Raw genomic sequence first — 144,179 nt, 5'->3', positions numbered from 1 at the left:
AATTCCTTCAGTCTTTGGCTTCATGAATGGGTCACATTTTTTCTTTGCAGGGAGACATGCATTTACCATGGTCAATATGACACTGGTCATTTAGCTCATGATAGTGAGTTAAATTGAGGTGACACATTGACTCTGTGTGGAGAGGAATGGGCTAATGCAACGTGATGGGGATGTAAGTTACTGCCACTCTCTATTATCACATTACAGCATGTTTAATCAAGACTTTTTATTTCCAATTTTTTTGAATTTACTATTTAGGTTAAATTCTCATTTCTTCCAAATATGAGATAAAAATATTCTTTTTATTTGCATGTATTTATAGAAAATGAAAACTGGAGAAACAGTTGAAAATAACAGAAAAGATGCTCTGTATTTTTTTCAGATCTCAAATACAGCAAAGAAAACAAGATCATACTCACGTTTAAGTAATGTATTTAGGAAAACAATTTTTTACAAAAAATTATTTTCTTATGTGATAACCTCGATTTTTATCACAGTTTTCATGTGTCTTGTCATGCTGTCAGTCTTTCACATTGCTGTTGGGTGACTTTATGTCACTCCTGAGGTTTGATTTTGTGGTCTCTTGATTTACCCCCCCCCCTGGCTGTATACAGTGAATAAAATGGGAATTATCTTTTCATAAATTCTAGACTACTATGCTCGTAGACTTAAAGTGGTCATCTAAATCCAGAATCGAATAGGTCCAATGAATTCAAAAGCTGGGTATTTTATTCTCAAACTACCCAGCAGAGGCTTTATAGACCTAAATAATGTCTCAAATACCAACATCTAAAAACACATTTTGTGAAGCTATTTAGAGAAGATGGGGATTTGACTGTTCATATAAAAGCCTAATTTGTACTCAAAGAAAGAATGGGGATACCTTAACTGTTTTACATTGTGGAGAGGAGTCCAAAAGAGGCTGTTATAATGAAAATGACACGGAGGAATCTAATCAAGGCCCTTTTTTGTACACTTTTTCTGCGTATATGAAATATTGACCCCTGACAGATCGCCAATGTCTATTCTCAAGCAAGCCTCTTCAAGCCCGTCATTGTAAATAAGATTTAGCTCTGAATAATCCATTATAATGGTGTAACAGGATAATCAGCATCTGTCTGCCAGAATGTTTCATTATTTTGGTTAACTTGCTTTGCTGGTTGACTCGGACGCTACACAGGAAAGCAGTAGTTCTTGCCTGTCAATATGAATTGCCACTCTTGGATGTAGTGTAATATATCCAAAGGCTCTTATTCATTTAATTTCAGTTTGAGGATCCTTCGTATTTTTTATGTACTGAACTTTTTTGTACTGCAGGCGGGTTAATTGGATGTAATGAATTCAGGCCTCAGTGAAACAGATAATGTGGTCTACAGACAATAATGAGGTTATGTACTGCTGGTTGCTAATTTCATTGCAACATCCTGCTGTGTTTTTCTTTCTCCTCTGCCAATGTACTGAATATTTCACCAAGTCTCGATGTTTATCAATGTAAGTTTAAGTTATAGTTGCTGTCAAGATAAAAATTATTGCTGCATATCTTAAATGTGAATGAAAAAAGGAAGGAAACACTTTTTTAGATTTATGTTTAATAGATTATGATAATTCCTTCACAAATTCAAAATACAATCAGGCTGTGTCAACCCGTATTTGTTGTTTCAACAATTTTTTAGTTAATTCAACGTAAAAATATTATTTATTACATTATTACATTAACTAAAATTTTATGTTAATTAAGTTGAATTCATTTTTACAGTGTAGTATAACATAACTGCGTTTTAAAAATGTTATGATGCACTTCAATTTAGAAGTATGATGCTGTTGTCCCCCCAGCTCTGTCTATTTACCCTCATATGATCAAAATGAAATGAAAATGGAAAACCCTCAAACTGACTTTCTTCTAAAAACTTAAAAGAAATGTATTTTTTGACCATACAACGGAAGTCATTGAAAGCCAGTCTTGTTTGGTTACCAACAAGATTCAAAATCTCCTTATTTGTAAAGAAAGAAAGTCATTCAGATTTGGGATAACCTTATATATTTTTTGGGTTAAAATTATCCTTCGTTTTTATCGAACAAAACAAAACTTTACTGTTTGTGACAGAAGTTTGAATTTGAGGATCTGAATTATATGAAAGTAAACAGAAGGGATATACTGACTCATTGGCATTGCATGCAGTATGTTATTGCAAAAATCTTCCTCAACCATGCCGCAATCATTTCCTCCTCAAATCACATTTGCCATGACTTCCTGACAATGTTTTTTCATTATTATTCATTTATTCTGTCCGTTAGAGCAGCGTGGCTGTTTACAGCCTTTGTGTGCAAAGATAAATGACCATCAAAGGCATAAATAAATGGCAGAATAGCAGAGACAAAACCATGATGTGACATTTCAGAATAAATCGTGAGTCATTGTACAGGTCCATTCTGAATCTTAACTAAAATGGCATTTGCTTTCATACTGTACATGTGATGTATGCTTGTTAAGGTCCTTGTAGATGTAGGTCCTTTTTTCCATTAGAGTTGGTTTAAGTTTTTTAACATTTGAAATGAATGAATTAGCATATTTCGTTTAACTGTGGTTTTCTTCTGCAGTGGTACAAATTGTATTCTTGACAGTAATGTATAATTTAATATATGTATATGTAGAAAACATTGAACACTGGACAGAGCTTTCATATTTACTCTCAGCTTTCGAGATTCGTTTAAAACCGGTTGGTTCTGCAGCACAACCAACATAATTAAGAGATAAAAATTGTAATAGAAGTCTTTGGCAACTTATTTGGCGACTTGCAATGTATGTGGCTCAGGCTGCTTAACATATTCAGGAATCTGGATGGTTGTAAAACACACGCTTTGACACCGGGTGCAGTCTTCCAGCTTTAAATTCACAACGAGCTGCACAATGTTGTATTTAGATTGTAGCATCACTAGTTTTATAGCAACACTTCAAATGGGGATGTAAAATAGCCAGCGATATCACTCTCAGGGGAGATATTACATTGCCTTTATGGCTCAGAATGTATTTGGGAAAAGTACATTTAGCGCCTATGACATCCGCTTGGTGTATAAACCTGTCATGTACAGCTGGGAATACTGAATTTACACTGCATGTTAGACTCCAGCAGTTTTCATATAGAGTTCATGAACGGTATCGGAATATTTTTTTCTCACAGCATCCACAGATCCTTAAACTGCAGATTTACATTTATTTGTTTAGGAGATGCTTTTACCCAAGTGATTTGTGAGTCAGAAATTTTACAGCATATCACTTCTATGGAAAGATGTGATATGCTATAAAGCTCCAAAAGTACAATGTTAGACATTATACAGGTACATGGACAGAAACAGTCAAAGAGATGTAAATTCTGCCATTGTTTACTTACCCCCAGATTGTTCCAAACATGTTTGAATATCTTTGTTCTGCTGAACACAAAGAAAGGTATTTGGAAGAATGTCAGTAACCAAACAGATCTCATCCCCCATTTACTGCCATAGTAGGGGAAATAAATACTATAGTCAATGGGGGATGAGATCTGTTTGGTTACTGACATTCTTTCAAATATCTTCCTTTGCGTTTGTCAGAATAAATAAATGATTACAGGTTTGGAACAATCTGAGGGTGAGTAAATGATGACAGAATTCTCATTTTAGGGTGAACTATCTTCTAAATTGTATTGTGTAGCTAAAGGTTTTTAACTTTTATTCTTTAGCTAGAGGTTTTTATAGTCACTACGTAAAGGAATAGTTCACCCAAAATATTATGTCTGTCATCATTTACTCACCCTCTTGTCATTTCAAGCCTGTATGACTTTTTCTTCTGCAGAACACAAAAGAAGGCAGTACTCATTGACTTACATTGGTTTTGTGTCTTTACAATAGAAGTGAATTGGACCAGCCATTGTTACCGACATTCGGTACCAACATTCTTCAAAATTATTAATTTTTGTGTTCTGCAGAAGAAACAAAGTCATACAGGAGAATTCAGTTGCAATTGTAACCAGATTACAAAAAATATTTTCACACTCCTTAACTGCAACCTGTAGCACCTATAGATGAGTTTAAATGCATAAGCACCTCTAAGTTGACTCTTTCTCCACAGTTAGGTGAACTGTTTCTTGTAGAAGTGCTGCATTAGTAATAGGGTGTGCAATGTTCCATGTGATGCAGTAAAAGGTAATGGCAATTCAATCCCACTCTGAAGTGTCTCTTACCTTATACTGCAGTTACATCAACCTTAATTAGATATTGGCAAATGAAATGGACTGAGAAAATTCACAGATCACATTCAACCACACAAACTTCAGACCCAAAAGGTTTGTAATTAGAATTACATTTATCACAGACTCTACCGGGATGCCTCTTAGGTTACTAGATGTATTTGCAGAACTGAAACTGACATATTGGCTATGTTTACAATGTTTTTCAACTGTACTTAAGGGATTGTTCACCCAAAAATAAAGATTCTGTCATTATTTACCCATCCCCAAGTTGTTTAACACCTGTGTAAATTTAGTTGTTCTGCTAAACACAAAGATATTTTGAAAGAACGTAAGCAAACAGCACTATTGACTTATAAGGGATGCAAACTGCTATAGTAGCCAATGATGCCCCAGATTTGTTTAGTTTTCCACATTCTTCAAAATATCGTCTCTTGTGTTCAGCACAACAGATAATTTTAAACAATGTTGGACTGAGGAAATGATGACAGAATACAAATTTTGGGTGAATCAAACAATGATGGCCCCCATTGACTTCCATTATATTGACACAAAAGGCATTTCTCAAAATATCTTTGTGTTCCACAGAAGAAAGAATCTTATATGGATTTTTAAAGGCATAAAAGTGCATAGATGATGTACAAATCTTTATTTTTAGTTAAATTATCGCTTGACTGTATATGAACAGAACTGCATTTAGAGCTGTGCAGTACAAGCTATAGAGCCATATGTATAAACTAGAACTATGTACCTCTATTTGTGAGAAAGGATTGGCACTTGCAATGCCCCAGTTGTAATATGATCAATAATAAAGTCATTATTTTTCATTATCCCCTGTGTCGGGATAAGAAAGATCATGGAAGTCAGCACACATTCATTTCAGTCTGACATAACACCAAGAATTTGTTCAGCTCAACAGAATCCTGCTGGGACCGCAGACTCCCCACTGCTTATGAATCCTTGCCACAATATAACACACTCCAAAATGTGTCCGCCTGACACATCGACAAAGGAAGACACAGTTACACACTATTGCTTATGAACTGTTTTTCGCATCTTATGGGAGAATTTCTCCTCACTCGCTCTGAGTTACACACACGTGGGTCACATGACCATTCCTCGCCGGGTTGGAGACGGTTAGAGATGCAGGCACAGTTGCAATTTTCACGGCCAATTATGCTAATGTGTTATGCTGGTGTCTCTGTGCACAGGGTTGATGGAGCTATGTCCTTGAAGTAGGGTCCACTGGAACACAAGGATTGCTAGGACAGACGTGACACAGTACTTTACCCAAGGGAGAGCAACCTCCCGCTACAGACAATCTGTAAACATGAGGTTTATTCCTCGCAGAAGCTGGCAGGGAGTCTGACAAGATCTGAATGAAAATGGCAAGGAAATATATTTTCTGAAATCTGCATTAATGTCGAGGCTTGGTGCAAGTCTAGGAATGTTCTAGGCAAAGGGGGATTCAAGTTCAAGCTTGCTCACACACATGTTGTTTCAATGTCACGTAAGAAAAAGCAAACCAGAGGAATGAATCCAGCTCCATGATGACCTTGTAGGTACAATGACAGTATGAATAGGTACAAAAATCACAGTTTTGTTTTCAGCTTACAAAATTCAGCACTTTCACAAAGACAGGTCACAAAAAATTGTTCTACTTAACAAGGATATTTTCTCTCTTGTTGCATTTTTTCAAATACTGCTGTGTTTGTTGACCAAAGGTCCCACAAAGGTAATACCACCAATAATGTTTATGCTTATAAATCAAACAAAATGATTCTTCTAAATTACAAACAACTCAAATTATGTGCTTTCACAAACTTTCAAAGCAAATTTTCACATAAAATTTTGGTCAGTTATGTCACATGAGGTTGCGGTATTTTGTATCAGAGGATTTTTAACAGTACAAGTACATGAGCTTAGTATCGGGCCTGATACCGATACCAGCACGTCCCTAATGGAAACCCAACGTTTGTGTGCGTGCACTCTCTTTGTGACCAGACATCTATACATTTTTCACTGCTAGAACATGATTTACAGGGGCTGAGATGCCAGCAAGCTCACAACCAGATTTACTCAATCATGACACTTTCTCACCCATCTGAAATCTGTTTGTTCCACCAAAACGCAACCGCTGACAGTTATAGCTAGTTAAAATGTGAACAGTAAAAGCCTGAATCATGACAGTCTAATGTCTACGAGGCTTTTAACATTTACAGATGCAGCAAAAGCAACAATAGCCGTAAATGGCTGAACAGTAAATGATCTGAATGGTGGAGAAGATTTTTTAACAGGCAATATACCATTAGAAGAAGAATATGCAAGTCTTAGATGCATGTGCACATGTTCTTGTCATTTATAAACTATACTATATTGCATAGTACAACCCAAGTGTAAGTGTCGGAATTACATGTGATGTAGTTCTAGCCACAGATGTGGCATTGATAATGCAAAAATGTCTTTATATTGGAGTTCTGTATAATTTAAAGAAAGCAGTAGAAAATAAACAAATTTTGTTCCACTTGTCCATGTTATTTCATTTCCATGTTATTGACTCCTTTTATTTAATTGACTTACTAAATACAGCATGCACAGGCAATTCGATTTTGAATTTGGTTGGCACTTTCATGACATCTGAGATGTCTGCAGGGTCAGAACAGTTAGGATGGATGAGTTATGGCAAAAGTCTGCCGCCCAGTTGAGATCGATGGTCCTGGTGTGGACACTGCTTACATCAGCAGGATGGACATTTCCCTGTTGCTACAAACCCTCCAGCCATTTCCCATGATTGATGTGCAGGGTCACTTGCTTTTTATATGACAAACACTGTTCAGAGTGTATTTATTCTTTATTTTTATATTATGATATCTCCTTGCAATTAGGGCTATGAAATAAAGGAAGACTTTGTCCACATGGAAGAAGAAATATGATGTAACATTAAATTATATTTAATTGGAGGATTTCTTTGGAGAATCTATTGACAGAAATTCAATATAATATACATAACTATGTCCTCCAAGCAGACCTGATCCTTCCTATACGCAGACTATGCAGATTGCGTAATGTCATGATTCTGCCTTCTGTTGTCTTGATTTGCTGGTCTAGGAGCAGAATCATGACAGAGAGAAACATATGTCAATCAGGACATTATATGGGTTTCTCGCCTGTCTCTTCATTTGGCCCTGCACCTCTCATTTCTAGTATAGCTTTCCTCCTGTGTCTCATTACCCACACCTGCCCATCGTTATCTCCTTTGTTAGTCTCCCTATATAATACCCTCTTGTCTGCCCTGTACGTAGAGTTCCTTGTGCTTGTTCCGGTCCGCTGTATGTATTTGTTAGAATTACACAGTGTATTGTGTTTGGTTATTTTTGCCCCCCATGTGGGAAGTATTTGTTTTGTTATTTATTATTAAAGTCTGTTACCCCGTATTGCTGCCTGCGCTTGGGTTCGTCACTATACGTTTCGTGACACGTAAGGCCTCTGCACCACCAGGGGCCTTCAGCTCGAATCAAAAACACTATAATGTAAACAAGACGCTATTTTACATGGAGACTTAACTTCACAGGAATCATTTGGAACTTTCCAATTATTTAATTACTTTAATATTAAACTTCAATAGCATTGAAAGTTTTTTTTGACAGCTGTGTTAATTGATTTATTATTTTTGATTTCTTATAGTTCACGGTTATGTTTATCTAAATTTAACTATGACAAGGGCCCCCCACAAAGGTTTGCTTAGGGCCCATTGATGTTTAGGATCGGCACTGCCTCCAAGTAAAAAAGACTCAAAAGGTCACTTGTGCACAGAGCTTATTATGACAAGAGTTCACATTTTAAATTTAAGCGCCCTCTAGCATTGTTATGAAAATACCTTAGAATGAGCTATTTCTATCTACATACACCGCGTGTCCCCTTACATGGAGTTCACCGTGTTGTTTCTACAGGAGCCCTTAACGGACAAACTCCTCTACAGAGCGCGTTTCCTAAATATGTTATCACCTTGTGCAAGATCGCATCGACATCCATGTCCTGTGAGAGCCGTGGTAGTGCTTCGAAAAGGAACGGGGAGAGGAAGAGTTACATTTGTATCTACATCTAGGCACAATAAAGTGTCACAAATGTAACTTTACAGCCACAGGCATATTTCAAAAGAACCAACTCCAAACCCACCTTTCCTTTTACTTGGAGTTGTTAGCACAGGATAGCCCTGGGGGCTCTCATATGTCAGACACTTACAGAAAGCAGAGGTTGGAAACTCTTTAAAATTATTCTGGTTATGAAAGATCCTCAAGTCAAACCATGGAGCTGTGATATCAGGCTAATTGTTCTGGAAATTGCTTGGTGGCCTTTGCTAAACAGCTTGGCTTCTGCAATTCTCAGGTCTCTTTTATAAATAATGAATTTTCAGCACTAGAGCATGAACGGAAATCTTCTGGTTCCTAACCTTTATACCATCAAATGGCGATTCGATCAAATGCATAAATGTAAATTAGTTTATTTATTAGATCTGATTTGATATGTTGTTTCTGCCCAAAAACAACTTTTAGTTTCTTGAAAAGCATTTTTCAGCCAGGATTGTTTCAGAATGTCATTCATCTTCCTCAAATGATAACCAGTTTGCATTATTCATGTTTTAAGAAGTAAGTGCCTACAAATGCAAAGCATCTTACAACTGCAATACAGTCGATAGGTCTATTGTGGATGTTTAGACATTACTCACCTGCCTCAATGGGAACCAAGGGGCCTATTTCTGCATACGGCCGGGAATATTTTATATTCGCATATGATCTTCATTTCTCAAGTATTCGTAACAATTAGTCCAGACCCAAAATAAAGCATTCTATCTATTTTAGACCATATTGTTTAGGCTATAAAGTAGTGCTGCTTAGAACTCTAAATATTTAATATTATTAATAATGGTTTGGAAGGCTGCTTCCCAGTTCAGAATAATAGAGAATGACAAAATTATAGTAGCATTACAGTAAACTAACTTCTCCAATTACACTCTAGAGGTCCATGTCTCTGTCCAAACAGATACAAAATAAATTATAGTTTAAATAAGCATTTATCTTTACAGGGTACATGCACTTATAAAAAAAGAAAAATATATATAAATCAAGGGATGTGCTGGTTTATTAGCACAGAATGATTCTAGCAAATCTGTTTTAAAATAGCAATACACAATGTTTTCCAGTTTACATTTGGTAAACGTGTGAGTTCAAACATGTATTTCTGCACACACAGTCTATATGATTATATTCAGTCATTTTAAGAGACTTGTAACGACATTACTTCATTTCCATGCTTAAGTCAGCAGCTTCCTGATCTACAGTTTATTAGGCAATCACACATACCCTGAAAATAACATTAATAATATAACTGCATTAAAATGATGAAAATATATCAGCCTAATGTTGCTTCAGGGGATGTATTGCTACGGCAGAACACATACATTATGCTGTCCAAGCATAACACACTCTGTCACATTTTGCCACCCACTTGATTGTGTTTTTATCAGCCGCTTGCTAAATCAATATGTACCAGATTACTCCAGGATTATCATTACATCACATCACACACAGTCAGCATATTGCTTCTGATTCTGTGTCTTTTAGAAAGCACTAAAGTTTCCTTTATCTATGTTCGGATTCTTAAAGTGGATTGATGTTCAGTCTAACAGTGCTGTGTGTCAGTTTTTAGGTATTGTTATAATGTCTTTAATTTATAGATTTAGATTTGTAAATTACAATTTGGAATAGATACAGATTTGTGTAAACATTTTATACAAAAAATGAAGAGACCACTCAAGAATTGTTTTCCGTTTTTTTCCGTTTTTATAAAATATAGTCTTTATTTGCAGAATTTTGAAACAGGATGAAACGATAACAAAAAGATGTGATTTTTGCATATCTTAAATGCTGCAAAGAAAACAACACAGTAAAGAATTTTTTTTCTGGCGCCCCAGCTAAGGGAAATTTACATTTTTAAAGGGATTTTTTTAATTCAATATTTTTTAATACGCTCCAAATTAAAACCATTTGATTTTACAGGAAATATGTGTTATTTTACAGAATATTATTGGCACCCTGTCAGCAGCCAGAAAATCAATGTTTTGTAAAGGGCTTTTTTACTGTGTTCATATTCACATTTAAATAACACAATTGTAATGTTTTTATTAAGAATCAGTTAAAAAGTTTATTTATGATAAAATAAAACCTTCACTGTATTGGAACTGCCACAGAAGTATTTTTAAAAAGTAAAACAGTGATGCACATCTGCATTGACAGAAGCAGACATAAATGATTTCTACCAGAGGGAGTCGGCATTGATCTTCTGAGCTTGTTAAGGGGTTAAAACAGCAAATAATGAGAATGCTATCCGCAAACAGAATAGAGTTACTGACGCTAACTGTGTTATGGCAAATATCCATTCCAAGAGTAATGTAAATTGGTTAAAATAACATCAATACTTGTCTCATTGTTTGAGGCCAGGACACTGAAATTACAGAATGACAGTTTGCATCAGCTAGTTAACACATGTAGAAATAAACATATACGAAAGCAGTCTGAATCCAGACAGAATGGTTAACAAGAACCCTTTTAGGCATGAGAGCAGCTATTGTGAAAGAAAAAGAGCAATGTGGGAAATAGGCATGAAGTCCCGTTTGCCAATATTAGCACACCACGGCCACACAGCAACTACATAATGAGAGACTGAAAAACAAAGCGGAGAAAGAGATAGGTGTCCAACATAGGATGTGTTCATTTGAACTCATTTTAAAGTAAACAACCTAGAGAGGGCAAAAAATAACTTCTGAAGACAAACCATGTTACACAGTGTGTGTGTGTTGCTTGACTGGAGTCTCAGAAAATATTTTTCTTTAGAAAAGTTATTCAAGAATCAAACACTTGATAAAACGTGCTTTGCTTATCCTTTCAGTGTTATTTCTGCACACGTTTTCAGCCCAGTAAAGCTGTCCAGCAATTCAGCACTAAAGAGCCCGAGAGTCATTGTGCATGTAAGAAGTGTCAGGCAGGGTTTAAGGATATGGAGGTGTCGTGCTCTTCTGGGATGAGACAGTGGAAAGAGAGGCGCTATCTCGCTTCTGCATGCAATTTAAAAAATGAGCAGAGCTTGAAAGAGAACCGCAATGGAGGATTGTTGAAGTGTACAGCTTGGGTTATTCACAGAGGGGTTAAAACAAGGAGCAATGAAAAATTATTCATGAATCTGTAACTTTTATTCATGGAGGAGTGTAGTGGAAACAAACAGAAGCATTGTGTTGATATAGACGGTTTGCTAAGAGGCTCAAGCTCTAGGCTGCTGTCCCAGGAGTGTCTGCATCGCTTCTATTGATAATTGAGCCTTTTTCTCTTTGCTTTATCCCGGTGTTTGTCTAAACTCAGATCGGGTATTTTTCAAAGATGAAATGACTGCTAAATTACACTCTAGGGGTCTTTTCCAGCATTCTTTTATGTTGTGTTTTCAATGAGTTTTTGTTTGTAATCAATCTACATCTATATTTATTCTGTCATGCGTATGGTGCTTCGTATCCTTTCATATATAAGAGTAAATTATAGGCTTTGCATTGGTCATTGATTAAGTACTATTTTGCCTGTCTGGGTAATTATTCCCTGTGAAATAAAGGTCTGCATTTTAATTTGTCTGGACAAAGGTACATGCTTATGTGGTTCTTTATTATACCTGAATATAAAGTTCATAAAAGCAAAGCTTTTTTTAGTTTTTTTTACCCTGCCATGCTATTGCAAGAGCACTAAATGTTAAGAACATACACTTAGGGCCTCTTTTCGGTTTTCCAAGAGGGTTTACAACTGTCAGGGCAAGGAATAGGAATTCAGTTGCAAGTGAAAATAATAAAGGTTTATTGGACCAGTTCAACAGACAGGAACGAAGTCAGGTAATCCAAGACAGAACATAGCACAGTAGTCCGCACCGAATTGAAGCAGGTGACTGGACACCACTACCACCGGGTAAGAACTGAAACGACCTGACAACAAAGGACAGAAAACTGAGAGCTTAAATCTGGTCATGCTGATTACTCACAGCTGTTCCCAGTGAGAAATCAGCTTGACACAGCAAAATGCAAATCAAACATAATGACAGTGTTAGATGAGACAGTGAACCCATAAACCGTGACAGTACCCCCTCCTCTATGAGCGCCTCACGGCGCTCTCAAGGAACCGACCTGTTGCCTGTAATCATCAATAAGAGAGTGATCCAGAATGTCCCTTGCAGGAACCCAACTCCTCTCCTCCGGACCGTAACCTTCCCAGTCCACCAAGTACTGGAACCCGCGTCCCCTCCGTCTAGAATCCAGAATGCGTCTGACCGAATAGGCAGGCTCCCCGTCTACGAGACGCGGCGGTGGGGGAACCGGGGCCGGCGGGTTAATGGGAGAATAAAACACGGGTTTTAATTTAGATACATGAAAGGCGGGATGAATCCTCCTGTACGCCGGAGGGAGTTTGAGGCGGACCGTCACTGGGCTAATGATCTTAGTGACAGGAAACGGGCCTATAAATTTGGGTGCTAGTTTATTGGAAACGGAGCGGAGAGGAATGTTCTTGGAAGAAAGCCACACTCTTTGACCAACGACGTATTCGGGAGGCTTCGACCGGTGGCGATCGGCTTGGGCCTTGGTGCGTGCTCCCGCCCGGAGAAGAGTCTCACGGGCTCTTCTCCAGGTGTGGCGGCACCTCTGGACAAAGGCGTGAGCGGAGGGGACCGCGACTTCGGATTCCAGACTGGGAAAAATAGGTGGCTGGTAACCTAAACTGCATTCGAATGGAGAGAGGCCCGTAGATGACACCGGTAATGAGTTATGTGCGTACTCAACCCAAGAGAGTTGCTGGCTCCAGGAGGACGGATTCTGAGACACCAAACATCGCAACATGCGTTCGAGGTCCTGGTTGGCCCGCTCAGTCTGACCGTTACTCTGAGGGTGGAATCCAGAGGATAGACTAACAGTCGCCCCCAGTAAGCGACAAAACTCTCTCCAAAATTTGGAAATGAATTGGGGACCTCTGTCGGAAACCACGTCGATCGGGAGGCCATGGATACGAAAGACGTGATTAACCACAGTAACCGCTGTCTCCTTGGCTGAGGGTAATTTGGGCAAGGGAATAAAATGAGCCGCCTTCGAGAATCGGTCCACTACAGTCAAAACAACCGTATTCCCCTGGGAGGGTGGGAGGGCAGTGATAAAATCTAGCGCGATGTGGGACCAGGGTCTCGATGGGACCGGCAGCGGTTGAAGTAACCCCTCTGGGGGTCGATTGGAAGTCTTACCACAAGCACACACCGTGCAGGCCAATACAAAATCCCGGATGTCTTGAGCCATGGTTCGCCACCAGAATCGTTGTCTAACCAGAGATCTAGTGCGATTCACTCCTGGGTGGCAAGCTACATTAGAGCAATGACCCCACCTGATTACTTCGGACCTTAACTTCTCCGGCACAAATAATCGGCTCGGTGGGCACTCGGACGGAGGCGTTACCCCATCTAAGGCGCTGCGAACCTTCGACTCGGCCTCCCATGTGAGTGAGGAGATAACGAGTCTCTCCGGTAAAATACACTCGGGAGTGGACGGGCGGGCGGAAAAATCAAAAATACGAGATAGTGCATCCGGTTTGATGTTCTTGGAACCCGGACGGTAGGACAGAGAGAAGTCAAAACGACCGAAAAAAAGTGCCCACCGGGCCTGCCTGGAGTTCAGTCGTTTAGCCGATCGAATATACTCTAGATTCTTATGATCGGTCCATACTATAAAGGGTACCCCTGAACCCTCTAACCAGTGACGCCACTCCTCCAACGCTAATTTAACCGCCAGCAACTCTCGGTTACCAATGTCATAATTTCGTTCAGCGGGGGTTAGACGATGAGAAAAGAACGCGCAAGGGTGCATCTTGTCATCCGTGGAAGAGCGCTGGGACAGAACCGCACCTACCCCCACCTCTGACGCGTCAACCTCCACCACAAACTGACGTTTGGGATCAGGGGCTATGAGGATGGGAGCCGAAACAAAGCGGCTCTTGAGTTTGGCGAATGCAGCCTTGGCTGCATCGTGCCACCTGAACGTAGTTCTGGGGGAGGTTAAGGCGGTCAGAGGAGCGGCTAGTTGGCCGAAATTGCGAACAAAGCGCCGATAGAAATTGGCAAACCCCAGAAACCTCTGTAGGGCCTTACGGTTCTCTGGGGTGGGCCAATCTACCACAGCCTTAACCTTGTCGGGGTCCATGCGCACTCCCTCAGACGAGACGATGTATCCCAGAAACGGAACAGATTGTGCATGGAACGCGCATTTCTCCGCCTTGACAAAAAGCCCATTCTCAAGCAGTCTCTGGAGCACCCGTCTGACATGCTGCACGTGTTCCTGGAGAGACGAAGAAAAAATCAATATGTCATCCAGGTAAACATATATGAACTGATCGACCATGTCTCGCAGCACATCATTAACGAGTGCTTGGAAAACAGCGGGGGAGTTTGAGAGTCCAAAAGGCATGACTCGATACTCAAAATGCCCCCTAGGGGTATTGAATGCTGTTTTCCATTCATCCCCCTTCCTTATGCGAACCAAATGATAAGCATTGCGTAAATCCAGCTTGGTGAAGACGGAGGCTCCCTGTAATCTCTCGAAAGCTGAAGACATCAACGGCAAAGGATAGGTATTCTTTACCGTGATGTTGTTCAGCCCTCGGTAATCAATGCAAGGTCGCAGGGAGCCATCCTTCTTACCCACAAAAAAGAAACCTGCCCCCGCGGGAGAAGAGGAAGGACGGATAAACCCGGCTGTTAGAGAATCAGAAATATATTTCTCCATGGCCTCCCTTTCAGGACCTGAAAGTGAGTATAACCTGCCTTTAGGCGGAGACATACCTGGCACTAGGTCTATAGCACAATCATAGGGACGATGCGGAGGAAGAGAAGCAGCTCGGGACTTACTGAACACTTCCTTCAGGTCCAGGTACTCTTCAGGCACGTTTGACAGGTTCACCGGCTCATCCTGCGAAACAGAACACAACAAAGGACAAGCAGACAGGAGACATGAAGCATAACAACGCTCGTCCCATGCCGTGATGGAGCTACGGCCCCAATTCACTCTTGGGTTATGGAGTACGAGCCAGGGATGTCCGAGGATTACCGGAACTAGAGGAGAGTCCGTGACTAGCAAGGTAAGTTGCTCAGTGTGATTACCTGAGGTGACTAGAGTGATAGGTCCCGTGGAATGTGTGATGGCAGGCAGAGTCTGTCCACCGAGTGCATTGACAGAGATCTTATGAGTGAGTGGGACAATAGGAATCTGAAGTCTCTGAGCCAGTCTATAGTCCATAAGGTTCCCCTCGGCTCCGGAGTCCAGCAAAGCCTTGCACTCGAAGGACCTACTCCCCCATTGTAATCTTACTGGAAGGAGTGTGGAAGACGAGGATTTCTCCAGGGATAGGCCACCCGACAGTAACCTCAGTTCCACTGCCGGGCTTGGTCTTTTACTGGGCAGTTTCTGAGAATGTGACCCATGTTACCACAGTAGAGGCAAAGGCCCTTGGCTCTCCGCCGACTCCTCTCCTCTTGAGAAAGACGAGCTCTGCCCAACTGCATGGGTTCAACCTCCATAGCGTGACAGACTGGTTCCCCAGATCTGGCAGTGACATTCTCCAAACCCTCACTCCTCTGTGGATGATGTAGTAGCTGTTCACGTCGTTGGAGGCGCGCATCTACTCGGAGAGCTAAGTCGATGAGTCCATTCAACTCTGTGGGTAAGTCCATGGCGACGATCTCCCCTTGAATACGATCAGTCAGACCATGCAAAAAGATGTCCCACTGCGCCTCTTCATTCCACTTGCTTTCTGCCGCTAAAGTCCGAAACTCAATGGAATACTCCGAAACGGACCGGTTCCCCTGTTGTAGACCTGCCAAGACACGGGCTGCTTCGCGACCCGCTGCCGCACGATCGAAGACTCGTCTCATCTCCTGTGACAAAGCTTCAAACGAAGACACACACGGATGTCTATTCTCCCACACCGCCGTTCCCCACTGAGCCGCTCGTCCAGATAACCTTGTAAGAACTAGCGCGACCCTGGCCGGCTCGGTTGAGAACGTCGATGGTTGTAGGGAAAAGAACATGGAGCATTTGGTTAAAAATGCTCTACAGAAATTGGGCTCTCCCGAGTAAAGTTCAGGCGGCGGTAGCCGGGGCTCGTGGCGGTCGGTGGTACTTGCTGCAGCAGGGTTAGCGTCACCCGGGACTGGCACAGTGGGAGATCTCATCCGCTGAAATTGCGTGTTCAGCTCAGACATTTGAGCAACCAGGGCTTGCATGGCTCGGCCTGTAGCGACCGTCTGCTCCTCCTGTCGACTGAGACGTGCATCATTGTTGGTCAGGAACTCCTGTAGATCAGAAGCACTTGCTGAATCCATTTGTGGTCAGGTCGTTCTGTCAGGGCAAGGAATAGGAATTCAGTTGCAAGTGAAAATAATAAAGGTTTATTGGACCAGTTCAACAGACAGGAACGAAGTCAGGTAATCCAAGACAGAACATAGCACAGTAGTCCGCACCGAATTGAAGCAGGTGACTGGACACCACTACCACCGGGTAAGAACTGAAACGACCTGACAACAAAGGACAGAAAACTGAGAGCTTAAATCTGGTCATGCTGATTACTCACAGCTGTTCCCAGTGAGAAATCAGCTTGACACAGCAAAATGCAAATCAAACATAATGACAGTGTTAGATGAGACAGTGAACCCATAAACCGTGACAACAACATCTTAAAGGTGAAATGGGGAGATTCTGGTAACATCTAGTGGTGATGTTGCGATTTGCAAATTACGGCTCACATCACCCCCCCCCCCCCCTTTCGCAGCAGTACGGTGACTGACACCGGACTAAGATGTCGTCACGTTTTCACTTCTTTGCCGAAGGAGATAACATATTTACAAAACGTGTTCTGTAGAGTAGTTTGTCCATTTAGGGCTACTGTAGTAACAACAGGGCAAATTCCATGTAAGGGGACCCAAAGTGTATATAGATAGAAATAGCTTATTCTATGGTAAGAAAAACAAAAAGCTTCATTATGTAAGGTCTCTATACACCTCGGAAGACATACAGTGTAAATTATATTGCAGTTCTGTCAATAGATAATCCTACACACAGCAACATTTCAATAGCCGTTATTCAGGAAGTTTTTGAGCCAGTCAGTTGAATCGCAAATGTCATGTGAATATCAAATACTATCAAATATCCAAAACTACAATGAAAATTAGCACACAAAATACATTTATACATTAAAAGGGTGTCAATGTTAAAAGAGCTTTGATGTAGGTGCCGTCAACTGGTTATGAAAAGCAGATCAACAATAAATGAAACTGTTGCAGTTGAGTGCAAAGCATACATATCGCAAACCTGTGATGGTGAAGCTGTTAACTCCTCATTGTGTGATTTAAGAGAGCGATTATCCTTTTGAACCAGTTGTCTTTTGAATACAATGTTATTTCTGGCATTCCAGAGATAGCTTTAATCAATTTTAGATTGGGTCCAGGGTATCTAATTCAATTTTGTGTTGCTATGGAACGGGCCATGTGTGTGAGGGTGTGTGCGTGTGTGAGAGAGAGGCTATGATAGAGAGAGGGAGAGGGATTTAATCACACATCACACAAAGCCAGAGAGACAGAATGGGAGTCCGGTTGCTACTATCTCAATAATTCTTTGCCAGTTAATGCTTCTATTTGGTTGGGTCCAAAAACAGATTATTGACAGCCCTTAATTATTTTCAGGCAGTTCAAATCTGAATATTTTGAACAAAGTTTCATAAGAGCCAAATATATCAACACCACAATGTTTAAAATTAGAATTTTCCAGCCAAATAAGACACTAATGAGATTTTAAATGACTATTAACAGCACTTTTCTTTGATAAGATTCAGATATCCAACCTTTAGATTTGACTGCCTTGTTTTTTCATGACAAAAAATGTTGCTTCGATAAACAGTGGAGTATTTTAAAGCTATTTGAGAAGAAATAAAATCACATTGTGGAACATTTTTTCCATCTTACACAGTAGCCCCAGTGTGTCATTGGTTTCTGATTCATCAACATGGATTCATCAACACTGATTCAAGCCTGTAAGATGCTCTCGGACGGTTGGGCTGATCAATGGGGACTGGCAAACAGAATATCGGCTCACTAGTGCGAATCACCATATGGTTGATGCATCTATTGAATTGCTTCACACAATTGTTGATGAATAGCAGAAGTAAATGTGAATTGACTGGACCCGGATGAATACAATGAATCAGTAGTAAGCAACTGTAGAATGGCAGAAGAGATGTTAAAATATAGTTTCGATTACAATATGCACGCATTTTAAGCACATGACTACTATTATAAAGACGTCCTACAATTATTATACTGAATAAGTAGCCTATAAAATTTAGTCAGAACGTGTAATGTAATGCAAATGCAGATTAAATGGTCAGAGATCTCATTATAACTCATTCTTCTCTGAAACATCATAATTATTCATGGCTTCTGGATATCTCAGAGCATCTTTGGCTATGAACACAGAATTATTCCTCTTCATAACTGAAGGAGTCACTTGAGTTATAGTATTTTTCACTTTTTATTTGTCAGTCTGGCCAAAGTTTAACTGAGTCAGCCTGATGACCTGAGAAAGGAGGTCACATCCCTTCTTTCCCACTTCCATATCAATCCACACGGTCCTCTCTATTAGATTTGAGTGACACAGAACTCCACAATCATAGATGCACATTTTCAGAAATCTTTGAGTTTGATCAGCACAAGACAATCTGACTTTCTAACTACTTTCGTTATTCTTTTGCAGTTTTTGTTCTACAGAATAAACCAATCAGGTCTAATCATTTACATTTATTCATTTGGCAGACGCTTTTATCCAAAGCGACTTACAAGTAGTTTTTTACAGTGGCACATTACTACAGGTCAATCAGGGGTAAGGGGCCTTGCTCAAGGGCACTTCAGTCATGACCTGCTGGCACTGATGAGATTCCAACCGGCAACCTTCTGATCACAACAAGATCAAGTTTGTGTTGTGTTATGTAATGTAACAATTGTCAAATGAGTATTTGCATTATTGTCGAAAGTTGTAAAACCGTTGATTTATTAAATAATATAATTCAAAGGAATAGCCCATTATTTGTGTGATGAAACACATATGAAGACTAGTGATGAGACGTCAGATATAATGTTCCCTCACAAAAGTATCATTTCCCTTAGAAGACATTTCAGTGGCATCACAAAGCTAGGAAGAGTCAGGATTTTATTTATTGTAACTCTGACTGTGTTCAATAAAAGGAGAACATCATATATGTCATGAGGGTAAATGAGTAAAGAAGGACAGAATTTTCATTTTGATGTACTAGTCTTCTCCCAATATTTTTGCTAACTTTGACTTTAAAGCAGAGACCAGCTTTGTTCATTTTTGTCTTTACTTTGCGTTTTCTTTATGTAAAGCGTCCTGTGCACACTACATCTAATTTGTTCTATATGGGGGCCAGCAATGTTTCAGTCCTCAAATGTGACGGTTCTGAATAAAATCAAGTCAGAGGTGCAATCGTCGATTACAATCAGCATTCAATTGTGTTACTACAAAAGCTCTTCCCTCCCTGACCCTCGGCTCTGTCTGCTTATTAAAATTAGCCCTCAACAAATGTGACAAAGCCACAAAGATTAATGGCTGGTATTGATAAAGTCACCCCCCTCTCTCACAGCCCTGTCTGTAATGAGAGGCTGGATGCATTTGAGGTCCAAAGAGATTTTCATGATAGCTTGCACATTAGCAACCTTCTATCAGGCCAAAGCCTTTAAAAATCCACCTTACATATCCACCCCTTTTAATATCAGTGTCACCGTTCTTTATAGATGACACTCATAATTGCCACCTGTTTTGCATTCTCAGACACATGAATCAATGAGCAAGATATTGATCTGCTGGCCCTGCCAGGGCGCTCGGACCCTTATCTATTGTTGACACTCTCTCAACAATCTTCAATACTGATTGCCCAGGGGTACAATAACACATCCTGAGTCCTGCTGTAAGTAGAAAAACCTTCCTAGTTTTACCTTTCCTATTAGAATTTCCTACTGTGAGAATGATTTTGTGCATGTATATATGCATGGGCAGCTGTTTACGGGCATTGTGATTGTCAGGATAGTGACGTGTCGCTTTAAGGGAGTGAATAATGAGAATGGTGATGATTCTCATTCCACAAGCCAACAAGGTAACACACGATTAAAGCTGACATGGCATTGAATAGAAAGGGATAAGTAACTCTCCAGGGCTTTGCAGTCTCAGAAACAGTGCATTCATTAGGATTAGTGCAATACTCCCCAAAATTTATATTTATTCTTTTGTCATTTAAGGAAGCTAATGTGATTATCTGAGAGGCAGCATAGGTGAGAAACAATTGTTGACGTCGGCTTCTGGTGGCAGTAGATTTACTGTGTGTGTTAAAGTCTGTGTTAGTATGGGGAGCTTGACTCATCATAATGCTAGTCGGGTTAACAGTGCAACAGTCCAAAACGACAGCGTGGCATTAATCTCTTGTACTTCCAAGACAAGAGCGAGAAAAAGCGCAGGCAAACATATGTTTCCTCCTTACTCATCAAGGTGATAATAATAGAACCATTTTCTCTAATTGCAAAGTGCAGCCACCACGATGAAAAAGATTGAATGCTGATGATAAAGCGTGAAGTCAGAGAGACAGAAAGGGTTCATTACGTGACTGAAGTGTGTGAATCTTGCTTGACACTCAGCAGTTCTGTATAAATGAATTTGCACAGCTCATCACCTGTATGAATCAACAAATATGGAAATTGTGTTGATCGGGTAATAAGTGTTAGCTGGCATTATGGGTGTTTTTGTAATGATTCAAATTTGATTTGAGATCGGAATAAAAAGGATTTCAATATCTAGTATACCAAAAATGGAATGTCCAGCTTTGGTCAGTTGACGTCTTTGCGTTTTATTTCAATATATTATTAAAGATGCAGAACATCTTTTGTATTCATGTTGTTGTACTTTGGGTATAAACTCTTTTAAGTTCACAGTTCATCCAAAAATGAAAATTCATTTTTCATAATTTCATTATTTACTCACCCTCAAGTTATTTCAAACATGTATATGTCTATGTTCTGTTCAACACAAAAAAATTTATATTTGGAAGAATGTAGGAAAGCACCTTTGGACATCACTTTTGTTATCAGTTATTTGAACACAATCTCACATCAAAAACGCAACATTGTTACAATGTGGATAATTTGGGCTTATCTCGTTTTCTGCAATTTGCTTTTACACCAGTTATGTTAGGTTTAGGGGTGAGGCTTCGGTATTGCTTTTTTCTAATAATCGTTTGATTTTGTACGATTCACAACATTCAAATTCATACTACTCTATAAGGAGCTGACTTTCCTAAATTGCATGTATAGACACTAATTGTAAATCTGTACTTTTCTATTAATAATTAACTGAACAGGTTTGACTTTTCTTTGTTTCAAAAGGCTTTCAAACCAATAGAATCTCCTCAACAAAGATGCCAGGTTGTTGGGAGGAGACTCCTCCCACTTGCTAATATCCTCATAAAAATGAATCATAGCTTGAGCTATTCCCTCAGCTGCAATACTCAGACTGACCCTGCCTCCTGTATGATAATGACCCGTCCCCAAAGGGTCGGACCTCATCTCTGCATGGCCGTAAACCCTTTGTTGTCAATCATTTCAGCGTGCTTCTGTGCACTGACACTGTATTTGTGCTCATCATGTGAGATCATTAGTCATGACTGGTTTGGGACGTTCAGGCTTGTCAAACTGCTTCTCGACACTAAAGATGGACCACTGACAGGAATAAGTAGCATGTTGTGGGTTAGATATGCATGAATGATTGAAAGCAATGCTTGCGACAGTGTATGAACAGGACACACAAAAACCCTCTCATCCAAAGTTTTATGGAAATATTTATTTACGGTTTGTGGCACATTCCAAAAAAGAAAGACCCTGCCTGAGCCTTCATAGGACATTAAATATTATTGTGAATAACCAATGGCTGATATTGTATTGACTAGTTGTTTTTTCTAAAGGTTGCACAGTAATTGTAGCACAGTAGGTTATGATTTCTAAAAATGCATTTGTATATTTTTGAAACAGTTCCGTCTGTAAATAATTATAAATGTAATAGCGTTGAAGTGATTATTTGACTCTTGTGTAACTTGTGTAAATGCACAAGAAAAGTAACCTGTGCAATATTACCTGATCTCAAAGGAATTCGTAACCATTTTTGACAAGGTGGCTTATTATGTATTTGAATGTTGTGAATCCTACCATAACTAGAAAAGGCTATACTGAAGCCCCACCCCTAACCATATCATCACTGGAGCAAAGGCAAATCGTAGGCCATCAATTACCAAAATCAGCTACATCGCAAAATAGTTCCTTTTTTGTCTTGAGATTGTGTTGTATTAGCACTACAACAGTCAGCTCTCATCACAACTCAAATGTTTGAGGGGATTTTTCTCACCGCTGTCTTTAGATTGACTGCTCTGGATGTCTGCTGTCTATGTATAAAACCTCTAAAAATAGCTGTCATGAGTACATGAAGTCATCAGGGACTACACGTGCTTCTCAGAAAAGTGAGGATGCTTGAAAGCGCCATCTTTGCCTCGTTTTCAAATGTTTATCACCCTTGACAGAGTCAAAGAGGCAAAATAACATGCGTGCCTCAGGCAGTCACACTGCTACATTCAGGTGAAGAGATAAGAGTTGTTAGTCTGACAACAATAATAATTTTTGCATTTTGCCTATGCCATGGTTCTCTTGTGGGGCGCAAATTAAAAATGGGTTACATGCTTTCTCTGTTGGGTCTTGTGCAGCAGGTGAAAATTTTTATATTAAGTGTGAATAGTAAAATGCCACTAACCATATAATCAGACAAAGTTAGGATAATTTGTTTAAAAAAAATTGTCAAACAATGTAAAAGTGGTTTATTAAGTTTTAAAAAGAAAAAAATAACAACTTTCCTATATTTATGTCAAGTCTAATTCTCTGAGCATTGTACTAGCTCTGTATACCCATTTTGTATGGTTGTTTGGTTTATGGACTGCAATACATTATTACATACAGTTATTGATGTGCACTATGCCATACCTGATGCATGATTTCAAAGGTACAGTATATTGATCATATGTCCTTTTCCTGTTGTCACACACATTGATACGTCTTGTGAAATGAGCTGATTCCAAGGTAGAAGAAAATATAAATGAGGAATACAAACTTTATGAATGTGAATAATGACAATTGGATATTTGTTGAAAATACAGAAGCATGAGTGTGTAGCTATATATCATCTTTGTTTTCTTTTATACAGTATACACACATATTAATTATATTATTTAGTATTGTCAGGACTCTGTCCTTCCTGTCTTGAGTTTTCTAGCTCACTGGGCAAAGTCATGACATTGCCAAGTCTTTCGGGTTTTGTTTTGTTATGTGTGGAGACACGTGGCTTTTGCTGTTACTTGGCGCCACGTGTCTTCCTGTTATATCTCTCAGCCCCGCCCTCCTGTCTTCCGTAATATTACCATTAGGGTTTCATTCCCATCACCTGCTCACTGTTTTCTTGTTTCACACTCATCAGGGTTTCATTCCCATCACCTGTCACAACTCTCCCCATGTAATTACTCCTTGTTAGTGTCTCCCTATATATAGTCCCAGTTTCCCTCTGTTCAGTGTTTGGTGCATTGTTTGTGTTATTCTATACTTGATGATGTATGTTTGATCGGATGTCTTGCGCTCACGGTAGTCGCCACGTATACGTGTCCTCGCGTTGTTGAATTACCCTGGTTCCTGTTTAAAGTTTGTGAACTATTTTTGTCACTTTTCTAAGACCCTTGTTTTGTCCCCCTCGTGGGAAGTGTTTGTTTTGTTCATGGTTTCCCCGTTGTGGGTTTTTCATTTAATACAAGTTTTGACGTTAACCCTTTGTTCTGCCAGCATCTGGGTTCTGTCCTGGGTTTGTTATCAGCATACAGTCACCCACACATGTTCTTCTCTTTAATTACACTTGAATAGATGAATTAGAATGGCAGAGGTCAGGGTCAGACGGTTAATGTGGACATGATATACATTGAACTGCATAACCCTTTGCAACTAAGACCCCTTATGCTGTGTGGATGGGGTTTAGTACGTGTGTGAAGTACTATAGGTGTGTCACAATATAACAGATAAACATGATTGTCATTTTATATTCATTCTGCACATATAATATTGTGATTTTAAATAATTCAGCATCCGTTTAATTTTGGTTAGAAACTCTTCCTTTCACCACCTTCCAACACTCACATTTTAAGTATAACCCTTTGGTCAAAAAATAAACAAACAAAGATGAATCTGTCAATATTTATCTATAAAAATAATTGATATGATGATAAAACAGTTTTAGGAATTATTTTTACCATGGCAATTGACCACTAATGTGTAGTTTTGGCCAGATTTTTCACACAAGTTAAATTGTGGCATATTCTACGTTAGTTCCTACAAAAGTTTTACAGACTGAAATATGTTTTAATAATACTGGGATAACATTATCAGAGCTTATGACAACTGAAGGGGTTATAATATATCATATAAAAGATAGGGCAGTCAGACGATAAATCGCGAATTATCGCATCCAAAAGAAAACTTTGTTATATACTAGTACTGTGCATATTATTTTTTTTATTTTTAAGCATAGACGTGTACACATATAGGAAATATGTATTTATCTACATGTATCATTTAAATTATATAGATGTTTCTTTATTTTTATAGTTCAGATTTATCTTATATGCATTTATGTGCATGTTTTTAAATACATAATGAATATGCCGAGACAAATATTATGGATTGCGATTAATTACAATTATTGGCAATTATCGACTAATCGTTTGGTATTATTGGTAATGAAATGAAATCTTTACCTCCTAGCCTAACCTCCCAGAACCTTCGAGAATGAAGTGAATCTAAAGAAACAGCAAAACTGCAACCTCTCATCTAGTCAGTATCAATTTTGATTTTAAAGGGAGAAGGTAAGTGTACATCAAACTGGGAAACCCTGTGTGTGGCAGGGACTATTTCAGAGGTAAAACTGTGAACTACCTCACTTTTGATTGCTGGCACTTTCGAAAGCAATTTTCTACCAATAGCCACAGTCCTCCCACAAATGGAGGAATTATGGAGATGGAGCAAGGGTTTCTGTCAATCTTCATCCAGTCAGTGGGGAAAGAGGAGAGATCAAAACGAGAAAAAGGAAATCGCAAACACAAACACTGCCGGGTGTTCAGGTCAAACGTCAAACACCTCTTGTTTAAAAGCGGAAAAAAACTCACCTGCATTATTCAGTGGGGTCAAAGCCAAAGAAATAGCGAGGTGAATAAGAGCTCATGTGTGGTAATACTGAGAATATTAAGTGCTCAGTGATGGCAGGAGTGTTGTGTGTTCTTACACTCGACTCCTGTCCGGTTCCAATGGGCACCTTCATGAATTCTTCATAAGGTGCAGAAATGGAGGATGGAGGGTTTTCATAGGCTGCTCTTACCCGCAGTCCTGAACAGTGGTGTCTGCCACACAGAGCAGGTACCAATTGCACTTCAGAGAATGCTCAATAAGTGACCACTTTGTCTTATTCCCTCAGTTCTTCTAAAAAAATGACCATGCCATCCAGGTTAAAATGAATTGATGTGCCTATTAAAGCACTTTCAGTTTTAATTGAGAAGAATGATGCTGAAGTTCTGAAACACCAGTGCACATTCATAAGAAATCTTACAAACTGTTGATTCAGACCTTCTTGATAGATTTTGATGTGGGTCAAAGCATGAAATAAAATTCTAAATGTTTCAAGATTTCAACATTTATGATCTGTCACAGTAGCTTTACATGATTGCTGATATGATGCAGTTAATTTATATACTTGGGTTGCAGAATCACTTTTTTGACATTGATCTTGTAAGGGCTAAATTATATATTTGTGTGCCAAAATATGGTGATAAAAGTTATTTAAATAAAGATACTCTAATCTTGTTTATTTATTCACACATTTTAGTACAGTGTTTTATCTTTAATCAGGAGATAAAATAATGCATTGTAACTCCTTAAGCAAAATCATTGTGTCAGTGTGCCTGTTTTTTTAACCATGACCTAACATAGGAATTGTGTTTTATTGTTGTTGTAAATGTAGATTTTTTTTATGTTTTTATAATTTTTTAAGCCTTTGTCTAAAAGTTGTGTCCCTATTTATGTTCTGTGCCATTCCTTCCATACACAAACGATCTATCAGCTGTTCTATAATTCTTTGGTGCATCTCTTTCCATTCTGTTAACCTCTGGGGACCTGCCATGCAATATTGACGAAATCCTTTAACCATTCTGCTCCCAAGCTCACCTATTTGACCAGAACCATATTAACAATTCATATCCAATTAAATCAGAGAAGACTTGTTAGGTCTTCAGGATGTCCTTTGTTGGTCATGGTTACAAATATATTCACTATTCTCTGTTCTTAAATTTTGCAGCCCATAGACCAAAGGGCAAAACTATTACTGCAGTCCAAAGCTCACACTGTCACTCTACTAGGTCATAATTACAATCCTTTAATGCTCTCTTGCCACTGGACACATTTAAACAATGTGAATTTCAAAATACAGAAAGTGTACTCAGAGGTATTGGAGATGCATTGGAATAAGCTTGTTTTGAATATTTATATTTTTATCCTCTTTATATTCATAGAATATCCCAGAACAAAATGGCCATTTTATTGCTTGTTGATTCCTGCATAATGCATGGAGATTTATCGTAAAATATATCCATTTTTAGTCATTTACATTTCTAAATACTGCAGATGAGGATACTGGAATAAACTAAAGTACCTGTCCGTCATGAAGTGAATCCTTAATAATCACAATTGCACAGTTGTCAGATCTTCTTGAATGTGTTAGTTGATTCATGCATTTTACAAGCCTTTTTAAAGCCTGAGTTTTTTTGTCATTTTGTCTCAGTTAGGAGCAAAAAGAGCTGTTTATGCATCGGCGAGGTATCCTTTTCAACCGAAGGTTTTAGTAAGGTTTTTTCACATCCATGTTATTGAACATTGAATAATGTAATTTAAGTAATAAAACAATTCAGATACTTTTTTTGTGTGTCTATAGAGAACGTGAACATCTATAATCTTCACAGACATACATAAATCCAGAAATGCCTTTAATTAAAAGCCAAGGACGGAAAGCATGTAGCTTCGGTTGTATTTCAAAGTATTCTCATTCTTGTGCATTTATTTTAATTTCTGATTTGACTCTCAACCTGTTGGGTTTTTTTCTTCAGTAAAAAGCAAAAGCTGTATAGGGGTGTGGCGTTAATCACTGTGTTAGTGCCCCAATGATCTTTGAACTCACGCTACAGATTGTGTCTGTATTTATTTGTTCACATTTTCTCTCACATGAAACAAGTTTTGTGCGTCCCAAACATGTTTACTAGTCTAATCAGAAGAGCTCTTCTCTCATATATGCACTACATAACATTACATGCCTGTGGCTAGCCCTGACTTTTACCTGACCCACATATCTGATGCTCTTTTGCATGGCTACACAGAGTCGATACTCATACAGTAAGTGCTATGTCTCTAAGCAAAAATGGGAAATAAAGCAGCGGTGCTGATTAAAATCAGACCTTATCGGATTGGTCTCGCTTCACTCGCTAAGATCTGAACGGCAAGTCTTTTCTCTCAGATTGTCAATTATTTCATTCTCTCTGCTAATGGTAAAGGACCACCCCCATAACCCTACTCTCTGCTGCGTTTCAAAAGGTTCTCAGCATCAAGGGATTATCAAGTAAGATGTCATTAAAGGGAAAAAGCACATTACTCTTTCCCCCACTGGAACAAAACAGAAAAGAGAGGTACATAAAATGTCTGAAATGTATTCAGGGATTTTATACCACTCCTCATAAACGGAAGCTCTCATTAAAAACAGCAACGAGACCTTTACAATTGTAAAGTGCAAAAGCATCAAACGCGCTTTGGACAAATCTTTTGGGTATTCATTTGGTTGGTCCATTTTCCTAATTCCCCTCAACTCTAACCCTAAAAATACCTTTGATAATTTTTAAGAAAATGAAAAATAACACTGTTTTGCAGAGGGTTAAAAAGAAACTGTATCTAATAGGGGAAATTCTATTATGTGACTCTGGATGATGCGTTCTTAAAGATTTCAAGAGTTCCCATTATCTGTATCTATACTCTCAAAACTGTTTTTCTAGAAGTATCAATGCTTGGTTTACTGCTTATCTGAATTCTATATACAAGGGACTATGATATAATGACCGTGATCACTGATATTGTGGTAATTCTAGTATCTGGTAGACACTTCAACAAAGATGGTGCACATTAACAATGTAACATTTTGCCCTTAGAACCACCATGGCCAAGCATAATTGTTCTACAAAAAAATTAAATGAATAATTGTTTCTATTGTCCCTTTAAATGTGTATTTTTAGCATTTGGGATCCTGCACTCTAATTTATTTTAGCGCCATATGTGGGAGAGGAAATTTACCTTAAAGTGATAGTTCTTCTGCAGAACACAAATAAAATTATTTGAAAAAAGTTGGTCATTGAAAAGCACTGGACCCCATTCACTTCTATTGAATGGACACGGTAAATCTGCTGCATACGCCTCCACAGGTATCAAGGCTCTCTCTCTTTCGGGTTTATAGGCAGCTCTCTTGTCATTTTCAAATGCTTATGACGCATGTAATTTCTTCAAGGCTTAAAAGCATTAGCAATAAAAGCATTGATTTAAGCTCACAAATATTTTGCACCTAAAGCATTTACTGTTCTTACACAAGGCTGAATAAGTTTCATTTACTCATGTCAATCTTTATAGCTACATAGCAGAAAGAATATACCCTGCAAACATTACACACTGTTGTCCCACTTCACTGCCACAACTCAATGACCCATTTAGAGCTGGTGCCATCTTACCTTTACTTGTCACTGTAATGACACTTGTAAGGCCAGGCTAGCATCCAGGGAGAACTGTACAGCAATGCCCCTAAATCACCATGTCTCATCTCTTCATTTTTTGCCAGTGATCACTTCTTCTGATTTATTGCACTCTGTCTTATTCAGTTTTATTAGAACTACGGCATCCACACAACGTAAGTGGGACAAAGCAGCTGACAGAATTTGTTCAGGAACAACTCCCAAAACAACCACAAAGTAAATTTGCTTTCGCACAACCAGGTTCAGAAATGAGATATCTGAGACCAGACATGCCTTGGTGAATTAAAACATACGAGTAGAGTGCAAACAGAGCGCTCTGTGATTTCTAATCTGGAAAGAAAAATGAAAACGTTACAGAAGGCCAAAAGATCTTGGACAAGAAGAGATAATTGGACCATCTTTGCATATCTGAGTGCGTATGTGCATGTCCGTGTTATTGAAGCGAAGGAATTACATTATTTTTGGCCGGCTCATGTTTCTCAAGGCAACTGATTCCTTTTAATAAGGACATCATTTGTAAATCTGCTTTACAAGCAAGCCACCTATACTTACATAATTCTACGCACTGTACTAGTTGTGACATGTCAGGCGCAAGTTTCATCTTGCCACCGTAGGCGTGTGAGTGGGAAAGATGGGGCCATTGAGGAGGAGGTGGAGCTCAACTGAACAGTGACAATACCCATCATCAAAACTGTGAAAGATGCCCCTCTGTGCATCAAGAGTAGACCACTGATCATATGCGTGTCTTCATCAGAAAGACCCTTCTTAATTATAAAAAAAAATGTAATGGTGAAAAATATAATCTATAACTACCTATATATATATATATATACCAAACGTCCACAGCTATACCATCAACCATTGAGCTGATCTTGGGCCAGTGAAATGTCTGTGACTCACATGGCATGATGTAATGGACCTTATTCTGATAATGTGTGTAAATGTCACATCACTGCTCAAAAATCTACTCTGCTGCACCAGATGGAAGTCCAGCTTATATCATTTGGATAACAAGATCAGCCAGACCACAGCAATTGCACGCTAATGTCTCTTTAGCAGGAAATAATCCTAATGATTGTAATGCTTATAGGACACTAATGGTGTTCTGGAGAGCATGCTGGATCTGTATGGTGATTTTGAGGAAGAAATTGTTGAATCAATAGAAGAGTAACAAAACATTTACCTATTTCGATAGATTCAATTATCGTCCAATGCTAATTTTATCAAAATTACATTAAATTACTTACAATTACAGTAGGCTAATTCTAAACCTCTAATACCCCTGTATGAGAAAGATCTTTCTTTGGCAGTATACACCTATTGGCTTAAAGTGATAGTTCACCCAAAAATGAAAATTCTGTCATCATTTATTCGCCGTCTTGTCATTTCGAACCTTTATGACTTTCTTTCTTCCACAGAACTCAAGAGTGTTTTTTGAAGAAAGTTACCGAACAGCACTGGCCCCCATTCGCTTTTGTATGGATTTGACACAAAACCAATACCAAGTCAATGAGGGCCAGTGAACAACATTCTTCAAAATATCACTTTAATGTTTACTAAAAATCTCTGAAAACTGCACACAGATGTTTCCGAGTGGTTATTATGAACTAATTTACTGAAACTTGAATCGTTATTGCCTCCTAGTGGTCATAGTCGTCATAGCTACAGTATATGATACACTACATCACATTTTAAATAAACGCATTGCCTTTCTATTACTATATTAAGAGTTTGGTTTCAAAATGAGATAACAATAAAAAAATAACATAAAATAATGTTTTTGTGTGTTAGTTTGCTGGATTTTGTTTAGTTATGGTCAACTGCAGTTTGATTGATATTATTTGGAATGCACATTAAAAAACATGATTTTTGAAAAATCTCATTTTGGAAGGACACTCTTCATATTATTATATATGAAATATATATGAATGAAACAGGGACACTGCTCTAATCATAACATGTTTTTAAGAAAACAGCATCTTTGTTAAACATACGTTATAGAATGAACATAATTGTAATGCATAACTTAATTTATAATATAATAATCAGAAGATTTTCACAAATTACATTTTCCTGACAAAAGTATTGACAGGATATTGGCAGCTTAATGCTGTTATGGAAATGTCCAACGCTAGAGGGCGCCACATAACAGTGAAACCCAGTGACTACCAGAGAAACATGTTGACGATGTCATTGCCGTTTCCTAGTTTCTTACTAAATCTCCCACGCAGTCGTGGCGAAGCTTTTCAGACGGCGGAAGTCGCGCAGTTAGATTGATTTGTTTCAAGTCATTTATTTAGTTGCGCCAGATGGTAAAATGAACGCTTTTAGGACATCTAGCACGTAGGCTAATGCTTAGGAAGAGGACGTGTCTACATCGCGTGCAGTGCCGTGCCAGATATGTTCAAACAAACCAACGCCATTTTGGCGTTTGTAACTCACATAAAAGTATACTTTTAACCTGATCCGCACAAGATCCCTTCATGTGGTCAGCTCTTGTCAAAACTTTGTTCATGAGCAGAATGAGATCACAATAATAAAGCGTGAAAAACAACTCCCAAGTTCCTCTCCCAGCTCCAGGATCCCTGATTGGCTGCCTGGCGCTTCTCAACGCACCAGCCCACTTCCTATACACAGCAAAGTTGTATTTTAACCCATGTTCTCACCGCAAACCATGTTATTGTTTGAGCTTTGGAGCCTTGACAGGGCTCCTTTATCTGCCCGTGTCCCCAGTCTTACTGGAATAGACTGGAATGCCACAGCAGAATCAGAGACACCAGTCATAACTCTCTGGTTTGGAAGAGATTGACACTGAACGGTTTCTGCTGACAGCAGGAGACGGTAGGAGGTGAGGAGTGGCTGTGCATGTGTGCAAGATCTGGTTTTACGTGAGACAGGTGTTGCTACCTGCAGGAGACTCGGAAGAAGTGCTATTTTTAAGCTGTGACTCTTCCTCTCTCGATCATCTGACTGATGCTGTCTGGCTCGCTCTCCTTTATTTTCTGTATGCAATGTAGTTGACTAACTTTGACGTTCTGTTGTAGCTGGAGATGTTTGCCGTCACTGCCACAATGCTCCGTCGAGGAGCTTTGAGATACAGTCAGTGCACCATGGCAACCGTTGTCTCTGGCAACAAGACCTCACAGTGAGTTCGAGTGAGGGACCCCGATGGTGTCAGATCAGTGTGTCTTGTGTCAGGGATAGTTCACTCAAAATAAAGATTCTGTCATTATTTCTTCACCCTCCGTGTCGTCCAGTCTTTTTGTGTCCAAAGAATGGAACTATATGAGGGTTCCATGTTGTTTGAACACCAACATTCTTCAAAATATCTTAGTTTGTGTTCTGCAGAAGGAAGAAAGTGCAGTATTTGAAAGAACATGAGGGTGAGTAAATGATGATTAAAAGTGAGTAAAATGATGCATTTTTGGGTGAACTCTCCCTTTAAGCTGGCTTTGTTCATGTGACTATGATGCTTATATTTCTATTGTAAGTTCACTATTGTAAGTTGCATTGGATAGAGTGTCTGCTTAATGTAAATTTAAAATTACGTCACATGAAAAACTAAAATGACAAAGTCATTTGACATGTATTCAGGGGCACGGTCATATACATTGCATTAAAATGTTACTTCATCTATTTACAGTAGTGTGAAAACTTTAGTTGACTTATAAAAATTTAATAATTTCACCGAAATTGAATGCAAGCAATATTGGTGGACCCCCTGCAGGTCCAGAGGCGGTCATGTTGAAGTTCCCTGCAAATAGATCAAATGACTCTGATCTCTTTCTCTCCAGACAGGTGAGAGAGCGACTCAGAACTGAGATAGCAGAGATGAGCAGTCAGTTTCCAGGCTTCAGGCCAGGCCTAGTTGTGCTGCAGGTCCGTCTGCACTTTTCACTCATTCCTTGGGCCCCATATAAAACATCTCGTGGCGATAGCTAGCAGTACAATTTCATATCTCATGATAATATGACTCATTTATTTTCCTTTTTTCTTTCTTTCATCCAGATGGTCATTTGGTAATGTGCCATTTTCTTTTTCTCTCACGGTTGTGGGTGTTTGTGTTAAAATAGAGAATCTCCCTAATATGCCTCACACGTCATGTGTTAATGCATGCAAAAGCGTGCAACGTGTTGTGTAAGAAAGGTTTGTGAGTTTAAGGTCACAGGGATAAGATAATATTTATTACTGCTGCGTGACTCATGTGATCAAAAAAACCTTCACTGCTTAATTTGTTTTACAGCACGTGGTTTTGTATTTTTTGGTTTTGCAAATAATAATGTATCTTTATGTGTTGTATTTAATGTTTTGGCTTTTTAATATTGAATTATATATATTATATAGAACCAGAATATAAGACATTAGGATATATTTGTAGTTTTGATTGTAGTCATTTGTTTGTTGAATCTGTTTTGACCCTCATGTAATTTCAAATCTGTATGGCTTTCTTCTCTGCACAACACAAAAGAAGATATTTTAAAGAATGTTGGTAACAGAAAACCTTTGGTCCCGTTGACTTGCATTGGTTTTGTGTCCATACAATAGAAGTTAATGGGCTGACCATGGTTTTTGGTTTCCAAACTTCTTCAAAATATCTTCTTTTGTGTTCTGCAGAAGGAAGAGAGTCATACATGTGTCACAGGTGACAAGAGGGTGAGTAAATGATGAAAGAATTTTCATTTTTGGGAACGCGGTGTATAGCGATGTATGGCTTAATGCGTTGCAATAGCCTTACACTACTAGCATTTATCATTTGAAACAAATCAAATATTTTCAATTCTTGCACAGCTAGGCAGCCAAACTAAACACAGACACATTAATCAGTTCTTCACTTAATATAAGGTTCTGTAGGATAATATATAAATATGTATATATATATATATATATATATATATATATATACAGTGAGTACGGAAAGTAATCAGACCCCCTTAAAATTTTCACTCGTTGTTATATTGCAGCCCTTTGCTAAAATCATTTAAGTTCATTTTTTTTTCTCATTAATGTACACACAGCACCCCGTCCAGCTGTGTTTGATTATACTGATTGGACTTGATTACGAAAGCCACACACCTGTCTATATATGACCTCACAGTGCATGTCAGAGCAAATGTGTATCATGAGGTCAAAGGAACTGCCTGAAGAGTGCAGAGACAGAATTGTGGCAAGGCACAGATCTGGCCAAGGTTACAAAAACATTTCTGCTGCACTTCAAGTCTGTGATACTTTTCACAATAATAAAGTCAATGCCATTGTTCATATATAATGCCATACATCTCTCTATACCCAAGGATCCTTTTAGAAGTGTTAAGGTAACAATGTATCTATAAAAATACATTTACAGTATATAGATATATTGATCTATATATTATCTATTGGCCTATATATTGACATTTCTAGCTTTATCTGCACCCACCCATGTAGCCTGAGGTGTGTTTTCTATTTTGTTCCAGGTCGGGGACAGAGATGATTCGAACCTCTACATCAGTATGAAGCTCAAGGCAGCGGCCGAGGTTAAATGAGCTGATTTAATAAATGGTATCTTGTTTATCATAAACCTCTCGCTGACGCTGTCTCTATCCCTCACATAGATTGGAATCAATGCGAGCCACATTAGGCTTCCCAAGACAGCCACGGAAGATGAAGTAAGTGGAACAGGCCCCAAGCAATAACAAAAGCTGTGACTCACGTCGTCTGATATTCTGTCCTTTCTACCTTTGTTGCTCTATCCATGCAGCGTTGCCTATGACTCATTATAATGAAAATTGGAGGTGTTGGAAGCATAAACATTACTAGACCTTGTTTAAAATGGCTTCATCCCTCCTGTGATTAACTCAGCTGTTAACACCCTACAAATCTGTGATTATGTGATCTCTCTTTGTATATACTGAATACAGTGGCTGTAACAAGCTACGGTTTGTGTTGCCATGGTTCATCCTCTTACTAGTTGTAAAAGACTTTATATTGACGTTTTAGGATTCACATATAATTATATACATTATACCAATATATTGAGCCATCTGTTAGTTGTTTACTAAACCTCTGTTTATAGAGTCCAGATATGAGAAAAATATCAGTCTATAGGTATGTTTTCTATTTTAAAAAGGGAAATATATGTATGTTATGGTTGTGACAAAAAAATACTTATTTTCTGTCAAATAAAATACACAAACCTGAAGCCATAATACCCAACAAATGGAGAATGGATGGCTCTTCAAATAGCATAAAATAGTTAATTATATTTTACTTTTTATGTGGCTGTTAATGAGGAATATGGAGCGTTATGGATGTATATGGACACTTCGAAAAGCCTTGCCCGACTATGGAAAATCATGCTAAATAAATTTTAAACTTTTTTTTTTTAATTGCTTACCTTTGGTAAAAACTTTCTTTTCTCAGTAATGTTGACATTTGCAAGAAATTGCTCAGATGAGCTCTTTGAAGTAAATGTGGCGCACAGCAAATCAGCCTTTATTTCACAAATCCTCAGACCCTAAAACTGTTTCCAATCATGTTTTTCAGGTTTTGCGTTGCATAATTACAGTCAACGAAAACCCGGCAGTCCACGGTCTCATCGTACAACTGCCTCTCGATTCCTTTAATTCAATTGACACAGAAAAAGTGACCAACGCTGTTGCCCCAGAGAAAGATGTTGATGGGTAAGTGAAATTGGGTTCGAGGAGCAAACAAAGATAGGGTACATTTTGTCTAATGGTGGACAGTTAGACTAATATAGTTACAGATATTTGGTGATTCAGGTCTCAGCTAAAACATTTCACACAGTCTTATAGCCATATTTCATTTAGCATTGAGCTTTTTGTTCCAATTCTGCCAGGATTGTATTATCATTTGTTTTTCCACAGGGTCAGGTTTTTCAATGAAGCACACTATTTGATTCATGTGGCAATTTAGTATCAGTTTCTGGGTCTAATCCCCCTTATTGGACTTTTTTTATACTCAAAGCCTCAGATGTTAGATGTTCATGAATATTAACCCTTTTCCATATTTATCTCAGTAAAAGTATTTTTTGTGGTATTACATGAATAGGCTAAATTAACCTTCAGGTTTGTTAGAAATACCAGCAATTATCTCATCAGCTTTTGATAAATTAGGTTGAGCACTCTGGGTGCATTGATCAGTTTGTTAACATATGTGATTTAAAATTCTTATTTATTATCCAGCACACTTTACATCTGGGGTTTATTTGTGATCTTCGGTGGATTTACACAGTAAAGCGGAGAGATAATAAGCTTTTCAATACTTTTATGGTGCAAGACAAAATGTTCATACTGTCATTTTAACATAGAGGTATAGAATCTGAGACCACTATGTTTTTATTAAGCTTTTTTCTTACTAAATACATGCATTTCAAAGTAACGTTTACAGAACGTTGTAACTGTGTATATGTCTGATATATTTTCCTCCCAGCCTGAACAGTATAAATGCAGGGAAGCTGTCTCGAGGAGACCTGAAGAACTGTTTCATCCCATGCACTCCTAATGGGTGTTTGGAGCTCATCAATCAGACTGGTGGGTGCAAATCTTGTGAACCTTATGAGCTCAACCAATCAACATTCAGCATCACAGGGTGATTATCTGAAAAGCGGCCGTTGTGCTATGGCACAACCGGTGAGCAGTGTCACTGCATAGGTCTGAGATCTATATATGCACACATTTAAATCAAAGAGACCTGATGACAGCGGGTGTAAGAAAAGACCGGAAGGTACCTGAACATTCTTTGTTTGGAGCTCATGAAGAGTCCTAATTAGAAAAGGGCACGTCCTGTTACAAGTGAAGGGTCGGCGTGAAATTACACATTCGTATAGCCTGCGGAAGCCATAGTGAAATGCAATTGTATTTGCCTTATTTCTTGGACAATGAATAAGGAAGAAATAGGTATATGATTCTTTGGTTAAATGCTGTTTAGGAATGCATCAAGGGATTTGATACAGTACAGTTAAGTGTGATTTGTGCAGGTGTGGCTGTATCTGGGAAGAATGCTGTCGTGATTGGACGCAGCAAGATTGTTGGAGCTCCAATGCACGATCTGCTCCTATGGAATCATGCTACAGTGACCACCTGTCACTCCAAGACTATTGACCTTGCTGAACAGGTTCATTTTAATTGCTCACTTTCATTCATCAAATCAAATATTATACTATTACGAAGCTTTAGCTTTGATAAGTAAAAGATCATCCACAATATTCTCTAAACAAATTGTGTTTCACAGAAGAACAACAGTTTAATGGGTTTAAAGGCATAGTTTACCACCCCAAAAAATGAATTCATAATTTATTCACCCTCATGTTATCCAGACCTGTATGACTTAGATATTGGTAGAACACTGGTAACCAAAAACATTATCCCCCTTCAATTTCCATTGTATAGACACAAAACCAAGGATTTCTTAAAATATATTCTTTTGTGCTCCACACTATACAGGTTTTGAATAACAAGAGGCAATAACTGGAATAATACTGTTTATTCTATAATATAGCTCATTAATGTATTATTATATATGAATGATTAATAAAAACTAAAAATAGCTTGTTTTTAATGAATCAAACGGAAATCTGTTGATGCGAGTGTGTTCAAAGATCGTGTTTGACATTTTAAAACTGCAAGATTTCCTGAGAATCACTGATAAATGTCACCTGAATTTACTGTACTGTGTTGGTTTGCTCAGCATGTAGTTTGGTGGAATGAATAGAGAAGGTTAAACAGCAGGCTAACTTTCAGTCTCTTGTTTTCTTTAGGTAGGCAGAGCAGACATATTGGTTGTGGGTGCTGGCAAAGCTGAGATGGTGAAAGGAGAGTGGGTGAAGGAGGGGGCGGTGGTCATAGATTGTGGCATCAATCATATAACAGGTCTCTTTTCTTAACTGTATCAACCTTGTGAAACAGTTTTGGTATGTCAAGCAGTTGCTGTGTTTTACTTTATCTGTTTACCTGACACACACACAGACAGCAGTAAACCCAGTGGGAAACGTGTAGTGGGAGATGTGCACTACCCCTCAACTGTACAGCGAGCTGGATATATCACTCCAGTGCCTGGTGGAGTCGGACCCATGACTGTAGCCATGCTGATGAAGGTATCAGATAGGGAAAAGTGACACGAATACGAGTAAATTACTATTTATTGTCAAAAAGAAATTTGCCCCGGCGTGTGAATACCAGGTTAAAGTCATATCGAGTATCAAATTGGATTTCAACCATTAATTTCATTATTATTTGTGATTCCTTACTCAGTCAATATTAAATATATTAAGCTTTTACATTGTGTAGTATGATTCCTTACTCAGTCAATGTTAAATATATTAAGCTTTTACATTATGTAGTATGATTTTGTCACTGTTGGGCTTGCTCACTGGGAGCCTGCTGACATCAGGTTGAAGGCTTTATACTTGCATTTTGCTTTTAACGTCAGACTAAAATTATAAAGACATAACTATTTTTTACAATAGTATAATCATTTATATAATAACTTATTAGTATAAAATGTTGTAGTATGTAATATATTTCCACTGTAAAGCTGCTTTGGAACAATGCACATTGTAAAAAGCGCTATATCAATAAAATTGAATTAATATATGCATTATAATATTTAACCCCTAGGTAATTATTTGTACAATGTATATAGGAAGAGTTTGGTTCCACAATTATATAGGTTTTTTATTGTGCATTCCAATTAATATCAATCAAACTGCAACTTCCTCAATAAAACACAATAAAAACATGATAACATAAAAAACAGTGAGTTATCTCATTTAGGAATCAAACTGGAGAACAAATATACAAATACAGCGATTTAAGAAATGAAGAAAATTTAAAGACATCAACTTTGTAATGTCATTTATACAAATGCTTTCTATATTTATTCACTGTAAAAGGCTCATGCATTTGCCTTTTTAGTCCGGTTTTAGCATGCTCACTAGAATATTTTGCCATTCCTCAAACAAGATTTCTATTTTAGAGTTAGCAAAATAATTGCCTAAAAAGGTTGTATTTTGCATAGTTGAAGAAATAGCGAATAGACCTACATGTTTTTTTACAAAAGTTGACCTTGCTGTAATTTGCATTCAAACCAGAATACAGTGCAAAGTGCAAACCGGTTTCTGCAGACACATGGGCTTAGGAAGTGGAACATTGTCTACACAAAAATGGAAACCCGAAAGCCTCAGCCAAGGTACTGACATTGAATGCTAATATGACATAATATGAGAGTGTCTCTGGGTAAACTGCTCCTGGAGTTATATTTACAATAATATGCAGATATAAATATCTAATTAAAGATAGTTTTACTTCAACTGTAATAGTATTCAAAGCAAATCAATTAGTATTATGTATTTAATTAGATAATGGTTTTCGATTCAATCCCTATGTCTATAAAGTTTTCACCAAGACACTTTTGAAGGCCATGCGTATAAAATGTCTTTTACATCTTCAGTGGCATTACAATCTCCCCTTCATGCCCGGCCAAATCAATCGCTCAGCTTGCGAGAGAGATGGGTCTGTTTTCTGAAGAAGTGGACCCATATGGAAGGAGCAGAGCTAAGATACAACTGGGTGTTCTGAAACGCATGGAGAACCATCCTGATGGGAAATATGTAGTTGTCACTGGGTAGGCATCTTTACATATAATTACGTGCTGTGCACTAGCATAAATTCAACTTTTAGAAGTGGCAGCACACAACACTTCAGTAAGGTTCACATACTCCATTCACATAGCTCGGGCTTTTAACCGGTTACAAGAAAAAATGATACAAACTTATACAAATGTAATGCCTTGAGTTTTAAGGGCTTCTGAAGGTTTTCAATCAGTGTTATTGTGAACAGAATTACTCCTTCTCCAGTGGGTGAGGGAAAGCGTACCATGGCTCTTGGGTTGGCTCAGGCCTTAGGAGCCCACTTGAACATCAACGCCTTTGCTTGCATTCAAGAGCCTTTTCCTGCATTCTGTTTTGGTGCCAAAGGTGAAAGACAAACAATTTTATTTACTTTGATCAGTTATTAGTATTTTTGGCCGCCCAAATCAAGTCATTTTGCTGTGCTTTTCTTCTTGTAGAATAATGCGGTTGGAGTTATAATACCACATATCCTTTTTTTCCAAGCGGTAGAATGGGAGTGAATGAGGGGCATTATTATTTTATTTCAAAAAGCGCATCCATAGATCGAGAACTGCTCAATATGGATCCGTGGTCTTAACAAAGGTTTTCTGAAGCGAAGCGATGTGTTTGTTTAAGAGAAATATCCTTATTGACAGCGCTATTAACAATAATGTCTAACTTCCGTTAACCCTTCCAGCAATCACAAAATCTCAATATGGATATTTCTTCAAACAAATGCATCAAATCGCTTCAGACGACCTTTGTTAAGACCACAGAGCTGTGTCAGGCTGTCTGTGATCGATGGAAGCACTTTTTGGAGCTTCAAAAAATTGCGCCCATTCACCGGTCATACCTCATTCTACCGCTTGGAAGAAAAAGGATATTTGATATTATACCTCCGACTGTATTATTCTTCAAGAAGAAAGTCATATTCAGCTAGGATGCCTTGAGAGTGAGAAATACATGGGCACATTGTATTTTGTGGCTGAAGTATCCCTTTAATATTGTTAGTCAGCTTTATTGCAATTAAACAATACAAATTATTGATTTTATTTGGTTAAATTTTATTGACAGGGTTTGCTGTAGGAGGCAGATACTCTCAGCTTATTCCGTTGGATGAGGTACAACATTTACCTAGTCCTTCTTAAAGCAAAGATGTAAAATAAAAAATATTGCAATGTGAGTTTCCCCTAAACAAAATAAACCCAGGTCAGCCTTCAACCTTTTGGACAATATGAGGCCGTTTCTACTGCCAGCAGACTGGTGATAGACGCAGTCAAAGCACATGCTCACTTTGAGACCAAGCTCTCGCAAAAGGTCAGTGTTATGTTTGCTTTGTGTCTGTGCATGTCCACCTTGCTTGGACAATTTGCATTTCACGTGATCTTGCATGTGTCTGTCTTCCAGGCTTTGTTTGATTGGATAGTTTCTCTCAGAGAAGGTCAAAGGCCGCTCTCCATAGCTCAGCTTAACCGACTGAAGGCAAGTCATACAACATAAAGTCTACAGTAAAATATTTATTCCAAGAACAGTGTTTGCAGTATGATGACACTGTTACAGTGTTCTTTATGACCTGCAGAAACTGGGCATTGAGAAATCTGACCCCTTGACCTTCACAGAGGCAGAGATAAGACGTTTTGTCCGATTGGATATTGACACAGATACTGCAGCAGTATGTATTAGTATTGTAATGTCAATTCAGCTCCATGCACGAATTCATTTCAATGTAATGTTCCTACGTGTATTCATATGATGTGTTCGTGTAGCTCAGATGTAGAACAGCTGTGTTACCAAAGCAAAAGTCATGACTTAGATTGAATGCACTTTAAATTGATTTGCATGAAAGCATCTGCCAATGTGTTAAAATGTTTTGCATTTTCACATATGCAGGAAGTGAAAGAGAATGGTATTATATAATATTATAGAAGCTGGTTAGCTAAGCTTAGTTTTCATTATTGTTTTTTGACAGGCCGAAATTCCTCAGAGTTACTTTAGATGTTCATAATACCATGATCTTATAGCTAACATTGATTTGTCATAAAAGGACCCTACCATAAAAAATAGGTTGATGAACTCCTTTAAATGTCTTTCTGTGCTGTTTAGGATTGTGACTTTTTGGGAAATGAGATCATGGCTATACTGTCACTTAGCAGTGCTGAGGAAGATCTGAAACAGAGGCTGTCTAGGATAGTTGTGGCTATAAACAAATCAGGAGATCCTGTCACCACAGAGGATTTGGTCAGTATTTGTTTTTTCTGTATTTTGTTCTTGTGTGATCTTATGTACACATCTTGTCATTGCAGGATATCAGTGGTACATTGGCCATGCTTTTGACAGAAGCACTGAAACCTGTCCTGATGCAAACTGTGGAGGTAATATTTAACAGTGCAAAATGTGACATGACCACAGACAATGTCCCACACTGACCTTAGTAGTATATATATTATTATTCTGAATAAATTTTCAGAAAAATTATAATTTTATGTCTCAACACACCTCGGTCCTCTTGTCTAGGGTACACCAGTGTTTGTTCACACCAGCCCATTAGCTGACATTGCCCAAGGCTACACTTCAATCCTGGCAGACAAAATTGCCCTAAAATTGGTTGGAAGTGAAGGATTTGTAGGTGAAGTAAACTTTTAGTTAACTCCAGATAAATTCAGTTTATTTTTATGCTTTAAATAGCATTCATTCATGTTGTATGTAAACATACGGCACAATGACCACTTTACATTGCTTTTACAACAGTGTTGTTAGAGATTATCTTGGCTGTTGGAATCTAAATAAAACAAAATAGACATATTTATATGCACTCACACTATAATCTTATTTTTTTCAGTCAGCGAGTCTGGTCATGGTGCTGACGTGGGCTTGGAGAAGTTCTTCAACATTAAATGCCACTACTCAGGCCTGAAACCAGATGTGGTGGTGATAGAGGCTGATGTTCGTACCTTAAAAATGCATGGCAGTGCCCTCCCTGTGAGTCAGATCTCAAGGATTAACGGAATGATTCACTTACACCAATAACACATCAACTGTGCTTATTAAATAATCAAAGTTGTTCTTTTTAACTGAAGCAGTAGCTCAGAGTGGATCATCCTGGGTCATAAACCCATATCTAGCGCTGTCTAATAATCTGCTCTCGCCTAAAACCACACACAGCTGTGCCGTTCTCAAAACCAGCCTAAATACATTTTAAATAGACCACTTATGGCCTGCCTTTTTATTAAACATAAAAGCACATGCCAGATTGAGTTATGAAAACATTCGTTATTCTGAAATATGGAAGTGTTAATTGCTTATATGAATATGTGCAAAAACTTTTACATATCTCAACATATTGCATGTGGCTAAAGTGTGCTCTTTATTTGATACTATTTTTTTTAAAGCTTACATTTTATAAATCATTCTTACTACAACATAAATGCATGCATACTGACTTCAGATATATGTAGATAGATCAGTTATTGAATTTCTTTAACATTAGAGTGATGTCTCTTAATAAATACAATTATATTGATCTACTCTGGCCACAAGATGCATACTGTTTTCTAAGAGCTCAATTGATCTTTGGGCTAATGCACCTCACCATCTTTGATGAAGTCCCCAGGCGTCAGGTTCAGTGAACTGCATGAGAGAATATTGAATGTGATGGAAAGAATCTTCACTTAATTTTCTTATTCGTAGATCCAGGCAGGCTGGCCTCTTCCAAAAGAGTATTTACAAGAGGTAGTACAACCTAGATCCTTAAGCCATCACTTTTTAATGCAATTCTTAATCTCTTAATCTCTTCAATTTGGGATAATGACTTAACACTGTGATATTTACAACAATATTACCGTAGGAGCAGTTTGCTACAGATTGCAGTCATATCTCATGTGTATGAAAGTAAGTTATGTTTAAAACATGGAGCCTAAGAGATTTTCTGTGTCTTCATTTCAGAACCTCAAGCAGCTTGAAAAAGGCTGTTTTTATATGAAGAAACAGGTGGAGAATGCAAAAGCCTTTGGCTTGCCGGTGATAGTAGCTTTCAATATTCTCAGGTACAACATCAAACTAACAGGTACTGCTTGTCTACACAACCATGTTTATCTAACTTACTATTCATTCTTCATTTTTTACATATTAGCGATACTGTATGTAGGGTCAGATCTGAGCGACAGCTTTCCTGTGTAAATGTGTAATGAAAATCACTTTTGATAATAGCGTCTGCCAAATGCATAAATGTTAATATCTATACTTTAGAATTAGCATTTTACACCCCATTTGTTTATTAGACATGTTGACTTATTGATCCTGAGAAGTGTTGTCATCGCATTCATTTAACATATTTTCTTACTGAAATTGGTAGGAATGCGTTTTCAAGGTTCATCTTGACATGTTTACAATATCATTACACGTTTTTTCACATTATGTCTGTAATTGATCACAGTAACTGCAACAATAGGAACGATGAAGTAAGATTAGTTTTCTTACCTTGTGTAACTGAAGCACAACCAGCACTCCTACTCTAAGTGAATGTTTGTGAATATGGGCTCTTGTTTTAATTGGCATAGCTGTGATACTAACGCTGAGCTGGAGCTGGTGTGTAGCCAGGCAAAGCAGGCTGGAGCTTTTGATGCAGTGCAGTGCACTCATTGGTCTGAGGGGGGCGCTGGAGTGCTGACTCTGGCTGAGGCTGTTCGGAGAGCAGCACAACTACCTGGCCAGTTCAAGTTCCTCTACGACTCACAGGTACTAGTTAAGGGGGTACTAGTTAAAATTACAGTGAAATCAACACTGATGGTTCATGTTTTTTAACGGAATATTGCAGTGATTATTGTAAATAATTTATCCTTATGGGTCATTATTTGGGTTATATATTAACTTGTGTGGCTTCATAATCTTTTATCAATAACATAAACTTCCCATCTTTCTCCAAATGAAATTGGAGAAAGTGGCAGTGCGTAACTCGCTCCTGCGAGTTGGGTCGGACCTCCCATCATCCAGGTCCTTCAGGGTTTTAGTCTGAAAAACCTGGAGGACCGCCATAACGTGGAGAGCGGAAGTGGCCTGTCCTGCGGCATTGCTAGCTGCATACAAGCCTGGGACGGAAGCCTAGGTCGACCCCTCCCCCCAGGTGGCAGCTGTTTGCGGGCACAGGTGCCCTGCAACTGCATACTCCACCTGGGGGAAGTTGACGTAGGCTTGGGCCGCCCCGCCATCGATGGAAGTCACAGCTACAGAGCCCGCTAGCCTGAAATGCGACACTGATGTCAAACCTGTCATGATGTGTCCCGTGTGCATCGTCTGATAGAAACGAATGCTGGGGGATTCTTTAGTTAATAACGTAGAGATTCCCACAGGCACAAACAAGTATTGGATATCAAAGCTCTAATAAGCAACACCGTCAGAGTTACCAATAATTGCTTTGTTGATTCTTGCATATACTGTGGAGCGATTTTATTCTCACTCAGGATCCTGTTTTTTCAAGTGTCCTCTGCTCTAATATTCCACACATAACGCATTCTGAAATCAATTAACGCTTTATATATAGAGCTGTTTCATTACCAGCCAGTGACTTTATCATGCATGAAATCTATTTATTTGACAAGGCCTAAATATAACCAGCATGAAAATTGTTCATCACACATAGCCTCGCTGTAGGAATCTTAAGGTATTAAATACAGATTGGTCCCATCAGTTGGATTAGTTGATAATATCCATTACTTACATAAAGGTTGTTCAACAAAGATAAATGTGAACTTTCAGATATCAGCTGATGGTAAGTTAAGAATGTTGGCAAAGCAGATGTATGGAGCGAAGGACATAGAGCTGTCACCAAAAGCCATGGAGAAGCTTGCACTTTACACAAAACAGGTGAGAGAAAAATGTCACAAAAAAAGTATATATTCCTAGCAGGGTATGTATGTATGGTTAATGCTCTCGCAACACAAACACTATTCAATGTCAACAGCAAAGTGTATATAAAGTGCGCTAAAATGTAACATTATGAATTTATTATGCATTTAGCAGACACTTATCTTACGTGAATTGCAGTGCATTAGGAGGTTTACATTTCGTGGTTCTTGGGGAAGTTTATGAAGCATTTTATTTCATTTATCTTATAGTAGCTGTCTATGATCCTAATTTATCAGACCTACAACTTATTTAGAGTCGTTACCTCAGCCGGTTAGGCGCATGCCATTGACTCTTCATTTATCCAGCTGGTTAAGATTTCTCTCCTTTAACTGGCAACCGTTCAGTTTGTCCAGATGGTTCAAAAAGTGCTAAAAAATTCTGTTTTATTTTCCCTCCTCCTTTTTTTCTCTTGGTTTTTCCTGTCTAAAAGGGCTTTGGGAGTTTGCCGGTCTGCATAGCCAAGACACACCTGTCTTTGAGTAATGATCCAGAGCTGAAAGGAGTGCCCTCGGACTTCATCCTGCCCATTACAGATGTCAAAGCTATTGCTGGAGCTGGTTTTCTATGTGCTCTGACTGACTCAGTGAGCTCATGTTATTCATAAAAAAATGTATGTACAGACATTCCAGATACACCACCATTTCATATCTCAAGAAAAGGCATTAGGTTTGTTTTAAGACTAATGGTCACTAGCTGAACTTACACACTTAAGATGAAACAAAACTATATTTGAAATGAGCCCTTTATCACCTCTACTTTTTATGACACTGGGTCAATTCTGTTCCATCTTCTTTTGTCAGCCACTCAATGAGTCAGTCAGCACCCTAGAAATAGAGTAGAATGAGACAATATCTGGTCACGCATGTTGAAGATATTTTTATACAGACACGTTGCTAGGCTGCATGCCTGTGCTGAAAATGAGCTGTTCAACAAAAGCCACTGGTGGTCCAAGTGACCTCACCCATCTATGTTCATCTCAGATAACACATGCAAGTGAATTTGTGTAATTTTTCTATAAGTGCTATTTTCATATACAGTTATGTTAACCTCAAACATCTAGTAGTCACTTGGTCTTGTTTTGATTGACTTTTTTATTCTGTTTTTTTCTTGAGCTTGCTTTCGGCTTAAAAACATTATTAGCAATATTAGGCTAGCTAATTCTGCTTCCTTCACCATAGCTAATTTCTTGACTCTCCAACAGATAAATACAGAAACGGGATGATCCCATGTGGCCCTGTTTCCATGGAAACAACCTTTTACAGTGACTGCAAGTAACTCAATGATTACTTGCGCTAAGATAGGTTTAATTAATGATCAATTCAACTTTTAATGTGTTCTCAGAAGTAGACGTATTATGAAAGCTCAAGAAGTCTCTTTAGACTAATGAAGTCGTCAAATTGGCCCTGTCATCTCTGTGTGGTTACCTGGATTTCAGGTGTGGTCACTCATTCCTGCATTAAACACGTCTATGCACTGTCATCTCGAGTTGTATCGGTCTTCTCTTGTGTTAGATTTGGAAACCACTGTTTATTCATTATCTGTTCCACCTTGAAATGGGAAGTGAACAGTCACTGAACTGTTTAACTGATGTGTTGCTTTTGTTTAGTCCATACATGATTTACTGTTTTAGTTTATTATCTGTATAATATTTAGCAAACTGTGTTTGCTTTGTATTATAGTGTATAGATATATTGTTCAGTTTAGATCCCAGTTCATTCACAGTGTTTCCTGAACCTTTGACATTTCTGGAAACCATAGATGCCATAGCAACATAGATCTTCATTTTATTCCCAGAAATTGCCAGTTGCTATAGATACTAAACTGGTTGTAGGCTATAATTAGATAATTGTATATTTGTATAGTTTATTTTTAGCCTCATTTCAAGACACATTATCCAGCAGCCATTCCTGCTGCCCAGTGGTCATTGTTTGCTGTCAAACTGTCCTCTCTAGCATATTTGTTTTATTTTATACTTTAACTGTTAGCCTATAATGTGTACAATACTTTTGGCGATAGAATGTCTTCTAGTATAGAATAATATGTTTTTGTATTCAATTGTTACATCAATATTTTCAAATACTATTAAATTAATTGTCACCTTTTTATCTGCGTTCAGAAGGAAAATCCCAAAATAAAAGCTGTTATAATGTTTAACACATTTTTGTTTTTGAATAAATTATAAATTGGTCTCTCAGTTTGTGCCTGTTTGTTAAATCAGGGGTTGAGCAATATAATGTGGTCCACTCTCTGCCTAAATAATCCTATGTGGTAGCCTAGTTTTTGGTAAAAGCTTTGCAAGTTTTCTTTCAGGGGACATTTCCTCCAGACCTTTGGGACTAAGTGTGACTGAGCATTAGCATTGGTGATTATTGTGTATGTCATTTATATTTTAGTGGAAGATGCAGTTCCTCTTCTAGCGATGTTTCACTAATGGCTAGTGGTGAACCTTAAACTTTTTAGTGTAAGCTACGTGAAATACATATTTCTCTGCCAATATAAAATCATAATGTGAAGTTGCATGGCGAGGTTTTCCAGTGATATCAATAGTGTTGTATCATTGGCAGAGCGGTATTGGATGACTGGGTGACAGACACGCTCACAGAAGTGTCAATCAGATGGTCTCTATGGCAACAGATGGGTGCGTAACCGGCTGAGTGACTCGAAGCGTGCAGTCTCAGCGCGCGGTAGATCTGCGACTGCGAGTGGATTTATAAATCTCATCCTCCTCTTTCAGCGAGACAGTTTACCTGTGCGCTTTCCAGGTAGGCATTTTAACTTATAAAGAAGCATGCTGGTACGATAGGTCAACTTTGAGATTAACCATTGGTATGTTCTAGAACAAGATTTATTGACGGAAATCACGACAGTTTTGTTTTATGTTTTTGACTTTAAAATGAGTAGGAAATTTCATAAGTTTCTATAGATCATCTAAAGAAAGAGTTTGGACAAACTTGACAACACAAAATTGCACGTATGCTTATACTAAACATAATTTTGTCTTTTGTGATAGGATTACTGTTCACAATTTTTTAAGTTCATTTAAATTCATTGATTCGTTTTAGTTTTGTCATTATTATTATAAAGGTTTTTAAATACCTTTGTGTAACTGTGTCACGCGGCACGCCCATCGTATAAAAAAACTGCACAAAGGCTCTGTGTCTTATAAAGATCATTTTAAATGCATAGAAAATTATGTGGAAAGAACGTGTAATAAGAAATCGATGTATACAAATGTAAATAAATATTCATAATTTAATCTAAAGCAGTTTGTCAAGACAGTGTTTTGTTTTTGTGTTGGTTCGCAGAGTTGTCATACATGAGTGGAAAAAACGTCCGATTATGTAATCGCTCCAATATTGCAATTCCGGACTACTATTGACTTTGGTAGTGTTTGATCAACCATGTCCACACAAGAAACAGAACTGCCAAATTGCCAGGAAAAAGTGGGCTTGAAGAGAAAACCGACAGGACCACCAAGACTCCTGCTGGGAAAGTCCAAATCAAGAGACAACGCAGATTCTCAGAGAAGGCTAAGGCGTGATAAATGTTGTGAAGACACATCAGAGAATATTGATAAACAACAAGTCAGCCACCACAGCCCTCAAAAAGCCTCAGAGACGGAGGAAATGGAGACCCAGCATGATGCTCCGGGAGACACCTTGGGTATTCTGGTAACATTGAAAGAAAGTCAGGGGAAAGAAGTAAACAATGAAAATAAAACTGGGATGACCGGAAGCACTTCAAAAACAACCATTAAGAGGACGTTTTCTTCACTTCTCTGCAGTGGTAGAAGGAGGAAGGAATCGGAGACTCCGCATAACAGTGATACACAAGCAACAAAGAAAAGCAGTCCCAGAAACAAAGCTCAAACAAATACGCATGAAAATAAACGGTGTGATGCAAACTTTAAGACAGTTGCTCAAGAAAAAGGCAACAGGAATTTTTTCTTCATGGTTTGGCCCATTTCTAAGAGATCCTCATCAAATGTGCCTCATGGCATGCTCCTGCAGGAGACACCATCAAAAGATTCCTTTAAAAAGATTTACCGCTACTTTCGAAGAAGAAAGAAATCACATCCTCCTGATGATCACAATGAATGTGGTGCTTCAAAAACAACACACATTGAAGTAGCTGGTGATCAACTGAATCAATTAAGTACAGATAACATGGAGATTTCCAGCACCCCCAAACAAGATCACCTCAAAAAAGAACAAGAAACTGAGATAAGAGCTTCAGAGACATTTACATTTAGTGCAGAGGTGAGCGTTAACACGAATATTGAATCTGGCCATATTGACAATGACCAAGAGGAAGATCAAATTGTTCTGTCAACTACACATGAAGGAAAAGACACTGTGTTCGTGTCAGCAAATGAGATTTTACAAACCAGTGATCTCTTGAATTCGTGTTGCTTGGACTCTGGATTGCCTGGCACAGGTAATGCTTCCTGGGATACGCATGCAATAAATTATACACATCAGAAAGAGTCTGATAAAAATTATTTTAAGTGCAGACCAGTTATTACTATAGACCGTGTGTACACGCCAGAGGAAGAGAACCAGGAAAGCCATGTAAATGATGCATCACGCTTTGATTTTCTTTCAATTAATGGCAACTGGCAACATTTACAGATAAGCAGCTTGACAAACAACACATTACATCCTTCGGACAAGAGTTTGTCCCCCGAACTGGACCATGGCCGGTGTAATGAGACTTTACTGATTCAGACTGCAATTTCAATGGTTCAGACGGCCATCAGTAATGCGGTGGAACAACTTGCAAATGAACAGCAGCAAAATCAGACAAGTTTGGATAGTGTGTAACCACAGATTTATACACATATATTCCCTTGGTTAGGTAAAGGCGCTCTTAGATGTTATGAAAAACTCTATGGACATATAGGGAATATTGTGTGGTGAAATATAAAATGACTATCTGTGTGTATAAAATAATCAAATTATTCAGTTATGTCAGATTGGAGGGAACATAAACTTAAATGATATGTCATTTTAATGTAAAAATTTCATGTCTTTTTTAAAGTAATTTTATAGTTGCTATTTGCTATTTGTTTTCATGCATGACTAACCCATTTATTGTAGCTACGTCACATTTAAAGGAATGGTTCAATTATTTAAATTCTGTTATTATTTACTCACCCTGTTGTCATTTTGAAACTTTGTGTTTTTGTTTTCTTATGCAAAACACATTAGAAAATATTTAGAAAAATGTTGGTAGCCAAAAACTGTTGGTTCCCATTGATTTATTGAATGGACACAAAACCAATGCAAGTCAATGGGTACCACCATTGTTCTGTTACCAATAATCTTCTTATTTCTGTTCTGCAGATGAAAGAAAGTCAATGACAATAAACAAGAGGGGGTGTAAATAATGAGAACATTTTCATTTTGAATGTAAACTCTCTCTTTAAGTCTCCAGAAAGCATACTGCTACTATTTATCATTTCTTCAAAAGTTAAACTACCGTTTAAACACATACTTTATATTTATATTTTGACACTATTCATATTATACTTTTTCATGTCACTGTAATGCACAGCTAGTTTCTATAGCAATGAATATCCCACTCATGACCACGAGAAGGCATTGAGCCACATGCATACGATATTTTCCACATTTAAAAAATATGCTGCGTGAAACTGTAGTGAACACTGCCTCCCTTTGACATTAAGTCAACGTTTTTATGAAAATATGTGGTTTGAAAACCGAGGTGTGTGCATTTCATGTCTATTTCATATTTAAATGACCATGACTAAAGCTTACACTGAACTTGTTGTACACTATAGTAAGTCATTGTATAACGCACGTAAATCTGGGAGTATATCTCTGTTTTCACAAAATTGGTTTTAGGGAAGTTGTGGAAGTGTTTGCTTGTGTGACAGCATGCTGCTCTCTTGTGGTAATAAGTTGCTATAACAAGACAAAAAAGGTAAAGTCTGTGCTACTGGAACCAATGTTTATTTAATCTTGTGCCATTTATTTATAAAAATAAGCAGAACACATTATCACGATGGCACTAAGTGACAATGATGAATAAAATTGAGGGACTGTTTAAATGCACCTTACAAATCACACAAACAACACAAATGCAAGTTTCTCTGTTTTATATACTCATCACAGTACACCAGGTTCAGTTTGAGTACTGAATAAATATGTAATAATACTTCAGTAACTGGTGTTTAGACAGTTCGAATACAGCACAAAGGAAACCATGTCTATCATTAGTGATGTATTTAGAGTTGGTATTTCTTAATAAAACGTGCCTCGGCATGTTTTACAGTAGATGCTTCAGGAAAATAACAATTATAAAAAAGACTGCTGCTGCTGTTGTTCATTTTTACATCTTTGCAATTATTCACTGTTCTAGTTTTTGAATTAAGGTTGCTTATAAAGCTGGTGTGTATTTTGCATTCCATACACAATTTAACATTGAAAGTCTTTTACATATCAAAAAGCTTTTAGAAAAGCACCTGTTTAACACATTCTTTTGATTGTGTAGACGTCTTGGACAACTTTGCACTGACAAATAGGCACTGTTCAAATGTACAGTATGTTGAAAAATCTCAAATAAAAAAAACTTACAGGGGTTTGGTTCAACCGGCTGAGCAATAGTTTAAGTGCTTTTCTTTTTAGAGCTGTTTGGCAAGTATATTCTAAGGCACTGAACCGGTTCTGATTAAGGGATTTTTTAGACCTACTGCTTAGTGAATTTGAATAATTAGGCCACAACTGAACAAAAAAACGAAATTCACATATTATTAGTTTAAGGTGGCCTCAAAAATTGAAAAACTGTCTTCATTTGCCCTCAAGTTTTTCCAGATCTGTTTAAATTTCATTGTTCTTATGAACACAGAGAAAGATATTTGGAAGAATGCTTGTAACCAAACAATTCTTGGCCACCATTGACTATAGTAGAAAAATGCTCTGTTCTGTTTAACAAAAAAGAAGATATTTTGAAGAATGTAGGAAAGCAAACCGTTCTGGGGCACTTTTAACTAATGTCGTTTTGTAAAATTGGGTTCTACTGCATTCTCTTGTTGCCCCACGTCCGGTGTAGAAACGGTGTAATACTTTCTTTGAATATAGAACTCAAATGTAATACCTGACCAAGTAATCTAAGTCATCCAAGAGTCTAAAAACATCAACATTACAATCATGAACACCAATCTTCAAAAAAACTTACATCATGACAAGGACTTTTGAGACTGGACACAAGTGTGGTGGTGCTGAGGCAGAAATCAAATTACAAATCAACATTTGTACCAAACAGAGCTTATTCCACAGTCACAGCATCCACACTCTCCTGAGAGACCTCAGAGTCTAGTGAGTAGCAGGAACTACCGTTATCCTGAGTGTCCTTGGCCCCCTCCTCTCCAGTGGCTGTGGTAATATCCGGTTGGCCCTCGCAACCGTGAAGCAGCTGCCCACAGAAGCGACTGTAGCGGTGGTATATCAGCGGCTTGCCTACATGCGCAAACATGTGCTCCTGCAGCTGACTCTTCTGTGAGAAGCGAAGGTTGCAGACGGCGCAAGCCATTTTTCGTTTTCGTGTGAAGCCTGCCAACGGACTGCCTCTCCGTCCGGTCCCGACTCCTCGTCTGAGTTCCACGGCCAGCTCATCTGCCAGGGCCTTGCTCTGCCGTAGTGCCTCCTCTAGGCTACCAGTGTCTATATGCTCATTATGGAGCCTTCTCTCCTCCAGGGATGTATGCTCTTGGGTTTTGTCCTCTGTAGGGCCTTCCATCAGACCACCAGGCTCAAGGGCACAGGCCGCATGGGTAAAAAGGTGCTCTTGTAGGCCTTCAGGTGACAGACAGCGTTCACCACAGCGGGGGCACAGAAGTGCTAAAGGGCCATCTTTGAACAGGCCTGTCTGGCAGGGGCTCACCTGGTTGGGGGATAGAGAACAGGGCTCCTTCGCACCTTCCTGTTGTTCTTCCTCCTCTATTCTTTCCTGTTTGATTCGTGCAGAGATATCAGAGTCATCACCCGAGGCCACAGAGGATACAGCGCGAAAGCTCTGGGGCTGTCCCTCAGATGTGATGCCCTCCAGCCCTACAGCAAGAGTTAAGCGTCCACGTGCGCGATCGGCCCTTGTACTGGAGCGCCCGTCCTCTGAGTCCCATGAATTGCCAGCCTTCAGGCCTGAGTTTTCTTTACTGGCTAGTTGTGAAGAGATCTGGATACCATAAAGGTTGGACATACGGACGGGCTCAGAGAACGCATCCGTGCCACCCTCACCTGTTTTATGGCAAAGTTGGTATGCATGGAGGAATTTGATGCCTTCTTGAAGTCTGACCTGGTCTACAGGTTGTTTGGGGCCCATGCCTGTGTACATTATGTGTAACAGGTAGCTGAAGACATCTGGTTGAATATCTGTGGGCTGGATTTTAATACACTCACTGAAAAAAATATTAGTCAATATTAATGATGATTATTAAATATCTATAAGTTATTTTATACATGTCTATTATACATTATTGTTATTATTATTAAAATATTGAACTATATCAAATTTGCACATTTTGATTAAAAAAGGCTTATCAAATGCATTCAAATTATTCAGTTGTTCAGTTTGTGTATCCCTAGGAATTGAACCTAAGAAATCAAAGGTTTTTTGAGTTTCAGCTCACCTGGATTGATGTATAAAGATCATTTTAAAGTAGTTTGAGAAAGCAGCGAGAACTGCACGATGAGCCTTGAAGTATACGTTGCCAATAGCAACAGTGCAGTCACACAGAAAGCCAAACTCCCTTTGGACGTTCAGCTGTTGCAGGAGAAACAGACTATGACCAGACACATCCATCTCGACCTGTTACACCCACATAAATATAAAATATAAAACATAAGTCAACAGAAAAGTGCTTTTTGCAGCCTACCTGTCAGGATATTGTAGTTGTATTACATTTATAATCCCATTTGTCTTTTATTCAGTGCTGTTAAAGTTTAACCATATGCATTTCACATATGCCAAGCCAATGAAGAGAATCGCAGAAGAGTCGACAGGGTAACTGCGACCTCTATTGAACAACATTGTCACAACATTTTAACAATGTTTGACAACACAAACCAGATGTTTACATCTGGATAGAATTGGATACATTAACGTCTATTGTGACAATGCATCTATGAATCACTTTCTTGCATTTGTAATGCAATCGTATTATTAAAGAATAAAACAACATGGTTTTGTTATGTCTTACGCTCTTTGTCATTTGTAACTTAATATATATACGAGTGACATTGATTCATCGATTAAATTATAGACAGAGTAGATCGTGCGGCGAAACAATAAAGACTCGGCTGCTATGTAACGTTTTCAGTTCATCACTGTTGGGTCTTCGCATGCAGATTGGCTGTGACAAGACAATGCCTGACAATGATTCTTGAATCATTCTTAGATCATGACACAAAAGGACATTAAGAAACAACACGGAATCGCATGCATCGAAGATGTCACGACTGAATGGATTGACAGTACAACCGTGGAGGAGTAATTCGGTTCATGCTTTTGGTCCGCGACAGGTTCATAATGATTTTCACACGTCTGGTCTACACGGATCAAGTGTTGTCGAAGAAATGCTGTACGTTTTCATGCACCTAAGCGAACAAAACATGCACGTACCATAGCACAGACATAACGCATTCACATGGTCCCAGAAAACGAATTCTTACCAACTAAATGACAGAAACGGACAAAAATTGCGTATTTGTTGCAGCAAAATTCTCTTATGGTCTCGCGGTTCTTCATATGCGATTGACGGCTAAGCTTGTTATCCGTCACGTGACCATACTGTACATTAGCTGCTCCAGACCGCACGCATAAAAGCGGATGCTTTTGTTTTTATTTATATTTTCGTTCCTTCCGTTTTTATTATTATATGGCTACATATAGTGACTCAGTAAGCGAAGGTTGCACCGGTTAACTTCCTAACTAAAATGTCAACTTGCACGGATAAGAGCAAAGCAAGCCAGCTTTGACAGGACCTGTGGTGCTAACACGCAAATATATTCCTATCTATGTAGTAAATACTTTCTCTTCCATGCGTGTATGGGGGTAGCCATTTGGTTCGTCCTGAAGATCGCATTTTCATACATGGTTTGGTTGCATTTTCACAGTGCTGCGCGTGCTGGGGCGGGCTGGATTTGCGTGAGTGGGGCCGGATCTCAGTGCGGTGATAGAGCGCGCAGAGCGGCTGTGCGGAAGTTCTTTCATCCGCGCTACACAAGGGGCTTCGCCCTCGAGATCTGCTATTCTCGTCCCAAGTTTTCGCTTGGACGAAGGCAAACGAGGCGGAACTTCTTCATTCGGCGTTTTCACTAGATTTCTGTCGTTCGCTACAAGTTAGCGCCCGTTGCCGTTGGTGAGTATTTTCAGAGTATTTTGCGTGTAAACACGAGCTGCAGTACTGTGAAGCTTTGCGTATGTGCGGGAAGCTGCGCGGGGGTGGCATTGCATGCTTGCGTGAGATCTCCCAATGGCAGCGGTCTGAACGATTCAGTTCTGTCTTTTATTCGTAATATATGTTTTTAAAACTTTATATTGTCGGTGCGGTTATTCGTATGGTCGTGTCTTTGGTTCGTTGTTGTAATAGTTGGAATTTTACTTTTAAGTGCGGTATGATTGACAGCCACAACGCCCGCATGATTCTGTCTATGAAACTGGCCAATGAGAATGCGTGGGCGGGATGTAAACCTATACCTTTAAACTATAGTGGAGCTGAACAACGGAAACATAACAAACCACATAAACTACATAGTATGTAAACATACATAAATTAAGGATGTTATTATTATCGCTGTATTTTAAATGATGTTTTTGTAACCTATAATTTGGCACCGCATCTGCAATTCTAGCACTAATTCATTATTACCATTTCATCCATTAGGCCACTTTTACTGTTTATTGAATTGTTGTCAAACTATTTACAATATATGGTTATATATGGCATTTGTTCATTTAGCAGACTCTTTTGTCCAAACTGATAAAAACAATGAATTGTTAAATATAAAAAAGCGAAAGCATTTCAATCTACCTGTTAAATAATAATGAATAGTTTTCTTAATTATTATTCTGAGGTAATTCCAGAATATTCATTTTTACATTTTGTTTCATAGAGAACAACAGTTAAAGTCACAATTCACCCAACAATGAAAATGCTGTCATCATTTACTTACGCTCAGTTTGTTCCAAAGTCCAAACGTGTAAAAATGTATTTGTTATGCTAAACACAAAGGAAGATATTTGGAAGAATGTCAGTAACCTAACAGATCTCATCCCCCATTTACTGCTATTGTAGGGACATTTCAGTAAATAATGACAAAATTTAAATTCTTGAGTGAACTATCCCTTTATGTGTTTAATCAGCTCTTTATAATGTACTTTCAATCTATTCATTGCCATGACAATTATTATCACTTAATTGAGTCTCTGTAAACTTGGATTTTTCTAACGGCCTATATTATGTATGATTCTGCACAGGGTAATGGCAAGGCCTAGCCACAGCGAGCATGTCCTGCAGCAACTCAACAACCAAAGAGAGTGGGGTTTCCTCTGTGACTGCTGTATTTCCATTGGGGACATTTACTTCAGGGCCCATAAAGCTGTGCTGGCAGCCTGCAGTTCATATTTTAGAATGATGTTCATCCGGGATCAGCAGGCAACTGCACGATTTGATCTGAGCAACATGCAAATCAGCGCGGAGTGCTTTGACCTCATCTTGCAGCTCATGTACCTCGGCCGCATCGCTGTGGATCACTATGAATTCGATGAGCTGAAATCCTCCATGGCCTATTTACAAATGTACTACATCCCCGACTCGCTTGAGGACCTCCGAGACATCCGGACCTCCAATCTGACGCCCTCGTCTTCTGCGTCCTCCTCTTCATCTTCCAGCTCCTCGTCTTCATCCAGTGTAGTGGGTGGCAAGATGATGTTTGGCGTTCGTATGTTTGAGCAGCAAAGGCCCAGCCCTGCCGAGAACGAGCACGCACCCAAGGCTTCAACCACAACTGCTCGCCAAAGCATTAACATCTCAACTGTCAGGCCTGCGGAAGATGTAGTCATACCACACCCTTTGCCACACTCAGAGGCGGTTCTAGACCAACCATGTGACTTACGGAAGAGGACATCGGGCCGAAGCTCCACCATGAAAGAACGTCCTCGATTTGGTCGCACATACACGTGCGATGATTGTGGCTTCGTGTTCAGCTGTGAAAAGCTGCTTATTGAGCACATCCTTACGTGCACCAATCGCAAAGCTTTCCAGACACCCAAAGCCAACAAAGAGCTGTACAGTGACACTGGCAAGGCGGAGAGCTCGACCTCAGAGGGGACGGATGATCACAGAGTTTGTAAAGGTGAAGAAGATTGGCCAGACAAAGACAGTGTGATCAGGTCTATTGCCACTGGAATGGATGGTGAAACAGACTTTTCCAGGAATATAACCATTAAAGTGGAACGGGATTATGATTCTGAGACGGATTTAGAAAGTGTAAATCTGGTGAAGGTAGAAAACCATAATGTTGGAAGCTGTAAAGCTCGCAGGCCGTACAAAGATGTTGTAGACCACACGAAACTCGACAGCGAGGAAGAGGCTGGAATATCTGCAATGGATGGCGCCGCCAGCGCTTCGGACGGTCAAAGAAAAGTTTTAGACATGGAGGTGCACACGATCAAAGAAGAAAAGCAAGATGGCGCGTGCATTCCGTGCGAATTGTGTGGAGCCTTGCTGACTGAGGAGGATCAGTCTGCCCATTACATCTCCAGCCACATGGGACATATCTGCGCTTGTGGAAGGTGTGGCCAAGTGCTCATCAAAGGCAGACAGCTCCAGGAACACGCCGAACGCTGTGGCGAGCCCCAAGGTCCCGAGATTGACTCCCCAGGTGAGGATTCACCTCTGCTTGAAGATGGGGAAGCAATGGAAGAGGGATTGCTGGAAGGAACCGACCTGGGCTTTCGCTGTCCTCTCTGTGGTTTGATATTTGAAAGCGAAAGTCTCGCGGTGGAGCACACGTTGGCTTGTCCTGAACAGGAGACATTCCGTCCTGTCCTGCTGGAAGACGGCGGCGAGCCAGACCATCGGCGCAAGCATTTCTGCGCCATCTGTGGCAAAGGCTTTTATCAGAGGTGTCACCTACGGGAGCACTACACCGTTCACACCAAGGAGAAGCAGTTTACCTGTCAAACCTGCGGCAAACAGTTTCTGCGTGAACGACAGCTTCGGCTGCACACTGACATGCACAAGGGAATGGCGCGGTACGTCTGCCCCGTTTGCGACCAGGGCACCTTCCTTAAACATGATCACGTGCGACACATGATCTCCCACCTGTCGGCCGGAGAGACTATCTGCCAGGTGTGTTTTAAAATTTTCCCTAGCGGCGAGCACCTGGAGAAGCACATGGATGTGCATCTGTACATCTGCGGCGTGTGTGGGGAGAAATTCCGCCTCCGCAAGGACATGCGGAGCCACTACAACTCCAAGCACAACAAGAGACAATGAGACACAGACTTGAGACTTCGAAATAAGCCATACTGTTAATGTGAGGAGAAATCTATGCACTTATACACCAATTTCAACCTTTCGATCTGCACTTTCTGTGTGTATGTAATTTCAGAATACATTGCTCCATGTTTGTGGTTGGATTTAGTGCCTCAAGCTTTTCGGTTTCATTCGGGGTCTTTTACATAGCGATAGTAATTCAGATACCCAGGTGGACTAAATTACACTATCAGTGATATTTTGGTTGAAAATACCAATACTTGAGCTGCCGTTATGTCCATCCTATTGATAATTTCTGTAAATTTGGCTATTATGATGGTGCAAAGTGAAAGTTTAGTCTAAAGATATCCTCTTAGTATTTAAGAGGAATACTTTTTTTGTCTTATTAGTGGTGGTCTTATTTCTAATGAATACAGACATACAAACACAAGTGTCTGCTTTTGTTCTGCTTTATTTAGCCATTATTTCAAGACGCTCTGGTATAATTTCTTAAATAATGCTCTATGCTAAATTGTGCACAGAGATAAGGAGAATAGATCACAAAGTATGCTGGCACTATTCTCCACTGCACCAGAACACTAAAAATACTGTATTTGATAAAAAAGCAGAGATAAACACTCCTAGGGATTCCTTTCAGCTAGCTGTATGTGCTTACCTGGAATCTATGCAACCTGCTGTAAATGTCCCCTCAATTTAGTGTGCATTCACAAAGAGAAAAGAGAGTCACGCAGTAAAGTACATTTCTTGTGTATATCTACTTCAGTTTCCTAAAGGTTTTCATCTACACATGACAAAAAGCAAATTTCTGAAATGTCTGTGCTTGTATGCAAGGTATCTGTTTCAATAGAATTGTGTGTTATTCAAAACCTATTTTTAGCCGACACTGTTTTATTCAGAGCTATATCAGAGCAAATCAAGCTATATCAAAATGCTTTCGGTTGAAGGTCCATTCAAGTTTTAACATTTCAATGACCATGTCACACCTTTTTGTGACAAAGTCTTAATGTAAAATCAGAGTTTGCGGAAAAGCCATACAATGCTTGCACAAGGGTATAAAGTTTATTATTACATTATTGTATTAATACACTTAAACAATCATTATTTGTAGGGATGCACCGATATCATTTTTTAAAGATATTTTTTCTGGTACTTGCCGATACTGATGCCTGTACCTTTTTAAAACACAGTGAGACTAATAAAAATGGAAAAGCGTCATAGTTACAACTCCACCTCAAACACATTATGAAAAAATGATGTGCTTTTCACAAACTTTCCAAGCAAATTTCTGTCAGAGTACATGAGCTTAGTATCGGCCCTGATACCGATACTGGTATTGGTGCATCCCTTATTATTTATCTTAAATGCCCCATGAAATGGCTATGATAGAAGTGTAACCTAGTGACAGACTATGGTTGCTTCACACTTGCATTTGAAGTCATAACATCCAGGTAAACTGACTTCAGGCTTAACAGTAAATGTTTGGTTAGTGTGAAAGTATTTTGAGATATAAAGGTTAGCGTGGAGTTTACATGCATTCCATATTGATAGTTATATTGTGAGGGGTTTTAAAACAAAAGGTTAAAATTAAGGACCAAAGCAACCATGAGAAATGTTAATTTACACACTTAACAGCTCAGATGTTTGCACTCAGCAGCTTATTTGTTGTGTTCAGAACATTCAAAATATATATGAGTGGTAAAAATAATGCAAGGAATATATGCAAATATTGTTTTATCTTTTGTTTCATGAGCTTATTTTAAAAAACAGATACCTGTTTTGTATGTTCCTGGCTTAATAAACTAAAATAAAGTTTTTAAATGATGCGTTTTTTTGTGACGTATTAATATAAAATGTTCATCTTTTTAACTAGGCAAGGATAACTTTGTTTTCTCGGAGGACAGGGTGACTGCTGAATTATACCAGTCTTCTGACTGTTGGATAAAAGCAGCATGACATTTGCCATGCAAATGATCACTTGCGCATCCGGCACATTTTATCCCTTCATTTAACCGACCATGTTAAACAACTTTCATATACTTCGCTCAAAAACTACTTGTGAAATAATATGACTTCATGAAATGTTTATACTTTAAAACAGATTGAGGTTAAAAGGTTTTAAAATATAACTTTATCTTGTATTTATTTCATTTACATATCTGTACAAAACAAGACAAAACAACAAATGGCTTTTCCAAACAGATAGCAAACAACATTCCTGTGGTTTTTATTATGTAATGACTCTGGCATATTTCACTAATACATTTATGTAACCTCTTGCTCTCTTTGTCTGCATTGCACTTTTTTTTTACTTCTTTGATGTTCAGAAGCTACACTGGTACAGACATGTTAACTCTGCCCTCTAGAATAATTTGCAAACATTGCTCAATTTGCAAAAGCAGAATTTGAAAACGCGTTTCTGAGATAATGACTCTTATTTTGAAATGCTGGTTATATTTAATGGCTCGGGTTAGCGCCATCTGTGACCTCTAGATGGGGTCGTGACATTTTCCCCAATTTCCCAAGGTTCTAGTTAAATAGATGTGCCACATTTAGCAAACACACAGGTCAGGGAAAATAATCTGTACTCTATTTGGATCATGACTTGTTTATTGGCATTATCTTGCCATATTTAATTTATCATTAACCTGCAGCACCCCCATATGTGTATATATATATATATATATATATCCTTTAAAAAAGCCTTAGCAATATGACACCAGTTAAACCGTACTTATGCTTTTTGTTATCCTTATGTTTTTCCAATTGCTTTCATTGTTTACCTCATTTGTAATCGCTTTGGATAAAAGCGTCTGATAAATGAAAAGAAAAGTATGTTGGTTTAGTCTTACAGGACCAGTGTGTGCATCCACCTGACTGTTGACACTAGGAAAGTTAGATCAATCCATGAAACAATCACACTTGATTTTGGACAGTAGCCGACATGCTCGGTTTCAAAACCATGCAAATGTACAAGTGGGTATAAAGTAAGTGTTTTTAAATTGGTTTATCAAATCAAAACGTTCCCTCGTAGGCCTATATCTTTCTTTCAGGCTGTCAAACGCTTGTTCTTCTGTCAGGTTAAAAGCATTTTAATGCATCCATGCTTCCCTTAGCTCTAGTGCCTTTGCAGCCAATAAGTTTGTGGTTTTGTAAACCAGCTGTGGATGCCTGGAAACCTCTTGTGGCGATCACTGTGACGCATTCAATCGCTGCATTTGTCCAACCAAATTAGTTTATTATGGAGAACAACTTTTCTTTCTCATTGGGGAAATACATGACTGACGTCATATGGGGTTTAAAGCATAGACGGACGCACACACATATATTGGTTTAATAAAAACTATAAAAGAAGTGACACTTAGATAATGCAACCGAACTGTATGTCTAAAGATAACAATCGTATTGCCAAATAGTAGTCACTTTTTTAGATTTGAGGGCTACATTTATTTGAGTCAAGTGTAACCATACGTGGTGTAGATTTACCTTGTATTCTTTCCTTCATGTTTGTTTACAACGAAAAAAAGCATGGCTGCTCGTGCTAGCGTGTTATTCTTTCTTTCTCCACGTGGTGTCACTGTTTACGCATTTGTAATTGCTGTACTTCCATTAGCACATTTTGAACAGAACAGGTTATGCGTTCTTGTCCCATGAGTGCATTTGACAAGCTCAATATGTTTCCAAGGCTGACAAAATGCATCATGCTACTAAATAATGTATCGCTTACATGGTTTATGTTTTCTCAGATGATAAGATACAATAACACTGAATTTATTCCAAAAAGGTTTTAAGGTTCAGGAGATGAAATGGTATAAACGTGCTAATGGGAAATGCTACATATTTATGTATATTTTGCAAAAGGCACAATCTGTAGCATCTACACCACAGTTTCTTTCTTTCCGTTACACCCAGCTAATTGAATTGAACATCCATTATATCTAATTATATGTCCCAGAACTGCCGAAGATCACAGGCCCACATGCCCCTCTGATTCTGGTTTACATGATGTCCTTTTAAGGCAGGTCTGTTTGCTGTGGGTGTCTGGTCCTCACGGGAGCTGGTCATGCCGGTTTCACTAATCAAGAGCCTTTCCATAACACATCATCCACCCACTCCAGTCATATGCTTTCAGACACTAACATCTTGAAGGTGTCCATCACTGCACTTCCTTGCCATCTGGTCCTTTTGTAGTTGCTTCATTACTTTATTTAGTGTGTAAGTCCTTCTGTAGTCCTTGTTGACCAATTTTAACCTTTAATATTTTAAAACCTTTTTTAGTTTAACCTTTAATTGTTTGGAGTACGCATGCACTGTATTTGATGAGACAAACAAGAAGACGTTAATGTGTAAAAGGCATATCGTGCAAAATGTTGCTTATGTTGCTAATGTTCTTATGACATTATATGACATTTAAAGGGACAGTCCACCCAAAAATAAAAATTCTGTCAACCATTCTTTGTTCTGATGAACACAAAAGACACTATTTTCTTGTAACTAAAGTTCTTGGCCACCACTGACTACTATAGAACGAAAAATGACAATGGTACTCAAAAGTTCCCCAGAACTATTTGCTTTCCTACATTATTCAAAATATCTTCTTTTTTGTTCAACATTTCCAACAAATGTATAAAGCATGTTTACCTATGCTAGTCTATGGTGGAATTTATACATTTATAAAAGATAGATTTGGGACAACTTAAGGGTAAATGAAGACACAATTAGTATTTTGGGGTGAACTGTTCCTGTAAATGGTGCTTGTCCAGAGCAACTTAATATAGAGTTCTATTTAGCTATCTTTTAGCCCTCCACTTGACTATAAAATTCATTCGGTCTCATCTGATCTTGTATCATTTATAATTGTCTCCTTCAATCATTATTCCACCCACACACTAATGTGTCATTATGCATATGTGATGCATAGAATCTCAGTCTGATGTCTGAATATAAAAGCTATTCTTTCTATGCCATCATCAATCATACTCTCTCAGAAAAGTACACTGTTGCACTTAAAGAGCATATTAGTATACCTCAAAGGAACATGTTGGTACCAAATGTACGGATGATATTTGTACCTAAATGTACCGTCCCAGTGACAGCTTTTGTGCCTTTTTAGAAAGTATAGTCTCCACACCAGCAGTTAAAAATTACATGCAGAAAGTCTGTGTGAAAGAACTGTGGCTGAACTCATGCAAGTCAGAGCAATGTCATGAACAGTGTCATGGCAGTCTGCCACCATATGTTTTTTTTATTTCATGACCGATGTTAAAGCTGTTAACCAGTGCAGGAACAACAGGCTCATAAAACGCTTCACACTAATCAGTCCTTCCAATAAAGAAATATGATCGATTGGCAACTTAAAATGCCAGACTTTAGTGTTTTTATATGTTTTGGGAAACACAAACAGCTAAAATCAGACATCATAAATGCCTCTTAAAGGTCCAATGTGTAATGAAAGAAATGCAATATATTATAAATAACTATGTCTTTAAAGTCCTTACATAATGAAGGGTATTGTTTTTATTACCTTAGAATGAGCTATTTCTATACACCACTGGTCCCCTTGCCTGGCATACGTCATGTTGTCTCCATAGTAGCCCTAAATTGACTTTTTGAACTTTCGTTAATACAATATCTCCATCGGCGAAGAAAGGGAAATGTGACGACCTCTTAGTTCTGTGTCAGCCACCGTAGCAAACAGTATAGATTCCAAGAGGCTAAACTCTGAATTTTGTAATAGTTTTAATCAAAAAAGCAAATGGTTCATAATTAGAATTTCTTTGATGTTTTCTAAAAAGAATCTATCTTATATGGTTTTATATTATACACATAAATATTAATAATATACAAGAATGTAATATCAATAGTTTGATTTGTAAATTTTTCTATGTCACACGATTTATTAGTAAACTACCCATCTATTGTTCAACATTGCCGTTTTTCTGATGCATGTCCTTAATTTGTTGGTATTAATAAAGTGTTTATAATGTTATTACTTGATAACTCGCATGGTTTCTAAAGAGCAAATGTTTTGTCATCATTCAGGTTGGATTTCAGCTTTAATTTATTTTATTTTAGAAAGCAGCTAATATTGCCATCGCGACATCAAAAAGCTATTGGACTGCTGAGTCATTTTTCACTACAAAATGGCATTAGCACAGGGCTGCTACTGGCCGCAAGTGTCGCAATGGAACTTTCTTCTGGGTTTCGCCTCTTTATTACTTTATATAATATACTCTTTGATTGTAGTGCGCAACCTCGCCACTAGATGCCGTTAAATTTCAGACACGGGACCTTTAAGAATTTGAATACGTTTCTCTTACAACATTTGGCCCCAAGATAAAAGATACAAACCATGTCTTAAAATACTGGTTTCAAAAAATCTGTCCAACTTGTTTTTTTCATTAATCTAAATGACAGCTTTGAGTTTTAAAGACATAAACAGACGTGTTTTAGAATTGCAACGGATCCATGCATCTATGACAATAATGCAAAGTGTTTTGCATGTGCTTGTAGATTAAATATGCCAAAGCCTGATATGAATAAAAATGAAAAGAGGAAATTTCTTATGTATAGTTGGCTCTGTTTCAATGGCATTTTCAACAGCTGATGCTTCTGTGATATCACAGGGGGTAATTTGTTTCCTGTCAGCGGTCACGTGTATGACATCATATACAGCACAGTCGTCATCATCGGTTGCACCAACAGATTTTTATAGAGTGCTATACGAAATCTATTTGATATGTACACATTAATTTATATTTAACACATATATAAGATACAAAGCTTACAGTGCAATAACAAATTAGATTTGCGAGATTACCTGTGTTCACAGTCAGGACTGTTGAAAATCTGTTGCTGTTCGTCACATCACGGCGCACCACGCATTATAGGAGCAAAATGATTAAATCTAGGATTTTTTATTCTCATGTTTGTGGTCTCTCGTGGTTTAAAAAACGGATTAGATTTAAACAAATATTTTGGTGTGGCCCCGGCATTAGTTCTGTTGTCATGTGCCTTGAGGGACAAGTGACTAAAAACATAAAGGTAGTCTATCCAAATATAAACATTTGATTCATTCAAAACCTGACTCTTTCTTCTGTAGAACGTGAAAAAACATATTTTAAGAAACATGTAATGGGTTTTGTGTCCAAAAAATTTAAATCAATGGAGATGTTGTTTGCTTACCAACGTTCTTTAAAATGTCATCTTTTGTGTTCCAGTCATACAGATTTTTATAGTGATAAGTGGGTGAATAAATGGTGAACGAATTACAATTTTTGAGTGAACTGCCTTTCAGAGATGTGTGAGTGAATCTGAATGTGGTCTAAATGTAATTTTACCGATTTCAATTTACCGTTCATTGACATAAGTTAACCTACACTCCCTTTCTCAACATAGACCATTTCAGCCTTTAACAACCTTAGCAAACTTCTAATAGCAATTTTGAGCGTTCCATTAATGGGTTTTCTGCAAAGCGCTGTATTTCCATTTATTGCCCACAAGCTTATTGCCATATTTCAATATGCAGTGAATGTAAGGTACTGTAGCATTTTACATTGACAGTGTTTCAAGCTAACCTTGCTTTGCTGGTCTATTTGAATATAATAGGAGTCTGCCAGTGCACAGTGTTGTTTGCTTGGATGAATAGAATGCTGAGACTAATGTAATGAGAAGGTCCCCGTGCAGAAGTTATTTGCTGCAGGGGATACTTCAGGTGATCTTTTGCCTGGATAGCCTGGAATTCAAAACATTAATTTCAGCCACGTTGCTACAGTAGATGTTTGTTACCACGTACGTCATTGTCATGAATCAGACCTCTGTGGCTCTCTGTGATGACCACCGGAGGGCACCCTCTCCTGAGTATTGACTTTCCCGGACTACATTTCCCATGCACCCTGCATAGAGACTAATCACCTGCACAGGTGTTCTCCATGATCTGCTCTACTTAAGCAGCATTCACACTCTTACTCATTGCAAAGTCTTGTTTTGTCCCGGCTGACATTTCTAAGCGGTAACATTGAAATTATGTGATCTGGTTGTGTATTATCCTGGATTGTTTGACTACGGTTGATTCTCTGCCGCCTGCCCTTGTGACCTTACTCTCTGGAACTTCGACTGCTTTGCTGCCAGCCCTGACTCTTGCCTGGTATCGTCTCTGTTAATGCTCTGCTTCTGATATTCCTGCCACTGTTGTTTGATCACTGCCTGTTTGACCCTGATCTCGATTATTAAAAGTTAATCTGCAAATGGATCCACATGCTTCCGACCCCTCACTACAGTCATATTGTTGTAAGCGAAGGATGTAAATATCTGTGTTAATTAAGCCATCTATTCCCATCAGACAGCACTCAGACTGATTAAATATGTTATTTCAAAACCCCGTTGATCCATTAGTTTTCAATCAAACAGTAATTCCCCATTTACGACAGGAAGTCTTCCTATAAACCCTTTTTATGTATTGGTCACTAAATTATGTAAAATTGAAGAGTAAGGTCTGAAATGGAGATGAAGGATTTTTAGCTAATATCTGCATCTGCTCAGTTTTCATGGGGCACTTCGTCAGCCATCTGCGGTTATGTTCATGAAAAACAGAGGAATTTTACTGGGACTCATAAATAGATATTTTATGGCACAAAATGTCAATGATTATAAAATGATGGACACAAGCAATTTAACTACATATAAATTGTTTTAATTATAAGTTAAAAAATATTAGTGTTCCTAAATCCATCATTAGGCAATTTTTACTACTACATACATGTTGATAACTTCATTGCTAAAATAAAAGTAAAAAGGCTTTAGGTGCCAGATTAACATGTGGGTCTTGATACATTTTGTCTAACATTTATATTGTCTAATCAGATAGCATAACGTATGCTTATATAATGTGGTTTGTCTTCAAACATAGACACCTGCATAAAATATATGTTTATTAATACATCATATTTTCCTTATAGGCTATCTGTATTTTCTAACCCATACAGATTTTATAAAATATAGCAGATTTAAATGTCAACATGAGTGATTTAGCACAGTGTTTTCTACCTTCCAGTCATTTCAATGGGACAAAGGCGTCCTTCCTGAGCGCAATTCAATAGGCAGTGTGTTTGATTGACTCGTTTATATAAGCAAATAGACTAAATGCAATTGAAAGATGTCTTTCTGTCCAGCATTACCGATGTGAATGAGTTTCTCATCCCCATCCGTTCTTTGTATAGAATTATTCATTATTATGCTAGTCCTAAACCCTATAATACGTTTAAACATTTTCAACTTGCGCGCAAGAACGCCTCCGATTTTGCGGATATCGCGCCGCCCGATTCGCGTCATTGCATTGACTTTGTATGTAATTTACTCGCCAAACGCTTAATTCTCGTTTGGTGTGAACACAGCATTAGAGATTTACAAAGTATATAAGTTGGTCAAAATAGTTGATGTCCTTGAACACAAACAAAGCATTGCTAACGAGTATGCACAGCCATCGCCATTAATGTCAAATTATTTGGTATCCCACACCAATTTCTGCATTGTCTGTGTTGGTAACCAAATCTTCTTGTGCTGGAGAGGAGCCCTCTACAAGTCCACGTTCTGTCAAAGAGGAGACATCGGGTGTCCAAGACACCTTGTCAGTTGTGGGCTGTTGAAAGACATTTTTGTTCGTAGATGCTGAATCCCATATGTGTGGCTCATGGGTTCGAATGAAGTTCGAGGGCTGATTCTCTGCTGGGTCAACGCCGGAACCGTCATGCATGTCTTGGTGCCCTATGGATGTTAAGGGTTCACTTGATGCACTTGCTACGGGAATGCTACTCTCCGAAACTTGAGCTGTATTCAAAGGTTCTGTTTTTTCTTCACTTAATTCTGAGTCCAGCGGTCCTGTGTATGCTGAATTCTGTGCTGTTGAAAGGCCTCTGTCCCAAATGAATTTTTCCACTGGGGACACAGTGGGCATCTGTGTTGACCTTAGGTTGACCGGTGATGAGCTGTGAGTCTTGCTCACTGAGAAATCACTAGCTGTGATATTATTTGGGTTAATGGGCTTTGAAACATCAGATCGTCCAGAGGAAGAGCCAGACGTCGGTTTCCATATCAAACTGTAATAAATGGCCAGTATTACAGCAGCCAAAGACACGGACAAGACATATGCAAAGACAGTAGCCAGTCTCACCCACTTTTTATTGGTTTTAGCAGCCATTTTTGCCTTCTTGTCTCCTGTGTAGGTGGCGGGCTTACCCCGTTCCATGTTTGGCATGAAGTCCCGTTCCCGCATCTTCCCACGGATTCTCCCTCTGTGTTCCTGTACGTCGTCCGTCTTGAACGCTTGTTGTTGAAGACAGGTTCACGAGAAGTGCTTTTTTGCCGATAATCCCCGTCGCTTGTGTGGTTATTCAAGCACCACTCCATCAATTTCGCAAATCCACCTGTGCCTCCGTTTTCAGCTTGACAGCAGCATTGGGAGATTATGATGCAGAGATGCATCCAGAGTATTACCTGACCGACAGCTTTTAAAGCCAAATCAGGACACAGAGTCTGAGCTGCAGTGTGATTTATCTGCTGAATGAGATGAGTGCAGACACACAGAGATCCTCTCAGCAAGGGTACACAGAGAGGCGGGTCTCACTTGCGCGCGTTGCTAGCCATAACGTCATTCTGTGAGAATAATCTTGTCATGAAACATTCACTTATTTTTCAGGCAAAAAAGGCACATTTATGTATTAAATATAGCCTAAATAATTCGTTAAGTAAAATGGTAGCACAAGGACAATGTGTAATATAATCTTCTTTGGCATGAATCAGAAATCAACAATTATATTTTCACGAAGCTGCTGTTGGCTGACAAAACAGGATCTCTAGACTTCCACAGAATTAACAGAAACATCAGAAAATTTGATTGTTCACATATTAACTGTCAATATATTAATTCATGTAGTCATATTATATATTTGAAAAATAACAATAGCCTACATTGTTATTACAACATTATAATAAAGGAATCACTATTTAAAATGTTGTAAATGTCCATTATATTTTGCTTGGTAAAGTCAGTGTTTTTGGGCCGCGCACACCTGCAAACCTAAAGCAAAAAACATTTAAATCCTGTGTGTAGGTCAATGATTTTGTTTGACGTTGGTGCCTGTTTTAAAGACACAGTAAATAAGTACTTGGGTGCCACCAGCTGGATGAATATCTGTATTACAACACGATTACAAACTACTCTAGTAAACTGGCGCTCACCCCGAGATCATAGCAAAATAAGCAAATCCGAATAAGGCATACAGTACATCTGAATGAATATTAATACGTGTACAATTATGCAGTTAAACTTAAAATAAATGCAGTTTACAGAAGGTCGTTCTAAGATGATTAGCACTTAGAAATGTATTTCAGACATGGTCAGTTTTGGAATTTGTCCCCCTGCAGGTGGTAGATACCACATTCAATTTATATTTTTATTAGAATAATAGAAAGAGGTTGCTCGATCTTTTTGATAAGCAAAACCATAATCTTTTATAAAAAATAAAATGTGGGGAATGTTTTTTTACAATAATACATTTGGAAAATTCGACCATATATATTTGTATTTCAAGCAACAGAGCTATGTATAAGATTTTTCTTTATATGCATTACTGCATTACACATTTAATTTAAACATTCTTGAAGTCAAATCAAGTTTATTTATTAACTGCTTTTTACAATGTTGGATTGTTTCAAAGCAGCTTTGCATGATAGAAATCATCAGGAAAATTAAGTATTAATTAACAGAGAAGAATACAGTACAGTACATCCTAGTAACAGCAATGTAACCAGAATTTACGGAACCCTAAACTAATCTTATTTCAGCAGTCTTCTAAAACTCCAACGATGAAGTTTATTGTATGTAGTTGTTTGTTGCTCTTTTTATGATTTAATGGCAACCGATATGTTTGTTCACATGAACCTAAAGTGCTGAAAAAACAAGAATGTTTTTTTTTTTGTAGAGAATGGGACCCTGCCGTGCACTGTAGTTCAGCCAAAAAATGTTTGTAAAACTACGTGGCTATCTGAAAAACATCAAGGTGCTGTTCAGTCGGTCTCCATTAGGATACAACCAAGAAAAGAGGGCGAGAAGATTAAGTTGCATATACTGTATATTACTGACACTTTTGTTTACCAAATATTCCTACTAAAAAACTATTGACAGTAACACTAAAACAACACAGTTACTTTTATCCTATGTAGTATGTTTTACTTATAATAAAGTTAGTTGAGTATTATTTTTATGATCCATTAATCATGGCTAACGGTTGATTTTATAATTTTTTAAATGTAAGTAGGCTAATTGTCATTGTTCAAACTCTTAACATGCTTAATTTTATGTTTTATGTAGACCATGTTGGTAGCAAATTTCATTTAAAAGATATCATGATCTCAGTGGGGTGTGTGGTTTAACGTCTGAAAGTTTAATTTAATTTTGGCTAAATACATGCAAACAGGAATGTCAACAGTTGTGTATACCTACTATATAAAAAAACAAGCCCTTTGGATAATATAATATAATGGACATTTGTGGTGAGAATTTAAACTGGGAACTGATATGATCAAATTTATGAACTCATGGATTTTGCCATATTAAAGTTAATTAGTAGCCTCAGATTTGTGTGTTCATTTATCTGTGATACTTGTTTGTATTGGATAGGTAATAAGGTTGAACAGTGCTTTCACAAAAGCAGAACCAATGTTGAGATTACCCAATAGGTGTCAAGGGCCTGCTCTTGGCTGTGCCAGAGTCCACACGGCCAAGCTCAAGAACAAAAGGTTGCAAGACTCTCCTTGTCTATGTCCTACAGATCTTTGACGACCCTCTCAAACCCCCAACGTACGCAACCAGGCCCATACCCCAGCACATACATACAACCCCAGCATGTGGCAGACTACCGGAGCCGACCCAATGTTGCCCAATTAGCATTTTAAGCACAGGATGGACACAGAACACCTTAGGTGTGGAATCACACAACGACTCATCTACATGCTGACATATCTATACTAAAGTGGCTTTTAGGAAAAGACAACTAAATAAATGATAATGTGGTGATAGCAGTTTTGTTACATTGTGTCAATATAACAAATACTTATTTTATCTGTATTTTAAAATAAATTTGTTGTATTTTTTTTAACCGTGAAACCCAGCATCAAGCGACCTCACTGTGTTGACTGAAAAGAGGAGAGATGTCGATGAAAATGAAGGCAGGCCTGTGAGGGTCGGGGTGGAGGGGGGTCTGTCGCTGAAGGAGCAGAAACAAAAGGTTCTGTGATAGGCCTCCAAAAGGTGGACAGGGGAGAGGTGTTAAAAGTAATACCCTAAAGAAACAAGAGGCAGATATGCACCTTTGCAGATCTGTCTCCTCTCTGCCATTTGCACATAGCCTACTGTCTGCTCTCTTACCAAACAGCAGAACTCCAATCAACAAGTGAGCTTGACCTTGTGCATGATAGTGTTATGGCTTGTAATAAGGCAGCTAGAATAAGCAAATTTATACAGAATTATGAATTACAGAGACATGGTTTGAGCAAGATTGCATACCTGCTGGAACTACAGTGTGGAAAGGGTTTGTGTTTTGGGGTTTTATAATGGAAGTCTTGCTATTTCATTAGAAGAGCCCTACTCTAAACATCCCCAGGTATCTGAGCCATTTACAGAAAAATCGATCTACATCTGTTTGAAACTGGACCCCAGGCTTTGTCATGAAGAGAAAATACTTCAAAGGATTTGTTTGAGGGAGTTCACTTTGAGCTATGGAAATGGAAATTTCCAGCATTCCTCAATGATAATTGACCCCAAAAGTGCAGTGAAGCTTAACTGCAGTTACGATATAAGAACGCAAACTTTGTTCACTTTGTTGTCTTGGCAAATGCATTTTATTTAATTGCTAAATTAAAATGAAAACACGAGGTCAAACTATGACACAATACAGTCTTCACAATAAAACTGTATTTAGATATTAGAGAATAGTTTTACTCACTACCCATAGGCTATATTAGAAATTAAGTCATTTGTATTATATATGGATAGTTCACAAATATACCTTACATGAGCCCTATACCTGATATCATTTCATATAATTAATATTTATATTCATTTGTTGGAATCTTACACCATATGGCACATGTACCGAGTATCTGTCAAGTACCCATACACTAAAATAACAATGAATCAAAATTTTGTGACATTGCAGCAGTTAGCTACATTAGTAAAAGGTGCATGTTATAATTTCCATGTTGTCCAGTCAAACACAATTACATTTACTCCATATATATACTTCTTAAACGTTTTAACAACATCACGCGTATGTGATATTGCTCATCCGAAAAATCGTCCTTTGTTTACACTTCGCATTGAAATTGATCAGAAGTCTGTGCGCGCGTGAATGTGTGTGTATTTTAAAACAGCGACTCAAGGCGTCTCAGTGATTGACAATTTCCTGGAGGAGGTACCGCCCTTATCATGTGAAACTTCCATTGCGTGGATTCAGATCGCTCTCGTTGTCTCACCTATGATGAGCACGCTGTCCACCTCACACAATGGATTAAACTTGGAGTTGTGAGAAGGTCGCAGTTTTTTGTTCCTGACTAGTTGAAGAAAAGTTTTCAACCTTAAGAGGAACTAACAAAAACGAGGTAAGATATTTCAGCGAGATTTCTGTTCGTTCGGGTTTGCGTCACGACCTAAATTGTGACAATGTATATTGTTGTTTGTATTAAAACGCAGAATTCGCTTTAGGTTATGAACTGTGCCACCTTAATGGCGTTCTCGAAGGACAATTAAAAGGTTAAAGCATAACGCTAAAAAGTGACGAAAGTATTTAAAAGTTTCCTTATCTGGATTATTTTAATAGGCTGATAATAATTTCAGTTGCGTCGACAAGCACGTCGATAAGCACGTCGATAAGCGTTATAAAATATGTTTTATTGAAGATTAGGCTATACGTTACAGTAAAAAAAGTTTAGGATAATTTAACTGAAATTCTGATCCTGACGATATTTTCATCTGAAGGGTGCATACTAAATATTTAAAGTAATTTTATTTACAAAAAAGAATTGTGACAACCAAAGTGTTTAACTTTTTTATTTTTTATTTAATTTAGTCACAACCTATGGTCACAGCATTATTCTTAAAGGTGCATGTGTTGTATGTTTAACGTTATATTTTGAAATGTGGGCAAAATATGAATAAGGTTTGTTATAGAGTGATATTGTTGAATTACAATAATTAATGTGGCAGTCAAATATAACTCCTTTAAAACAAGCACTGCCTGTCTTTTTTTACAGAAACTAAAATTTGACCCTATCTGGTTAATTTGATGTCGAATACAAATAGCTGCTTCACAATGTCAGTGTAGTAAAGTTAGAGAGCAGTAGAATTTAACTCTTTAAATATTTTGTATTCTTCTGTCTGTAAATCCAATTTACATGCTTTTTATACCCACAATTTTAGGCAAACAGCTCCTCAACATATTAATCCGTAGATGCACATTTTATGTTTTTACTGTATTATTTGCCTTTAGACATGATTCAGAGGACAGAGGTGGTGCTCTCGGTCCTGGAGGAGCTGCAGGAGGCCACAGAGTGTGTGGGCCTGGATGCCCTATCAAAGGTTGCTGTGGATGTGGAGCAGGTTATTTCTGCTTTCCATCTTCCCACAGCACACTGCACAGAGATATCCTCATGGCTGGGCATTGACGCTGTAGCTCATAGACTGTATCCAGCAGACGCACCAGCTGGTCTACTTCCCCTGGTTTGCAAAGGAGAGGGGAACCTGCTATTCGATGCAGCAAGCATGCTTCTGGTGGGTTCCACTAGCCTGAGTTTGGAGCTGCAGGTCAGGACCGTGGTGGAGATGCTGCTTTGGAAACGATACTACCTGTGCGGTATGATTGACTCGAAGGTGATGCTCCAGGCAGCCAGGTTTTCGCTCTGTGCCGAAGAGTCTCAGGATATGCTCAATCTTCCGATTCCGGTACTGGAGGCCATTTTTGATGCAGATGTCAAGGCCACCTGTTTCCCCGGCACATTTGCAAATATGTGGCACGTATATGCGCTGGCTTCTGTTCTGAAGTGCAACATTTATTCTGTATATCCCCTGTACAATTTAAAGATTCGTCCTTATTTCAATCGACTCATCCGTCCTCGGACGTGGCTGAAAGACACTGAGGCCTTGACCCTGCACATCATGTGGTCAGGTGACCTGGAGGCAGGCGCTGTTTTCAAACCCCAAAACTTTGTGGCTTTGATTCATGCCAGTGACCTTAAAATCGGCAGCCCCAACAGTGAGCAGCGAATGCCTTCCCTCAAGTCTCTGGAGCATGTGAGTCCCAATTCCCAGCTCTCTTACTCCACCCTCAAAGGCAAGTTCAACATCACGAAGAGCACATTTTACCGCTGGAAGAGGCAGAGCGCCGAGTACCACAAGAAATCTGTGGCGAGGTATGAGGCCAAACACTTTTTCCTGACCTCTTACAGACAAGGCAAACTGATTCCCCTCGGCCAGTTCAAAGAGCTTTTCCCTGAAATTCCCAGATCCACGTACTACGCATGGAAGCATGAGCTTGTGTCCACATGCAGTGTCTCGGGGGGTTCTACAGGGGAGCTGAGTCCAGGAGACAGCACTGAGCAGGACTACTGGTCATCTCCAGAAGTCAAGAAAACACCCAACCAGAAAGGTTTAGCCAATATGATAGCTTTCAGGGGCGAGAAACTGGAAGGAGAACGAGCCCAAAACATGTCCCTGATGCAAGAAGCAAAGAAGAGCTTGCAGAACTGTATTGTTACAAATACCTCCTTCCCCTACCGAATTTTTAAAAGAAGGTTTCCAGGCATCTCCAGATCCACTTACTACAACTGGAGAAGGGAAGCCATGCTGTTCACACCTTTCAAAGAGTTCTCAAGGAGCAGTGAGGAAGGCTCAGATGTTGATAAAACTCGGAGTCTGGAAAGTCAACTGTCCTCTGCAATGTTGGAGGGACAGAAACTGACACCTAGAATTAGGATCTCCAAACAAAAAACCCCGAGGCTGGCTTACCACCAGAGGAAACCGTTAAGGGAGGAAGCCAAAATGCACGTTCAGAGATCGAAGATATCCTTCATCAAATTCAAGCTTAAGTTCCCTTCAGTTTCGTCCTCTTTCTACTGGCTTTGGAATAGGAAAACTGAGAAGCCCATCACGATATCCAAGACTGAGAATTCTGAGAGTCTGAATATCTCCAAGGATGTCATCGCAAAGATGAAATCTCAAGAAATGTTTTCTTTCGATGGAAACATTAATTGCCTGAATGGACAGGCAGTTAGCCCATCTGAATTCACGCTGCCTGAATTCTCTATCCCTGACAAATCCAGCAATGAACAGATGTTTGTGATGGATGTTGTGGCACTGGCCAATTTCAAGGCTAAAGCAAAGCTATTCTTGCAACAGCGATTTGAGGAGAAGTCTTTTCCTACGTTTAAAGAGTTTAGGTCGTACTTTCCTCTTACTCCTCGTTCCACCTACTACATGTGGAAAAGGGCTTTGCATCACGGGGTACCATTAGTTCATGGCTGAATGTTTTTTTAGTATACTTTAGTGTTGTTAATATGCCTTTCCTGAAATGATCAGTCCATATGTAACAGAACTTTTCAATGCAAGGTTTTTTGAGCCTTTTTGTTTTGCTTTTTTGTTTTGGTCCACACCAGCTTAATTGCAGTTCATGCATCTTAATTATTTGTCCCTTTTCTTTATTTGACCACTTGGTTCTAGCTCAAGGATATTTGCATGTGTGTGGAGTTGGGCAGCCTTTGTGTTCACCTAGGTACCAATGGCCCACAGGCAAAAGGCAGTTCAAAGACATTTATCCAGGTTTCAAATGGCTCCATTTTTTTGACCCCCCCAACCACCCCCAGTTGTTTACAATTTAAATGACTTGAATTTTAAATCATGCAATGTTGTGGTTGAGTTAATTTTATTTTCTTGTCTTTTATTTAGTTTTAAATCATTTGTTTGTTCTTAATTCCTAACAGTTTAAAACATCGTATTACATAAATGCGGAGTTTAAAAATGTATAGTATTTTAATTTTCTTTTTTATACATTATATATATTTTTATATTGACAATTGAATGTTATGTCTAGTCAGGTGAAACGTTATGTTGCCAAGTTAGACTGAATTCCTCACACTTGAATGTTCAGAATTCTATAAGGGCTTGATGCTGTTTTGCACATTGTTTTGGTACACACATTTCAGTTCTCACGTTGTGTTTATCTTGCTGCTAATGTAAATATTTAATTTTTGACTTGAACTACCTAACTATCTTTTTCTTCTTTAGTTGTTCAGTAAGTTAAGCTTTGCAAAGAATACCACTGTTTTTTCAGACTGTAAACTCTTCACACACAAAATGTTAATTTTTCTCCATGTTGAATACTTCATTTCATGGGTAAGTAGATTGTTGCTTAATTGTGTAATTCTTAAATGGTGAAGGAAACCTGTTGTATGGCCGCTGTTAAGGCTTTTTGTGAGTGTTTATGGGATGTTACTTATCACGTGGATTCAGTTAACTTGTAAATAAAAATCTGATGAATTGTACTCATGTTTGTAAACAAAGATGATGTGGTTGATTATGAATTGTAAGGTACCCGGGCAACATACAGTTATCTTTGTGAAATCATGCTAACTTAGAATCTTAATTATTTTTAGATTAAGTTTTGAAGGTATTTTAATGTCACAAATATTTAAATAATCCCAAATCTGTTGCAAGTTTCACTTAAACGTCTCTACAGTGACCACTTTATTTTCTCATGGTGTCATGGGGTCTTGAAGTAATAAAGAATTAGCTTTGTGAATTTGTGTTCAGCTCATGAAAATAATTAGCTCTGTAGACCAGAGACTCTTCAAAGTTAATGAACATTTCAAGGTTGCCAGAAATCCAAATCATTTATTTTCAATAAGCTTATCGTTACCAAATAAACAAATTCATTAGGCTATGTTTTCTGTAATTTTTTAAAACAATTTTCACTTGAACAATTATAATATGCAAGGCATTATAAAACGTACAGTATATATTCCACTTAAATGATGTGCTTTTTATAGAGACCTGGAAGAGTATTTCGCGAATAATCGCACTAGAGGGCAGTAGCTTGCTTTCATATGCATCTGTTTGCTCCTTTATCCCATGGCGAAGTCTGTAGATGTTTTTATATTTAACGAATTCATTAATATAGGTCATAATCATAAATACGAGGTACAAAAACATTGGTACAGCCAGCCGAGAAAAGGTCATGTTCAAACTTCGTTCATATATTATTTTTAATTGAGAAAATGACAGAAAAATTAGTGATTAGTTGTTCCGTGAAAGCAGAGTCATAACCAGAACTGACAACAATAAACACCATTAATATTTATATTGGTTAATATGTTTTTTTTAATCCCAATTTTAAAACGTGTTCATATTTAATTTACACGTGAATTCAGGGGACTTTTAGTTTGACATCAATTACGACAACTTTACCTGGCTAGCGTAAACCGTGTAAACTAGCGCGATAGAGTTATACTCTAAAGTCAAAAGAAAACTGTTCACCGAATTGTACATCATAAGGAAGAAAAGGTAATTCACCTCTGTTGTCTGAAATATTCTATTTTATTTAGGATATTTCTCCTCATAAGTCATAACCACTTTGTTGAGTTGTATTTTTTGTTCATTTCTTCGTTCGATCAGAGATGTGGTGTTTTTTTCTGACTTCATTACAACCTTAACGTTTTTCAGTATCTTGGGCTGTTGTTTTTGCTTATAAATGTAAATATAAATGTGACCTTAAAGTCATTTAAAAGTTTCTATATTATAAAGGGACCATATAAAGAGTATCATGGCATTGGCAAGAATTGTTAAAAGTGATAAGAAGTAGTGATGGTGAAATGAAGCTTTGCCCTCAAGTGTATCACAAAATGGTTCGTCAGTACTCGAAGCATTTCAAAGCAGTGCACACTAGCGCTATATTGTGGTCAAAGGGTGGGAAAGCTGTGTCCGTTTATATTTATAATGTTTCATTTAATACGTCACTTCACATCAATAAAAACATTTTTGTGTGTTTGTGTTAATGTAGCACTCTGGCCTAGGCTATAGATACTGTATGAATAACTGAGTCTATGACTACATTTTTGTATATATGTAGTTATTCACAGAAACGTTGTTTTAGTCCTGTATATTTCATAAGCGAGGCTCATGTAGACAAAAGTAAATGTATGCGAAAAAGACAATCGAAACCTGCGCGAGCCAAGGGTTCGTGAATATTTTGAACCAGAACACGAAGTAGTCACATGATTGTGTCTAAAAGCGAAGCTTCGGACCAAGTAGTTATGGCCTAAAGAATAGGCTTGTTCGACTTGATGCGGCACCTCAAGATCCGACATGAGGGTGACATCAAAGTACTTTGAAAGCGTGTCGGGTAATGAGTTAGGAAGAAAGCAAGGTGAAGATGGGCAACCGCAAGTGGGCTGTACAAGCCTCCAGAGGATTTTGATTGGTTTACTTAATGTCGTTTGTTATAGTTTGGTTCATGATCCACAGTTGGTGTAGTATCTTGGGATACTTACAAAAAGACTCAGAGAACGCCATAATTCTCAATGGTCACTTTATTGAGCACCCATCACAGCTTCAGACATACACACAAAAGGATACACTGGTGCAACACACTACGCTTCTTCACAGCCTTTAATTGTCCCATACACAATGCCTAACTATACCCGGCTGGACAAATCTCAGTATCCACATACAACAGTTGGTAGCTTGTAATATTTGTCTTTTGGTATTTTGTATAAAATATACAAGGCTAACCCCTCACTCAACCCAAACCCTAAACCTTACTCATGTGAAAGGGCAGCACAATCTGATGGTAGCACAAAAATGTTAGAACAGCAGTGAATGATCATTTGCATAATCGGTAATATAAATAGAAACTGCAGTACTCGCAGTGGCTTAGAGAAATTGTGGTTTCTGAAATTAAAATACAAGAATAGGTATAATTATAATTTTTATATTAATGTACAGACATTTGCGTTGCTGAGTGTTTATTTGTTGAAACTTTTGTTTTGACATGCAGGTAGTAACACGTTGCATTGAACTTCCGGTGGACCAAAACGCGCTTTGCTCACAAAAAACATTTCGTTTTCGCTTTATTGTACAGTATATTCATTTGATGTATTTGCGATCAAACAAAACTTTAAACTACGATGAAAATTGAATTTTCGTAGTGTTTTAATTTCTGTCTCTAACTGCCATCCTTAATCACCTCGTGAAAATCCGGCCTACCTGCGGCCTAAACTCCTCCCACTTGCAGTTTGTGGCGTTTACTCCTCCCACCTACTGTTCTCCGGGCTGCAGCGACCACTACTTGAAACTAATCATGCTCCGGTACAGTGCTTCACTGTGAGATGCTTCGACGCCTCCGTGTCAAAGGTCACATCACTACACACAGGTAGTTTCTTTTTAGATAATCCTATTTAATTCAAATTCATTCCCAACTTGAATTAAAAAATATAATAAAGGAGTAGCTTCCATACATTAATTTAGTATCAAAAGACATTATTAATCAGACCGTCAGTTTGTTAAGTTAAACCGCTGCCTTCTGAGCGACTGAAGATTAGCTGTTTGTACAAATGTTTAATTTGTTTGAGGCGATCAGTCCGCTCTGACTAATTGCAAACACTTTTGGTAGATTAGACATGGCGCTTTGCTCCTCTTCATTTTCAAGTATTTGCATGCATAGGTGAGAACAAAAGGAGGCTGTAAAAGAAAGCTATTGGCTGTGTATAAAAGCCATTTACTAAGTTATTGTAACTCTGCTTATCTCTGCTTTCATTATTTTTCGTTATCAATATTATAATGTATAATAATTTTTATAATCATAAGTCAGTTTTTGCCTAATACACTTATTGTTTGCTCAAGCAAAGGCCAGGTATTTTGCACAACCAAACGACTTTTCAATTACCGCTGCAAAAATTGGTTCCTGTGCGTAGGTTGTAAATATTTGAAATATTATGTTTTACGGTTAAAGGGATTGTTCCAGCTGAGAAAGACTATAGCACCCCTCTGAGATTGCTTTAGGGCATGGGTTGTCTTGGCAGGATCAACCTGAGATTGAGAAGGTGTATGAAAGAGAGAGAGAAAGAGAGAGAGAGAGAGAAACCTCTGCACCATCCACTGCATGCTAGTGCCTTGACTTCCCTCTGGGAAAAGACCAGCTCATTAGTAAACCCAACTCTTTAATTTTGCCTCATCCTTGATAATGACCAAATGACTTCCATCGTGGATCCTGCTCACCGCTGTGCTTCTCTAATGGCCATTCTGCTCTGTGATTAAGAGCAAACAGCCTCATGCCTGTAGACTTTTGTCCGCTAGAGAAAAGGTGAAAAAGGACAAAGGCTAATTTTGTAGTTTTAAGCGATACCAAGAGAACCATGCCAGGGTGTTACAACACATGGAAATGCATAGTAAATATTCAATACTGTTTAGTAAAATAAAAAGATGTTTTATTAACAGTGAATTACCTCTTCACCAAGCTATTATTACTGACTTATAGCTGGCCATTTTCGCATCCTATAAAAAGATATTTGGAAGAATGTTAGCAATTTTAAGTTCTGTGACAGCATTCACTAGCATAGTAGAAAAAAAGTACTGTATATTTGTTGTTCTGTTTAAAACAAAATTAGACATTTTAATGAATTTAGGAAAGCAAACGGTTCTGGGCGACATTTGACTACCATTTTAATTTGTCCTACCATCGTACTCAATGATGTCCTAGAACTGAAAATTGCTATATGGATCCAAACATCCTCCTTTGTGTTCAGCAGAACAAATACATTTATACAGATCTAGAACAACTCGAGGATAAATATGCAAATGACAGAATTTTTATTTTGAACTATACCTTGAATAATTTAAATTTTGTGATAATTGATATTCCCTCTCTGCTTATTTTGTGCTTGGTCTGCCAACTTTGAGAGAGTTTGTGGTTTCAGCAACATTTTACCCCAGACGATATCGGAGCTTTCGTTTGCATTCCTGTCATTGTCAGTGGCTTTGAGTTATAATTAACCATTTTTGGATCAAATCATTATGTACTGTAGTTGCTCTTAGGTTAGCAAACCTTGGAAACATTTTCTAAGAAAAGGGTCAGCGCATCTCTGCCAGCAATTTATAGAGCAGGAATTTATCAAATGGTATAATCTCTTACTTAGGCCAGTTTTCTTTGGCAGCCAAGAAGTAATGCAAACTGAGACAATCCTAATTTAAAGGAATGATATATTAGCACCATTTTGGCCGCTTAAACAGATGAACGGCTTTGCTGAGTGTCTATCCTTTATGTGTTCCAATCTAAAGAGATGCTCTAGACACAATGAATTATAAACAAAAAGGTGTTCAAATGAAAGAGAACTTCCTTAAAGTACTACTTGCTCAGTACAGTGGATGTATTTCAGATAGGATCTCCTCCTGATTAATGTCCATTTTTGTATTTAACTATTGATTTTACCTACTCCCAATACTGTCCCGACTATAATATAGCGGAAACAAATTGGAACTGGCTATTCTTTATGTTTAAATTACTTCATCGTCCAAAATATGTTATGGGGGTTTCAGTGTAACATATTAATATTTAGAGGTTGGACTGTTAAATTGTATTTTTTAGCTGGTGACTATGATATTGATTAAAACCACCCCTGACTGAAGGCCATTATTCACCTTTAACCTCCATTATTCCTCTATCAGTTCAATAGTTTTTTTTCTTGAAGTTCAAACTGTATTGTCTAAAATTGTAGTTGAGCAAAGTGATACTCTTTTAGAAATGCATATCAATTTAAACAGAGTTAATTAAGTCTCAGTTGTTTCTTAGCTGTTGTACATTTGATGCATTATACTCTCGCAATATTTCACCTTTAGTAGGCAGTGTAGCTGTTAAAACAGACCAGATGGTTAATACATTATGCTGCTTTTATGCCTGCGTGATCGTGCAATGGATTACCCTGTGTCCATGATGAATTATTGGCCTTGTTGCTTCCCTTTTCATCTTTCATCGTGAATAGACGTTTGGTAAATCAGATTGTTTCTAAACTATTTGGCAGCTTTTATTCTATTATATTGTACTTTCTCAAGAGAATATGTGAACCTGGACCATCAAACCAGTCATAAGGGTCACATTGAGCTTTACACATCAACTGAAAGCTGAATAAATACGTTTTTGCAAAGAAATCTAAATATTGAGAAAATCACCTCTAAGTTGTCCATCAAAGGCATTGTAGCAGGCCAATGCTAAAAAACTAGGGATGAGCTGAAATAAAAATTCTTGGCCAAGCCGAATAAAAATGAAACACTTGGCCGAATACCAAACAACTAACATGGCTTTTCACATTTCCTCTATTTCTTTAGCCAATCTTTTCACTATTGCATAAACGGAATGGTCAAAATTGTATTTTTATATTTTGTCTTGTTTTTCAATATAATACAAATATAACTTAAAAGTAAAATTGAGCAAAACAATTAGGCTAAATATATTTTTTTAGCTTGAATAGCCTATATTAGGCCTATAACTGACTGCTGAAAGAATGTACTGTACTCTGTACCCCTACAACAAATCACTTTTGTAAAAGTGTCATTATAAAAAAAAATATGAATAAACGAAAACTGTTAGATTATTATAGGCTACAATGCAAAATTATAAAAAACATGCAAGCAGTTCTGACTGACTATTATTTTAGTTCACGTCTCTAGTCCAAACTTACAAACGCTGACTGTTCTCTCAGAATGTGCACTCATGGCCGGGATGCACAGAACATACTTTGACAAGTTGTTTAGTACAAGGAACTGTGTGATCACGACCACTGTATGATGTCAAATGTCACGAGCTGTGGGGCTTACCGCTGTAATGATGTTGTGCAGAGTAGATGAACATCAACCTGAGTAGATGAAAGCTGAAATTCTAAGCTTTACATAGGTAGATACCAAACTTGTGTTTTCTCAAAGAGCGGACAGCACCGAATGATGTTTGTTAGCATGTTTCTGGCCATTTTTGTTCATGATTTTGCTACATCAACTCAGAAACTTTTGAGATATTTACGGTTGGAAATGTACAAATATCTTCATGGACCATGATCTTTACTTAACATCAAAGTTTTTGGCATAAAGAGAAAAAAATAAAATTCTGACCCATACAATGATGTAATGTTGGCTATTGCTACAAACAGATCTGTGCAGCTTGTTTTGTAGTCTACTGAATATGTCTCCTTAAAGCCTGGTACCTTGAACTTTGACTTTGCACAATTAAGCACAAAGTTTAGGGATAAAGGCCAAAAATCTTTGGGCTTACCCTGGGCTGTCACAATATACCGGTCCATAATTCTCTCTCTCTCTCTCTCTCTCTCTCTCTCTCTCTCTCTCTCTCTCTCTCTCTCTCTGTCTCTGTCTCTGTCTCTGTCTCTGTCTCTGTCTCTGTCTCTGTCTCTGTCTCTCTGTCTCTCTGTCTCTCTGTCTCTCTGTCTCTCTCTCTCTCTCTCTCTCTCCACAAACACAACCTTGAAGTGAAAATCTGATGTTGTGAAAGCTCGAGGCCCTTCTTCGCTGATAGCACTTTCATCTTGCTTTATAATTGCATCTTTCTGTAGTGTCTGTCCTCGCTCGTGCTATCACGGTTCATTTGTAAATGATCATATCCGCAAATGTTTTAGCATTTTTACTTGCACCTGAGCTGATCAGTGTCGTTTATTTCAGTGTCTCATCCACTGATGGTAGCTGATGGATCCATTTACAGTAGCAGAAGGAAAAGATTTTTGCCCCATCTTTCATGAGCTGAACTCAAAGATCTAAAGATACTGTTCACAAATCTGTGTTATTGAGCATTTCTGCGTTGCTGAGATAATCCATCCACCTAACAGGTGTGGCATATCAAGATGCTGATTAGACAGCATGATTATTGCACATGTGTGCCTTAGGCAGGCCACATTAAAAGGCCTGTTTGCAATTCGACTGTATTGGGGGGTTTGAAAACCTGTCAGTAGCTGGTGTACATACTGCAATAGTAATAGTAATAGTAATAGTAATAGTAATAGTAATAGTAATAGTAATTGGAATGCACAATTTCTTTACAACAGAGTTATCGCTTTTTGGAACCAAACTCTTCATATATAAACACCCAGACTTCGCCAATTTGCCATGTTTGAGCTCTAGGGGTCACAGTGCAGCCCCACAACTCTCCCTGGGTTTACAGCTTTTTAATCAACTTCAACAACCTCTTCTGTCTATGTACCGCCAGCCTGATGGAGCAGAGAAGAGTATAGAACTGGATCATATAAAATGCGGTGCGAGGAAAAACGGTCACATCAGTATCTACATTTTATTAAATGCTACATAACCCCTTGAGCCTTTGGCTGAACCTGTAAGGCAAAGAGATACACTTATGTAGTTTTACCTTTAGGCAATTTTAATAGTTTATGTTTGTTATATGATTAGTTGCACAAATTCTGTAGACTTCTAGGGCTGAGAGGGACACTTAAAAAGTTTAAAAAATACGGACAACCACAAGTCCAGGTGTATTTGTTAGAGCTGAACATTTTAACCTAAAAGTGCAAGCAAGACAGCCACAGGCACCATTAATAAAGCAGGAGGGAAGAGGAAGTGTCAGCATTGAGCCTTGCACAACTTTGGGTCACTCTCTCAACTCTCAAATCAATATAAGCTGTTACAATTTCACAGTTGGTCATGCTTCACTGTTTGACATTTGCTCCCTTAGTGCTGGTTGGGAGAGTTTCTGAATGTGATGCAGGACAGGAAGAAAGAGGTAGAGGGAGGCCTGTCGCCAAGTGGGAGCTCATATTGACACCTCCGATTCGCGGCTCCACTTGGCATGCAGTCGACGGTGTCCACAGCAGAGTTGCTGCAAATGAGTCCAGTCTATCTCGCGTTTCCCCAGGCGGAAAAACAACCCCTGTCGTCACCTCCATCAAAGCATCCTAGAGGCCCTCAAGGCAGTGATATACAAACTTTAACTTTGCCTGCCTCAAAAGGGGGCGTCATGTTTAATTTAACAGTTCATGTATACAAATGCCCTCTTCAACACGTTGTTAGGCTTAGTGTAAGAATGAGTGGAATGGCGGAGTAGTGTCAAATGTATGTGTACTTGATTGGAGCTCTTTGCTTGTTTTCTAGAACTTTATTGTAAGACCTATGCTGGGGCCACACCAAAAAATCTTATTAGTGTTTTAAACGGTGAGAGACCGAAACATGAGAAAAAATCCTAGATTGAATCATTTTGCTCCTATAATTTGTGGTGCGCCATCATGTGACGAAGACAGCACACCTCACACCAACAGATTTTCAACAGAGTCCTGACTGTGAACATAGGAAATCTCGCAAATTCTATTGAGACTTCAGAATGAGTTATTTATTATTGCACTGTAAGCTTTCTTTATTATATATGTGTTCAATATGAATACGTGTGTACATATTACCTTTTATGTCATTTAAAAAATATTATTCATCGTTGAGAAATTGCTTAAGCAGCGTCGTCTAAAGCATTTAAGGTGGCACAGCACTAGAAATAATTTTATTGCAACTCAAATATTGTGATATTTATGTCTTCACAGTAATAAAAAAGGAATATTAATACTGTTTTGTAAAAAATAGCTGCTATCACCCGGAAGAGTCTACTGGCTTCACTAGCGCCTCTGGACCTATTTTTGCTGTTCCACCTTAACGCATCCTCACACTAGGACTCCAACCACTACCGTCACTTGCACATAGCCTGGTTTTTATTGAAATTATTTGTAATTGCGATGATAATGTTTGTAATGCTTTTGACAGAAAATTTACGGAATAAAGAAAAGGGTTTTTATACTTCTGTCAGCTGGCTTTCTGATTGGGTGTTGTTTTGTTCAGGGTGTCCCCCACACATCAGGGTTTCTGATCGTAAATGTTCAACATGTTGAATATTTAAGTGTCGCGATCAGGCTGGCTCCAATGTTCTTCCGATCAGGTTCATTCACTCTTAACACACATCATACCACAGTGAAATCTGATAAGATAATCTTTAGAGCCGTTTAAGATTATCAGGACTTTACCTAGGACTGTTGGAAGGAGAGAAATCGGCCTGATTATCTTTTGGTGTGGCCCCAGCATTAGAGATATGGAAATTTCACATTGCGATTATATTCAACAAAATTATCTGTTGCTAACTTTGGCTAATGCTGGACAGTATTTACCGTTGGTAAGGATAAGTTGGTAGCCTACGATTTCATGAAAACCGTTGGACGTTTTTATTGTCGTTTATCATAACCGGTTATCGTTACAACCCTAGACTATGGATAGGTAGGATACATGTAATATATTAAGCCATTAATGGCTTATATAAAGGTGTGGCATTGTGCTTAAAGGGATAGTTCACCCCCCCAAAAGAAATCCACACATTCTGATCATTTCAAACCTGTATGACTGTTCAAATTCTTTCTTCTGCAAACAAAAGAAGATATTTTGAAGAATGTGGGTAACCGAACAATGGCGTACCCATTGGTTTTGTGTCCATACGATAGAAATGAATGGGTACCGCAATTCTTCAAAATATCTTCTTTTGTGTTCTGTGGAAGTCAGTGGTTTCAAAGGTTTGAAATGACGAGAGGGTGAGTAAATGATGGCAAAATGTTGGGGTGAACTATCCCTCTAAAGGGGCAGAAGTGACACACCTGTAATACTTAGCGATGTTTTGTAAGTAGGTTTATGCTGACCTTCTATGGTGTCACATTGAATTCCGGTGGCTATGGATGTGGCGATAAAATATATTTCTTAAATTTGATTCTAGAGGTAATATTGACCTTCAAGAGGTACTATTGACCTCTCATAGCTGGATCATCAGGTTCTGATGGTTGACTGCCTGCCCTGCAGTAAAGCACCTTGATAATCCATCACTAATGTGGCACCAGGCCATCGGCTACTGTTTACCCCACATTTTGCCAAAGTTATTCAGCAACCCATCTATCACCGGGTAAGATGCTGTTCACCCTGGGGAGTGAGTTGAAGATTTACCGCTACACACTGATACATTTGGACGGTGTGTGTGTGTGTGCATCCAGGTATTTCTGAGAGAAAGGTTATGATTTCTAAGCTCCTAGTAAAAAACTGACAGAACAACCAGAGCGTTCCAGTATTACTGTGTGTATCTGTTGGCTCAGCTTTGGGTTTTCTCTGGCATTGTATGTGAGACCGTGCATAGTTTAGTTGGAAATCACTGTTACAGTAAAAATGACTTTCCTTAAAGATGTACAAACTCATCCATTATGGTTAAGCGTGTACAAAACCTTTTGCTGTTTCCATTAAGCAAAAGTAACTTGGGTCAATCTCTATCACAAGCCATTAATCTTTTTGTATAATAATGCCAACACTATATTTTCAGTGTGAGGAGGTACCAAATGTAGTGAACACCTTGATCTATTATCAATCATGACGGTTTTGTCCTCATGGGATTTTTAATGTTTACTAACGTAAACAAATTCCTGTCTATAATTGTTTGTCACATCCTCCCAGTGAGATAATTTCTTCTATGTCCTGTGGCCAGCAAGCGGTTGGCTCTGATTCAGCCATGCAGAGATCAATAGAGAGGCAGGAGGAGAAAATTACTTACCTCTTCTGCTGTAACCTAGATTGGCTTTTCACATCTTCATTTTGGGCTGAGCAGTTTGGTTTCAATGGCTGGCAGTGTTGGCAGGCGACACAGCATCTGAATCGTGTGGATGAATGGCACATATCAGTGGGAGTAATTTCTGCTGGAGAAAGGCAGGGTGTACCGCACATTTAGGGAAAGTCCTTTTATGGACGTGGTAGCTATCAGGCAGACCTGCTAGTGTGAGAGAGTACTGTCAAGACATTTTTGGAATGAAAGAGAAAGCTGGTTGGTGAAGCGTGATCTAAAGCTGGGTCCTTTGTTCATAATAAGCAGGGATAAAAGCAAAGATTGGTGCATCAGACCGAAAATGCATCCTGCCATTGATGCCATTTACTGGTTGTTCTTGAGGATCTGGCTTCTATCTTTGATAGACTGAATGTGACAAAACTCACACATTCAGAAAATCTGCTTTTGGTTTCTCAGCATGCTTCAATTGGCCTTTTCCCAGGGAACAATTTTGTCACCCTTTTCACATTTGAGTTTACCTCACTTGGTATAGGAGGCAGGAAGTGGCTAATTTGTGTTGTATGAATGCTATTCAGAGCTTTGTACGCTCTGCATTGCTGACAGCAGCCCCGGTGGGACTGGTATATACCATCAGCACAGTTATGAGATTGGAGCGGATCTGGTGAGAATTTGACATCCCTACAGTTAATCATAATTTATTGCCATGATAATTACATTTTAATGCTAACCCGGCACTAATTGTCCCCTGAGGTTTGGTCAGAGGAACAACAGGGACTGAATAGAAACAATCCAAGTACAGACGTGGTTAGTCATATTTTAGAACATAAGGATTTGACATTATAAGCGTTTACTCCTTTGATCTCGAAAAGCATTGATGAGCGCTCTATTAAAAGAGTTTCTCTGTGTCTCGGAGGCTTTGACCTCAATTTCCAGAAGACGCAATGATAAGCGGGTTAAAGCACAAACCTTCCCACATACAGTACGCTCAGCTCTGGATAAACCCAAACTAATGAAACCCACAGGATAATTTTCCCTGTAGATTTTATTGCGGAAAGTTTTCCTGAAGGTATTGTTTAGACATTTCTGGTTGAACACCATATGCTTCATTCTGCAGACTGTAGGTTAAATTAGGATATATCCACTCTTCTGGGCCCATATCAACAAATTGACTGAAATGACTCTCGCAGGTATATGTTTCCAGGGATTCCCTATTCCTTTTAGCTTTATTATGTGTCTTCAATCTGAAGCTTCCCTATTCTTCATAATAGAAACGGTAGTCTTAGATGAGTAAACCAGCAGCAGTTTAGATGAAAGTAAAATCTTGTATTAGAAACCTTAGTGATTAGTTCTTCTTAGTGCTCATTCTGTGAACAAATGTTTGTATTTGTTAGGGCTGGGCAATATGGCCAAACATTCATATCTCAGTATGTTTAGGAGGAATAGCGGTAAACGATATATATCCGGTATTTTTTACCAAAAGGAATAAATGGTTACTCGAAAATCAAAGCCTTTATTAAACCTTCATTTGAACAGTTTTTGAGCAAAATAAAATGCAAATACAGGGTTTTCCCTCCCTGTTTACAAATAAACAGCTTCACAACATATTTTAAATTATATAAAATATTTGATAAATAAAATACAGCACACGCAGTTTTCATTTCCCAATCTTCAAGAAAATGAACTGTCAAACTCATATATGGCTCGCATGTCCTGCTTGACCATAAATTGGATGTTAGCGCGAAATGAGACACTTTTGCGAGCCGCTCGGAAAGCTTCCGTCTGACATCACTGTACATTTGTGTCAGAGCTTCTGTTGCAAAGTACTTGCGACTGGGTAACTGGTATCTTGGGTCAATGGTTTTTAGCAGCGTTTTAAAACCTTCTTGTTCCACTGTTGCAATAGGAACCATGTCTTTAGCAATGTGATAAGCTACCGCCTTAGTTATATCGCACCACTTGCGACTTTTCTTTTCGTAAGGCACACTTCGGGTAAAAGAAGCTTCCAGAGAGCTTTGTTTCGGGACAGATGTTTTGAGTTGCGTGGTCTTCGTGGCCGAAGTTGTAAACACTCATCGTACTGCACTTTATGGTAATTTTGTAAGTGGTGGAAGAGATTTGATGTGCTTCCACATTTTGATACAACGGATTTATTACATTCCCCACAGATTGGCTGTTTTTGCTTCTCATCTGAACTATTAAATCCAAACCACCTCCAAATGATTGAACCATTCTTTTTTTTTACTAACCAGTAAGTTTTCTGTAGTGGTGACCGGCGGCACGTGTTCCTCCATGTCGCATGCTACCTTGTGTGCTGGAGCAGGCAAGCGGGTGCGATCTGGTTCGCGCAGAGTGAGCGCGTGCACGGCATCAAACCATATCGATATGAACGATATAGGCTTATCCCGCATCGCGTTGGGTAAACATATTGATATATTCCTCCAACTCGGTATACCGCGCAGCCCTAGTATTTGTAACACTTATCACACTGTTTGAATGTATTTAAGCAAATATTTGTTACCTCCAAAAGGTTTGTACACATTTGGAGGCTTCATGGCCCTTACGGTGTCCTCTGATTATTTGTAAGGCTTGCACGCAGTCATTTTAAAATGATTAAAATCTTTGCTCAGTAGTCCATCAATGTGTTGACATTTGCCTCTCTACCCCCAAAAAGTTTTCTCATAAAGTACTGCAAGCAAGGAGGATCGTTTCCTCAAAATGAAAGCATCCTTCGTCAAACCCACTCACTCGCGTCTTTGTGCAACACACACATGGAAGCCGTACTGAACTGAGATCAGTGGGAAGAAAATGTGTTACATTATTATAGGCAAGTCAGAAATAATTGCAGATCATAATAAGTATAATAAGAAAAGTAATCATCTAAAACTATATACAATACATTTTTTGTACTCATTTTCCTTCTGGTATTTAAAATTCAATACATAGAGGCAGATTGTTGCTGCTGCGAGAAATAAATAGAAAATGTAATACTAGGTATAACCATTTGATGTAATATAGACCGATATAAACAGCAACTTGTGAATATACAGTCTGAAAAATTAAAACTGAAAAAATTCCCAACAACTTATTACAGAAACCATTTATTAAAGTATTGTTTTTGTCCCTACCACTTTTTAAAACAAAGTTACGCCACTGATGATTATTCGTTTTTTTTCCAGTGAGCATGCCTGCTTTGTAAAACAAGGAGAAATCAAGGACATGATTAAAAACGCTCTTTCTTTGGAAGGCTACTTTATGAATGTGTGGAAGACCTGTGCTTGCTTTTGTGTTAGGTGGCCATGGTTCATCACTATAAAACTGAAGTTATTGCTTCAGACCTCTGTGCCTTTCCTTGCCACCTCAACATCCTGCTAAAATAAACCACTGGGGCTATAAAAGCAGACAACATTTAAGACACTTTACAGTGGCCGCATGTAGCGCCCGTAAATCTAGTGCCAGTCGTTATGCTTTTGAGCCTGCAGTGACCGCATCGATTGAGAGATTTATACTGTGATAATGACAACTGAAATTTTTAAGTTGTTGACGGTAACCCACATAGATCCACTTTTGAGTCTGACACCATACAAGAGATCTCATTTGTGAGACCCCCATATATGCTTGTTAGGAGGTAACAATCATACATTTCAGTTTCAATGCCTGAATGTATGTCTTAAAGGTTTTTGTAGTTTTGCTTCTAATTCCTGGAGATTTTGCTGTGATTTTTGAAAGCCTCCATATGTTATTGGCTGTAACGTGAATATATTTTTTTAGGTGGTAAAGCCAGATTACACTTTGTAACTTTGCGTTTGGGTGAATCAGCAGATTTGGGGTAGTTTGAGTTAAAGGATGATGGGTAAGGTGGGTACCAACTTGAGATGTAACGATTCACTCTGCTCACGATGCAATGCGATACATGATACTGATCTCCCGATATAATTATTTTCATTTTTTTTACAAAATGAGACAAATTAGAACTGAACAAGTGCCCTTTTATTATTTCTCAAATGATGCACATTTATTGTAAAATAAAAATATATTTTTGATGTCAAATCACAAAACTAAATTGCAATTTAAAATGAATTCCAAATCAAATGGGATATTTTTACAATATTTAAAAAGAAATATCAGCATATCCACATTGTCCAAGTTCGCAGTAAACACATGCAAAACATGTTAACATGCAACCATGTAAACACATTCTAAACATGTATTGCAATTAATTTAAAATCTCAACTGACTTGAATCGTCACATATTAAAATCTATTTTCAACTGGCTGATTGGTAATCGTTACATGTCTAGTACAAACTCATTTGGGTATTTTTTTGTCTTTTACAGCTTTAGCATGTTTGTGGCAAAATGGATGTAGCAAATATGATATTTAATTGATAATTTATGCTATGCATATTAATGTTGATTCTTTATTCACTTACTATTTGACCGGAGGACTCAAGAGAGAACATTTCTTCTCAAGAGAGAAGGTGGGTTTAACAAAGTGGTGCAGTCATGACGTAGTTTTGAAGGCCAAAACACAGAAATAAGTTTCCCATTAGCACTTCATGTTCCCCCATCCTGAAGTGAATGGATTTTGGTTTAAAGGCTTGAAAAAGGTCTGTGGTTAACACAAGTTCAGTATATTTTCCTTTTTTGTTCTACAACAGCATTTTTCAAATTCTAGAGTTCGTGTTCAGAGACAGTCTCATCTTTTCCCCCATGCACAACGTGTGAAGTACAACGGAGTTTGACTGGCGCGACACATCAAAAGACATTATAAATGCAAAAGAACCCATTATAAATTTACATTTTGTCCACACCGGATGCACATCGTGCCTGTGGTGTCTGGTGTAGACATGGTGTGAGACCCATTTAGTTATTCATTAAAAAAATTTGATAAGAGAATCAAAACACGCTTAAAATGGGACTGAATACGGGACAGCTTAAGGCCAGATGAGATCATTTAAAAACAACACAAGACAAAATGAATGTAATTGAGGTTGCATAAATGAATGTAATTTAATAAAATATTTATTGAATTTATTATTATTTTATAGAATTAATCTTTCAGAAGGCTGATGTCAGCGCTGCGAGGGACGTTCACATAGAAAATAACAAGGGAGGAGAACACAATGGCAGTTTCCATCATTCTCATGGCCTGATTAATTAGTTTGAAGTTATCCATGAAAGTAAGACATTGATAAGGGAAGGAACAAATTAAAGCCAATTACAGCTCTCTCCCTCATAGCATACAGATGTAAATTTGGGAAAGCTTAAAGCATTTTTCTGCCTCGATTTGTTTACTGTTCATTTATTTTATGTCAGGCTAGTGGCATACCGCAAACCTTGGAGGCACCCCAAGGAAACCGTAAGATAGAGCCCTGCACATAATTGGCGATGTCACAGTTAAACATTTGTATCAGGGGATGAAACCTTATAGCTAATACTTGACTGTGACATAAATGAGAGAGATGCCATTTTATACTTCTAGATAGAAGTTTACATTGCTGGATGTTGGTCGTGCTTGTATCTTTATCCTGCCGCTCCGCTATACCAATCATCGTCTGTTATTTTCTGTCCGCTGTGCATCAGTAATCAATTTTTGTGCATGATGCATTGTGATTCTTGTGTGAATACATTCATGCGTCCTCTGTGGGGCATTAAACTCTGTGTAAACATGTTATTTTTGCCGCTTTGAAGCTTTGCTTCTATGCTGAGCAGATTCGCTCTAGATGTATTCATAATATAATTGGCTCATAGAGACCCCTCACATAGGGCTGAGCTTACCCCCTCCAGACAGCCCACCACTACCGCCACGGGTGCTGCAGCAATGTTCTTGTCAGCCAGTTTGTCAAATCCTTTTTTACAGACGCTGTCATCGCTTTCTTTTTTGTCAGCTGTCTTCAAATCACCAGGGTCACGGCCATTACAAATTCAACATAAACACAAACTCCATTTCTGAACGTTACAGGCCATCCAAGCGTATAAACACAAGAGCATGAAACTCAACTCTTTGTCAGCAGCTGCATACCACTCAAGCTTGCTTCTGCTGCAGCTCAATCAATAAGGTTCACCTTTTGTCATGCCGTCACCTTCTGAACTCACGTAAAGTGTTTCTCTATAAATACCCTGACAGCTGGCTGGTGCACTCTAATTAAGAATTGATCAGGCTACGATTACCTCACAGGGTCTCTTTGGAGTCCCACCTGAGCCATTTGGTTTTTCAATTGCTACATTCAGATCCGGTAGGGGTTGATGCGGATTAAAAGAAGCCACTGAAAAAACGATAGCTAGTAAGACCTCCAGGTCAATCACTGTAATAAACATTATCATGCAAATAATAAGACTGTTGTCATTGAGTAGAGTCATAAAGCAATGGACCCGCCCCTCTTTTGTCACCGTAATTGCCCATATTTGAATTGAGCATGTTCTTTCATAGTTTTTAACCAGTATCCTTGTGTTTTTTGTGAGGGACGTGTCAGGTGAGATTGATTTGTTGCTAGTGGATATGACATATGCCTGGTCCCTGTATAGAGGTGTCGAGAACGCTTTCAGAAAGCTCGACACACCATTGGATTCGACTGTCATGGCGGTAATTGACTGTCAATTGCAAACTCAAATACAACAGAGATGTCTGTGGGGTAGTTAGATCTTGTTACTCCAGTCACATTTGGTGGCAAAATGTTACAGTTCAATTTCTTAATATCTATTTCTCTCTCTATTCTGGAGTTAATACACCTCGCTTCGATTTGTCACCTCTCCAAAGGTTAATTACTAGCTGGATCATCTCGCCACCTCCCTCAATAAAGAAAAATGCAAGGTCTACAGACTAATCCTGTTAGGACATATAACATTTCACATCACTTACATTGATTAATTATCAATCAATCAATTTGTATTGTATTTTTAGATGTATTTTTGTAAAAAAGCCAAATGATATATTCAAGGAGAAGGCTTACATTTAAAGTGTAGTATTTTCTCTAGCATTGTGGCTAGAGGGAACCTTGGTGTTGTTGGAAGTAAAATGTTAGAAGTAGAAATAATGAAATGGAGGGATTGAAAGAGACGATAGATAGATAGATATATCATAACAAGAGCATGGCAATGAAAACGGAGAGAGGGAGAACCTCATTAGAGTGTCTGGGAAACTGGCACACAATTTTGTGTCTCTGGAAAGGACACCGGTGAGAATGCTTCTTTTAATGACCCGCTTCTGTAATTTTGGGCTTGGAGAGAGTAATAGGTTGAGAACTGTACCACGAAGTGAAATCTTCACAAAAAGTGTTCATTTCATGTTTCATTTGCATTGCGGTGCAGAGTTCATAATTTGTTTATTTTTTATTTCTTGCCATTTAACATATGAAATTGATGAAAATGTAGATTTTTTTAAACCCTTTAAAACATTTAGTCATTCAGCAGACGCATTTATCCAAAGCGACTTTCAGAGAGTTCAGGGAGAAATAAGTCATACAGAAGCCATAATACAATGGCTGCGACCAAAAGCTCTAAGGTAGGAAGTCATCAAGGCACGTCCGAATCCATTGTTTGCTTTACTTCCTGTCTCCTGAGATACCTCCATCAGGTCGGTTTTTGAAGGCAGCATAGATGTATCCTTCGCTACCTTCAGTGTCCCACAATTCTATGTGTGTGCTCATGTGGGGAATGTGATTGGTCGAGCAGGGTCAAGTTAAACATTTTTTAAAGGGGGTCCAAGAAAGCCGCTATAGCAGTTTAGTTAGTTAGTATAGGACATTACATGGGGTAAAATGAATCCTGCCCATATGCTGATACTTATTTATTGGTTTGGTATTTGTGTGAAATGCTAGCTTTCAGTAGGTATATTGATGTTTATGGCAGTTTTCTGATGCTTTATTTTTTTAGTCTGGTTCAGGGTGTTCAGCTTCGTTCTATTCCTTTGTAATGTATAAGTCATATTTTATTGATTCTTACAGTAATTTAGCTTTTTTCATTAGAATTATTAAGATTCTCAAATCAGCGTACCAGAACTTTCTGTACTGTTTACCTGAACAGCTTTGGCCAGATCCATGGGTTTCTGAGCGTGCCATTTGGACGACAATACAAATGCAAATAAGGGACATTTTGCATTCCGGTCTTCTTGTGTGCCACGGCATGTGGTGTAACTTTCTCTTTCTTCCATTTTTTTCCTCTTCTCGTTTCATAAGATTTAAAGTACAAAAATCCTTATAGATATAGCAGGGACACAGTTAGGCTTTAGGAGATATGAATCTGGATCTTTCATGGCTGTCTCTCTCAGGAAATGTGCATAGCGGAGTGAAGAAAAGCATGGAGAAAAAAGGTGTGAGAACAAAAGCTTCTAGTGCCTCTGCTTCATTTTTGCCCTTTTCAGTGTAAACAATGAGACAAGGACAGCTTTTCACCACAGCTCAGTGAGAGATGAAAATGTGCTGTTTTTCCGGGCTGTCCTCCATGCATTATTTCTGTTTCTCGTATAAACGCTCCCTGTTAAATGAAATGCATGCTTCAGGTGGCTTCATTTATCACCATGAATGTTATCATTAGAAATTATCTAATCAAAAGGCTATTATGAGATCTTATGAAGTAATGTTATTATTGATTATTATAGAACATTGTAATGAATTTACATTACTTTTCATGTGATAGCACAGGATGGGGGTCTCCAAAGTTTTGATTCATTTTACCTGTCAGTGCTATATCAATATTTAAAGGGACAGTTTATCCCAGAAATTAAATTAGCCTATATTTGACTCACCCTAAAGCCGTCCCAGGTGTATGCGACCTTCATTTTTAAGCGGACCACAATTGGAGTTATATTGAATAATATCCTTGGTCTTCCCAACTTGGTCATGGTGGTCAAAAGCAGCCATGTTTGAAGCTCAATAAAGCACAAATATTATCATCATAAACATAGTCCATATGACTTCAAGGATTAACACAAATCTTTTGAAGCAGAACGATGGGTTTTTGTAAATATTAATATTTCAAAAATTACTAACTATAATCTGTGGCTTCCGGCAACTGCAGAATGCGCGTTTATGAGAGAGTTAAGTTCTGGCTGAAGCCTGACCTCTGACATCTTTTATATAAAAATCCCCTGACATTTAAAAAAACGTCTATATTTAGATTTTTAATTTGTGACCGGCGTTTATTTTTGCTCTATCCTGAGCACTCTTCTGCGCTTCCTCATTCGTATATTCTCTCCTAAGCTTATGCTACAAATGCGGCTTGCGTCTTACGTCATACCTCGTTTTTACCCAGCATGATCCCAGCAATCATTTCGAGTACTTTAAGTGCACTTCTTTTTGGAACTTTCAGTGTAAACACACTACAAACATTACATAATGACATAGAATAGTGCATAAGTACAGTCATCCCTCAAAAAGATCTAGCTATCTTGTTATTTCCATCTCTCATTTGCATAAATTTAGCATTTTCTACTTTTTGATGGTGTTTTGTGGGGACTCAAATGTCTTTGTTTTGGTTGCTACAACATTTTTTTAAAGGATGCTCAAAATATAATAAATGCAGCTGCTGGGCATTTTCTCTCGTTAGACTTATTACAAGACTATTTATAATAATGTCAGCTAAGTGGTCCTGTTTCCTTCAGGCGTAAAGGCTGCGTTCCAGAGGCTGAGTGCCCGAGGGGCAACTCTCATCATTAGAGCACTGTGGGAACTGACAACACTTAGGTCAGTCTCTAGGGTTGCACTGGAAGTCTACGAATGAACAACTAGTCATCCACAGCAGTCACTGTGCACATCTCACTCCCGGAGGATTGACCCCGTTATGGGCCACTGGATTGGAACAGTAAATGGGTATGCAAATTCTTATAGGACTTAAATGAACTCAGGGTGTTGTTTTACTTGACCGGTTAATGTTTCGGCAATGGAAATGGCATTCTGTCATTTCCATACTCCAGCTGATTATAATTTCATGAAGACTTGAAATTGAAAAACCTACTCTGGATGCCGTGTGTGCAAATGCATCGAAAAGATGCACCTCTTGCCTAAAGCATAAAAATGAAGCTCGCGGTCCAACAGCTAAAGCTTAAAAGGGTTGAAAAAAAGTTGAAAAACAAATGTTGGTACAAAGAAATAAAGCAATCCCATTTTATGCACATAATCATAAGAGGTATTACACACACAACGGTGCTTTGGGGAAATATGCGCAGCTATTTGCATAGTTTCATATTGAGCAGATATGAACAGCGCAGCAGATTGACCTGAGTGGGAGTGGAAGTTTGGCTCTCCAGCACCCACACTCCTCATGTTTCAGATTTCCACGTCACTTTAAGCATCTCTGTAAGATTGCTGGTAGGAACCCTGAAGGTGTCTAAGAAAATGCCGTACAGGAGCAGAATCTACTTCTCTTGGCACAATTAGCTATTCACGTCACACAGCCTCCTGTTGTAGTGAGCTGAAATGGAAAAAAGCTAATTGATACATAGATATAAACATGATTAGACAGATGTTAGACTGCATGGTAATCTCTGCGGAAAATAAGGCAAATAAATAAATGCACCATTTATGATACATGTTTTACATAAATGTAAGTGTTTCAATCCAGCAAGTGCACAATAAATTCTGGTGTGTTTATTATTTTAAGATGGTAATTTAAAATTGTACGCATTCTAGTTTAAGCTATCTTTCACACTTGAAGTTTAGTTCGGAGCTGGGCACGGTTTGCATGAAAAATCGCCAATGTGAAAGCTGTCAAGCAAACCCAGGTGCGCACCTGGCTACCGAACCCGAGACAACCTGAAGGAGGTGGTCTGAGTTCGGTTGCTGGCGCGGTTCACATGAATATGAAAGCAACACCGACCCGGGTGCACACTTGATGAGGAAGTCAAGCAACCTGCGCATGCGTTTAAGCAGATAACGATCCATTTCCTTCAATAAAACTCATGTAAGAGATGATAGTGTTGACGATTTACCTTGGATTCGATGAAGAGTGAGCATGCATTGTATTTCTGTGTTGCGAGTGGAATCAGAGCGGCATGTCAATGGTAGCCCACTGTTTCCTCAAAATAGTCTGTTTGCAAGCAGCAGAAGCTGTCTGCATGAAACGCGCATAGAGTAAACCCAAATGTAATTTACTCTGCTGCGCATAATAGCGCCAAATTACACAATATATTGATCCGTGTTCTGTTTTCTGTCATGCGCCGATGCACCGATCAGCATACGATGATGTAAGACAAACGCAGCAGGGTTCGACAGAATCGCGTTGAGTGTGAAACCAAACTAATCCTGCTATAATTCGTTGAGTATTGCATAGCAATTTGATTGAAGTTTACAATATTTTTTTTTAGATTTTTTGGTATTTGATATACTTGCTTGTTTGCAATTAAAGCTATTTTAATAATGAAATTTAAATAGTGCTGAAGTGGTTTATATGTTATAACCTTTCATAGGTATTTTTAATCAGAAACTTAATTAATAGATTTACAAGCTCACATTTTCTAAATTTGTCTTTTGAATACAACTGTACTCTATGCTGCTTATGTATATATAACAATTTGTACTGATTGAAATTAAATCCTAATGCATGTATAACTATAATTTATACTAATACTGTTGAATTAGAAAGTAATTCAATAAATAAATTGAAAAACAATAGTTCCTTTCTGGCTGATTGCCTCTGTAATCAAATGCTGAAATGCCTCCGTGTATGTGGTCTAAAGACATTACAGCCCTTGAACTTTCTGATCTCTTTTTATAATCAATTAATTGAGCTATGTTTTAAAAAGAAATTCAAACAACAAAAACAAAAGATTTTCTCTTTTTGGATTACTGTAAAAGGCGTTTTTTAGTTTGTCCTTTAATAAAAGTAACTTGTATATTCTTTTCTGAGGGTAACACTTAGCTATTGCATTAATACAGACAGATACAAGGTAATTTTTTGTCTCAAATGCGTTTTATTTTATACTGCCATGTCTCGTCTTTCATTTGCAGTATTTACATTATTGTCACTGTCTTACAAGCACATTCTGATCATGAGTGAGAAAACTCAAAGTATCACAACACCAAAAAACACTGACATTCTTTTATAAACACTTCAATCTCATTTTGTCTGAACTGTAGCTGGATTTTTCCCAATTTCTACGTTTTTGTTGATGAGTGACAACAAAACAACTCATTTTTGTGACGATAACAAAACACAAAGCAAACAGAAATGATTGCAACTCTGGAAAATGCACATTTACTCACTATTGTTACAGTGTAGGTCATTGCAAGTGCAAGCCCTGGCTTAAAACGAATCTCGAAAAAGGACTAGTCACTATGGAAACGTAAAACGGAGAGAAAGAGCCAGTCTTGATACACAATCAAGGGCAGGTAGACGCTGACATCGTTCATTTAGAATCAAATGATGCAAACATGAGAGGAAAGTTACTGTTACCATATTATTGATATGCGATGTCAGTTGAGCTCTCAAAGTCATCATTAAGTAAAGGCTACTTTCATTACAGCCAGTGTAGAGAGCTTTTGCATGTGTGGTCGGACTTCACAAGAGTACATTGTAACATTCATTTTATTTAGCAAAGAGAAAAACACTGCGATTGTTAAATTAGCTTGGTCAAGTTTTAGTGCCTTTAAAATAGCAGTGTTGTTTGTAAAAAGTGATTCTGTTTTGGTTATTTCCAGCTATGCTCTAGAGATCCGCTCCTGCAGAAAAAGCCATTATGGGAAGCTAATTGTGAACCGTAAATGTCAGGTATGACTAATGCATGAACTGTGCAGAGAGACTGCAAGTGTCCCAGGATGGCTTTCAACGCTTCAGTGGTTGCAGTGGAAATGCATTTTCTAAGAACCACAACAAAACCAGCAGGTTTCGAGTGTATGAATCACAAGCTTTAAGAACGCCGAAGAGGTTTGCTTTGACCCATCCAGGCGTTGATCTGATGCATTCCAACTCTTGAAGAGTTTTGTTATTGTGAACCATGTTGTGCATTCTGTTACATATCTAGGGATTTTAAATAATTAGTAAATACAAGACACAATTGGTACATTTTGATGAAATCAACTTTAAATATAGACGTTTGAAAAAGAAACAATATAAACAAACGTTACTGTGCATACGCGTGTTCATGGATTGCCCTTAACTTCTGGTACACATTTACAAAAAAAAAGAGTGCCTGTAGATTATTTCTGATGATAAGCAAAAGAAACTGAGAAGAACCATTACTTGGCTAAACTTGCCTTGCCAATATTTTGAATTTAGACTGGGATACCAAGCTCAACCGCAAGATGTCAATGTCCTGTAGGTTTTTTTTAAATGCTTTAAAACTACAGGAAACATTCAACAAAATATTTATTTGAAATAAAATTAATATACAACAAAATTCAACAAATCGTTTATTTAATAATATTTTACACACAAAAAATAATATTATAAATAAAATTAAAATAAAATATAACTAGTTACAAGCCAGACCGATAAACAAGCACAAACCAGAAGTTAACTGCAGTCCAGGCGTGCCTGTCCAATGAAACGTTCTATAAGACTGTAAGTTGCCGTTTTTAAATTTAATACCTGCATATTTATTTCAGAGCAGTCAAAAGTTATTGTAGGGCCATCTTTTATGAGATTTTTTTCATTTTGCTATAATTCATAGTTTACGGCATCAGAATAAGATATTTAAATATTAGGGCAAATTATTTCAGTGCAGAAATGAAAAACAATCGTTGTGATGTCACTTCACTTTTCAATTGAGCTCATGCTTGTCTTATACAAGCGCAATTCATTTTACAATTCATTTTGATAATTATTTCCAGGTTGAGTTGTCTTGAACGCAGCATTACTCTGTAAAGCACACCTGCAATTCCATGATGTCGGCCTTAAAACTCTTTGTACCTAATAAAAGGTCTCATCTTCCAAATGTAATTTGTATAGAACAAGACTATTCAAGATTTCCCTATCGCCTCTTATTGCTTCAGATTCGCCCATGACACTTAGATTACTCTCAACTTAACCACCTGAGGCTAGTATCACTGGGATTCAAAGCAAGCACCGAACGTTAGAACTTTCAGCCACCTGGGCACTCTCTGTTTTTGTGTTTTTAAGTTATTATGCGGATGACCACGCCAAATTTAAGCTCCATTGGTGCTGCAGTAGATCAGTAGACCTTTTCGCCACTACATTCCCCGTGTTTTCATTCTATCGCACCTTAGCCCACAAGCCCACAGGCATCCAATACATAATTAATCAATTCAATCTTTCAATTCAAGCCGCTTTCTAACCTGCATTTTTGTTCAAACATCCATTCCTGAATTTGATCATCCATCTCGAGTTGTGCCTGCTCAAAAGATCTTTCAGATCATAAGACATGTGATGCATTTGGGAATTAGGAGGACACATCTCTCTACTGTCCATATATCAAATCATTCATATTCAGTTCAGACATCTGGGCGTAAATTCACACCAACACCAAGAGCATTTGAAATTCAAGCGAGGATCCGTATGGATATGAAAGCAAATACTCTTTTCCTTGGTGTTACAATACTGTTTACAATTCTCTGCACCCTTGGATACTATTTGGCTTTTCTTTTACCATGTTTTGAACCTAGCAGCCTGTGTTGGGTCAAAACAGAGCTGTGGATCTTCGACAAAACAAAAGATGATGAATTTAAAACACAAAACACTGAGCCCTAAAGTGGGAAAAGCATTGGTTGCGTATACGTGAAGCTGAATTTCAGTTCTTAGAAGATTGCATTGTTTTTAATAGCTCCTGTAGCTCAGCACTGTGACCATAAGCATTTGGATTTGCCTGCTAACACCACCTTTGCTTATAACAAGGCTGAATGATTTGTTCCAGATAGTCAGGGAAACATATCCATCACCTGCTTTATCCTATCCTTTTTAACAGTGGTTCATGAATAGTAGACCGCAGCTATTTGTGAATTCTGCAACGCTAGTTTATTTGAGGCACACACACTGACTGGTTTTAATGGACTTAGTCAATAATGAGAGAGGAACAGAGAACGTCTTAAGTGCTCTTTCAGGTGCAAAATGAAGCACAGTTAGAAAGGGAAGAGCATATCCAAGGGCACTCGGTCTCTTGATCCTTTCTTGGTGTCCTTTGGAATAGCTTTCCTTTGTTTGAGTTTGGTTCATTGGATTTTGTCTCTAGTTTATATTCTTCAACCATACCGCCTGTAGACCTAAGCAACAAGTTGTATCCAATGGGACTGCTGCTGTGATGTGATGGAGATCTACGCTTACATTTAGGTGATGAAAAGTCCCCAGTTCTTCATCTCTTTCTGCATCATCCCTTTCTCTAATTTGGGCGGTCAAGCAGTCCACAGTGAGGAATGAGATGGACATTTAGAAAAAGACGTTCAGAGGGGATAGTGTATTATCATGAGCCCTGCTGTTCCCTCGTGGTCCTGCTATATGTGGCCTGGTTTGGACAGATATGCAATGAGGGCCACTACCACTCCAACGTACACCCCTGTCCCAATGGTGATAGAGAGAGCGGCCAGGAACAAGGCTCGTCTGGAGGCGATGCTAGCCAACGGGAAGTCTCCTTTAGATACGGCTTTGCTAGTCTGGAACAAAGAAAGAGAGGAATGATGAGACAATAAATATTACAAGATGCATTGGCTTCATTGATGCATGTAAGTGTTATATTGGACATGTTATAAGTAGGGCTGTGGAATTTATTGTAATTAATCGTAATCTGCAATTTCGGCTTCCAACGATTACAAAAACAAAAATAATGAGGTGAAACGATTATTCTGCAGCATTCCATTTTGCAAGGATTCACAGTGGTGCAGCTTTTATACATTTAATCGTTTTTTGAGATGAATTCAAGTTAAAAAGAGAAGTTATCAATTTTATTATGTAATCATATAAATTTATTGTGAGCTCAATATTGGTCAAAACAATTGTCATAATGATTTTCATAATAATCGAGCAGCCCTAGTTATAAGAAAATACCACCGTAAACTTGGTTGTATGACATGAGGGGCAAATGTTTTGAAAGAAAATAGAATGAAAAACAAATTCATAAAGATTACAGCAACCTAAGGGCAACAGACTGGGAACAGCCCTCATGTGTCCACTTTTCTGATTCACTGAGCTGAAAATGTTGCATCAGTGTAAACAAAGCATTTTTCTCAAGAGCCGTTGTAGTTTGTAGTTCATATATTTTGTTGTATCTTTAAAGATCTGTAGTTTTCCATAGGGAGAATTCTGTTTTCTTTGTTCTGATTATTGTCATTTGCTTTGTCCTGGTCTGTGATTGCTTTCAGTCCCTGCTGATTTCACCTCCTAAACCTTCCGAAAAAAAAGAAAACCACCTTTCAGGTTTCAGTCACGATCAAAGCAGCGGAAACTGGAGGGAAAAGAGTAGCCTGCGTTGAATAGACTTTCTGTTTGTCAAAAGCTACCTTCTCACATTGTTTCTTTTTTGCTTTGAGGACGAATGAGCCAAAAGTGAGTTAAAAGACCAGAAGATCAGAAGGAAATACATTCAAAGGCCATGTTGCAATATTATCTGCAAATAGTTGTAAACCTCCAATCTTGTACCATTACCCCCTGAGGGCTTTAAAGAAAACACGTGTGACTTGAAATGGCAATGAACGGCTTGATCTAATGTTTACACTTTCCATATAACCACTGCTGAGAGCTACTCCTAAATGGAACATCATGCCACCATCATTTCTTTAATACTAATGCCTATGAAGACCCGTTTAATAGTTTAATCAATTCATTTCCCCAGTTCAAATGAATAATTAAGTCATAGTATGCTGCTCATTTAGCAAGAACATGACTCAAGGGCTGTGTGCATTTAACAGGGCGAATTTCTTATAAGCCGTTTCCTTAGTTGAACAGATTTCATACAAAACATTTTGATTTCACTATGTCCTCATGTGTAAAAATGGTTAAATTCATTCTTTTTGGTGTGTTTTCTACCATATTCAAGTTGAAATGTTTTTCATGACCGTTTTGATTTAAAGTCAGAATTGAAATGAATTATGTGGACAAAATTTATTAAAATTATTTTTTGACAATTCAAATATTTTATTGAAAAAATATATTAATAAAATCGATGATTTGCACCAAGTAATGAAGAAAAAAGCAGCCAATAAGAGAGGGTAAAGTCCCAGTGAAAACATTACTAAAAATGTACAATGCCTATTTTGTGGTTTATTGTAAATACTGTAGTTTATCAACGTGTGTCATTCCCATGGTGACATTTGTGTTCCTCTAAGTATATTATTATTTTAAGTGTGTTTGTTTTTATAATAAATAAATTGGTGACCCTAATCTTTTAAAATGGTACTACTGTATATGCTTGTCATGGAGATGGCAGTGCCTGTCACATTCAGCTCCCATTGTGGGAGGTGTCCTGCTCACCTTGTCACAGCATCTGACCCTTTAGTCCAGGAAGAATGCTATTGATTTTCACTCCCACACTTGGTGACAGTCAATAATGGGTTGTTTGGACACACCAGTTATGGTATAGCAAATGGACTGCCATGTTTACATGCTTCAGCAGATTTGTTTATATTTTTTAACATTTAAAGCGGATCCTCTTACGCAAACATTCACTTTGAGTTTGTGTGCACACGCACATATACTGTATATACCTATCAGCATCATCAATATTGTGATTTTACTTGCACTTTCTATTTTATGATTAGATATAAAACTAGTTGATCCTTAGATCATTCCTTCTCTTATGACTCGCATTAGTGCATTTCAGTGAATCAATCCATAACTTTGATTTGTTTACAAAATCACCCATTTGTACATGTAAAATAAAATAATGAGCGACAGTATTTCCTTGTTAATATTTAGTGAAAGCATGTGCCTTTACATTTGGAAAGCATCAGTTTGAAGATATATATTAAACAGCACTAAATGTAATTCACAATATAAAACATTAGCCACATTTTAAAGTCGTACATCCTGTAGTGAAAAGGGAAACAGCTACTATATATTTGTATATATATATATATATTTGTACTATACCAATTGTATCAATCAGTTGTATTCTCAAAGGTTTTAATGCTTCATTAGTTACATTGTCTTAATTCTCTTGAAAAGTGAAGGAAAATAGGCGCATGCTGAGAGCGTGGAGTCAAGAGCGAAGGGTGGGCGACACACTCCTCATGAACATTCAACCCTACGCTGCTGGGAAGGTGAAAGAATTAGTTCAGGATGTTCTCTATGGAATTTACCCAGACAAGAGACAGGGCAGAAGCACATCTCCACCACATCTCATTACCATCCTCCTCACACACACACACACACACACACACACACACACACACACATGCTAAGGATGCAGAGAACCTTTACTGAACAACACCACCACCATCATGATTACACCGTGAGAATTATCTTGGCTTCTGACAAATTTCCTCTGCTTGTCTCTGCCGTGGACTAAACTACAGATAAGAATAAAAAGAGTCTCAGCCTGAGGTAGGATGAGCAGTTGGAAAGCGTTCTGTGTGGCATGTGTACATGGAGCTCAAAGCACGTCCCACCAGGGGCGCCGCTCTCATCACGCCCATCTGATCAGTGCGTTCGTTTAAATGTGTTTACAGGAAGTGCACGATAATTCTGCAATTGCACAAGCAAAGCTGTTTGTCTGTATGATCTGTATTATAATGAGGCACCTGTTTTGTATTAATAAATAAGCTGATAAAGATGGCAAAACACTTTTCTAACAGAAGAATGAAAGGCTTTTTAGAGAACAGAGATGAACAGAATGTTAAAGAATTGCACAGGGCCATTTGATATGCAGCTCATAGGGGAGTAAGGTTTGGCTGCTTAGTCCATGCTGGTCGAAGCTGTCACTAAAGCAACCAAAAAGCATCATTCTTCAATAATGGTGTGCAAAATTTGCTTTGTATTTGTCGACTATGCGAGTAGATTAGAATCTATTTTCATTCAAATTGTTGATCAATTAATCGTTAATCGTAATCATTAATACCATTAGACACAAATCAAGATCGATGGAGAACTTTAGCTGCAGATGATTTTGTATACTGTTTTGCAGTTTTTCCACTATATGCTGGCATAATCACTGAACGCATTCGTGTTAAATGTGATTAATTGACAACTGATTCAATAAATTATAAACAATCGATTAATCAATATCATAATCAATTATATTGTATCATTGTAAATGTTTTATACCAATGACAGTTCTTTAACAGTTAATTTTTCTGTATTTTCACATCATTTCTAATGATAGGCCGTGTTCTCAAGGTGCCATCAGCCAAACCTCTTTGCTGTGATTACATTTTCCTGAAGCTCCATATTAATCCGTCACATGCCATTTACAGCACCGGTGATTGGCTTAAAATACTTAATGGCCATGAGCAAAGATGGCAGACTTCAAACAGAGTATTTCCAGGGCATCTTTCTCAGAGCAAGTGCCATTTAAATTAATGAGAATGCTATCTGTTAGCATTCTCCAGATATTACAGACCACGTTGGTCTCATTCTGTCATGTGTCATATTGAGCAGAATCTTTAGCAGACCTAATGGATAGACCATGGTTTGGCTCTGCACTTACCCCCTGAGAAAAGTAGAAGGCGGCAATGCCCAGAGGCCAGAAGCAACAGAGCATGGAGAAGATAGCAAGACCCAGGTGATCGCGGGGAGGGATGACGATAAAGTTGTCCTCGCTCTCACTGTCGCTGGAACAGTCTGTCTGTAGAAAATGAAAGATTGTTATGAGAACATTGCTTTAAACTTTTAAGCTATTTTAACATTTCAGTCAAGTGTATATAAAAGATTTATATTACAGGTTCATTACAAGCTCTGTCCAGTAATTGAACATTTAAAACATTTAAACATAGACTAAAATAAATGTTAGTGCTGTCTAAACTGAAAACAGCTTGCACTCACATCTTAAAATAAACACCATTGTTGTGTCTCAAAAAAGTATGTTTTTTTTTGTAATGCATGTTTGTAAAAACTACTTATGTCCTAATTTAACTAAACCCTAGTCCTAGCTTAATCTAACCTCTTTCTGGAGAGCTGCCCCGTGTGTTAGTATGATCTTGTATGTTCTATTGTCATGATCCTGCCTCTCCTTGTCTTGGTTTTCGAGTCTTGTGGCAGGATCATGTCAGTCCCATGTGTTTTGTGTTGAGAAAGAGCATTGTTTTGGTTTGTCACGCCTTGCTCTCTCTCCGGTGTTGTATCCTTTAGCCCCGCCCCCTTGTTTCCCTGTTAGCGGCATTAGTGTTTAGTCCTGTCACCGTTCCTGTATAATCTTTCCCTTAGTGTTTTATTCCCCTCACCTGCTGCCACTCTCCCTGTGTCTGTCCTGTCACCTTCGTCTGTCCTGATACCCTACCTTCCATTGGAGTTACCTTGTTGCTGTTTCAATGTTTGTGGACTTATAGTTTATTTATTATTCTTATTACCTCGTTTGTTTTGTCCCCCTTGTGGGAAGTTTTAGTTTTCAGTCTTGTCTTGTTTTTGTTCATGTTTTCCCCATCGAGGGTCTTTGTTTAAATAAAGTTTTATCATTTAGCAAACTGCTGCCTGCGCTTGGGTTCTGTCCATACTTCATGACATCTAAAGAATATTTTAACTTGTGTATTATATATATATATATATTGTATACTATTTTAACATTATTATTATGATGTTACTTTTATACAATATGCGTGATAATTCTGTATATGTGGGCATAATAACAAAGTGAATTCTGTAAAGCTTAGTTTGCAGGAATCATAGCCAGAGACCAGATATTCGTCCGCCTGAAAAGTAGTTCCACCTCAAAAAGAATGATTTAGATAGGCTTTACAGCTCAAAATAGGAGAGTTACTGAATAATTAATAAATGTGCTTTAACCAAAATACTAGCTTCACATTTAGGCCTAATGCCGGTCTGGCAGTGTTGTAATGTAACGAAGTAAAATACTTAAGTACTATACTTAAGTATTTTTTTAGAGTAAATGTACTTTACTTGAGTCTTTCTCAAGACTTTTACTTATTCAACTACCTTTCCTGTACAAAATGTATACTTTTACTCTGATACATTTCCCCTAAGCATGTTCGTTACTACAAAATAAAAGCATAGAATGTGCTCTCTGCGGTTAATTTCAACACAAGGTTTTAATGTGCTGCTTTTTTTAAAGATAAATCGCACAGTTTCAATGAATTATCAAATGACTGGGTTGCTGGGAAATGCAAGTAAAGAACCAGACAGATTTGTTCAGTTGTTCTCTTAGAGGAATAATATTGGGGGTGGGAGGGAACTATCATTTTATAAAGTTATAAGTTATGAAGTAAAGTTACAAAGATGTGGTTTCTGAACTTGTATTTTGGTAGTTTAGCAATTTGGCGACATGTTGTTCCTAATAGAATTACTGAGTTTGAGACAGAGCTTTTTCAAAGTTGTACATTTCTATGTAAGCACCATTTTAATAACTAGTCTGTAACTTTACTTTAGATACTTAAAGGTGGGGTGTCTGATTTCCGAATTACGCTTGTTTAGACAAAGTCGGGCCGAGTACCAAAACAACCTTGTAGCCAGTCAGCAGTAAGGTGAACAGTGAACAGGACGGACATTAGTCGAGTTGAGCGCTGATGAAAATGAAAGATGGGAGTAGGGGTGTGTCTGTTTTGGTTATTTGAACATTTAAAACGGCTAATAGAAATCGCACACCCCGCCTTCAAGTAGATTTAATATAAAAAGTACTTTTGATACTTCAGTAAAAGTCTTAAAGTATCAGATAAATATTGTACTTAAGTCAAATTCTAAAAGGTTACTTTCACTTCTACCAAATTCATTTTCTGGCAAGATATTTGTACTCAAGTATTGCTTTTAGATACTTTATACATCACTGCGGCCTGCTTTCGATTTTATGTAAGAGTTATTGCTGTGGTAAATAATGACACATAAACTTTCGATAGAGCCTGTATTGTAGAATTGAAGCCTTTAATGTAACAAATACCATTTTGTGTCTGTACCCTTGTTGTACGAGATTTCATAAAATATTTTTGTGGTTTACATGTTATGCATTTTAAAATGATATTCATTCTAGTTTAAATATGCAATGCAGGTCATCACAAAGGCTGTACATTTCCACTTTACAACTATTTGTGAATTTTGTATCAATTTGTCAGATCTCTCCTACGATTTCAGTGATTCGCTTGAGTAACTATAAATAACACGACCTGCTGGAGAGTGAGAAGAGAACAAAGCTGTTAGGAAAATATTTCGGCACTGATCCACAGCAATAAGCCTAAATCATCGCTGGTGAGGGATCTCGCTGTCACCACGGTTTTATCTGTGAAAACAATAGTCCTACCTCTATATAAAATAACACAGGGTGTTAGATTGGATTTCTCTGTAAGGGGGGTTGAGTGTGTGGCTTTCGTGCCCAGTTACTGTTAAGTTGCTATGTGGTCTGGAACGTATTCTGATAAAAGCTGAAATTCCGTTCATTTTCTGTAATAGTTGGGTGCAAGAAGCTTAAAGGAAACTGATTTTTGTTTATCGCAGCCTGTAATTGATGCAATAGAAATGCTTGCAAATTTAAGTCCATATAATGAACTGTCACTCCTACGCTCTACGTCTGTGCTTACATCCAAACACCTGATGTTATATAAGAGGATATAAATATTTCAGTGGGTTTGTGTTAGACAGTCGCTATGTGCAGTGCAGCGGTTTGCTGCTTTATACTGATATACAGTGTTTCTTCAATAATATTCATCAGAAGAATACTTTTTTTCAAATGTAAAGGTAGCCTATGGTGTACTATTTTGTAGAAACTTTTGTAGAATCAAACATCTTTACCTCGGTTGCCTTTATTGATTCAAACAGCTAATGCATTTTTGCATCCAGAAATTGGAATAAAAAACAAATAAGTAAAAATAAATGGAATCATCTCCCCATTCCAAAATCATGATATTTGAGTAGCTGGCCAACAATGTCAGTTAAACTTGAATCGCATTGTGTGACCCGATAAACCCCCCCCACCCTTGCCTTTACCACCCAGGTGCCTCTTCTGAAAAAGGGGGGTCTCCTCTTGTCTGGGGGTTGTGATTGCAGATGCTGTCACTGCCTGCCAGCTTTTTCTGACAGGTAATGATAGATTAATGAATGGTTTTATCCTTTCAGGGTGGCAAGAGGCACAGGAAATGAAGCATGTAATTCATGTTACCGAAATGCCTCCCCAGCACGAGAAAGACGGGCTTGTCCTTTCTCCCTTTCTTTCTATTTTCCCCTCACGATCCATCTCTTAGCTAATAAAATGTCACCTTATTTTCAAGGTGATCGATGTCTGCGCTTTCAAACTTATTATGTACATGTCATGTATGCGAGCTCTAGCTGAGTGCCCTCCTTTGCTGAAATAATTGAATCCATATACATTTGTAATTAGCTGCTTAATCAAATACCTAACAGCAACTTCAGCTGACACGTTTTCATCACAATACAGTAGAAAGTGACTTAAACGGTTTCAAATGAAATTTAAATCAGAATCATTTTCATGACTTTCTTTCCATCCTTTGGTTTCTACAATGTCCTTTCCCATCAGTTGTGGGCGGTGAGAGCCGTACAAATGAAAATAGATGTTTCGGATGGAAAACGAATGAGGCAGTTTAAACAGCAGCCAGTAGAGACTGATAGAAAGGTGTGTTTGTGTGTGGATGTACGTGTCTGTTTGGGGTGATGGGGTGGGTCATGAAATAAAAGAGCTGTCAGGTGAAATGCTCTCCGAGGCAATTATATTCCTACGAAGGGGCATACAACTGGATCGACGATGTTGGGAGTTCAATGTCCCAGGAAGCACGATGTTGACGTTGAAAACAGCTGCATGCATTTTTAAAGGGACTGTTTCAGAGATTATAGACTGCCGGTTCATGGCAGAGAGTAGTTAAGTTGTGTCATGCCAGGAGCTGGCAGCATTTCAAGAGCAGGTCATGAGGATATAATTCATCAGGGGGTTTGATTAATGCCAGACAAATATAAAATACAGCCTCACTGAGCTGGTAATAAGCCTGTCTGATTTATAGACCCCGAGACCACACTTGCGTATGGCATGACCTGCGTTCAAGGACCACGGTGGGATGTTCAATCACAGCACAAATAATCAGAATGACATGCTGGCATGATAAATATGCAAGCGAGGGAATAATATCTCAATATCGCATTTTTTTAAGAATATTTCAAAACACAATACTTTTCTGTTTTGGGATTTCTCGATCGGAGGATGTTAAATGTTTGAAGCCATATCGGTTTTGTAAAGTACTACATAATATGTATGGGAACTTTGCGATCTGTTCAAAATTCCCTACACAAAACCATCAATTTAGCCCTGGGTAAACTCTTGTAATTGATACATGCTACCGCCTAACAGAGATACATTAGCACATTAATTCCTTATTCAGTGTTTACTCTTGCTAACCTATCCATCAACAGTTATGATAAATTAATTTTCTACAGAATACACAGCCAGCTCATTTATCTTCAGCCTGTGTAAATAGCCTTTGATCACCTGGGAACTGAGCGTACCCTCTCACCCACAATGCAACAGTAATGAGATTAAGAATGGATAACTGTTGACAGAGTTCTGAGGATCTTAATAATTTAAAGACTAATTAATTGCCTGGTGCCACGCTTTTCATTTAGACTGCAGAGCAACATACGAGCTGTTCGATATAACGTCTGTATTAAGCTCAGTACATACAGCATAACCAGATTTGAATCATGATCTGATTTCAATTTTACATAATAGTTTAGTTTTTTTTGTCTCATGTTGCAACAACCCTTAATAAACCTGTTCTGGATGCATACTGTATGCTTTTGCTAGACCATTTTATCTAAAACCATCCCAGCCAAGCTTATTTGGAACTTGCAGACATACATCCACATTATTATGCATAAGGCATTTTTCCATTTCATTTTAACTTGCTTCTTGCCCTGTGCTTTATTGGAAATCTTCTAGGAGCTTTATATAAAACAGGTAAGCCACTGATGTTGTGACACAGCCCTGAAATTGATCTGAAGAACGGCAGGTGCATCAGAGATTTAGCAGAATATGAATGGTGGTTGGAGAATATATTTGTCTTTCTCTGATGAAGATGACGATGTATGTGGTAGTGCTGATGTTTTTAGCAGTTTGTTTGGAAGACAGAATGAGACATACTGTGTGTACGATATGGTAGGGGAAGAACCCAAGCGCAGGCAGCAGTGCATACACGGATGGGGTGAAACAGTAACGGAACTAAAATACAAGCAAGAACAAATGACTTCCCGCAATGGGGCAAAAACGAGAACACAGGATACAAGACTTACTTCTAAATGTCAAGACCAAATAATAATTAACAGTCCAACGAAAGTGATCGAAAAGGGCAATGTAACAGGCCCACAAGAAGAGAGCAACAAACACAAGGGCAATATATAGGGAGACTAACAAAGGATAATTAACAAGGCAGGTGTAGGGAATGAAACACTAAAGGGAAACTAACTCGAGAACGAGAGGGGCGGGTCCAAAGATGAGACAGGAGAGAACACATTATGTCGTGACTGACAATGTGTTTCTCTCCACACAAAACACGTGGTACTGTCATGATCCTGCCCTAAGACTAGAAAAACCTGACACGATGTGGCAGAACCATGACATTCTGTGCAGAGGAAATCCAGTGCAGCTTTTCTAGTCAAGAAAAAATGTTTTCTGTGTCTGGGAAATGAAATTTTACAATCTCTATAACTGCAACAGAGGAGTTTCTATAGCACTCTTAGCTGAATGGTAAGAAGCTTTCCTTGTTTGTTTTTGGATACAACAATTCATTTTTTTCTCTAATTTGATACTGAAGCAGCATTTCAAGAGTTTTTAAAAGAGAGAAGGTATTGAAAGAGAGAAAATGTACAGACTTACTGGCCAAATGTTGTCTGCAATGTAAATTATTGGATCTACTTTCAGCCATATGCTCCAATCTAACTTATCCAATCTAATAAAACAAAGTCTGGCCAATGGAACACACATGATAACTGCATCCAAATGACTAGCAGCTGAAAAACATTTATAACATTCTTCTTTACCATCTGCCTACAAACCATCAGAGAAACACAGATTGTATGTGATAGTAGATGAAGTCATATTGGCAAAACAAAGTTTGGTAGTATTTTTGACCGTCAAAGTAAATTCTGGTTACTTTAAAGGGATAGTTCACCTAAAAATAAAAAGTCTGTCATGACTTTCCCTCAAGTTGTTCCAAATCTGTATAAATGTATTTTGTTTGATTGAACACAAAGAAAGATATTTGGAAGAATTTTAGCAACTGAGAGTTCTGGGGCAGCTTTGACAACCATTTTACTTTAGTCAATGGTGCCCCAGAACTCTCAGTTAACATTTTTCCAAACATGTTTCTTTGTGTTTAACAGAACAAATAAATGTATACAGGCTTGGAAAAAATTGATGTTGAGTAATTCATGACAAAATTTTCATTTTAGGCTGAACTATCCCTTAAAAAACACAGTTTAATTTTTTTAACGTAATACCGACTGTTGCAAATACTGCTCGAATTAAGGTTAAGCATATTAAAGACAGGACAGGGATGATAAGCATGATCATTTCCATCAACACAACATTACATATTCATATACCACCTATTATATTTGCATTTTAAGAAGGTTTATTTTAAGTTATCCACAAATAAGAATCTCTCAAAATCAATTTATGCACAATTTAGATGTTTAGAACACTTCCACATTTAAGATGTCAGAGTGAGACAAATTCCCCTTTTATCCTCTCTGGATAATTCGTCCTCAGTGCATTCTTTCTAAAAGACGATGAGATCTAAGGAAAAGGCACTAAATTTGCTTTAACAGCATTAAATTGGGTTTAAAGGAGATAATATGGTCCTTTCATAACAACTTTTGAATTTAAGACGGAAACACTCTGACCATTAGTGTCTATTGTTATCTAAAAGAAATTGGCCATACAAGATTTACTGTCAATTGTACTGAACAAGAACCTGACATTAGTGTGCATTCTCTAAGACAGGAGAAAACTAAGGCATAGTTGGTTCACACTTTACTTTTACACTACAAAGCAAAATCATGTGAACATACTGTTTTAATGAACAGGCTTGTTTCAACTGCAGCTGTTACAAACAAAGTAATGTCCATAGTGGTTTACTGATTCATAGAACCTTCAATGCTCTGCACAAAGCCATGATCTGAACCCAAATAAAAACCTCAATACATCACCCAACATCATTGAGTCATATGAGGAAAAGCTGTTAAAGACCTTTTCCACATTCCACATTAAATGTTCAACAAGCACATATATGTGTTGTTCGGATGTCCACATACTTCTGACCATTTAATGTGTTTCACAACACTTGAAAATACATGAAAATGGGAAGATTATCTTCTTTATCACTGCCAAAGGATTAGAACATTAATCTTAAGGAATACAAATAAGATTTGTATATAAGATTTGCAACATTAAAGGTATAGTTTACCTCCAAAAATAATCTGTCATAATAAATCTTTTAAAACCTGCATATTACTAAAGATGGTCAGAGAAATGTCCTAGTGGCTTTGTGTCCATACAGTTGAAGTCAGTGGAGGTCAATGTTGTTCTGTTACCAACATTCTTAAAAATGACATCTTTTGTGTTCTGCAGAAGAAAGTCATACATGTTTGAAATGACATGAGGGTGGATAAATGATTTAGGAACGTTCCACTTTGGGTTAACTATCCCTTTAACATAGTGTTATTAATGCACTACATGCAAATTAAGATTAAATTGTGTGAAGCATCTAAATCATTAGCCATTTGGAATCCCTCATTTCAATTTACATATTGGTTCAAATTATGCAGGCATGAATCAGTTTGATGTGCATTGTAGTTACTTTTGCATCATATCGCTGAAAGGGCCAGTATCCTGGATATGACCTGCATACATATACCTTCCTCTATGTGAGCTTCAAGAATGATGAACACCATCCAGCACCATTATACCCCATCAGCAGCACAGAACATTGCCCAGCCCATCTCATTAGCTCTTGCTACCTATTAGGATCATTTCATGTAGGTAATGAATATGAAAAACTTTATTTGCTTCATTGAATCTTGTCCTGCTTACTGGCAAGTAGATGGAAATTGTAAGGAATTTAATGATTCTGGTTTCAAGGTTAATACCGCTTGGCACATCCGATAGTTTAACAATTACATTAACCATTCTGTGTGTGAAGTAGTGTTTGAATGAAGTAATGCAATGTTGCCCCAAGCAGTTTGTTGTTCATTTTAGAAATGAAGTGACAGTCTAACAAAAAAAAATAATTCTGTCCAATGCAAGTGAATGGGTACCGCTGTTGTTCAGTTGTGAACTTTCTGCAAATTATCTTCTTTTGTGTTCTACAGAAGAAAAAAAGTAATAGAGTTTTGAAATGACAAGAGGGTGAGTAAATGTTCATTTTTGGTTGGAATATCCGTTTAAAGGTTACAGAAATAACAAAAAAAGTGTATAGTAAAATACTATACGTATAACGTATAACTTTGCTGATCCAAAAATGAAAATAATTGTATTATTCACTCACCCTCATGTCATTCCAAACTTGCATGATATTCTTTTTTTGCAGAACACAAAGGAAGATATTTTCAGAGTCATGCATGTTTTGAATGACATGAGGCTGAATAAATGTGTTTGTTGGCTGTCACACATAATCCAATAGAGCCAGCAGATGTTATTGGAGTATAACGTGATCATTAACAGCTAGATTTAAACACAAATGTAGAATTAAACCTTGAGAGAACAGCTTTTTATAATGTGCAGTCTTATCAGACAGGGTCTCATATTGTTATGTAGGCTATTACTGGATGCTGCTGCTCCCTGAGAGAATTGAGCTGCTGTGCTTTAAGGCCACCTGTCATAAACTAGATGAATTAATCCAGCAGTACAGAATAGTGAGGGTTCGGTTTACTCTTCGGCAAAGAAACCGCTGACTTACCTCATATTCTACATATTCCTCTTCTTCTACCTCATAAGATACCGTCTGGATTTTCACCTCATTTTCGTCCAGTAGTTTTGCTTGAGGGTCCTCCGTACTGGGTGTCTCCACTGCGACTTCCTTGTCTTTCTTCTCCATGAAGGTGGTCTCGCAGCACTCGTTTTTGTAATCCTTACCCTTGCCGCTTACGTCGTCCTTGTAAAGGATGAAGTTTGGCTTGTAAAACGCCTCCACCGCCAGATGAAGCGAGGTGGCGTCCAGTAGCTGTGCTTTGGCCTTGCCGTTTCCTCCCGTGACCGCGACTCCACCTCCGCCACCACCTCCTCCACCAGTCACAAAATAATTAATAATGTTCTCCTGATACTGGTTGCTGTGGAATTCGTCACCGTAGCCATAGTCGGCCTTGACCACATGTTTGCTATTCTTATCCAAAAGAGGGTTTTGAAGCTCACTTAGGCTTTCCATTGTAGGACGCAGAGTGTTTAACAGCCAGATGGAGAAATATAGGAAGACGCGATGACCTTTCCTGGACCGACGTGACAGGTGCTAATGTGTTCAATAGGCCGTGAGCTGTAGGAGGAGTGAGAAGAGAGAAAAGTGAGGCAGCTTGCGGTAAAGACACGGGCTATTGAACCCAAAAGTTTAATAAGTCTGAACTCAGGACAGACAGGTGCTCGGCAATGGGAAGGCAGCCATGCAGTTAACTCAATGATGTCTGTGGCACCAAAAGCCATAGCTGAATTGTGAAGACTCTTATTTGCAACTGGGTTATAAATAAGGCAGATTGAGGCTTTGTTGTTGTGTATTGAGCGATTTTATGTGTCAATCTGAGAGACTAGGTTTTCAAACAATTCACATTTACAAACGAAAAAACAAAACAGATCCTTTTCCACCAAGCTGTTAAAAAGGTGTCTAAAAAAGCTGTTTATCAGGCAGATTTGAATTCACTTTGGTCTGCAACCCCATGAGACACAGGACAACCCTAGTAAATAGGCTGCCCGGGAGGTAAAGCGGACAGTTATTCTAATACAATGCAATTCCAAACATGCCTAATGACCCATTCAGACAGTTTTCAATAGTGGGAGAAATGTAGTGCATCTTTAAAGAAAATGTTTTGCTCATGTCGTGCTGGCCAATACGATGGTCATCTTACATTTATGCAATTGGCACCATATTGTACATGCAGTTTCACATTGAAGCAAATGTTTTTCAGTTCGGCTACCAGTGACATTGTAGAAGCACGCATTTCACAGTCAGACATTATTTATTCATTTTTATGAGTGAACGTGTCATAAAATGAGTTTTCAGCCTGTTATGTGATCTTAAAGGGATAGTTCACCCTAAAACTAAATCTCTGTCATTATTTACTCACCCTCATGTCATTCCAAACGGGTTTGACTTTCTTTTTTCTGAACACAAAAGATTTTTCAGAGCATGTTGATAACAAACAACATTGGGCACATTTACTTCCATTGTGAAGACAGAAAAACACTGAGACATTTCTCAAAATATCTTCTTTAGTGTTAAACTGAAAAAAAATCTAATAAAACATTTAAATAAATAATAAATAATTAAATGATTTAGGTGAACTATCCGTTTAATACGATAGCCCGGATCCATGTAACAAAATATTTTTTTACTGATATGACCAGATTGTTTTTTGTAATAACATTTTTAATGAGGAAAAAGCGTTCACTTTCTTCCATTAATTTAAATAATAGATGTCTTGCAGGTTTGTAAAAAAAACTGCTGATGCTCTCTAACAGAGGACATCAGTTTTACCCATACATCTAAATCCTGTCACACTGCAACTCTTTTATTTTGGAGGAAACAGCATGTGGCCACGGTGGTTGGTATACACCCTCTTCATCATTAATCTGTGATTAAAAAAGCAACACAATAAAATAGAAAGCAGATTATTTCCTAGCATTTGATTTGTGCTGAGGCTTCTGCGTATTGTCAAATGTAGGATCATTCATCAAGGAATGCTGACTCCATTGCTCGGAGAGGTTTTGAGCTCTCCCAATTCTCAATACACGTTTCGACGCAGTCAGCATCTACCACAGGCGCAGAACTTTTCCCAGCTCAATAATACTACTCTATCAGAGCTAACCAAAGAAAAGCTTAATCAGTAGAGATCAAATAATTACTTTATTATTGGTTATTCTTAGACTTTTCATACTTTGAAGCTTTTATTAAATTGCTCGGCAAGCACAGTTTTTTCATTGTCGACATTTTATAATAAACGGGACGCTTGGGCGACACATTTAAAGGAATAGCTCAGCTTCAAAATGAAAATCCTGTTATTATGTACATGCCCTCCTGTCCTTCCAAACCTGTATGGAAGAATGTTTGTAACAGAAAACCATTGGTCTCCATTGGTTGTGTCCATACAATAGAAGTCACGTTTTTTTTGTGTGTATTGCAGTAGAAAGAAAATCACACAGGTTTAAAATGACAACAGTGTTGTCAAAGTAAATGATGACAGAATTTTTATCATGAAGGTGAAGTACCCCTTAAAGGCCTAGTTTAAAATAGTAAATTGCATTTAGCTACATCACAAGCATGAAACATGGAGTTCGCTACTTGCGAATTGGTGGTATTAAGTTGCGACACATTCTTATTCTAGAGCCTAGTGGGATGTTGGGCATATGATCTGACAAGAATCTATGTAGTGATTTGAAATGCTTTATTTTGCTAAAACTAAACCGTATCAACACCAGCATACAGCCAGCTAACACGTACGGACTGAAAGTCTCATTACTCTTCCCAGTTTGAATGCCTTTCCATCTCTCTCCGCATTGATTCCTGGTCAGTTTCGACCTACATCTTCTATAAAGTGTCTGCTGCAGATACATTCCTCACTCCAATCGGCTTCTAGTCATCCTTTCTCGATCCTCCCATAAATAAAACAAGTGTCTATTTGTGCTGAAACAGACTAGGGGTAGTGATAGAATTGTGTGCATGGACTTGTTGTGCAAGGATGGTTCAAACTCAAGATATTAATTCTGTTAAATGTTATAATTTGAAAAAGTAATGTGCCGTCTGATAACGTTATTAAGTGTTATTTTTGTGTAATTAAGATGAGGCCATGCGACACTTGCCCAAACTCTTTGGAATATATATATGTGATCTACGTTCGCATGGCGGAGCAGACCTAATTTCTATTTCTGCCATACTAAATGCTTGTAATCTGCACCATAACCCCTTGCAATTGAGGACAGATAAAATCCCTCAGGTTCAACTGTCAGTGGAGCCCTGGGGATGTGATATTTTACACAAGTCTTGCTTGTCAGAAAGAGCCATGACCTAGCCGGCAAAACATTGAAGTATTTGTGTGTATTTTTATTTCTAAGATGATGCTTTTAAATAAGCTATGATGATATTAAATACATTGTGGGAACCCTGTTGTTTGTACAACTTGAGTGCTAGCAATGTTTTAATTTAAACATTGCACTTTATACACGTTTAATTTACTGCATAATTACAGAATCTCACATGACAGTATCATAATTACCTTTGTTGAAACATTTATACAGCACAGTATGATTCAGGTAACCATTCATTCAGCTCAGGATAAAAAAAGACTCTTAAAGATAAACGGCCTCAAACCTAATTTAACCAACGATATAAACTACACACCGCAGAGAAGGTTGCATCAAGAGATGTTATTTTTACAATCTACAAAAATTTTGCACAAAATTTAATCTGGCCATTTTTTATCTTTTTTTAATCCCTCCCTGTTGCAGAGTAAGTTGTAAAGAGATGTTCTCTTGAGACGCTTACACTCTACCTCTTAAAATGGTGATCATGGCAACAACTAGGCTATTTATCAAGACCCTGTTGTGTGCATTTGTGTATTGATATCTAGCAACACCTGTTAGTTGGACCTTTATCACACATCAAGGTCAGATGAGTCTGAATAGCACCCGAATAGATGTGATACTGTATATACAGTACAGTTAGTGCAGAAGGCTGTTTATCTTTTATAAATAACCTTATTAGAATTCACCGCCCACACAGATTCACTGCAGTATTGTGGTGTCAGTCATATATTCGAATCACAATTCTATTGAACACTACTGGAAATGAAGATGAAACTATACGTCTTATATCCAATATAACACATCACTAAATGCACATCACCGTTTACAGTATCAACTATTTCCTCATAAACTCAAATATGAAATACGTGGCGTTATAGCGTTCTCACACGTTTAACCACCCTGCACAAAATTTTCTCAGAGAATCTTAAAATAAGGAATTAAGGATCATTCTCATCCTTAGCAATTTACGAATCATGGTTCACTTCAGTCTGAACTACAGGAACGACCAAGCAGAACCTGCTTTTATTCCTCATTGATTACAGCACAAACCTCTTTGCACCAAGGTGCAATCAAATTCCCCTGTCTGTGTTTTCGTCAATTAACCCTTATGAGTCTCAACGCATCTGAATTCTAGTACACAGACTGCACACGCTTTAGAGGTGTTAATGTACTGGGAAACATGACAAATGGAAAGTTTTTTTAGTCATGCACTTTGATCGCCCTCAACACAAGGCAAACAAGACGGAGTGCAATTTCTCTGACAAAAACGCAGTAATTTGGTTCTTGTATTACCAAGAGGGTTTTACTCATCCACCTTCAGAGCATGAAGATTAAAGAACAATTGCTTTTCTAAAGTGCTTTTCTCTCTTTGATGACAGTGAATAATTACAGGGCATCCATTACAGTACACTATTACTGTTCATCCAACATTCTCTGACAGATAGAAAAACAGAGGAATGAGAAGAGTCAATTTTATATAGAATTACATGTTAATAAGCTATACTGTTATTCACAAGCGCATGTGGTCAATATTGTGATTTTTACTAAATACAGTTGCTTTACATTAGCCATTTCTTGCTTTGCTTGCATATACATCTGGACGTTAACTGGACAGTGTTGTGGACATCACAGATAGACTCTTGTTGCATTCTCTTAACTCGCAAAACTATACGCGCAAAACAATTACGATTCACCGATCATGGGCGCAATGCAATAAAAAATCATTAAAATTATTAGAATTAAATCCTTAATCTGAGTTTTTTAAAAGCGTAATATAAAACTTTTCTCTACAGAGCGCAAGCTTCTGCAAGGGCCGAAAATGACCTACAATAGTGTTTGAAATTGATATTTAAAAAAAAAATGTACACGATCTGGTCAAAGGTTTTTATTTGTCAAATAAACTTAGCCAACATTACGCAAATACCTCGATGCTGTGAATGGGATACATTGATCAGTTCTTTAATTCTGTAAATGTCATACGTTGATGAAACAAAGACCGTTATCAATCGCCTATTTAGCCATGCACAGATCTGCCTTACCTCAGGTCTCCAGTTGTCCGGCTTCAAATATGTCCTCATCCGATCTGATTCAATTACAAACTGACTATCGACTGGATTTCCACAGAAATGTCAAACCATCTGATTCCGTGTCTCGCATCGCATAAGCCAGTGATGCGCTGGTAAACTCGGTAAACAATACCTCTGATATCTGAGGGTGGTCACGGGCACCGAAACAATGTACAACCTCATAAACGCGAGTCCTCGGTTATGATGCCGTTATTACGAAACAGATTTCGGAAAATAAGTTAATAACTGTAAGCAACACTAAACATTTAAAACACTATAGCCATTGGCTGCACCTCACAGTGGTGGCGAGCCGATGCCTTCGGAGTAGTCTGGCATTTCCCCGTCACTTGGAGTTAAATCATCACCTGGACAGGACCGCGTTTAGGAAAGTGTCCGAGAAGTTATCCAAAACCCTTAACCTCTGAAAACCCAGTGTTATCTGCCCGTATGCTTTTAACCGGGTAATTTCAATGACGGAGTCGCGTTAGTCTGCTAAAAGCACTTCGTGAAAATTCCTCAAGATTAAGTGTGCATCGATGTGAGAGATAAAGCAAAACACTCTCAATATCTGAGCAGCCGTGTCTGTCGTAAGAGGAGTGGACGGACTTTCGGATGCACGCCCCTGCAAATAGGACACGATTTATGTGTGTCTAGTGCGCGCATCTCAGTGTTGTACTGGACAATATCTCCCAGCCGATATAACGTTTGCGTGGAACAGTTTCCTTATTGATTTAAGCTTGTTGATGAAAAGTATTACAGTCATATTTAAATAGTATTTATTTATTTTTAGTTGTTAGGTTCCAAAAAGGGGAGCGGCAATAAAGAAGATAACCGATCAATAAAAATTACATGATAGGCAGGGTTTTTAAATAGTATGTTTGACTGACTTAAAATGATTTTTAAATGGCAGTCATTTAAAGGAATCTTCAAATAGAACCTGTCTACATATAAATAATGTAATGAAAAATAGTATAAGGCTCTATAAAAAGTAAGAATTAGATGGGCATAAGAGAAGAGAGAAATGCTGTCCGGGTGCAGAATTGATGTTGCTCAAATCCCCTTTTATCCAACATCACCATTTGAGTTCCCATCAGAAAGGGGAAAAAAGAAAAAAGGGGGGTAGAACTGACATAGAGTCAGCTATAGCTGGACAGCTTGTAGATGTCAAAGCTCAATGGCTCATTTCTGGAGACAATAAGAAGGTGGGGGAAACAGAGCAGAAAGGGGATTGTAATTTTTAACGTGCGAAATTGAATGTGTCAGTGTGCATAAAAAGGCTGTTTGAATTCAGCGGTTAAGTCCTGGGTGAAAAGCAAGAGATTCAATAGACTCCAGCCTTTTGTGGTGCCATGTGTCCATGCTTTGCTCCTCTTTCCCGAAAGTGCTCATAGCAAACAGCTGCTCTAACTCGCTTTAAACCCTTCATCAATCAGAACATCTCCCGCGGTACCTGCGGCTCGAAGAAAGCTAGGCAGCGTCATTTCACTCTCCCCTTCTGCTGCTGTTTACGGTGTCTTTTATTTTGAGGATTTTTGACTTTCTCCTTGTGTCCATTTTGCTTGGAAAGAGGAAGGCGGTTATACCTGCAGGCTTAACTTAAGCTTCCAATGAGCTCGAGATTCAATTTATTTCAGCTGAAATTACTTCAATCCTTTTGCCACAGAACATTAGAGCTGTAAATGAATATCCTAAGGGCACACACACTTTTGGGGGGTCCATCTGGAAATAGGCATCAGAAAAATAGAACAATTTTGTGAAAAATGCAAAGCCCTGGCCTGTCGTGCCTCTCTTCACGGTTTTCGAATTACTCTAACAAACAATATTTTGCACGTTCCTGAATGAGATACAAAGAGCTATGTAAAAGTTTACAGCCATTACTGTTGGACAGACTCTTTAAGGATGTCTTTTCTCTGGAGCAGGGGTGAACAAGCTTGCTGTTGACTTTGATATGGTAGCTGGTGACGGGAAGAAATGTTTCGCTTTCGGCTGGAAAGAACTCAAGAGGGAACAGCAAAAAAGCAAAAGGTTTACAAGTACTATGTTCACATAAAATAATATGGGCTATGTATTGTTGTTTTGGGCAATAGAGAATCACAAGTACCATTCCATGTACAATGTTTCTAAGAAGCATGCAAAACGTCTGTATAATCTGACTTTTTATATACTCTCTAAAGCATATACTTTATATGAATTGTGGAGTTTTACATAGTAGCCTACCACATTTGACCTCAAATTAATTTTTTATTTTGTAAATGAAACATGTCAAACCACAAAGAATTTCCTCAAAAGAAAACCTAAAACTCCACTTCCATTGCCAAAATTCCTTTTTGAAGCCGGTACACACGCGCAATACAGGATAAAAGACCTCATGGTTTAAGTAAGGGTGGTTTGAGGCTGTCGCACCTGAAAGTGTTTTCCAGCATATCTCAAATTCCCAGCTGTGGCCAAACAGTTTCTGGTCCACCATGCAGACAAATGTGCTCTTTTTTTCAAGCTTTTACCAGACTTTCATTGTTTTAAAGTTGTTTTGATTGCATTTATATCGCACGACCAACAAACTAATCCAATAATGTCCAGATGGCCTCATTTAACCAGGCAATATACAGATATTTTCAGAATTCAATACACATTTTCATCTGTGGTGTACAATTCATTAAATAAACCTGATTTGTTTCCCTTTGACAAACAGCAAAGTTAATCTGTCATTGTGTTCCTTTTGTTCAGATTTTGATCCTAATTGGCTAAAAAAAGCTTTTAATATTCAATTATTCAGTCTTCTGGCATCCATCATGCGCTGATAAAATGTGATGTAGCATTAGCGGAATGAATGAATTATTTTACAGCTTGAATTTTGAAAGAGGCAACAGACCTAGACTAAACCTTTCAAATACCCTGTGTGAAATCATATGACAGTTCATGTCAGATTACTGGGTACACGGTGTTATCACAGACTCCTGCTTCTCTTTTGCTCCCTAAACGCATCTATATTCACGACAAGGCTAAATATACATGTACCATCTCTCTGCTCAGCAGAAGAGAAGCTATTGGATCAAAGCCAATATTGGGTGACTTTAGGTAGGAATTCAGGGTCCCGACTGTATTTTGATGTTGGCCCGATACATGTGAAATAAAAATCTTTACAAAGTGTTGTGGGCTCCTGGGGTCCGTGGACTCTAAAATTAGCCACATCTTTACCCCATTAGCTTCGGCCCTACAGGTGAACTCAAGGTGGTGACCTGCATAGCAGGAGTTTTTCTTCAAAGTGGATGTGTTGGTGAGGCAGATTAGAGGCTGCTCTCTGTGGATAAGCTGATGAATAGCACAAGCTCCAGGGCAAGTTACTGCTGGATGCATCTGAGTGCCGCCACATGGGCAAGAGAGCCCTCTGCCGCAATTGACCTCAGAGACACTGAAATAAGTGCAGCCTATAAAAACGAATAATCAAACTGGTCACTGAAACAATCATTTTGCATTATGCTTGCTGAAATGTAGATGAATAATTACTGTTCTATGCAATAATAGTAAAATTAAGGGCCCAGAACCTTATAAGGCGAGCTCACGTGTTCACCACCACCGGATCCAAATGGCACAGTACTGAGCCATCTCTGAAATAGGCACATTGGACAACTTTATACAATACACCTCCCATGCACAACTGAACTACTATTTAGCAATTATTCTCAGTTGGATATCATTACCTAATTTTTACTTTAAAGGCATTAAGTTTATTGTATATTATATATTGGCTAGACTGCATTGCTCATGGTTACTCATCTATTGCACTGTAACTTCAATAACTGCATTAACTAATCTACTGCTCTGTAACCTATAAACTGCATTAACTCATCTTCTGGACTTCAACCTATTAACTGCATTAACTCACCTATTGCACTGCAACTTTAATAGCCATGTCAATAATTTATGCATACCTAAGTCATTTGCACTATTTTAGTCTAAATTATTATCTGTTCATATCCACCTGTACATTAATGTTCATAGTATATAGCCATCTGTATATATTGTTCATACTGTCATATTTTCATAGAACATTCCTACTGCAAAATATTTTTATAGTCCATGCCCACTGTATTATATTCTCTCATATTGTATTCTGTATTTATTCTAACTGTATATCCTGCACTTGCTAACTGCACTTCTGGTTAGACCTAAACTACATTTCGTTACACTGTACTTGTATATGTGTAATGACAATAAAGTTGAATCTAATCTAATCTATAGTTAAAGCATTAATAGTTGGGAAAACATATGATTGGATTAGTTTCGCATCTTAAGTTAGCTCATCTGCCGAATCTTGATAAACTTTGTATGCGTTGTTCAATTCTGCTGCTCTGAATAAAGGTGAGCTAATAAATCACATTTGCTACACTAGTAAACACGTCCAATTGCCCATTATGTACACTGTTAGACTTGATTTATGGAAGAAAATATTGGTCACAAATTGACCAATTTTGAGGTCTCGTATTCAAACCGTGCATTTCTAACTTTTTTGTCAATAGCATAATTATTTTAAAATGAATTTAGACATAATCAATATCTTAATTGCTTTCTTATTACTTGTCAGTCATGTAGTTTGAAAACCCAAACCTTTATATCAAACTGCAGCAAATTGAATCCAGTCTTTACTTAAATTTTCTCTAGAAAATGTTTGTATCATATCACATCAGTTATGAGACACAAAAGTAATTTTTGAGTTTTAGTGAGAATGACAGAACTGTATTCTTAAGCTCTGTGGCCGATTGACCGATATAAAACAAATGTAATTAAATGTGTAAAGGAGATACGTACAGAAAATTGGTCAAATTTAATTATTGTGTATTTCATGCCTAGTTAGTAACAGACTTGAACGCATGAAGAGGTTCACACATGATGTTATATTAATAATGAGCAGCTAAACATGGCTTAATATGAATAAAATATACCAATTAAAATATATTGTTGATACCTACCATACAATTTTTGTATCATCCACCTTACACAACCTATGTGTTGTATGTCGGCCAAACAGAAACAAATATCGGCCATTAGTAAAAATATATCTGCCTATGCCCAGAATGGCAACACAAGTGATCCATCACTTAAAAATTATTAACAAACACACATTTTTTTATCCTTTCATCTGTGTGCCATTCACCTATAAGGACAACAGCAGTTTCTTAGCACTGTATTTGGCAACACACCAAAGCTGCAGTTGGTGTGGCACAGTGGCTACAGATCTTGGTTTGTATTGAGAAGTTACAAAGGTTGATATCTGCATAGGGGGGTATTGCCGTACTTTAGTTTCTCATGACTTTGAATCACGCATAATGGGCTTAGCTCCTCCAATTGCTCATTGGAGCACAGCTTTTCCTCTTCCATGTGGATATTGTGATCACGAAACATTTGATCTCTTTTCATGAACAAATTGTGTGTTTCCAATTCTCTCAGTTACCAATAAAGCTTATCAGCTAATCAATTGACTATTCCGCGTGAAATGGCAATAGATGTTTGTTTTCATTAAGATGATGATGTACCGTTGGGACCTTTCCATTGCAGTGCAATGTGTAAAATGGCACATTTGGAATCAATACTGGTTAGCAGAGGTAGCACCTGAGCAGAGATAACTTGAAAGCAAGATAAGCATAGAAAATAACATTTGCTTTATATAATGATGGTCTGTTACATCATCTATTGCTTCTTTATTTCATAAGCTTGATATAAAAAGACGGGAACGTACAGTAGGATTATTACAAATAATCAATCTGGGTATGAAAGTCTTTTAAAGTGAATGCTTTGACTACGCCATTGACTCTGCAATTGCAGAAGTCCATTACCATCCCTGCGTCAGTCTTCATACTTTGATAAGCACAGCCTCAAGGCTCTAAATCGCAGCAAGATTACTAATAAAGAACATGTCAGTCTTGTCAAATTTACTGTAGAGATATGCCTCTTGTGGATGGAGAGAGCTCCGTAAATATTATAAATTAAGGTCTTAATCAATGGTACAGCATTGACAGCACTGAGCGTGTTTTGGGGTTTTACCTACTCTGACCTGCAACCTTGTTTATATGCATTTTATTCAAACATCAATGTGTCAGTGGATTTGTAAATGCGTTTGGGACGTCATAGGTCTGTGGTTGGTATCGGCCCAAAAAGGGGCCATTTTCATGCAGTATCTACTGCACATTGCCCCCATCCATGCATACTCCTTATCTCTTCATTTTTTGGTGCAGCCAAAATAATGGAGTCAACTTTTGGAACAGGTGTTATTGAACTGACCTTAATCATATTCTCACAGTTAAACCTAAGATGAGGCACATTCTCTTGCTGCAGAATAAATCATAAAACATAAAGAGGAGAAACATAAAAAAGCAAAGCCAGAAGCTCTGACCTGGGAGTTTACACACCCATGGACATCAGGCTTGGGCCTCATCCAAAACCTTTGTGAAGGCCGTCATGAAGGTATTCTGAAATCCTTTACTGAGGTTCTAGAAGGCTTTTCGTTATTTACTGTTATTTCTATCAGCTACAACACTTAAGCAGGTTGTAAGACATGAAGTAGTTCTGACAGTAGTCAGCTGGGCATACAGAAGTTGTTTTGTGAATTTCACAACATTTATTTGAGGTGAGACATGATGTTGTAAAAAATCTAGTCACTTATATGAAGTCTTGCTTGTTTAGCCATTTGGGGCGAAGAGGCTACTTTTCTGAATTTCTAAATGTTTTCTCTTGCATAGACAATTGGAATAGGAATTGATCCTCTCAATTATCCAGGGGCATATTACTTTCGCTATCTAAATTAAAATCTTAAATTCACATTATCATTACCTGAGGATACTTCCTTTTAAAGTGTTAAAGGCGATATGCGGTGGAGTTCACGTGTCTTAAATCCACATGACGAGCAGGGATTAAAAATCTAATTTATATCCATTCTAGATTTATTCAGAAAGGTTACGTTATTACAGCAGCTTTGCTGATAATACTATTAAGAAAATAATTATTACATTATTTCCAATAAACAAGGGAAATATAAGAAAATCACGGTTGAACTCCACTGAAGTAGCAGTCACTAATAAACTACATTGCTTAGCATTATTTGACTAAATTTACCCAAAGCACTGTATCAAACTCGCATTAGGATTATTGGCTGCACAATGTAAAAGTAAACAACAAAATATGCCAGTTATTGTACTTGACTAACTTGGCGATGTTATTGTACTTGACTTACAAGGCGATGTTCTTTTTGAGCCACAGTGAACTTGTGAAATTACTTTTAACATACAGTTCCATTTGACTGGTTACTGTATGTCATAATGTGAAAAAAAAAACTTTATGATTAAAAGCACAGTGTGAGCAGTTTAATGTCAAGATGTCTGTTGTGTATTGCTGTTAGATATCAGGCATTTTATTTGATTCTAGTTTTATTGTCTGCAGAGTGTTACCAGATACGTCAAAATGCAAATTAAATTAAAAGCAAGCCTGCTATATGTAACTACAATACAATTTTTTTTGTAAATTATATCAAGTTAATGACTCATTGCAGAATATTCCTAATTACTTTTTATTGACGCAAAAGGAGACGTGTTTAAACCGAGTCATCCTTGAGCTGTGCTGCTGAATTCAGTGCAACAAATCACTACTTTAATTTCTTAAATTTACTTCATTTATCTTTCCTCTGGTGGTTAATGGAGTCATAATGAAATTTAAAGGCTCAGTCTTGATGTTAGTCAGTGCATATAAAGATACATACAATATGTGTAAAGGCATGTCAGTTCAGGGATACTGCTCCAGTTCTTCTGGATTACGTTTTTTCTGTTGGTACTTGATTATAGTGAGGCCAGATGTATGCATGAAGCACATTCATAGTGTATGAAATTTAGCGGTGGGAATACGAACTGCAACCAACGGCTCCCTCCACCCCTCATCCCCTCCCTTTCAGAGCACTGCCGTGGCTGACACAGGAATACGATGTCGTCATGTTTTCACTTCTTTGCTAAAGGAGATAATGCATTTACATAACGTGCTTTGTAGACCAGTTTGTCCGTTTAGGGCTACACACATACATATACATACAGTACTGTATATATTGTAAACTCATCATACAGGATCACTTATTTTCCCCAGGCAGCTGCAATGAGAAACGTGTCCTGTGTCAAAAGAAAAGCTTAAAGTTTGTCTTTAGCTTTCACAGAATGTCAGCAGGCAACTCTAACTTTCTGGATGACTGCTAACCTACTGTACAGGCCAAACAGTTCCAGTACTGCAAACTCATGGGGTCATATCATTTTGATTTTTTTTCAATCGATTCAAAAATAATTTAATGGTCCTGGCATTGATAGAATAGCCTTAGGTCTCACTGTGTTGTTCAAGAAAAACATACTAGTGGGTACAGCGTCCTTTATTATTATACTTATGAAACATCACAATAAATTATTCTGTGTTGCAGAGGGGTGGTGTACACACTAGCAGAGCCAAATCAATAGTAATTTCCTCAATATTACACATTTTTTCTCTGGGATTCAGATAACTCTCTGGAGCTCAGAGTTCTAAATTTCCTCCTCGTGAATTCATCAAGTGATAAGTTTGGTTGTTGGCTCATTACAGCTGTCAAAGAGTAATGTTTGCACATAGCCTTCTCAGCATAGTTTCGGAAAAAACACACTTGGTAATCTGTTTCCCAGAGGCTTCTTTCAACCCAGCTCATGTCAGAAGCGTTCAGCGACGTGATGTGATGCTGAAATGTATTTTTTAGACACCTGCTCTCTGCAATTGCGAGTCTTCAGCGGAGAACTTGATTCTGCCTGCCTGTTAAGGTGAAGTGAACGGAAGGATAAGCTACTAGAAAACAATACACCCTAACAGTCTCCAACAACAAGACCAAGGGCAATGTTTAAAGTTCAGAATTATAAATTAAGGCTGTGTAAGTTGCACTTGCAATTTTATTGTTGTCTTAGTTGGATGTTTTATTTGAAAAGGTAAGTGCAATATCTCAGGCACAATCTTACATTGGCTGACGCTTTTGTTTAAAGCAATTTGCTGTATTCAAGCGACGCATATTATCAGTGCATGCCTTTGGGAATTTGACTAATGGATGTGGCTGTCAGACAGTAAATAAATTGCAAATGAAGAATGACCCCAGCTGAGTGCTTCCCTATATGTTTATCTAGTTTTCTTCACCTTCCCTTCATTACTTTCCATCTTCTCCATCATCAACCGCAAAGGTCTAGTTCCCTTTGTCATTATATTTCTGAAAGCATGCCTCAAAATAGCCTTCCTATTTACTCGTTTCAAGCAGCATGATACAGAAGGAGGTCCTTGTAGAGACATTAAAAGTCCACCATTGTCCATAAATTGCGCATTTACAGTAAATGTGTGGCTGTTTCCAATGACCAAAGTATATCAGCTCCTTTTTTGCTTAGTGGAAGTGTCCCCTGTAAAGCAACAAATGACGTGTTTGTTTTTGTACCCTGGGAGTAGGACATTATTCTATGTTAAATAATTATATATCTTGAAAAGTACAATATGAACATATATATATATAAACAAATACCTAAATTCCTCTACCCTAGAAAATAAGAAATTAAAAAGCAAATTAACTTTGGATAAAATGATATTTCTATGTTTTTACATTTACTAGCAAATAGTAAGAATACATGAAATAAAAAATGTAAGTGAAATAAAATGTTTTCGTAAATTCTTTCCTTCACACGTCTTATCAAATTGATAATGTGTTACTGATTGGTCAATATCATTTTTATTTGAGCTACGAATAAATGATCATTACTTTTGTTGAAAAGGCTCCACCTGTTGAGCTGCAGGTAAACTTTATAACGTATTTAAAATTAAATTAAGCACTTCAAACAGAGAAGAGCAGTACAGACAGTGGATGTTAATGTGTCTTTCACCCAGACAAGCTAGTTTGTCAACGGTGGTCGCAGTGATCCTGCATATTTGCTGCTAAGCTGTTAATGCTGTTTTTCTCTTCTTCCCTCAGTCTGTTAACAGCTCTGTATTGATCCATTCCTTTAATCCGCTCTGAGTAGAAGCAAACACATGGAGATTAAGGCTTTGACCACACCACACAGCTATGGAGCGTCGAGAGATGTACATTGCATCTATTTCCATAAGGCAAAGAAGAAAGAAATCAATTCTCACAACCTAAATCCTAAATAAATAATCACGCTATCAGTTGCCGTATGCAGGATTTAGTTTCTATCAGATACAAACAGACATTTAAAAATGATGATCATACTGTAGTCTAGAAACAACTACCTGTTGAGATTATTAAATCAATGGAGCATTTGTTTATTCAATATTATACCCTCAGTAAATTATGCAAATGAAAGAAATAAAGAATGCACCCTTTCTAAACTGTCAGCTTGTACACCGAGCTAAAGGGAGGATGTTTTTTATTAAAGAATTTATCATCAGGGCCAGAGAACCACAGTATTGGTTTAATGCCGAGGACATTTATCAAATGTAAAGGATCATTTCCTTAACTGAGACTGCAATAACCACTGTAGGCCTATCATTTAACTTAATTTAACTACTTTCTCGTCCCCATTGCTTTGAGAGCACATTGGAGGAAAATCCGTTGAATTGCGGAGGAAGGGATTGTGGCCACTGACTGACGTTTGTTTGCACATGTAGATTTGTTATTTAGCGCAGATTCACTAAAGAAATTATGCAAATCAGGTAATGGCTGAAACGGTATCTGAATGAAACAATGCCTTACAGGGTTTACATTAGGTTTAATATATACAGTATATATATATATATATATATATATATATATATATATATATATATATATATATTGTTTTATAAATCCTTTAAATGTGCTGTTGTGGTTTTGGCCCAAAACTCCTTTTTTTTGGAAGTCATGGTGACTTTTAAAAACACATTAGACACCACTTACACGCTTTAAAGGTAAAAGTGTTATACTTTTTGCTGTGAATACATCTGCATTTTGACTGTAAAGAGTGCGCTCTGGCTTTAATTGAGTGTGAGCAGCAAATAGACTGGGCGGCGAGATGATCACTGCACTGCTGCTCTCATCTTTTAACATGGGCGCTGAAAGCTGAAAAAATTACGGACTGCTAATGCGTTCGATGTGAAACGGGCGTCACATGTTGTCACGTTTTCGCTTCTTTGCCAAAGAAAACTAATTTACGAAACAAGCTCTGATGATAAAAATAACTCATTCTAAAGAAATGAAAACATAACGCTTTATTATGTAAGTTCTTTATACACCTCTGAAGACATACTGTGTGTATTTATATTATATTGCATTTCTGTCAATATAATCCTTAATCTTCCACATTACACCTGAGACATGTTGTGTGATAGGTATGTTACATTTTGGAAATACACAACACAAGGATCATCACAATGTTTTTTAAATAAATGCTGACAGACTTTACAGGAAGAATATAAGAAGCAAATTATTTAATTTGTGAGTAATTAACAATTCATCAACCTAGTTCGTGATTTTACCTCAAAATTTACATATCTGACACAAAATGGCTACTTCAAATCTTCATTTCAGTGCCTGGTTTCCAGCTGTTTTTTTTATTTCACCAGTCTGTAAAAAGAATGCTTGTTAAATCTATTTGTTCAGTCACACAACAGACCTTTCCTATTAAGGTTGGTTTTTGTGTTTCCGCATTATTTGAGCTGAACATTAAGGCCATTCTGTTTTTGCAGTTTCCCCTATTAAGGTCAACCTATTTCAGGATGTATGACTAAAGGCCTGTTCTTAACAAAAACAAAAACTATATAGGCATTCACAGCAATGGACAGTAGAATTACTTTTATTCTAAGCTCCCATGCTGTTGTTTCCTATTCACAAATGTGTAAGGCCATAAAAGGATTTTGATTGGCTGTCAATGTTTTATTATTTATCAACTGGACAAAAATGCTTTGAATGTGATCCCAACCATATCAATCCACTGTATCATCAGCAAACAGAAAAAAAGAACATATTTTTTTTAACAGAATCACCGTTCACTATCAGAAGTAAAACATTAAAGGTGGCCCTGCAACACTAAAATCAATTTAGACAAATGCTCAAAATATTCATATTGTAGAGAATACAATACAGTTTTTTACAATTGCATTTTAAACACCTCAAAGGAGCTTTTAAGTGAATGCCCAGGTGGTATTAAACACATATAGCCTCCTGAGCCTACTGATAATTTGCTTATGATTTGTTTTGAACCCAATCTTACCCCTGCTTCTCGATCAGGGGTGCTATTTGGTAAGAACGCAGCATGCTCTGACAACCTATCATTTTTTGCAGGGACTATGCAACATTGCTCCACCAATCCAGGAACTGTATTTGAGTCATTTTGTAAAATGCTGAATGAGTTCTCATCGACACTGTGTCTACACTTCAACATAGTTTGACATATCTTTAAATAAAATAACCGTTTGTGGGCGATAGTTTGCAGCAGGCACTGAGTTTCAATGCATTATCTAACTTGATTGTGGGTGGTTAATAAAAACAATTTTTGCGCAGCATTACAGAATGCTTACAGTGCGGTATCGGTTGGTCATACTGAAGAAACTGGCTTTCAACTATTTCGTACTCTTTCATAAACCTGCTGATTACTAGAGTGAAAAATCTTTCATTTTTACCTTCTATAGACTGTGACCACAACTTCATGTTTCAACCCGATCAATTAAGGTCCATTGATTCAACCTGTCAGCGACTTTAAGGCAGAAAACGCAGCTTGTGCTCCTCTGTACTGTAGAAACCATAATGAACACAAGCTTTACCGCTAAATTTAGGACCTTAAATGTCAGTTCAAGTGAAGTTTGTCCAGTGTGAGTTTTAGGGGTTGGAAGAAGATGTCAGAATGAAGAGGTGGTTGCAGGAGCAGAGCTCTTAACATATCATTCAGGCAGATGGATGTGAATGGCCTGCCTTGGGAACCCAAGACAGAGTAACACCTCAGCCAGTCAGAGCCACTGACTCTGTAGTTGTTGAGGGACAATCACGATATGGTTTCTCCTGCTGCCGATGTTCAAAGGCATGAATTTATTTTAAAGGTGACATGTCATAAGGTAGTAAACACTTGAATGTTTCACAGCTGTGGCATTCAGGAAGCTATGCACAACCCTTAACAATTTGAATGTTTTCTTTGGTTTTTGAATTTAAGGGTTATGAGATCTTTTAGATGGCTTGTCAAGTGCCTGTCCAATTTAAGTGGTTTCCTTTTTCTATTTGATTTTAGCGACGCCAGGTACAGAAAGTAGTGTAGGGTATTGAACTCCTTCCACTAAGTGTTAGAATAGATTGCCCATTAGTGGAGCACAAAATTAAAATGAGATCTAAATCGATTACAGAATACATTGATCTTGTTCAAAAACTAGAAAAAACACATGACATGTAATGTATTGTTATGTGTCGTTTCAGTACAGGTAATAATCGCAAAATGTGCAACTTGGCAACACAACATGATAAATAGAGTTTATACAGAATAATCATAGAAACAAAAATTGTAATTGGGAAAAACAAAAACATTTTCTTATGTGTTGTTATATCTTTGTTATAAAACTTCAATCATTAATATAAACAACATTTTGCAGCATATGCCTTTGGTTCAACATTAACGCTTAAAGGGATCGTCCTCAAACTATTTCCCTTCAAGAATACAATAGCATGTACTTTAGGATGTACTGTACCGTTCTAAACCTCTGAACCATTCTCCAATCAGCACATCGGTACCATCTGCAGTTTAGCTTCAACATCCCTGAAGTCCTAAAACGCCGGAGCATAGATACTTGAAATTTTACTGAGACCACAAATCATTTTTAATAAATCCCACTGCTCCTCTTCTTGAAAAGCCTCTCCTGCCTCAGTTACGTTCAAAAGAATGGATTGGGAAAAAAATTAATCGTTCTTTATAAAACAAACTATTGATGCTCACAAAAAAAAGATCTTTAAGAGAAATCATCTCACGGGGAGCTAAAATGTAGTATATCTGACTTTCTTCTGTTTTGCTATGAGAATGCAGATTTGAGAACAAATTATGTACTTCAGCTTGCATTTCTGACACTTGGCATAGCCTGTCATAGTCATCATTGAGAGAATATGTTGTAAGTAACACAAGACTGTTCGGCTGGAACATTTCATTACCTAACTTTGGTGCTTAAACCACATAAACCTTCCTCATAGTCATTCAAAGCACACTGCTGCAAATCTGGAACAAATAAGAGAGGAAACCAACCGTGAAAGGGTGAGAATGAGAAAAAAAGACAGAAAATGTCCTGTATTAATGACATCTCAGAGCATTGATGGATAAGGCGTTCATTTAAAAGTCATTTTGAAGTCTTCATCATGCAGAATGGGTCTGTGCACTGCTTCCCCTCCTCTTATTAATTCTGAACGGAGGCTTAAGCGCATTCATCTTCAGTTGCGGAGAAGGAGGGCTGCTCATTTATACAGGGGAAGAAGTTAAGCATAGCCCCCGCTCGCAGATGAAACACCTACCTACCCTGATGTCATCATTCTGATTCACGCCTATAGCTCAGAAAAGGGTCATTATTAATCAGGGAGGACCTTTTGCCTCGGTTCTCTGTATGATGTATAGCATGAATATAGACATTAGACACAGCTTTTGGATATGAAATCTATCATTTTTCACTCTTTGTTACTGTAGATACCAATTGCACCCTATTTTGGTATACTGAGGCTGGAATATTTTCTGCGCCAGTTGTGGATGAATGATTTAAAGACTCTGATCTTGTTTTGGTTCACCAAAAGCCATGTTTGTATCTACAGTCAAAATAAGACACAACGGGTCAGATTTATTTCAGTTACACTGTGTGTGTGTATTTTTCATCTCTTTTCGTACAAACAGGGACAAACATGGCTCTGGCTTGCTCTGAGTTATTTTGGTTGCATTAGGTCTGAAAACGAGATGAGTTGTTCTGATTTTCTTTCACAGGCAAAGTGTTATGTGCTAATGGATCCACGTCAGCTCAATCTGCTTTGAGAGTGGTGGGAACTCTGTTACTATAAATCCACCGTCTGCAAGCCTGTGTTCTTCCACTAGTTTATTAAACTGTTCTGAATGACAGTATCTTTTGTCTGCTCAATTGTGTGACATCAATAAGTGTAGATAGAGGTACAATTCTAGAGCGTTACATGAATATCAAATTAAAAACAGTCCCTTTTATTCACAATTTTCTCAAAAACAGTAGTGCGGTCTGGATTGAAGTCTCTGAATTAAAGACATGTTTTGACGTAAACTATGTGCTCACAAGTAACAAAAAATTTGAAAGTATCCAAATATGAATAACTGAGACATTGTGGTTATTGGTATTTTCAACCTTATCTCACAGGAATTCGTAACAATTTTACGACGTGGCTAATTTGTATGATGTGAATTAGAAAACCTCAATACTGCATCCCCTCCCCTTATAAAATAATGTTTATGCGCATGCATGCTGTTGCGGCCCAAACTCAACTTCCAGTGCACGTCTGCAAAGAAAAGAGACCCTGTGGATTTTGCAAATCTCTTTATATTTATGTTCATTTAGTTTCGGCAAGTTTTGGACAATGAAGCGATACTCTGCTCAGTTTTTGGCTGTACACGCTCACAGGTGTCCATACACTGAGGTGAAGAGCCTAAAGAATCATACCAACTTGTGGAAAATGGGCATCTGATGTCCTGTTTAAAGCTTTAATAGCTAGTTGTTGGATAAATACTTTTTATGATAAACCAGTGCATTATTCACATACTAAAATTAAGCAATGACTAGAAAAATCGAATGAAATCATCAGTATGCATAATTCCCAGCTAAAACAGAAGAAATAAGGCAAGCATTCGGTTTTGATGTTAATGAGAACATGAAGTGCCTACTCTTGAGATGCTGTATAAAATCGAGTGTTTGTCTTTTTCTCACAGATTGAAAATAAAACTTCAAAACATATCCTCTACCTTTACTCTAGATACTGAAGTTGATAGAGATGTTATAAGAGATGAGGAATTTTTAAAATCATCAGATTTCCCAAACACTTGAATTTCTCTGTTATGTAACAAGTTTGATTTAGTAAATACTTTAAAAGTTCAAACATAGCTGTAAATTGATTGAATCCAAGTTTAACCAACTTTCTGGCTGTCCGTCTCTTATGTGTCTGTCTCTTTCTATAAGACACAACCTAGCCTTTTCCACAGTGTTTTTCCAGCTTTATTTGAAAAGGCTCTGCTTTTCTTTCTTATTCTGATGTGTTCCCTTTTTTGAGATAGACATCCTGTTTTGTACCCATTTCAAAGCCTTCATGCTTTTAGCTGGTCAACTGCAGTGGGACAAATGAAGGGCAGCCACTGGTCTGGCATCAGCTTTGATCTTCTCTCTGCTTTTCTCCTGCTCCTCTGTGACATGCACCAAATACATTTTTAGATAAATGCATCTTTATATAGAAATCTCATAGCATCTTGCATTACATTTAAACGATACCTTCAACAGCTTCTGTGTGATGTAATGAATCAGTGAAGTCAAGCGTGTCACGTATTGATCAATCCCTAAAATGACAGAAACAGAATTGCTATCCTGCCCTTCATTCCGCATATTGAGTCTGTACTTCAAAGTGGCAGATCCAACCAGAGATTGTCTCGTCCATATTGAATCACGATATGTCAACGCTTATTGATTCAGGCATGTACTGCAAATCCCACTCATCACTATAATCAGTGCCCAGGGGGCAAAAACCGAAAGTGCAAAAGATCTCTCTTTGTATCACAAATGAACCATGTCAGATAAATGAAACCAGCACCGCCCTTCACAGCTCTGCTCTTCTGTTGGAATGAGATCCCATCACTTTACAGACCTTCTCATTGCTGCAGTTTTGAGGAGACCAGTGAAGTATATCTTGACCCAGCTCTGCCTCTTTAGATGGTTTCTACTTGACCCCACGTCCTTCCACTCCAAACAAGCATATACATGGACATAATTACTCATCGTGATGACTCCGCTCAAACCATATCAACGTGTTACTTCACTTGAAGTGCGGGCGGCAGTAAATGTTTTTTAAGAAGAGGAACCAGTAGATGATTTGAGCTGATTGCAATCACATACAATCTTGACCTCTGCCCTTGAGATGACCACTATCATAATGACTTTTTTTTCAAATATATTAACTTCCCTTCTGGTAATATGTTGATGTTATTGTCCCTTTTGGTAGGTTTTGCGTTGTTTAAGGGTTTACGACTAAACTAGTTAATCTCATAGTCTCACAGTCTGTTTGCTTACCTTAGATACGTATTCTCTTAAACCACTTTCTAAGTTCACAATAAAACAACGTATTTTCCACCAACATTTAAACCCTACATCAACTGTACAATAAATTCTGTTTCTTAAAGTGTAAGTTCACTCCAAAAAATTGTTATGTTATTTGTATCTCAGGCTCGTAACAACCAGGCAGCAGAATTTACTGTAGACGATTTCCAATCACATCCAGCCAAGCAAGGGTCAATGAGATGAATAGGAGTGCTGCAGACATTGTAGCTTCCTCCTTGCACTATAGACTTTCTCAGCTTAGCATTGCCAATACTTGAAAGCCTGAAGGGAGTTTTAACAATGATTTTGTGTTATTTAGAGAAAACACCAGGCCAGCCGCATTCAAATCGCAGGAAGTCTGTTCACCCCACCACCACTGTAAGTTATTCAAACACGGCTGTAACTGTCAGCCTCATTGTCAAAACTGTGTTCTTATGAAAAGATATGTTAAATACTGCTAGTAAATCACTCCTGACTGATCATTTGGAGCAGAGTTTATTCCCCTGTGGTCATATTTGTCTGTTTTCCTCTGCATTTCGCTGACGACTTCCTGTCGTCTTCTGCTGACAGAGTTCATCAGTGTTCTGTCTCACTCCTGTGTGTTCCAGATGGGACAGGAAAGGGGAGGGCGTTACACTGCACCTAAGGTTGCGATAATTGAAGTGACAGCAGGGGCCAAGGGGACGCTGTCAGACAGCTGCATAGTTTCGAGAGGGATGTAAATTGCCTTTAAACGTGACAGGAGGAGCGTCATTTGCACAGGTCAGCCCAGTTGCGAGAGCCTCTTACCTCCACCTCCTGAGTGGTTTGAGGTTTTAATTAACCCACTGGCACCCTTTCAGTCCCAAATACAGGGGCATGAAGGTTTAAAGACATAGCCTCTTTCACAGTGCTGCTTCTGCACAATATATGAGTTGGGGAAGCTACTTTGAAACTATAGCAAACTAGTTAGTTGATAAATGAGATTGCACAAAGGGGTTAAGTCATTGAAGTTCGATGTAGTTTACATTATATGGTTCACTTAAAAAGAGCAGCATTTATCCGGCACAACAATACTGCATGTGGTACCTGTTTCTGTGACAGCCCTAGGCTCCTTGAACAGAAAAAAGTGAGTCAAGTGTGTCCTGTTTTAGCCAGAGAATTCTTTACCTGCCGCCTTTTGTGTTTGGGTTTACAAGCGTTGGCTGACATGTCTCAGGAGAGAAAAGTTTTGGAATGAGAGCAGCTCTTTTTAAAATGGTAGATGCATGGAGTTTCTGAAACATGAGTGATGTTTCAAATGAATAAGTTAATTGTTTTTTCAGGTGGTTTGTTAAAATGAACGGACTCTAACCTGCGAATTCGGACTCTAACCTGCGAATTCGCATCACGTGAGAGCGTGAGACCAACAGAAGATCAAAACTTCACAGCGTGACCTCTCGGTACAGAAATGTGAAGAACGGAGGTATGAATCATAATGAATCACAACGTAATTGACATATTTTCCATTTAAAACAGCGTTTTGTAGTTTGCACCAATGGATACTATCGGATACTATTTTTGTCAAAAAGAAGTAAAATATTGAATGTTTAGCCACTAACACGCTTTGCATTCAAACCTTGACTATCTTCTTTGATTTTAATGGTCACCACAACAGTTCTGTAAACAGTAACTCGCGCCTTCTTACATTTGATTGGCCAAAGGCCACCTTATTTTTACATTGAGGTCCACTGCTAGACCGCTGAGGAAAGAAGTTTGCAGCACCAAAACACAGATAGGCTTTCAGGCATTTATTTCACCATTTTTATTACAGACCACAGAAAAATGGCAGGTACGACACTACATGAGAAAATGCATGCTCCTAGCTCATGATGACCAGCTCAAACCAGCACATGACCATCTTAAACCAGCTTCCGTGCTTCAAAACATACCTAAACACCAGGGATTTTGTTTGTCAGTCTGTCTATTTTTTCATAGCACCTGACAGCTCCGCCCACACAGTGATCTCATTCGATGGCGGTTTTGCAAAAATGGCTAAGGAAGCTAAAAAATATAGTGTGTGGTGTTGCATCATCAAAGAAGTCATGAGTATATTAGAGATGCATCTCTGTATGTGTCAGCTCTTCAGCTACAGCTTGTAGGGTGCACGGACAGAGAAAACTGTTCTGATTGGCTGTGTTTTGTGATAGATTGTCACATCACGCCCCTTTTTGGGTGCAGTTTGCATTTCAAGTGAATCTAATGTTGTACACACTCAGCAGGGCTCAACGCTGCAACCTGATTTTAAGTTTTTGTGCATGTTATTTCACCCGCTGTTTATTCAGTGCTGTCACACTTCTGCATATTCACACTGTAGCCCTTACATTCCTTAAGATGATTTTGTTAAAGAGGCGGTGAAAGAGGCTTGTTGTGGTTTCATTATAGCTCAATGTTTGCTGGGCATATTTAGGTCAGTTGCGATCAAGCACCTGCTGGAGAGGTAAAATTTCTACTCAGCACAATGCCCTCACCCTAAGCTAGAGCTGAGTAAATAATCAGGCCAATGCTATGTGATCACAAGCTACTGGCTGCAGTGTGAGACATGGAAAACATGTCAAACTAAGATGCGTAAAGACAAAAATATGTGACGTTTTATAATGTGCCACTGTACACAGCAACAGGGCTGAGGTGATGAAGCTGACATTCGAAAATAGGCACCTGCGGATGCCTCCATCCCATTGTTGGTCTGCCAACTGGTTTGTTAGTACGAGGAGCCAGATGGGACAGAAATAGCCAGCGGGTTAGCAACATGATGGGTGAAAACCACCAGCAGGTGCTAAATGAGAGCATTTGGTGGCAAAGCTATGCTGGACTGAGGCTTAAAGGATGATGTGGAGGATGACCGTTTTATGATGATGAAACACAGACGTGCCTGAGATTTCTCAAAAATCTCGAAAAGTAAATATTTCTTAATACTTATTTCATTTCTTATTTAATTTTAACCACTGTGACAAATAACAACAGGGGACGCAGGAATCTTGATATGCAATACTGTAGATGTGTTTTACATTCATTTTATCTTTGCTCTTCTGTTATTATGTACACGCCCTCTTGTCATTTCAAACCTGTATGACACAAAAGAAGATATTTTGAAAAATGTTGAAAACCGTTGGTCCCCATCGACTTGCATTGGTTTTGTGGCCATAAAATAGAAGTCAATCGGGACCAACAGTTTTTGGTTACCAACCTTTTTCAAAATATCTTCTTCACACAGATTTAAAATGACGACAGGGTAAATGATGCCAGAATTTTTATTTTGAAGGTGAACTATTCCTTTAATAATGTTGAAATGCTCTTGCATTATATATATATATATATATATATATATATATATATATATCTTAAAATATGAGAACAATGCTCACTTATTTTAAAGATAGGAATAGCATATTTGGTACCACTTTACAGTAAGGTTGCATTTGTTAACATTTATAAATGCATAAGCTGACATAAATGAGAAATGAAAAAACAATGAGCAATATCGTTTTTTATCTTTTAATAATCCGTGTAAATGTTAGTTCATGCCAATACAATTGTTTATGTTTGTTCACTGTGCAATGCAT

General features: G+C 38.0%; 5 protein-coding genes across 7 annotated transcripts; 3 read left to right on the top strand and 2 right to left on the bottom strand.

Annotated features, from left to right (window-relative positions):
• Window positions 1-31,975: 31,975 nt before the first annotated feature.
• Window positions 31,976-47,960, top strand: mthfd1a (methylenetetrahydrofolate dehydrogenase (NADP+ dependent) 1a, methenyltetrahydrofolate cyclohydrolase, formyltetrahydrofolate synthetase). 3 transcript variants are annotated; one of them, XM_079474757.1, is made up of 27 exons: window positions 31,976-32,147; window positions 32,344-32,444; window positions 33,094-33,178; window positions 34,753-34,812; window positions 34,891-34,944; window positions 35,822-35,958; window positions 36,728-36,828; window positions 37,275-37,411; window positions 38,055-38,166; window positions 38,263-38,390; window positions 39,387-39,484; window positions 39,746-39,919; window positions 40,135-40,271; window positions 40,980-41,026; window positions 41,115-41,222; window positions 41,313-41,387; window positions 41,485-41,577; window positions 42,009-42,143; window positions 42,209-42,277; window positions 42,420-42,531; window positions 42,745-42,884; window positions 43,593-43,634; window positions 43,848-43,948; window positions 44,462-44,639; window positions 45,657-45,764; window positions 46,237-46,416; window positions 47,008-47,960. In XM_079474757.1, the coding sequence occupies exons 2-26, from the start codon at window positions 32,350-32,352 to the stop codon at window positions 46,408-46,410; spliced, it is 2,700 nt and encodes an 899-aa protein (XP_079330883.1). In that variant the 5' UTR covers window positions 31,976-32,147; window positions 32,344-32,349; the 3' UTR covers window positions 46,411-46,416; window positions 47,008-47,960. The 3 variants fall into 3 exon arrangements, with proteins under 3 accessions (XP_079330883.1, XP_079330882.1, XP_079330884.1); XM_079474756.1 differs by having other exon boundaries at window positions 46,237-47,960; XM_079474758.1 differs by lacking the exon at window positions 41,313-41,387 and having other exon boundaries at window positions 46,237-47,960.
• A 4,438-nt stretch (window positions 47,961-52,398) lies between these two features.
• zbtb25 (zinc finger and BTB domain containing 25) lies at window positions 52,399-55,588 on the bottom strand. The gene is made up of 3 exons (XM_079474759.1): window positions 55,499-55,588; window positions 54,457-54,635; window positions 52,399-54,225 (listed from the first exon to the last, which is right to left on the bottom strand). The coding sequence occupies exons 2-3, from the start codon at window positions 54,627-54,629 to the stop codon at window positions 53,097-53,099; spliced, it is 1,302 nt and encodes a 433-aa protein (XP_079330885.1). The 5' UTR covers window positions 54,630-54,635; window positions 55,499-55,588; the 3' UTR covers window positions 52,399-53,096.
• A 288-nt stretch (window positions 55,589-55,876) lies between these two features.
• zbtb1 (zinc finger and BTB domain containing 1) lies at window positions 55,877-61,145 on the top strand. Its single transcript, XM_079475657.1, has 2 exons — window positions 55,877-56,187; window positions 57,306-61,145. The coding sequence occupies exon 2, from the start codon at window positions 57,310-57,312 to the stop codon at window positions 59,326-59,328; it is 2,019 nt and encodes a 672-aa protein (XP_079331783.1). The 5' UTR covers window positions 55,877-56,187; window positions 57,306-57,309; the 3' UTR covers window positions 59,329-61,145.
• Window positions 61,146-73,833: 12,688 nt separating this feature from the next.
• On the top strand, window positions 73,834-77,912 carry vrtn (vertebrae development associated). Its single transcript, XM_079474053.1, has 2 exons — window positions 73,834-73,980; window positions 74,868-77,912. Exon 2 carries the CDS (start codon window positions 74,870-74,872, stop codon window positions 76,895-76,897), a length of 2,028 nt encoding a protein of 675 aa, XP_079330179.1. The 5' UTR covers window positions 73,834-73,980; window positions 74,868-74,869; the 3' UTR covers window positions 76,898-77,912.
• Window positions 77,913-104,366: 26,454 nt separating this feature from the next.
• syndig1l (synapse differentiation inducing 1-like) lies at window positions 104,367-118,385 on the bottom strand (the record flags this gene model as incomplete). Its single annotated transcript, XM_079475053.1, has 3 exons — window positions 104,367-104,525; window positions 108,512-108,649; window positions 117,921-118,385. The coding sequence occupies 3 exons, from the start codon at window positions 118,383-118,385 to the stop codon at window positions 104,367-104,369; spliced, it is 762 nt and encodes a 253-aa protein (XP_079331179.1).
• Window positions 118,386-144,179: the final 25,794 nt, after the last annotated feature.

This window comes from Barbatula barbatula (assembly GCF_947034865.1).
Source record: "Barbatula barbatula genome assembly, chromosome: 15".
Classification (NCBI taxonomy): Eukaryota; Metazoa; Chordata; class Actinopteri; order Cypriniformes; family Nemacheilidae; genus Barbatula; species Barbatula barbatula.
Note: the sequence above shows the minus strand (reverse complement) of the source record. Positions and strands in the feature narration are given on the sequence as shown.

Bases quoted from the DNA above. Each gene is read 5' to 3' on its own strand.
- mthfd1a (XM_079474757.1), top strand. From the start codon at position 32,350: ATGTTTGCCGTCACTGCCACAATGCTCCGTCGAGGAGCTTTGAGATAC. The intron at 41,388-41,484 runs GCAAGTCATACA...TATGACCTGCAG, and splicing joins CTCAGCTTAACCGACTGAAG to AAACTGGGCATTGAGAAATC. The intron at 42,532-42,744 runs GTGAAGTAAACT...TATTTTTTTCAG, and splicing joins TGGAAGTGAAGGATTTGTAG to TCAGCGAGTCTGGTCATGGT.
- zbtb25 (XM_079474759.1), bottom strand. From the start codon at position 54,629: ATGGATGTGTCTGGTCATAGTCTGTTTCTCCTGCAACAGCTGAACGTC. The intron at 54,226-54,456 runs GTGAGCTGAAAC...TATTTTTTTCAG, and splicing joins ATCTTTATACATCAATCCAG to TGAGTGTATTAAAATCCAGC.
- zbtb1 (XM_079475657.1), top strand. From the start codon at position 57,310: ATGGCAAGGCCTAGCCACAGCGAGCATGTCCTGCAGCAACTCAACAAC.
- vrtn (XM_079474053.1), top strand. From the start codon at position 74,870: ATGATTCAGAGGACAGAGGTGGTGCTCTCGGTCCTGGAGGAGCTGCAG.